Below are 144,179 nucleotides of genomic sequence, written 5' to 3' on the forward strand. Positions count from 1 at the left end.
TCTGAGTTTGTTCTTCCAGAAAGAGTTTGGTACTTAGCTGTCATTCCCGTGGAACCTGCGGGGTTTATGAATAAAGGGCAAGTTTTTCTCCTCACCTCTGTCCCCTTGCAAGAGCAATGCCGTGCCGCGGAGGCTTTAACGTGGGAGCTTGTTGGTTTTCTTGTGTTATTTGGCATGAAAGTATTTTTCAGGAATTTCAGCTTTGCCGAAATCACCCACCACTGTTTGAATGTGTGCTGTTAAACCCTCTCTGACAGAAAGCTGCAGAATGAGTTTCTTACCACAGAACATGTATGACTATATCCCCTTCCTAAGCCACCGCTGGCGCTTGATGGTGGCCTCCCCGCGGTGTCACACACCACTTTGCTGCCTGTCACGATCCTTTGTGTCTTATTGCTTCCTTTACGGCTTCCAGGCCATCCAGAACAGTAGCGTGCTGTTTAAATCAAGCATAGCCTGTCTTTGTAATTTCAGCTCTTGGAGGTTCCAGATCTGCGTGGTGCTTCTCATTAATCAGTACTACGCTGTGTGTGGCACTCTTTTTTTTTTTTTTCTCTTCTTTTCTTTTCTTTTTTTTTTTGTTTTTTTATACAACACACATGTAGTACAAGCTCAGCTTGTTATTTTCTGACCTGTCTTTTCTTCCTTCTTCCCTCCCCGAGTCTTGCTCCAGATGGTAACTGCTGCAAGAGCTTAAAAATAAAAATGAAAGTGTGAAGCGCATTCACTTTTATGGAGTTGCAAACAGGGGGCAGAGGAGGAAGGAAAATGCACCGGTATCAGTTGTCTACGTTGGTTCGATTAATGTCCTCAGCCACGACTCACCCTGCAACGGTATGAAACGCGTCATAAAAGACATGGTACACAAATAATTAAGAAAAAAAGAAAGCTCTGGTATCGTGCGGGGCCTCTCAATAAGGGCTTGTCGTTATTATCGCGTTGCATCTGGCCTGTAGGTGGCTTCTGGTTTCCCCTTTCTCAGAAGCTCTTTGACCACGGACAGGAAATGTGCTACAAGTAGATGAAGAAGTTGGCAATTGTCCTGTACGGTGAGAGCGGGACACACAGCTGGTGGTTTGGTGGGTGATGAAACAGTGGGCGTACAGAAAGACGCTGTATCTGATACACGGGCAGCTTTACCTGTCTTTAAGAGGACCTTGGAGAAAGAGCAGTTGGGAGGTTTGCTGTAAATCCACCCCCAAAGCACTCCCATTTATTTTTAAGGAGGTTATGCAAAACAGAGCAAGCAGCTGCCACGAGAAAAGGGCCCGCCAGGTCCCCCATTTTGCTTTCAGTCTCTCAAATTCCCCCTTTGCTGTCATACTACCCCCACCCTTCCAGTCCCTCTGTTTGGTAAAAATGGCTTGAAAAGTCCTCGCTGTCCGAAGCAAACATTAACACCAAATATTTCACTAGAGGGGGGAAAAAAGGGTTCTTATCCTTTCCAAAACATTAAGACATTCCTTATAGCAAGGGGCTTTTAAAACATATATGTATGTGCGTTCCACCTGGAAACGCAGCCGAGGGCATTGGAAGAACCGTCATCCTTTATTAGTAGCAGCTAACTTGGAGGGAGACAGGGAAGTTTCATCTATTCAAAATATGTTCTCTTGCTGCTGCAGCTACCATGGAGTTATCAAAGCCAGGGGGAGTTACTGTTCTTGTTTTTCTTTACGTGGAAATCACTTGACCCCGATTCCCTTATTGTCCCTCTCTGGGTATTACTATTATTAGCGCAGCGGTGGAATATTTCTCCCTAAATGTTACTGCAGAAAAGTAAATAATTTCTTATTTCTATTTTTTTCCCTTCATAAAGACTCTACTTTAAGAATAGATTTTAAAGGACAAATGCTGTGTTTAAAGACTCAGAAAGAAATGAAAATTATAACTGACACAGAGCATGAAGAAAAACAATATTAGGAGCAGGTCACAAACCCCATATGTATTTTAGGAGGTGTGCCTAACCGCCCAGCTGGAAAGAAAGTAGGGAAAAGTGCTTCAGACAAGAAGAAGATTTCAGCAGCTCGCTTTGGCCACCCAAAAGGCAGCCAACAATTTAGCAGGAGCTACTAATAACTACTCTATAAATAAAAAAACCCAAAAAAACCAACCCTGGATTATAGTTGTAGGGAATTAACTCTCTATAAGGTGCAGATAAATGGACTAAGTAATTTTGTTTCAGTTTTAACCAGAAGACCAAAAGTCAGAATCACCCAACCAGAGTAATCCTCTGCTGCAAATAGGCCAAATATCCATGTTTCCTTCAAATCACTTCAGAAGCAAAATATAACCCTCCAGGGTGTGGGAGGGCGGAGAAGGTGGTAAGTGAGAGCAGGTGTAGGGCATCCTGATCAAGTAGGCTTTAAATGCAGCCTGAGGAAAGAAATTAGCCTTTTCAGGCAGAGTAGGGGTGTTGATAGGGTGGGAAGAAAGTGATAAGAAAGTTGGCGTAGCAAGCTCAGTGGAAAGAAGACCAAAGGTTTTATGCTGTTGTTTACCAAGTTGTTGCTGTCAGGCCTGAGGTGAAATGCATGGTGCTATCATAAGGTACAGATGGCATGCTTTAAAAAATAGCTGTGGGGCTTGCCTTATAAATACAGGCAGCCGTAGTTTTTCTAAGCAGATGTGCACCGAGCAGAGCTCTGTGCTGCTCTCAGACACATTGTTGCCTTGCTCCTACTTTTCAGACTGTGGAAACCGCAGTGTGTTCCTGCCTGAGGGTCTTCCAGGCCATCTCATCCTGGGTAAGACCTGCCTTTTTCTGTTAAAGAGAATCCTTCTTTGTTTACTGGATCATTTTACTCTCTTGACAGTAAGAGCGCTCTGGGCTAGCAGTGCCAAGGCAAGCCTTCATGACCTGATGGACCAAGTGTCCTTGGCATCCCATCTGGCATAGGGTGGGTGTGCTTCAGGGCACTCTTGGTTTTTTCTTGTTGTCACATGTCTTGAGAAGAAGACATAACGTCTTGTCAAATTAATTTATTACAAGTTTTATCGGTGTTCCTGTGGAAAAGCTTGCAGACTTTCTTTCAGTCAAGGGACAAGGCTCCCATGACAAGGGCTCAAACGTGCTCTGGTGAGCCTGGGGCTGGCGGTGACGGATGGCAGGTGGGTACGGCAAATGGTGAGGGTGAAGGATGGGAGGAAGAGGTATCAGCGTGCTCGTGGATGTGTCTGGCTTAACCTGGTTAAGCACCTCTGAATGAGCTGGGGAAGCTGTTGGTAGGAGAAATGTGTTTTCCTGTCAGCCCCTTAATTCCTTCTCTGCCCCATGTATCTCCATAGAACCCTCAGACCTGCAGAGCTCATCTCCTCACAAAGCCGTAAATCCTTATTTTTTTTTTATTATTTTTCTTTTCTGTTTTGCTTTTTCCCCCTTCTCTAAACTGTCTGTCAAATGCCACTGCCTTCCCATCACTCTCCTAACAGCTTCTTTGAGAGGGTGACGGCAGGGCTGCGCTCTGTTGCATTTTCTGCCTTCTCTCTGCCACATCAGCCAGTGCCTGCTGGGACTTGGGCAATCTCGTGTGGCCTCACTCCCTTGTACATTGGTCTCACCATGACTTGCTGTGGCTCCTTCTTTTCGTCCTCTTCTCTGGTCACTTCGCAACATCACAGGAGAAATAAAAGACAGACCATGAGATTAGTTCTGCAGCTAAAAGAAATTGCCAAGGGGATATGTTTGCTGATTTTTTGAGCCTTGCATTTAAGGGCAAAGGTTTTTGGTTTTGTCTTTATTTTTTATTCAATCCATCTGAAGAGTTGAGAAGAATAGCTGGGAAGAAGGGGTCAATATTCCTGCTCTCGTGAAAGTCTACCAGCACCTGGCCTTTGCCAGCACAGCTGCTTTCCCACCACTGTTGACAATCAAGGGTAAAACTCGAGATGCTTTTTCAAAGGAAAATGCAGTGGGAAAATCTTCACTCTGGTGTTCGTATACTTTTATTTCCAAGGGCAAATTGAAAAGCCGCGGTGTATTTCAGCTTGGTTTGACCTAAGTGGCCAAGTAAACAAGAAATAATACCCTTGTGGGGCGAGTTTGACATCGGATCCCTCTTGCTTCAGTAAATGAAATGCCTCAACTTCCTGCTTCTCTTTCTTGGCCCAAATTCCTGGGGGTACAAAGTTTCTTGAGCAGCAGTCCAGTTGTCTTGCTGGTGGAGTAAACAGGACAAGTTAGTGGGAAGTCCAAAAAAGCATTTAACAGAACGAAACAGGGTAAGGATACTGCAAGAACTGATGGATAGAGGTTAGCTTTATTTTGGCTCAATATTAAGTGCTTGATGTGGTTGCTTTGTTGTTTTTGTCTAGCAAAGACGACGAAATGTTACAGTTCAAGAGTATCATATATATTGGTGCTTAGTGAAAATGGAAATCCAGATAATAAACAAGCATTACTGCAGGGGTCTGTGTATGCACAACGCCAGGGCGGAGTTGTATTTCTAAATTACATTGTTAGTCCACAACCCTTTGCCCTTATAGCTCTCCTCACTGTTTTGTTTTGGGGTTGGGTTTTCTTGATGTGTTGTTTTGGTTTTTCCCTCACCCTGAAAATTCAGAGGCCGAATAGAGAGAAACTATTTTTGTTGCTTCCAGACAACAATGTTCTAACTATGTGTAGCAATGCGTGTCGTTCAAGCTTGAAGGGGGGCGTTTGGGCTTGAGATAACCTTTACAGAGAATAAAAGAGAGATACCAACTCTGTTTTTCACCAATTTCGCCTCTAATTCTTCTGTTTTCCACCCTGGCAAACCCATGTGCCATGTAAATTCCCACCACTCCTTCTGCCGTGTTACTGTGAACGTTGACTTCTAGCTATTATGCTATTGATCTGTTCCTTCACTAAAGTGAAAGAGTTTGGTTTAAAACCATTTTCATTACAACTGTGTGTCTATTCTTGTGCCTGGATGGGAGAAAGGTGCCATTTTAATTTAATTAGAGCTTTAAATTTTGCCGTGGTGACAAAGAGGGGGGAAAAAAAAAAAGAAAAAATATATATACACCTAGTTTTTGGTTAACTCAGAAGTCATGTGCTTGATCGCTGTGCAGGTCAGAGTCTGAAGGAGCAGGCACGTGACTGTGGCTGTTTTCTTCATGCAACGCTGAGTATTTGCACAAGAATTTCATCATCCTCTCGCAGGAACGGCTGCCAACCGCAGGGTAACGTGGTTTTGCTGTGGAGGTGAAAAGATGAGCTTTATACGGAAAGTTACTTTTAACACCAAAACACTTCTTGACGTGAAGGTCAATATGTGCCTAAATTACTTGAAGTAACGGAGTTGATTGTTATTCCTCTCTGTCACATTCCCTTGCTGCAGCTGTGACACTCTGCTGTGCGACTTATTTAATGATACAGTTGTGTTTGCTGCTGCGTGTCTGTTGTTGGGCATGCTACGAATATTTAGATTTTTCTTTCTCTGCAGTTCTGTAATTTAAGCAAATGCACTGAAGTGTGTTTAACCTGAAGTGATCTAGAATGTGTGTTGCTTTGGGCTGTGCTTTTTTTTTTTTTTTTTGGGACTTCCTTCTGCAAAACTATATTCACAAAAGAAATTTTCTTCACGTAAAGGTGGGAAGAAGGATCAGCCTTTACACGTTGTGCGTTTCTGTAGTTTTTCTTTTGTTTGTTTTTTAAAACAACTTCAATCCACGGTGCTATTGGTGCTTTCAGTGGGTGTATTTTGACAGCGTGGACCTATACGGCAAACTTGGGCGCTTACACGCGTGCACTCCCCCAGTTTTCCTTCCAAAGAGTCCGTTTGGACGCTAACCTGGAAATGTCAAAGGTCTGTGGGCTGAGCTGCATTTAGCAACCCGGTAAACAGCTGAAGTGCAGGACATGCTATTCCCATGATATACTCTTTTTCTCTGAGCTTTTTAAGTAGGGATTCATTGTGTGCCTGTCAGCACTGTGCTGGGTAGAAAGACTGTGAGTAATATCTTGGAATATTTAAAGAAAATGCTTAAGGGGGGCGAGGGGACTGCTTTTAATAAAGACATCAAGATACAATTATAGACAAAATTTATCTCTATAAAAATATCATAAGTGGACCTAAAAATAGGACAAATTATCATTCTTATAATTAAGCCTAATGGACCTTCCTGTGTAAGTTTGATAAGACTTGCTCATATTTGCACTTTTTTTTTCTATTTAGTCAGTAAATTATGCATAAAGGACAAAACAGAAATAATTGCCCAGACATTCGCGTCGCTTGTGTCTGACTAATTCTCGCCCATTGTCTTTTATTGTTTTAAAATGGGGGATGAAGTCGTGGGGCTGATATCTGCGCTAATAAAATACGTCATAATGCCTGTTTTCTAAGTTTGAGTTGTGTATGCGTTTTTTGAAGATGGAAGATTGCCAGCGCTCATTTGTGAGTTTTTTTACACTGAATCAGTATTCAGTAGAGGCAAATTCTGTGGAAAAAGTCAAAAGAGCAAAGAAAGAGTGGGGGAAAAAAAAATAAAAATAAATGCTGACTTCATGTTGTCTATGTCTATTAAGTCAGTCAAACAGTGTAACGAAGTTTCTAGGAAAGGAAAAAAAACACCTGAATGTTTTTTTTCAGAGTAGGTGTTGGGGGCAAGTTGTTTCTCTTAAAATGTTGATTATTTCTACTCTAAGTATTTATTATGTATGTTGATTCTCTTTACTTTAAGTTGTATGAAAAAAAATCCTGATAAGGAACCCCTTTTATCAAGATGGGAATTCTGTTTTGCATTGATGTGCCTGAATTTTAATTTGAAGAGGGTACAGAATACAGTTTTCAGTTAAATTAAGGTAATTGGATGGAATAAAGGTGTGCTGTATTTTCTCTACATATAGAAAATAACAATGATTCATGAATTACTGTAAACTAATTGCATGGGACTCTGTACTGCAGCAATTAGGAAATGCAATAATGTTGGTCAGAGTGGAAAAAAAAAAAGGGGGGGGGGAGAAACCCGAGCAGTTCTGGGGTTCCCTCTTTAGGAGGTCTAATTCCCCATTCAAAGGACAAAAGTACTTTCTTATTCTGGTCTCAAATTGGATCTCTGGGATTTCATTCCTCAATAGGATTTTGATTGATTTTATTATAGTAGTTTTATCTTATTTCATAATGTTTGTATTAAATCAGATACCTCTGAGCACTTAATCATTTTTAGCTTCTAGATCTTTGTATTTAATATTATATTTGCTGTCAAAATTTAATATAAATAAGAATCACAATAAACGTAAGTCATTGATCAGATGCAGCAAGCTACAGCAATGACAGGGGACCAAAAGCCTGATCCAGAAATCTTTGTAATGGAGACACCTGTTGACTTCAGTAGGTTTTGGGTCAGGCCTCAAATGGAAACAAATCCCATCTATGCTTGCCAGACAGGTCAGCGGATGACCTGAAATATGATAGCCATTAATCCACTGTAATATCTATGTATCCTTACTGAAAAAATGGTTCTAAGACAGACAAATGGTAGGATGCTCCACTGTGTTCATATGGTGTAAAGCAGAGAGTCTACAGACCAGATGAGAGAGATCTGGTGTATAAAACTAAACTGTCCTTCAGGCACCCTTATTATCCATCTCCTGGTCATAAATTGCAGGGGAATTAGGTGGCATTGCCTGTGTGGACCCCAGGAGATAAATGTTGGAGGCTCCTAAACCTTCCTCATAGGCTGTATCCAGGAGAGGACATAGGTGACAGCAATACTAATGCTGCATAGTCCCCCTCCTAGGGACCAGGGGAGCTGAGCATCACTGTCAAATATCCCTAACTCAAGGGAGTCATCTGTTTAAAGAGATTAAAAGGCTTTCTCCCTTACTTCAGGAGCTATGTCACTGGGGAGCAAAAAAAATCCAGGCATTAACTTGAGTGGGAAGGAGATTGACTGTGCAGAAAAGACTACAGACTGCCATGTGGTCCTTTTATCTGGAAGGAGAGAGTCAGGGAGACTTGAATCCAGCCCATTCTCCAAGGATTGTTTCCATAATTTGCATTAAATACTCATTATTGAAGAGAGAGGACTATATCTTGATTACGCGAGTATGTGCTGGACATACTCTGATAATGCCTATGGGATCTGGCCTCCCATGCTAGTGCTGTAAATCACAGAAATAAGCCTTTGGAAGCAAAAACTAATTTCACTTTCCAAGTGCTGATCCCAGTTTTGCTTGAAAATAAACCCTGACTTACTGATTAAGCCCATGGGTTCTTAAAATCTGTAACTTGAAGTGAAAGTTAAGTTACATTATAGTGTCTTCAAACTCTAATGAGGTGCCAGTATTAGTGATGGCCAGTGTCTGTGAACCTATCTTGCCTTTCTAGATGTTTCTCAACATCTGCTGGAGGAAATAAAGATCTCTACACATCTTCCCTGATGACTGCCAAATAGGTCCAGAAGGTCAATGCTTTTCTGACCTGCAGAAGAGCAGAGACGTCCTTACCCATACCCCACCAGAAGAGCTGGCAGAGGCAAGGTCTTGGACCTGCTGTTCAATTGTAGAGGAAGGAACTGAGAAGGGGTTCCCTGGGGAATAGGGAGCCTGGTCACATCTCCCTCAGGGCTTTCAGCGGGTTGGCAACTCTTCGGGAGGTGGCTGGTTGGGTGTATTGATTCCAGCCAGCTCAGCCTCTTTAGCATCACACCCAACTACTTGTCCAGGTGTAGCCCTCTGCCTCTGAGAAGCCTAGAAAAACACTCTGAGAACGAAGATGTTCAAATATCTTTTTTCAACCATTTCTTTTCTTTTTACCAACTCAGGGATGATTAGGATGAATGAGTGGGAATGATAAATTTGATGACAATGAGGAGGTGTGAACAACCTGTGGGGAGACAGCACAAAAATAAGATCTCTCCAGTACCTCCCGGGAGAAGGTGAACATTAGCTAAATGAAAACTGCTATCTTAAAGAGCTCTACTGGCTTTTTTTTTTTTTTTAACTCTACACGCTGGTGGGAGAGGAAAAATTGCTACTGTGTAAGATATCAAGTCTGGAGGGGAAAAAGAAAATGTTCTCATCATAAACTAAATGATAGCAAATTAAACCAGGTAACTAGCATCATGCTGGCCATTTGGCTAGAGTATAAACGGGTTTGGATTAATTGGCACTAATAAGGCTGTGCTATTTTGGGGTTTATATTTAAATACCAACTGTTATCTCTCCCGTGTGTGTTGATGAAGCTCCTCTGTACAGTCTTCAGGGATTGGCATAAAACATTGATAAAAAACATAATCTGCATTTATGCATTTACACCAAAAAGAATAAAGAAAAATGTGTCATAAGGGATTTAATGTAAAAAAAAAAAAAAAAATCTATAACCCACAATATGCCATCACACTGACTCTCAGAAATCCTCTTCTAGAGAAACCCAAGCTAGGTGAAGTGACAATGAATGTAATGCTCAGCTGGCTACAACCCGTATAATCATCTGTTGTTCTCTCCACAGCTTGTTTCTGGATAACTGTAATATACTATTGGCTTTAAGAAAAGAGAGCCGGTATTTCTGGAGGATACGTACTCAGAGAAAAAGCCATATTCTCTGGTGGCTGTGTGCTGCACGTTGTGTGCTAAACTGTCCTATTTCTACCTATGTCCTAGAGTTTTTCTGTTGCACCAGAAACTCTTCAGGATGTTAAAAAAGCAGAGGTTATTGTGTGGTTTAACTATACAGTTCCCTAAACTGGGGAAACCACCAGACACCTCAATGAGCCTCTCGACTGCCTTCTGTGACAGAACGCAGCAGGCAGCACTGGCCAAGTTTTGCCCTAAGGTACAGAGTACGTGTCATAAATTTTCCTTGCCAATAGATCTGTAAAGCCAAGTGCACAACTGCTGTCTCGAGCACAACGGTGTCTCTCAGCATTACAGTTACAGGACTGTTCTTCTTACAAAGATCAATGAGCTCGTAAATCTTGCAGTTAGAGTTTTGGATATTCCGTTAGAAACTATGGTCTGTCGTGTTTGCGGCTTGACTCGGGCTTCTCTCCCTTCCCAGGGTAAATGGAACCAAAACACCAGGATATTCATTGTAGCTAGAAGGAAATATTAATTCAAGATCCTGGTTTTAAAAGCCACGTTTCTAACGATGTTTTTGTCTGCCATCTTCATCCTGCCTGCTCTGCCCTCGTACGTGAGCACGGCTGTACACAAACACCCCCTTCCTATTTTTAAGAAAAAAAAGCTGAAAGAGGCTGAGCGATGCGCAGCCTGGAAGAAAAAAAAAAAAGAAAGAAAAACTTCAGCGTAGCTGTGCACCTGCTATTTTTAGGAGCACAGACTGCAGAAACAATAATGCTGCCTCTGGCTTTGAGAGCTCAAAATTGTGAATGACGCTTCAGCGTTTGTAACTGCCATCGGTCTGGTGGAAGAACTTAGAAGCTGCTGATATAACTTAAAAAGGGCAGAACATCATATGTATGGTGGGGGGGGGAAGCTTTTGGGGGTCACAGCAATGTGTTGCCTTGGAAATACTTCAACTGATCAGTTTTACCATTCTATCCAAATACTTCACTTTTAAAAAGCTTTAAATCAAGTAAGTTTGGGTCTTGAATGATGCAGTTTTAGTGGCTGCTTATCAGTTATTTGTGAATATGCATGCTGCAGAAGGTAAACTGTGGCATTTTTCATTTTAAGGTGCAATTGAATGACCTGAAAATGGATCCATCTTCTCCTGTGTTACCAGCAACCATTTTAGAGCAAACTGCCTTGCGGCTGGGCTGCAGTCCCACAGACAAGAAACTTGCTTTTCGCTTAGACCAAGAAGATGAGTTAAAGCATCTTCGTGAATGTTTCTGTATCCCAAAAGTCAAGGATCTACCTTCAAGTGAGAATTATAATTATGGTGGGGGAGTGGGGAGGGGGGCGGGGAAAGGTGGGGCTTCACATCTTCTGTATGTGTTTGTCACAAATCTTTGGAAATCATTGTCACTTATGAGATAATTGAGCAATTGCAGTCATATCTGAGCACAGAATGTCCCTGTTGTTGCTAAATCAATCCATCAGCTTATTCTAGCACCAAAAGCTTTATGCTCTCATTCCCATCCCGAATAAAATGCGAGGATCCAGTACTTAGATGGTGCTTATGCTGTCAGTCAGCTGCTTTGAACAATATAGCGACTGATTGAAAATTATAGGCAGAAGCATTTCTGTCTAATGGTTTGAAACGGCAACGTCGCTTACGATAGCTCAGAGCAGTTGCTTCCTTGGTATAATATAGTATTATCTATCTAGTTACAATTATTTTAGTTAATGAAAGAAATGGTACATGTATTATATTAACATTTATGCCTTATTGCTGGGAGATGATATTCTTCCTGAGGCCAGATGGAAGGCTGTGCCTTAGAACAAATAATTGATCTGAGCAAATAATTCATAACGAAATCTTTTATTTGAAGATCTTTCCCACTTCCCTCATGAATTGCCTACAAATAGATAACTGCACGTGGCTTCAAAGTAGCCACGCGAAACGGTTCTCGAAATTTTTCTGCTTCGACCCTGGTCTGTAGGTTTGTTTGAGGATCCTGTGGCATGCCTGGGCATGGGGAGGCCCTGGTGTGCAGGCAGGGAGGCAAGGAGGGACGTGCGGGAGGGTTGGCGAGCTGAGGGGGAAGCGTTTGCTTTGGGTGAGGGCTCCCAGCCCAGTGAAAACACAAAACATTTCCATGGGGTTTTTTTGTACCCACCCCTGCTGCTGTGTCTGGCCAAAATCATGCAGGGAAAACCTGGTGGAAGCACCCACCTGTGGAGGCAGCATGGTGCCGGGCTCTTCTCGTGCTTCCCGAGCCCTGCCTGGGTTTGTTTTCAGCTCATGTGTCAAATACAGGGGGAGGAAAAGCTGTGCCCACTCTGCAGGTCCTGGTCATCCCACATTGGAAGCTGAAGAGATGGCACGTTATCTCCTTAGATGGTGAACGTATATAGCCATAGTCATTCTCCTTTCCTGCCTTGGCAGAAAGCATCTGTTAAAAAATTTAAATGGAAAAAAAAAATGTCATAGAACTGTCTTGTAAAATGTTTTCATTTTCTAATAAACGCAGGTTCAATTTTCTGCAGATATTTTTCTGAAAAGAACAGTACTGTTAGTACATTGGCCAAATTATTTCCAGTAAAGATTTGTGGTAGAAAATAGTATCAATTGTCTAAGTTCCTGGACATATTTTGAAACTATCTTTGTCTTCACTATCTTCCTGCCTGGCGAAGATGAATGTTGGGAATGCAGTCTGCTCATGTCCTTAGGACATGGGGACGATAAATCTTAGTTCTCTATGTACCGATGGTATTGACTTATCTTTCCTCACGTTTACATCCTTGACTTTTGCTATTTATATTATTCAGAGCAGAACTGGACACTTTACAAATATTTAAACTAGGTGCTTCCTCCGCACGGAGGAGGTGTTCTTGGTTTGTCTGCCAAGAAGTCTTTTTTTTTTTTTTTCTTTTTTTGCCTGGTTGCTTAAGAGGGTTTCCTAAACCCCATCTGTTTGTTGGGGTGTGACTACTCTGCGCTCAGAGCCACTTCAGCTGCCACCGTGCTGCTGCAAAACGTCCCTCTGAAGCTGGGAAGATGCTGGAAGGCAGCTCATGTGGCCATTGTGCTTCCGCTCTTCATCTGGCTGTGCTATTGAAATTCAGCTCGACCAGGGCACCTGAACTGCAGCCGTGTCTCTGACTGCAGCAGGTGAAATGTCTCTCAAGAATATGAAAGGTCCCCTTTCAGTGTAGTGTCTCAGCAGCTTCACATTAAAGACTCTTCTGAGAAGCGCATAGAGGTTTTGACACCCCTGTGACGGTTTTCACTGCTTCCTTTACAACATCCATTATTGTTTATTGATCAATTACCATAATATTTTGACTCAAAGACTGATGATATGTTGTATGTTGTGGTTCCCCGCCCCCCCCAAGTTACTATAACATTTAGTCCTGAGATATATATATATGGATATCTGTGGGTATATATGTTTTAGTGATGATATGCAGCCTACAAAGCAGTACTAGTTGAACAGCACAGAGAACCTATCATTCTTGTGTTCCCAAATTGAGGGGTTTTCTCCCCTCCCCTTTTTCCCCTGTCTCTCTTTTCTGTGCTTCATCTGTCATCAGGAACAGCTTCCCTGCTGAAAAACAGCAGGGATGTAAATATATATATATATTTATTTATTTTTACATTATGTGTCTGTACCATAGAGACAGACCTCCCATGACATTTATCTGAGCACAGGAGCGGATCGTAGATAACGTGCTTCTGAAGATAAATGTCATTACAGATATTAGCCATCAAATATTCTTTATATATTTACATAAAACGTTACAATGAGGTTTTAAAACGAAGCCTTGCAAGAAGCAGATGGGAACATCCATAGGAGACAGCTGTAAGATAACGTACATAAAAATATGTAGAAAGTCATTATAATAGTTTCATTTAGCTATCAACTTTTAAACTGTCACAGCTGTTTATTTGTTGTATCGACCAAGTGGAAGCCACGAGCACACGAACTCCCTGGCAAATCTTTGAGTTTTTAAGTGTAAAACGTAAGAGATGAGGCTCAGGTGAGCAAATAGGAAAAGATGACAGCAGAAGATTTAGAGAAATGTTTGGATCTCTGAGCTCTCCTCCGAGCTGACAACAAAGTCTCTTTAACGCGTTTTCATGCACTGGGGGGATTTAGGAAGGACTGGATTGCAGTTGGCAGTCGGGCGCCAAATCACCAACCTGATTAAGGCTATGGCTCATGCTTTGTCATCTTGTAAAGGAATAGAGCATCATTTGGGTTTCTTGGGAATAAAGAGATGTCCCAGAGTGAAGGTGTTGAGCTATATTTCCCTGAAGAGATGGTTAAAGGTAGCGGTTAATCTTATAAATCTGGCTCTTTGTTTGAAAGGCTTGTGGGGGAGTATAGGAAGGTGTGAAAGAGGTGATCTTTTATCCTTCAACGAGGGATAGGGCTCAGATAATGTATAAACAGATTTAGTCCTTTCTTTCTGGCTAATAAAGACATTGTATTTTTCCCTTTCGTTTGGACTGAATATTTCTGAAAATAAACTTGCTTTTTCTTTGAGGTTTAACAGGTATAGAAATACATCTTTAATGTAGAAGAATGGGTATATTTAGTATGCAAAATAATGTACATTGTTAGATCTGACTAGTTTGCATGGTTCTGAGTAGGTGTGAGAATAATTTATAATGTAACTAATTAATCTTAATGTAAATTATTGTTCATGTATTATTTTATTTTTTTTTTATTCAGGCTACTCTAAGGACAAATTTCAATAATTATCTCCTGTTTGGTTTGCATCGGCCTTTATTTCATCAATGGTGCCTATTTCCTATTTGAGTATTTCAATATACATTGCGTGTCAACCACAGCTCTTCCAGAAATAAAAAGGGCTGATACTGTGAGAAATAAGGGTAGAGTAATTTGGAGAAAGACAAGTGACAGTCTTAAGAAAACAAATGTGTTACTGTAAAGACTGCCATGGTGACCAAAGAAATGTTGGAGCACAACAGTGTACAGGTCAGGAGAAGTTGTGAAATGCCAAAAATGCTGCAAAAAACCCCCAAGCCTAGTTTGGGAAGCAGCAGTGCTCCGAAATGAGTCTTTAATGATCTCAGAGAGGGAGAAGCAAACAGCTTTTTGTGAAAAGGAAAAGAGTACAGCCCAAAACAGACTTGATAACATGCCAAAAAAAGAATATCCGAAGTAACAGGTGTAAAAGTAGAAAATTGTACTTTGTCAAAGTGGTAGCGTCATCTCTCCCCAACAGTGACCCAAGAGGGGTTTTTATTTAGAAAGTACCGTGGTGCAAGAAAAGCTAACTTGCTTATAATTCCTTACCTGTTTTAATGCTGGATTGGAGTATATTGGGTAGGTTAAAGGTTGGACTTGATGATCTTAAAGATCCCTTCCAACCTCAGCAATTCTATGATTCTATAAAGAGTATTAGTGAGACTGAGCTCCAAATTCTTGAGCAAAGATCCTGCTCTCTATTCCCAATGAGACATTATTGTTGTGTCTCTTGATAGGAAAAGAATTGTTAATAGAACCAATTTAGGAGCATGGATAATATTTATGCATCTCTGTTTTCATTCATATTAGAATAGAGATGAAAACCAGACGTATCTATAAAACAGATTAGGCTGAAATTGCTCTCTGACTTATGCTTTTTAAAAGCTTCTAAAGCTTTAATTAAGAAATTACCCAAGCTGTCTATACTTCTGAAAAATGTGTTTCTGGTGAAGTCCAATGAAGTTGGTAATTGTTAGTGCAAAAGGTAGTAAGAGACCTTTTCCAGGCATCTAATCTATTTTTCTACAGCCCTAACATAAATTTTTCACAGACAGAAGAGCAATCTTATAATTCGCTTCTAGCATGTGTCTTAACATATTCATTCATTTGATCTTTTTTTTTTCCTGAGGTATATCGACTGTGTTTACCAAAAATACAAGTAATGTTATCTTTTGAGGTATTGTAAGTATATGTGCAGATGAATGCAAATTGCATACTGCTTCTAGAAGGTCACCATAACTTGTCCCTCCAAGAATCTCTAACATAAGAAATAATAGAAAAAGACAATGTTTGGATTGATAGATGATGACACAGGGTAATTAGATTGTTCAGAACCTCACTAGAGCTATTATTTATAAATTTCTACCGCCTTGCTTTTCTCCTAATCATTGAAAGGATTTGTCAACATAGATTTCCTCCTCCTCCTCAGATGATGATGACATGAACTGCAGCCCACAATATATGCTGACAAGACAAGAACTTTTGAGACTGCGTTAAAATATTCTGTGCAATGACTACGTTTTTCTAAATAGCGATTCAATCACGCAGGGAGAACTTACATGAAAGAAACAGATTTACCTAGTCTTAACTTTTATTAAGTGCACAATTCAAGTAGTTTCACAACTCGGAGTAGGAATATATTGATGGTGGAAGAAAAGTGGATAGCCTGGTCAGGAAAACGCTCCCTCTTCACTCACTCTTGGTTACAGAATGGACAAAGTCAGTGCCCGTGGTGGCTTCCCACACAGCCCCAGAGACCTGGGGATTTAAGTGCTTCCTGAACTCACATTAGCTCCAGAACAGGTGTAGATGGACCAGGCTGAAAATTTCAGGAGGACAAGGGGAATAGCTGCTTGCAGATCACCCGTCTGTCTTCCTCCTTCGATCCCTTTGGAGGGCCATCTGCATGGTGTCCCGGGAGAAAGGTCAGGATGTGGCACCTCCCTTCGCACGTGGGGACTGCGGTGTCCCAGGGAGATCCAGAGCAGGGAGAGCTCTGGGTGGTGGCAGGCATATGCGTCTCTGCACGTGTGCTGTCCCCCTGTGCTCGCTCCCATGTACATGTTGTTTCTGTGGTTTCCCTCCACAGCTGACCTGAGCCTGGTGGATGGAGAGGACAGCTGCATATACTTTGCAGGGAATTCTCTCGGGCTCCAGCCAAGAAAAGTTAAAACTTACTTGGATGAAGAACTGGACAAGTGGGCTCGAACGTGAGTACACCGCAGCGTATGCAACATGCTAACCTGTGCTTCAGATGAGCACATCATTTTATTTTGGGATCTGCTTTGGGAATGCCGGAATAGAAGAATAGGGTGTTAAAACCACCACAGTCCAGGAGTAAAACTGCTTCAGTGTTTCCCTACCACTGTTTATATCTCCTTGAAAGATACAAGCAGTAAAACAGGCAAAGAGAAACTTCCAGCTGTGATAACCTGTGTTGCGCGTGGTGGCTCTGGTTCGCCTGGAGGACCTGCACGGTTTAACCATCCCCACCCCTTTGCTATGTGTTTTTACACACAAGACACGCAAACTCATTTGGTTACTGCTGCTTGCTGGTGAACATGATTCATTTTCAGGCCCTGTGGTTTTCTAATTAGTATTTTTAACTGCGTGTGATTCACCCTGCAGGCCTTGCAATGGGCAGTTCCCCTTGAAATAGCACTGAGCACAGGTGGTGCTGCTGCCAGCGCTGGCAGGTTTTTGGCTCCGCTTAAACCAGGTCTCTGCCTGACAAGTTCATTTTATTTAGAAAGATGCAATTCCTGTCTTCTCAGGAGCATCTCAGTGAGGAGCTGGGGATGGATCACATGGAGCTGATGCAGGAGAGACAGGAGGACAAAAGCAGGACGTGTTTCAGCATTGCGGGAAAGGGATTTTGTCATCGTTTTCAGATATACAGGGGGGAAAAAAGTTTGTTGGGTTTTTTTATATATATTATTTTTTTTCCATGGAGAGTCAGTGCTTTGAGGTGTCCAGCACCTACCTGAGCAGCTGGAGCAGGAAAGGAAAAAGAGAAGTAAAGACCAGGGAGTTGAAGGCGGGAAAGGAAAATAACATCCATACGAGTGAGCGAGCTGGAGGAGAGATGAACGCTTTTATAGGGTGCAGGGTACAAGGGGAACAGCTGTGATTTCGTGGTGAGAGAGCTGAGAATATATGGGGAGACCAAAGTGGAAAAAATGGCTCTGCTAACTGGGCAGCCTTGTTTCAGTAGAAACAGTCTAGATGGAGGATTCCCAATGTAAATGTGAAAACTCTGTAGCTGCTGTTTCACTTGTTCCTATATGAATACTGTGGGTTACTAAAAATGGTTTACTGTTTCCTATTTATTACTTGTATTCTTGTAAGTGAGAAGAAGGTTGAGAATGAATGGGAATGAACGTGGACTTTGGGAAGCACTCGTTCCTCCTGGTTATTCATTCAGCACAGCGCGGCAGTTTCTCCAGTCGTTTGCAAAAAAATTGCAACTCTGCCCAATTCTGTATGATTATCGTACTTTATCAGGGAAACAGCTGAGCTCTTTCAAAAGGTAGAAGTCGGATAGCTCTCTTATCTGTTAGAGTGATGCACTGGGAGAGCAAACATATTGCGGCTCCTTCCCTGTACCTTTTCATTGGTTTACTTCCATTCTTATGTTTGTCTTTGCTACAGTGAAGGATTGTTGTGGGTTTTTATTTCCATGATTATAAAAACCTGAAAGAAAAGGGTGGGCAGCATGTTCCTCTAGAAGATCAGAAGGGCCTTCAGTGGCTGTATCTAAGGGGGAAATATGGCTGAGCATGATTTTAAGCCATCAGGAGAGAGGGAGCCAATCTAGAAAGGCTGTTTGCCAGAAATACAGCTTGGTCTCAAATACCTTATCCAGAATAAATCAGAAAAGTTTTAAAAACCAACCCAACCAACCAAAGAAAAAAAAAAAACCAAAGAAAAACCCTACCCCAAATCCAAACTAAACCCAACAAAACCCCAGAACAAAATCCTGCTAGCTGCAGGTGTACCTACAGCAAGTGAGACAGTCAGGGTAAGGTCAAGCTGAATTTGAACAGAGCAATGTGTGCTTAAAGAAGTTGACGGGCGGGATTGGGTGCTGGGGGCTGCAAAGGAGTTGGTGGTTGGAGGTGCACAAATGGGTGCTTTTATTCCAGTTACGAAGGACAGCCTAGCAAAATCCGGTCTAAGGTAGTAGCTCTCACCAGCCAAAGCCTGTTCAAGGGCTCGTGTGTTGGCAGTGTGGAATCTGGTGGCTGTGGCTTGGATAAGAAGTGAGAATCTAAGAAATGACGTGAAAATTAGGTACATCCTTCAAGTCAGCAATGATATAGATTCTGACTCTCTTATAAATTGATTTATCGCATTTTCTGTTTGTTGTGTCTTGGGACTCATCTCTAACAGCTACCGTACTTGTCTATTTAAATGGTTTTCATTGCTTATAGATGATGGCAAGAGTGAAAAGGAAGATTAGCCAGTAGCAGTTGTCAAGGGCAGGGAAGCTCGTAGCTTTAGCTGTGTGTGGTGATGGCAACTCATTAGAGCAAAGCCTGAAGAGAAAGAGGCCTTTTCATGCATTTCTTGTTATATTCCCTCTTTTACGGTGTCACTGTCCCTTTTTTCTCCTCCCGGCCTTTAAATGGTGGGTTACAGCTTTCTGCTCTTACATCTGCCTCCCACATACCTGTTCTGCTTTTGTATTCTTTCTTTCCACATTCCTCAGTCCTCTTTATAAGGTAACGTATACAAATCAGAAATTCAAGTCACTGGCATTCTTAGTATGGATTAAAAAAGAGCCTTTGAGACTTCATCTTTCTTTCTGCTTTGATTTCAGCTAAATACAAGATTTACTGAATGAGGGGCAAAAAGGGATGAAGAGTTGTCTCTTCCGTGCTTAGCCTAGAGTAGCCAATAATTCACTTTTTTGAATCTAAAAGACCAACGTTGTAGTGACTTGTTTGGTTGGATAAGGGCCAACAGGTGCTTTGCAGTGTCTTGTTTTCCCTTTCCCCTGCCACATCTGTTTAAGCAATTAATGTATTTTATAGAATCATTATTGCATGTGAACATGCTCGCTGCAGTGGGCAAAGTCTCACATGTCTGAGTAACTCATTAAAGTGGAACTATTAAAACAGAAGGGAGTCTGCCATAGCCGGTTGTTGTGCCCTTGCGAAGGGCTGGTGGGGTGACTGGGGAGTGGAGAACCTGCTGAATGGAAGTCTTAAGGATTAGAGTCATTTTAGTTGAGTAAAATGAAGACTGAGAGGAAAAACGATTGTTCTCTGTGAACGTATCAAGGGGTAAACTTAGGGGGGAAAAAAAGGAACCACTTACGTGAAATAACATGCTGGAACAGTAAATGTAAACTAGGAATTAATAAATTGAGGCTAGAAACTAAATATGTATATATACTTCTAAGCATTGAAGCAGTCTGGCAACAAGCTTCTGACACGAATAGAGCAGACAAAAAATCCAAGTCTGTGGAAGGTTTTATAATATAGCACTTGCAGTAGCAAAGGACCATTTTCGGTGAGTCGAAAGGTATCTTTGGTTTATGTGCTGAACTAATGCTGCAAGATGTAACAGTCCTGCAAGCAGGAGTGCAGCTTGGTGGGGCTCGGTCATATTCTGTTTGACAGACCCAGTTCTCCTGCCATTCGTCAGGAGTCATCTCTGCATTGTGCCTTTCAGCAGGTTGTATGTTAGAGCTGTAAATGCCTGGTTTACTGCCCTGAGTTTTTTTTCATTTTGCCTTCAATCTACTGCCCCGTGCAGTTCTTTTTCTTTGGATATGCCTTCCTTTCTTTTGGCTATTTCTTCCCTTGAAACCATCATCGAACTTAAGAGTCTGTATTGGCTCATTAAATACCTTGCATCATTTTTGGCAAAGAAGCAAGAAGGAAATTTCCAATTGAACAAGATTTGGATGAGCCCAGAAGATTCCTGAAGCTGGCAATTAATTTAAATCCCTTTGTTGCTGCCTTTGAAACCCTGGGATCATATCAGAAAAAGTGTTTCTAGCTCCTCTAGCGAGCTTTAAATCAACCAGACCTCGGCGAATAAAACGTGGCATTGTGATTTCTTGCCAAATTGAAAATAAAATGGTAACCGACTAAAAATTAATTTGCGCCATGAGAAACACTCACAGTAGTTTAAGAAATAGTTCTGTTTGTATGATGCTTTATAACGTGATGGGCCACGGTCTGTATTCGTTAATTTGGGTACCTTGATTTAAGTCTCTCTTGCTAACTGGGGTGCAGTGGAAACAAAACGAGACGTGGGCTATCGGTGTCTGAGGGGAACGCCAGCAGCACTGCGGTTGTGTCCTTAAAGATTATTACCCCCAGTGCCTACCAGAGCTGAGAGAGGGGTGGCATAATATACAGAGATATAAATTCTCTGGGGCAGAGCATAGAATTTTACAACGTAAGTGTAATAGGATGTATTGTGCCATCAGCAAAGGCTACAGAGTTTCATGTGATTAAAATAAAAAAAGGATCCAAGAATATGCCTTTAACTACCATTTTAGCGGCAATAATTTTTGTCTCTTGGCATTTATATTGGCCATCAAGAGGGAGGCAAGCTGTAAGCTTGTGCCGTAATAATAATAATAATAATATGAATAATAATTAATGCTGGCTCTCCCCTCTTACGATATACTTACATTTCCATGTTTTCTTCTCAAAATAAAATATTCTTATGCCCAAAATCTCATATCTGTTTTCATGATAACTTGGGAAATTATTCTGAAATTTTGTTAGTCCTGTGTGCTGGAGGGAGCTTTCATCAGTAAATTCCCGTTAGAAAGACGCTAATGGCTATAAAATCAGAGAAAGCTAATGAAAGAGAATCCCATAGGTAGTTAGGGCTTCTTTTTTCCCATCTTATTATGTTCTCCATCCTCTTTCAGAAATACAGATCCCCTTGGGCCAGGAGCCACTGAAAATCTTTGGGTTTTTTTATTTTAACAGTCTGTATTATCCCAAAGTCCCCTTATCACTATATTACAGTTAAGAATAAGAGGGGAAATTAGCAATAAATGTCTTGCTGTTTGTGAAATACATACTGCCGTCTTCAGGGAATGCAGCTGCATTACGGTTTGATAGAAGGGAGGAACTTTTTAGCACTAATCCTGCCCCTTACCGCATTTTCTCCCCTACCCACCTACTGCCTTTATTCCTCATCTATGCAATGTTCTTGTAAATGAGTGCTATTTCACACTGCCCGCTTTCTGCTATCAAGGTCTCATCAGGGCCCAATTCTAAAACGAAGAAAAGCAGTCAGCTAGTGTACAGCGGCCTTATCCAAATTAGAGATCTGGGTCCTCCTTGTGGTCCGTGTGGGGTTGGACTTGTTGAACAGAGGGGGGGTTATTTTATCCGTAAGAGATGTCCAGCTGTACCTGTGCCCTCCTTCAGCTGCTGACCTAAACTAGTCCAAAGGCAAATGGCGTTTCGCGAGGGTGAGAGGCATGACATGGTTAAGACAAATTGTGCTTTTTGCAGCAGTTCTTTTCTGTAGGACTGTGGTTCTTTTGGAACTATCCCTAGGAAGCATGAATTGGTCCCGAGTCAATCAGAGAGGGTCTGACTGTAAAACATGCAGGTAATTTGTGTGGGAGACAGAACGAAATTCTACCTGAGAAGGGAAAGTAGGAGGTGGATAGGGAAAACCAATCTTTTAAACAGCCTTAAGCACGGGGGACTAGCTGGTTGTGTCTCGTACGCCCTCCTTTCTCACCTCCTTATCTGCCCGATGTCTTCTCATGATTTTGAGTGAACATTGTGGGCCGCCTTCTTTAAAAGTTTTATTATTTGTACTTTTTTGTTGTTCTTTTTTTGTTGTTGTTGTTTTTTTTTTCTGTTTTCTTTCTCTCATCATAGCTTTTAGGGCTTTTTTTTGCTCTCTACCCAGCTTCCTACTGGCTTTTTTCCTGTTTTGAAACAGCTTTATACTTGGTTTGCCTCAGCCACACGCAGCCTGGCATTTCTGACTCCGCAAGTACCCCGTGGTGCTCAGCAAATATGAAAATCATGCAGTGTGAGATGGAACCCCAGAGCAATGTTCCCCTGGATTAGCACCATTATTGCTTTTCTCAATCTGCCTTCATTTGCATTTAAATCTGTGCACTACATACCGCATGTTTAAGAAACTTTGCAACTTTTCATTTACGCATGCATGGCGGCTACCTTAGAAGTTTACTTCTCCGTCACATTTGAAGCAGAAATTAGTTCCGAGCACTTAATCCAGAACTGAATGTACATATCTGTCACCTCAGAGTAGGGGTGCATTCGGGTTTAAGGTGCCCGTATGATCCACCGTAGGCAGGAGCAGTTTGCCAAATAAAGTTTTTAAACGCCCTCTGTCAACCCAAAAAGCTTTATGCACACTTAGATCTAGAACAATTTGGCAGGGAGAAGAGAAGCAATAAAAATTAGCAAGCGGCTCTGTTTGGGCAGGTGCTTCCCTGCATATACATTAAGTACCTGCTGGTTTATGCAGAAGGGTGAGTTCAGACAGGAGATTCAGGAGGATAGAAATTATTTCTGACAAGAAATATTTCTGTCTGGGAGCAAGGCAGAATTCAAGCCTCCCACCCTCTGCACCGTACGAGGTTCAGCTAGAAGTGCAGGTGGAGTAACTCCGCAGGGCGATCTCTGCTCTCTGGGTGGTTTATGAGCTGGGCACGGCGGGGTGCCATCCTGCACCAGGCACCACCGTGCCCATCCCCAGGGACTTCTGGTACACATCCAGCCACTTTCCAGAGGGCTTGTGAAAAAGGTATCACCTTTGATTTCGAGGAATTGGGGGGGGGGCAAAATACATAGTTTTCAAGCAACCGAAAACCTTTCAGAGACCCACAAATGAATTGCATTTGCTACAAGCTTTAATGGCATGATAACAGTGCTGTGCTCAGCTTAGATGAGTCTTCTCCTCCTCCGAATGTGGGGTCTCCAAGCAGGTGTGTTCCTTAGGGCTGATCCAAAGGGAACAGCACATGTTTTCATCGTTTGCCTCTTCCTTTTTCAGAGGTGTTCACGGCCACTTCAATGGTGAGCGCCCGTGGGCTTTGGCAGACGAGTGCATCCTGGACCTGATGACTGAGCTGGTTGGTAGGTGTGAACTGCAAGAAAAAAATCTGTCTCTAGAAATGAAAACAAATTTGTTTGTTTGTTTGTTTTCTTTTAAGACTGAAAGTCCTGAAACTCTGTAACCAGAACTTAGTTGTTTGCATTCTTTTGTTTTAAAGTAGGTTTTCCGACTGCCTTGTGCATGGACTAACACTTTATTTTAAGGCTGCAAGTGATTTAAGAGATGAATGTATGAGATAATATATGAGCATATGCATATCACGAAGATAATTGCAGCAAAGGATTTCTTGGAGCATTGTAAACCACTTGGTGTAACACGTGAAGCCCTTTTAAAGGGCACTTGGCATTTCAGATTCTCAGTTTCTCTCCTAGAATTGAACCAATGAACTTTCCCCTTTGAAAAATGATTTCTATCTAGACGTCTTCTGCTTTTCCTCCTTTCCCTGCCACTAAATCCAGCCTCATATTTGAGAACTGCTTATGTCAATGAAGCAGATAATTGGGGCAGGACCTGCTATTTGTAAGTTCCCATTACCTTGCTGTACCCCTTGAGGAGTCTGCAGTGCTGCAGGACCCTGGCAGTAAATGCATCTGGCTATTTTAGAGATTGAGAAGGAGCCCTGGAGACTTCTCCTGGTGAGCCATGAAAGCAGTTCATCTGATGCTGAATGCAAATTTCCTCTACTCTAACCTGTGTGTAGTTGCTGAAATAATCTTTCACGGGGATTTCCTTCAGAGTCGTTGCTGTCAGAAAGCAGAAGAGAAGTAATCTTGGCAGGGTTCCTCCCAGACCCTTTTTCTCCCCAACCCTTACAGCCATTGTCAAGGCTAGGTTAGTAGATTTTAGTGAGATTTGGCCAGTATTTCAATTTAGCTGTCAATACTGACTGTCTGAACTGAATTATCATCTGTTCATTTGTGCCTTCACTAAGGAAAAATATTATGGTTAAAATGGCCTGCTGTACACTAGATATTGTCTCGTAATTTCTCCTCCAACTATAGACAAGTGTTCAATGAGAAAGTTACGGTTTTTCGCTTTCAAGAGAAAGAAATGGGGTCTGAACAATTGGAAACAGAGACATTAAGGAATGTTTCATGACAAGTTTATTTATATATTTATAAATGAAGTCACTTCTTAATGAAGTTTCCAAGTAGCGAAAATACTGGACATTGTTATTGGAGCAGAACAACTATAAGAAAATGTCACTGTAGTTGGTCTACCCATGATGTAAGCGCTCAGGTAGCATAAATATGAGCGTGGCTTGATTGGGCATCACTGAGCTATGCAAAGCAATCCCATCTGCCGAATGAGGCAAAATCCAAAATGCAGATTGGTTGTTCTGATTTTGGAAATTGCAATTGTAGTACCTAGTATTGCTCAGGAGGTTAAGAAATTACTTTTCTGGCTTTCATTATTTTCAAGGGAAAGCTCAGTACATTCATTTGTTAACTATCATAGAACGTAAAAATGTGAGAATAAAAAGGGATGAAGGGTCTTGAAATGCTGAATGCAGCTGATTTAGGGATTTCTCTAGTTTGACCGGTCTTTCCAGGCAAGTGGATGTTCTCATTCTGGTAGGGTATAACTGTGAAGCTGTGGGCAGGTGGGGAAATGTGACTTGTCACACAACTAGCCCTATGCATAGTAAGGGCTTTTAACTTGGAAACCTTGAATTTAATTAGCTGCAGGGCAGAGAATTTCTCTTGGGTTTTATGAGAATGGGAGAGTATCACAGAATCACAGAATGGTAGGCGTTGGAAGGGACCTCTAGAGATCATCTAGTCCAACCCCCCTGCCAAAGCAGTGTCACCTTGATCAGGCTGGACAGGAACGCATCCAGGTGGGTTTTGAATATCTCCAGAGAAGGAGACTCCACAACCTCTCTGGGTTCTGTGCTCTGTCACCCTCGAAGTAAAGAAATATATCTTCATGTTGAGATGGAATTTCCCCTGTTCCAGTTTGTGCCCATTGTTCCTTGTCCTGTCGCCAGGAACCACTGAAAAGAGTCTGGTCCCATCCTCTTGATACCTGCCTTTTAGATATTTGTAAGCATTGATGAGATCCCCTCTTGGTCTTCTGTTCTCCAGGTTAAACAGACCCAAGTCTCTCAGCCTTTCGTGATAAGAGAGATGCTCCAGTCCATCTTCATAGCAGATGTAGTAGAGTAGTCATGCTACATACTTTCAGGTACCTAAATTAGTAAAGTAACAAGGTAAGACCATTGATACTCCTCACCTAACCAGGAGACAGAGCCAAGATCCCCCGAAGGGCAGCTGGACGCACCTGAATTACCATCCTTCTCTGCATCTCCTCCTGTGAATGTCTGCCACCGCTCTGTTTGCAAACCGTGGTCCCCCGTGGGCTGTGGGACAGGCTGAGCACTGACCTCCTGCTGGTGCCGGGTCAGTTTGGTGTCGGCTTTAGGTTAAGAGCCACTGCAGAAAGCGGAGAGTCAGGCTGGGACTTTTTTTCCCCTAGCCATCTGTCTTGTAGAGGCTGCCAGCTCAGCGTGTATTATAATATTTGTTTAAATAAAAGACATATTCTGCATGTAAGGAGAGGGAAGTGAGAGCTTTGCTTAAACTTCATGTAGTTGATTGTCAGTCTCCTTATTTTCCCTTTCCCTTTCCCCTAGTGCTTTTTTTTAATCACAATGGCCGGACTACACTGAACGTATTACAATTTTATTCATTTTAAACGTGTGTTTTAAAGTTTTCTATAAAAATTATGACTGAGGTCACCCTACTGTTAACCCGCTTTTGTTTTTAAAATTCTTTACTGGGAGGTGTTTCACAGTCCTGTTGCTTTCCTCAACAGGAAAGGGCATGTCAACATTATCGCTTTGGATTTTGTTCTCCAGGTTTCTGGGGGCTTTGTTTAATTGAACTATAAAATGTGGTTTGGGCTCAAATCTGACTCTCAGATTCACAGGCCACAGGGATTTATTTATATAATATATTAATAGCTTTTTTCCAGGATCTAGGCGAACAATTCTTAGAATTAATTAATATTTACAAAGTAATGGATGCATCGTAAATAAATTCTGATCTTTAAAATTGTGTGTAATAGGGAAAAGGCTAAGTGAATAAACGCAGGAAAAATGCTATGTTAAAATGCTCTCTTCCAATGTGATCTTTATGATTAAGTGCTATTTTTCAGCACGGTATAACACTGAGCATGTATGAGTTGAATGAATTATGAATTTACTTTTTTTAGTGAATTTAATGTAAGAACATAAACAGAATTTTACCCTGTTTTTTATTCAATATTTAATATGTTATGGAGGAGGAGGAAGAATTGTTATTTCTCACTCTAAGTAGTAGTAAGTAAAAATGATCTGGTGAGATTTATTCAGGAATGGACTAAAGACTGTAAAATACCTTTGTCCATTTAATGGTTTATAGTGCTATAACACCTTGCTTATTAAATGCAGTCACATTTTCTTGTTCAGTGAAAGTTACAGTAGTAAATACGTTGTGAAATTCAAAGTCAAGGTCAGTGGAGGCCACAGCTTTTTTTTTTCCTATGCTCACGCCGAGTGGCATAACGTGGTGACGGTAATCTCGGCTTCTCCTACCAGACTTTATTAAAACATTACAACCTTGGCAGGATCACCTTCTGATGGAAGGAGATTAACTGTGTGGCTGCTGCTGTACAATGTGCTCAGGCCGGTCTCTGTTGAGGGAAGACTGAATGCCGAGCAGATTTGGAATGACTTTGAGTGATAAGGATTATTTGAAATAACCAAACTCTTTTCAGAATTGGGGCCCTTGGCTTTTTTTCAATCACGTCACAAAATGCTTTTTACTTACTCTGGTGAGGATCAGGCTCCCGCTGCAGTCAGAGAGGAGAAGGATGGCAGCGTCTGCCTAACACAATCATAATTGTCTCTGAAGTTGTACTTTGCAAATGCTGCTTCCTTTTATTAAAGAGGAGATTTATCAAGCAGAACATACAGGTTTTAGCCTGTCGTGCAGATATGGTATAAAGTTAGGAAATAAAGAAAGCAAACATAATTTTGTCTCCTGTGTGCTGGGTCTTTGAATATTGTAATAGGTTAATTGGATCATAGAAAGGTTGCTTTCTGAAACGCAGTGCAGGTTATAAAGGATAACAGTTTTCCAATGACACGGATGAGGTTTGTTTTGTGGGCATGAAATTCAATAATGGAAAGCTTTTAATAAATATATAATTTACGGAAGACCAAGACTTACATGACAAATGTAGTGTCATATTTAATTTGGGATGCTAGCATGCAGCTCAAAGTGATCTACAGATTAACCATTTGTTTTATGTAGGAACGGTACAGCAGGCAGAGGATTGCTCGTGCAGAATTTGCTGTGAAAGCCACAGATTTCATGAAGGAGCAGAGGGAGAAATAAGAACAATACCATTTCTTGATGCTATCCCTTTTTTCAGCCTCAGGAGTTCCATAGAAATATTAAGACTGCAAATAATACTGTTTTGAGCTGCAATCACTCTCTCTAGCTGTCTTCTGTATCTGCAATAGAACAGCCACAAGGTGACCTCTTCCAGCAGCACGGAGCCTGCAGATGCAATGCTATCAGAGGGAAGACAAGAAAGCAAAGGAGAAGAGTTTAAGTGAGGAAAAGAGTTTATTTTTCCCTATAAAGAACTAGGGTTACTTCTATTTCTTCCCCCAAACTTGATGATGTCTGAAGGAGAGAACTTATTCGTGACATCTCTTTATTCTCCTGGCTCATCCCCTGGACAGGTCCTCCGGAGTCACTGAAAACTATTGACAAATTTTTCTGTCAGTTCCTTGGAGATTTCATCAGTATGAAGAAAGGCCCTTGAATACCTCAATCAGAATGGTTCTTGGCTTTTCTTGTGGTGGCAGAAGCTGAGGCCTGCTTGGCAGGGATTTATGAATAAACCCTTCTTAATTATAGATTTCCATGTTCTTTGGCTGTATTTGCCTGTATTGAGTTCAACCCATGGTTATGTCTTTTTCCTGGGCTGGCAAAGTAATAACTCCATGAACCTAAACTCTGGGATATGGTGGGAGTGTCTCGGTGCTCTTGCTGCCTTTTCCCGGTGTTGTTTGGGACCTTGTGTGCCCTCCAAGGCAGGCATGGGATAAACCCAGGATTCACCTTTTTTTTTTTTTTTATGGCTCCTCTTACCCTCTTTACCCTAACATCATGCTTTCCTTTCCTCTTTATCGATCTCAAGGGTGGCTGTTGCCCTCCTTGCCTCCTTACACTTGTCTTCATCCCTCTCTGTCTGCGACCTCTTTCCAACTTCGGCCAACTCCACTTCTGGGGTGATGACTAGGGCAAGGTGCGTGAGCCCATCATCCAGCTGAAGAAGGCTCTCAAAGCACTGATTTGTGTCAAGGGTGAATTACTACTTTTCAGCAGCAGACATCAGGCAAAACAGAAAGGAACAGGAATTGATTTTCTCCATATCTCAGTGGCGCCCTGCCCAACACGCAGTCCCTCATCCTGCCTAAAACCTTTCACCAGTGGTTGATAAGGGTTCGAGAATTTGTTACTAAATACTTTGTAATAACAATTAGTTGCTACTCCATTAGCTCTGCCTGTGATTAGCTATAGCCAAAAGGCATTTGTTATTAGCCTCCTCGGAGCTATGTTGGTATGGCTCCTTGCTAAGTTGCTACATTAATAATGGGGCGTTATATTCAATAGGCCAATTTTGCTTTTTTTTATTAAGGATGAGATTTAGCTTGACGTTACAGTAACCGCTTACAATAGATGATTGTCTCGATATGTTCTCTGACTTGCTTTACTTATAAACTTATGACAAAAATAAGCCTGCAAGTCTCGCTTTATGTATCGTCTTCTGACCTGATTTTTGTCTGAGGTGTTAATGATAATAAATCCACTGATGGTTTGCCGGGAAATGGAAATACTTCATTGGTTTTTGTTTTCTGAGGCTGACCTGAAAAAATAAATATTTTCCTGCCAGTGAGCTGTAGTGAGTCAGACAAGAAATCTTTTTACTTCACTGTGATGACACCTCAAACGTTTGTTTATTTTCCAGTCTTTAGAGAGACATTGACTGAAAACATACTTTTGCTTTCTCAATACTGTACTAGATTTCTCTGAAATGATAAAGAAAAACCCTAGCCAGTTTTATTTATTTTATTTTTTTTTTCTTCAGGGGCCAAAAGACATGAAGTAGCCTTAATGAATGGACTAACTGTTAACTTACACCTCCAGATGGTATGTCTTTATGACGTTTATTTGATGTTGTGTTGACAAATTTTTTTCTTTCTTTGTGAATGTAAGCAAAATGTTTTCTGACGACCTCGCAGAGACAGCACTGGATGATAGCCTAACTTTTCGGAGCCTTCGGAGTTGTACGTTGTACGATGCTTTGGCTTGTGCAAGACCTGGCTCCACTTAGTATTAAGCAGAAAAGCTGGACAGAATAATATTTTTCAAGGACTCTGTAGGGGAAGTTTGAGCTGTTCTCGCATGTGCTGCATATCAGGCCTCATGAGAGGTCTTATTACTTAAGAAACTTTTACAAATAACTTCTCAAATCTGAATTTCACACCAAATTTCAAAGTTTAAGAAACAAGAGCTCAACTGTGAGCAAGGCAAAGCTGTAATTTCAGTCAAGCTTAAAATGCAGTTGCATACGAGAGATGGCATTTTGAGTTATGCTGTTTTATGTACGCCTAAAATGTGGTAAAGATCTGATTTTGATTTTTTATAACATAGCGGCCATAAATGTGGTTTCCCTTATGTGCAGGTGTCCCTGTGGTTACACAAAGCCTGTCTCTGGTTCTCTAGTATTTCCAAAGATTTGGTTCAACTGAATGAAGGTGCGAAGCTTCATTTTGTGTGGTTCACACAAAAAAGATTTATCACTCAGATTCGCTCCTCTGTAGCACGTCTCTGACCTCTGTTAAATTAGGAAACCTGAAGCAGGGCAGGATGGGGCTAATTACAAGCTGATTTACCTTGGCTGCTCTGTCCTGAATCAGGTGCAACAGAGCCAGGCTCGTGCCAAACTGCTCAGGTACACAGCCCACGCTGAGCCCCGTGTAACCACTGCTAGCATGAACGGGAGTGGGGCTTGGAAGTCTTCTCCTAGTCCTCTCAGTATGGTGACAAACCCAACTTGCCTCCAGGCAGGGAGCTGGGAAGGAAAGACCATTCACCTCCAGGCGGCGAGATGGTCGAGGGTGAGGTCTTTGCAGGAGGTTGAGCCCTTTGGTCAGGCTTATTTCAGAGGAGGGGAGGATTTAATAACTAATGTTTTAGGGCTGGAATGGAAATACAGTTCTTCTGCAGTGTTTGCTACTCTTCAGCTGCTGCTTTTGCTTGTGGGATGGAGCCGGGTGAAATCCCAGCTTCCCTGGTAGCAGCCAAAGCTTTGCCATCGATTTCTGTAAGCGCAAGTTTTCACTGCTGGATTTTTGTGGCCTTTGTTATGGATATTTGAAATGCAGTATTATAACACTTTCCTACTTTGATAAATGTTATATGGACAAAGAAATATTCGTAATTTCTGGGGGATTCTCTGTAGTCTGCATGAAAGTAAAACAGTCTTTATTAAGTTATATACTGGGAGCATCTCTCTCATCTCTGCTTAGATACATTTCAACATATCTCTTTTCTTCTTAACAGCTATCTTTCTTCAAGCCTACTCCAAGACGCTACAAAATTCTTCTAGAAGACAGAGCCTTTCCCTCTGACCATGTAAGAAATTAATATTTCACCGTATTTGTATTATTAATCATATTTTGCCAAAGAATATCAGCCGCCTGATTTGAATATTTATTAGCTCATCTTGTCCAAGTAACATTACAATAAAAAAATCTGTCAGAAGCTTTTGAGCTCAGCATATTTTACAGATCGTGGCTTTATTCCTTTTGTTCAAATAAAAAATGTTACAAGAGGAAAAGATTGAATGGATACATTGATTTATTAGTCTTTTTAAAGACATTGAGCAAACTACTGGCCTAAATCAACCGAAGTTGTAAATGTTTTATTAATTCTTGTTGCTGTTTTGCTTTATGAAACCAAATCAATACAAACTCACAACATTAACACTTATATATCCCCAGACAGAGATGGAAATGTTTGTTCTTAGCACTTCAGATTACTAGTTCAAACATAATTTGTCTGCTATAAAATAGGAGACAATAGCCTGTGCATCACAGCTTAGAGCAAATTAATCTTTGGGTTTGTGGCCCACTGCTACTTTATCATCAACGCTCTAAACTCATGGAAATTGATAACAAATTTGATCTCTAAGGTGCGATAAAAATGACTCAAGCTACTAACAGGTTTATTTGTAATGAAGATGGCGGCACAGATGTATAAACCTCAAATTGCCTTTATTCTAAGTAACGTTCATACTAATCCCACGCTTGTTCCAGGCGCACTCGTACATTTGGACTCCATCTTCTTAAATTTCTGTGGCACTTCAGTTAATAACCTGTGCCACAGCCCTCACTTTAGTTCCTGTCATGTAATTTTAAACTCTTTTATAGTATTATACAATGATTTTTATCCTATCTCCAGAACCATTATTTATGGATAAAATCAGTGGGTAGGATTTTTAAAATAGCTGGAGACTTTAGAGCTCTGGTTTCCTCCCAGCTGTGCAGCAAATCTAAGAGGTGAGAGGAGCGTGGGGCAGCACGTATGTGTTGGCCAAACCCCCTCGCAGTGACAGCCGTGCGCGTGTGGCAGCCGGGGATTTAGCAAAGTGGGCACCCAGGGCCCCTGGAGGGGCAACCTTCAGCCTTCCCTGTGGCTGTTACCCGTGCAGGCTTTGCTGGCTGGCGCGTGGCAAAGCACATCCTCCACCACGTTTCCACCCTCATTCTGCTCCGTGAACCCATCCGGTAGGGTTTAGGCTTTGACTTGATCCTTGCTGTCCAATGATGTGAATTAAATTTTCATCTTTTCCAAACCAGAGGATATCTAGAAAGTGTTCAATGGAGTTGGATTAGGCTTTAAAGCATTAATTTTAGTGAAAGGCAGGCAGCTGAATCCCTTTTCTGAAGTTCTGATGTGTCTTCCTTTTGGTTGTTTTATCATGTAATTGCACTAACGTGCTCTGCATGGAAATCTCTTCCAGTACGCTGTTGAATCCCAGCTTCGACTTCATGGTCTTGATGTGGAGAAATGCATGCTCATGATGCAGCCACGGGAGGTTGGTGAGAAATATGTCAGTTCTGCTTGCTATTGCTAAGGGCAGCAGAATATTTCATAGGAGACTAGTCATAGGTTCTCAAATATTATTCTAGTGTCTGCCTGCGGAAGTTATAATCTATTTCTACTGTTTGGTAAAATTTATGAATCATGTATTCTGTTTCTGCGTATATTTTTTGGTATTAGAACCCGTTTAATAATAGTCTGGTTCAACTAGTGCATTTGCCTGGAAGAACAAAAAAAAAAAAAAAAGTCATTTTCATTATTTTTCCTGCTTGCAAAACCTGACAGCATCCTGAGAGAACTGCAAAATACAGTAGCTCATTGAGAAACCCCAATGTCCTTTTAATGTCCTAAGGTAAAAGATTGCCATAACACGAACGGCACCGTGTCTGTATCAGCACAGACTGAGGGAAAGGTCTGCTTTGAGTAATATGCAATTCAGATTAATTTGAAAGGCTGCCTCGCTTCGCTTTCGCTGTATTAAGAACTTTGCCACCTAACTATAAACTGATGGTGACCTTTTGCTTCTGAAATCTGAGTCATCTTGTGAGTAAAGAGCCCGCTCCTGAACGCTTGATAGATTTGCAAAGATTGTTGAGATAATAACAGTTACTTGCAATTCAACGATCTTGCCCAAGCTCTTTTCAGTAACAAGACTAATTTAATTCTGGGTTTTCACTGCCTAATTGATCCCTAGGTGGTGGTATGTTTTACATGATCCCTTGCTAGGAAGATGGGAGGAGGACGGGGCAGTAATTTTCCTATAAAGAATCGAGAATAAGCATGGGTATTTTTTTTTCGTGTGTTGAAATTCCTCTATATTTAATGACCCCGGGTTTGGGGATTTTTGTACTTTTGATGATGTGAGACTTATTGTTTTTGAAATATAAATATGGCAGGTTTATAATAGCTTCCTGTGGGATACGAAGTTTATCAGAAAAGTACAGAGTGAAACCGATAGACAACTTTCAAATCTTGTGTCACAAATTTCAGATGCCACATGAAAATCATTATATATGCTGTTTGCACTAGAATTTTTTTTTTACTGTAAATTAAAACTGTCTGAAATATTAAAGAGTATGAAGCGAACTAGAATATGAAGTGAATGGACTTTTTATAACTGCCACCTTCAAGATAAGTTTGCTAATGATTTTTTTTTTTTTTTTGCGGTAACTCACTCATGGGCTGCTTCATAGCACTACCTTTGTGTATCATTACCGTGCTAAGGGTTTGCTTTTGATCTCCTTATGCAAGCAGCACGGCGCATGGTAAAAATATAGATTATGAAATAAGAAATGACAGTTTCATTACTGCCAGACTTGATGTAAAATGTGTGCTTTAACTTTGTTTTAGGGGGAGGAGACCTTGAGGACTGAAGATATCCTTGCTGTAATTGAGAAGGAAGGGGACTCGATTGCTGTCATTCTGTTCAGTGGGGTGCAGTACTACACGGGACAGCTGTTTGACATCCCCAGAATAACAAAGGCTGGCCAAGAAAAGGTAGGAGTGCTCCAAACCCGTCCTTTTCACACCGATTTTTAGAGCCATTTTCTTCGTGAGATATTTTCAATTTCTACTTTTTATGGAACAAAACAGAACACGTGGGGAAACTTGTGGGGCTCTCATGAAAAGTTAAAGCACTCTGTGCCCAGATGCTTCGGGGTCTGTGTGCTGCATGAAGAAATAGCCCTTCCAGAGCAATCTTGAAGGTGTGACTTAAACTATAGGCAGAGATAATTCATGACTCTTAACTTCTACAGGGCTTTTCTTGAAAGATAGAATTTCCAGAGGTTCAGTGGAGGAGGCGGCGGAGGTAATCACAGCTCCAGTCTCACTTTAAAAGTTAGTTTGCATTGGATTTCTGCTTTTTTGGCAGACTTTCATGATTTTTCTCCTTTTCTGCAGCCACGCTGTGGCAGTTTTTGCCCTCAGTGAGCAGGGAGGTGAGCTCCCCAGGAGCCAGCAGTGTTCAGACTCAGCTGATCGGTTTTTCCGCAGACAGGCACAACGTGGAGCACATCAACGTCACAAGACGACTGTATTTTAGTGATGACTCAGCCTTCAGAGCTTGCAGGCAGTGTGCTCCGTGGACATAGCTGTAAAACTTCTTTAACCATCTCAATTGCCTCAGGAATCCAAGAGAAAACAGTTTTTAATTAAGTCTTCTTATCAGCAGGAGGTCACCAGACTTTCCGTAGGGGCAGTCTTTTACTGGATGCACCTTATCTCGTATAAGATTAAACCACTCAAGGATAAACTTATTTAGTATCACTGGGTTTTGGCAAACCAGCTAACTATTTATATTTGAAGTTTTAACTCTCTGGAGAGGTTCCTGGCTCACATCAGGCTATACATCTTCTGTTGCTATAGGTTTGGCAGTGGAAATTTTTCGGGAGGTCAGGGAGTAAGTTATGCTGCTGGAAGGTGATGGTAAAGTCTCCCCTGGGAGAGCACAGCAGGTGCGAGAGCAAGTGCAGGGCCCACGGGATATAAAAAGGGAATGTTCTCACAGAGCAGCACCTGGCAACACAATTGGTCCCGAACACAGCACAAAACAAGACTGACTTCTGCCATGGACGCAGAAAACCAAGGAAAAAAGAAATGGGGGGAGTCAGCTGCAGGGGGAAACCTCCATGCAGCTCTAAAAGCAACACCTTTGTGGTGCTTTCCTTGAGGGTCTTCCAGTACTTTGCTGACCACAAGTAACCAAAAGGCTATGCTGAAATGTTTGGAAGGGAAGATAGGTTATTAATAGGATGATGCCACCCACTGCTCTGCTCGGTCCCTCTCCTGGTGGCAGCAGAGCTTTCATTCAGCCGCCAACGCCTGCGTCCCTGCAGTGCTGCTTCCCCAAAATCTGCTCTGTGATGTGTCTGAAAGGTGTCTGAGAGAGAAATCTTTCTTCTCCACTGTAAATATGAGCAATCTGGGAAAAGCCTATCACTTTACCACCTCTCTAAAGATGCTCTCTGGGCTGTGGGACACATGCTTGGATGAATGGAAGTGGTGCAGTTTCACTGAAAGCTATAAACTACCCCAAAGTGGCCGAGAACCTGATTTCTGGGGAAGAGTAGTCACTGATAGTTCATTATATGGGGCGAAAAGGGATTTGATGTTTATATTATCTGAGGAGATAACCAGGACTCCAGGTGGAGAGCTTAACATTTCTATAAAGTCATACAAATAATAAGATTGACTCAGGGGTATGTGCTTCTACACGGATATACACAAAACCACCGCACACTTATACAGAGACTGTAACCTGTTACAAAAGAGGAGAGCAATTTCTGACAGCAGTTCACTACTCCAGCAGGAACAGGTAGATGTCAAAGGCTTCTTTCTACCTGAATGCCTGTTAGAGAGGCCGTAAAGTAGAATTGAATCTCTTCTTCCAAAAATCTTTGAAAACGGGGGGGGGGGGGGGGAATAAAATACCAGCATCTCTGTGGTTAGAGCACATAGGACTGGGATTCGGGTAGACTCAGATAGATTCGTGACTTGAAATGTCATTAGCGTATTTAAAAAGAAGAAGTAATTCAACCTGAAGAACTGCTTGGGTACCCATAAGGCTTGAAAAGCATCAGCCAGCCCTGTTTCTATTTCCCTACTGTCAGGTACACTCAGATCAACTTCCTTATGGATTCTGCCCCGTGGGTTAAGTCATGTTTATACGCTTATACATAACCAGGATGTACTATACTGTTACACTACACTTAAACATCTGCATATGGCAAATATTTGCTTGAACAGCTACGAAATCTGTGATTCGTGAAGAGCTTGCTACCTTAATATCGGTAAGAGGTAGTCCTGTATCCTGTTGCTTCTCTTGGTCTCAGGGCTTCTGTTTACCAAAAAGTCCAAAATGCTGGATCTTCAAAAGCAATTGGCTCCTCTCCTGTGTTCCCAGGTCAGAGCTGACGTTGGGAGCTGCCATTGGGTTAGAGGAGAACAAGAAAACAACTGCTGAACCAGAGTCATTAGCATCTATGTAACGTGTATGGGCTTAATTTCTGCTTGGTGGCATCCAACCAGTCCCCGTCCCCAGGCTGACAAGCTTTCAGGACAGTAAGTGCTTGGGCTTAAAAACCACATCTCCTTGAAGAGCTTCTGGACCTGATGAAACCAGGATTGTCTTATTCATAACACATTATCACAGAAAGGCTGAAAGTCCTTTAAAATGTATATAAAAGAGGATGAACCTGACAAGTCACATTCATAGCAAAACTGCAAGGCTCCCCTTCCTGGTGATGAAGGGTGGTGAATGACCCCATGCTCCTGAACAGAAAATAGGTTGGGGAGAGCTGACAAGCAAGAAAGTCAGAATGGGAAAATACAAGGTGGAAATGCCATTTGAGAAAAGGAGGAAGAAATCACTTGTCAGCCAGTATTGCAGAGAGAAAAGTCCTATACAGATGGTCTTAATAATTCTTTTAATGTACAATCGAAATAAAATCCTGCAGCGTTGTGCCCTATCAAGTTTTGGCTAGAGGTTTGAGCTGTGAGCTCAGGAGGTCTGGAAAATGTCCTAGGATTCTTGAGGTCAATCATTTATGAATTAAGTTACTGATTTCCTTTTACATTTTTTAAGCCAATTTCCTAAGTTCTCTACGTATGTTAAGATTCCTCCCAGAGTGAAAGCTCTGCACATAGACAGCTTCATTAAGTCATTAAATATTAAATGAACTAAATTAAGCTTGAAAAATTACCTCAGGCTATTTTTCCATCTTAGGTCTCTCAGATAAATCAAAATTACTACGTATTGTGCAAGAGACTCATCAGCAGGCTGAAGAGGTTGTAACAGCTTTCCTTGTTTCATACTCTGGAGCTTGCTCTAGAGGATGGGAGGGGGTTGAGTTGTTTTATTCTTCTACACGCGAAGAAATGACTGACTTTTAGGTGACGCTACCTTTCAAATACAATTTTCATTTCATAAGTTATATTGTACTTTCCACTGACTCTGTACCGTATGTAAAGTATTTTAATCTCTTGAGTCCCAGTAGGAAGAGCTTTAAGATCCTTCATCTTCATTTCTTTTCCTGTCTCTCTTTCTAAATGTCCCAGCTTTGCTGGTGTGAAGCTGTCATTTCTCTCCCTCTCTCCAAATGTCATTGTCCATGCTGAGTTGTTACCTGCTGGTTATCAGCAGCTACCCAGACACTTTGCAGAAATGACTTTTAGATGTTAGAATAAAACGGAAGAGGCAGGGGAGAGAGCACACGTCCTCCTCTTCACCCAGAGCAGATGGAGAGCTCTGTTTTGCCCCTGGTTTGGGGAAGCGACGTTCCCACGCAGTCCTAGTTCTGCGTGGCTTGTGCAGGGAGAGCTGTTTCAGTTTGTTTTACTTTTTCCCCGTGCAATCTGTGTGGCTAAACATTTGCTGTTTGTGCGACTCGAGTGCCAGACGCCTCCCCCGGCAAAGCAAACCAGCACCACCCATCTTGCAGATGACGACTCGAAGGAAACGGTACGAGTGGGTGTTTCCGAGATGATGCGGGAAACCTGCCAGCACTGAACCCAGATTTTTTCAGGCCATTCCTCATTAGTGAGTTAAATAGCGCCCAGTAGGATTTACCAACCAAATTCAAAGCATGGGGGAGCAGTTAAAGCAGTTCAGGAAGATGACCCTTGGGTGGCATGTCGGTGGCCATCCTGTTTGCGGGCTACAAGCCCAGGGCACGGGTGCAAGCTGATCTATTCCAGTCAGTGCCCAGGAAAGTTTGTGTGTGTTGAGGTTACAGGCATAGATATGGCTATGGAGCATCATTATAATACTGTGACTGAAAGGGCATCCAACCTGCTGGTGTCCTGAGTAGTCTTGACCTACCTCGCACCTACTGCCTTCTCGTGACTTGGCTTCTTGAGCTTGGACATATTTTTTTCAGAGAGTTTATCACTTATTGCCAGGGAAAGGACAACTGATTTTAACACAGGACTTACCATAGAATTATATTTCTTACAGGCTTTCTTTTTTTTTTAATGAGCAACTATTGGGTTTTTTTGTTTGTTTGTTTTAATTTTGTTAGCGTACTGTCAGACACATGTATTCTGCACGACTCTCAGCATATTGTATTATTCCTCATTTCCAATGAATCTGTCGTAGAAGTTCTTCAAAAAAGTTTGTGTGGGACGTATGCGTGAAGGGATGTCTGTAAACGTGTAAATCCAGTCAGCTGAAGTTTTGAAGTTAATGCCTTAAAAACCCTGTGAAAACCTTTTCGTTCAATAGCAGATTTGCTTTAGTTTGCTGTAGCTTATTTCTCTGAACCAAGGCCATTTGGTCTCTGAGTGAGAGGGTTCCCACGGGCATTCAGTGTGCTTCAGCTTCTCTGCGTGAGCTTCACCATTTCGGTTGATTTGTCTCAACTCCTTTCTGAGCGTCCCTGTGAAGATGAGCCACCAAGAGTGTGAAGGCTAGGCTGTTTGTTGGAAATGTGGTTCTGTTTAAGAGCAAATGTTCCGATCGTGCAGATGCCACGGCAGTTGAGTTTTCTTCCCATCGTTTTGGAGCAACTTCTCAAGCTGATGACTTCCCTAACGCCTCCATTAGAATTAGTGTGTCACATCTTCTTAAAATGCTCCTTCATTCAAATTGTTATCTGGTTTATACAGAAGATTAAATATACCAAAGTACTCTTTAAATAATTTAGCTAAGGTTCGCTTCATGCAAGAAACAGCAAGAGATTCTTAAAAAAATCCTTTGTTTTCTTATTGGACGTTGATTTTTCTGAAGCCTGTGCTCTCACTCTTATTCCTACCATGCTGCTTGTTTTAAAAGCAAAATGCAAAATAGCATTTAATTTGTAGTCCAGGCACAAAAGGAAGTTTTATTTCTCTGTGTTTAAATAAATAGCAAAGCTTGGAAGAACTTTTTTGTTTAAAAATGCTGCCATCCAGTGGTTATTTTGTGTGTAAAACTGCTACTTTTTGATCTATACATCTGTGGTCCTTATATATTTGTTTTTGTTTTGTTTTTCCCCAGTGCCCTATGCAGATTACAATTATGACAAATACAACACTTTTCACAGAGAAATGACAGACTGTTTTTGTAACTTTTTAGGGACAAGTACACAAGTCCTTAAAGATCAAGGTGGTGCGTAGGCTGCGATCTCACCCGTTTGGATTTCCAAAGAGCAAAACCTTCACAGTTTAAATATCAGGGAGACCTTAAGTACAAGCTTATAGGTCACTGTAATTGTCCGTGAGTGACTGGCATCATTATGTATGTTACTATTTTGTCTCTGCCTAGAGCTTGTCATGCCATACAACAGCTTGAAATTATGCATTCATTCTGAATACTTATTTCAAGTGATTCCACTTTACTGCATGAGAAAAAGCTTAGGAATCTAAAACATACACAAGCATCCTTGAAGACAAGCCCACAAAACAATTCATGATTTCTACACGTACCTATGGTATAGAGAACTTATTTCTGGTAATAACTCCAAACAGATGGGACTTGATAGCCTGCCTATATAGAGAGTAAATAAAGCTCTAAAGATGCTTTTTTCGACATAATTTTTGTGGTGATGACTATCTTGATAAGCAGTATATTAATTATCTCTTTCCTGCAGGGTTGCTTTGTTGGATTTGACCTGGCTCATGCTGTTGGGAATGTAGAGCTTCATTTGCATGACTGGGGAGTAGATTTTGCCTGCTGGTGCTCCTACAAGGTAAAATAGATTCATTGTTTGAGACCATTTTCCATTATGTCACTTATATGATGGGTCAGCAAACAGGTCAGATGAATAAGAACTGCACCTGAACTGATCAAGACTTGGCAGAATCTCTTTACCAGCTACAACGAGGAGATGAACACTGACTTTAGTGGTGGTTTTGTCACGCTAAGTTCCAAAAGATAATAGTGGCAATGACCTCGTGGATGTGAAAGGGATGCTAGTGGTGGTTAATCATCTGCTCCAAAGCACACGGAGCTCAGTGGTCACAGCATTAGAGGCTCTTCTCTTCCCACACCAAGAAGGTCCTGCAGCTATAGGATTTTCTTAAGTGGTCCCTAAATAAGGGAATATTCTTGCCTAAACTTAAATAATTTCAGATCGTAGAACAAGGTATCTTTAGTTCCTTTGACTTCTGTTGAGACTGAGAAACGACAGGCATAGTCAGATGAATTGTTTGATGACTTTGCTATATGTATTATGACATGGGACTGTTTCAGCCGTAATTCAATTTTCTAGCCTTTTGTCTGTTAGACTTTCAGTATCATATGTAAGCCAAGAAAGATATTTTTAGAACTAATCTGAAAAAATATATCTGCTTTTACTTGCACCAGCACTTTGCAAAAAAAATGCTAAGATCTCCAGTTAGAAACCACTAGAAATGTTAATATTGGTCTGTTTTATAGAGCAGGGTGAGGGAAGGAAAGCTATACTTTACAGATAATGAGCACGACTTGTACATGTTGATTTATTGTTTGCAGTATTTAAATTCTGGAGCAGGAGGCCTCGCTGGTGCCTACATTCATGAGAAGCATTCCCAGAGTATTAAACCAGCGTAAGTATATTTCTATACCCAAATAAAAGGTGCTGTGAAGTTTACATGGGAAAATATCTTCCCTTTGGGTTGAGATCTGAAAGTGAGAAAATGTGTAGATTCCTAGTCTTAGTTTATAGACATGTGTGTCTATGTATACATGTATAGATGCGGAAGAAATTCCCTGCTTCAAAAACACCTTATTGGGCTAATTAATATTTGTTACTGACTTATTGCATCAATGAAAAGGGTAGTACAAGTTTAGATAATTTGGTTATCTTTTTACCTTGGATGGGTTGTTTTATGTTAATTTGAGTAAATGTTGAAATTGTTAAGGTACATGCTTGTATCTTAAATGCATTTCCTCCTTGAAGTCTGATATCAGTTCTAAACTAAATATAATCATAAAAAAGAATGCTTATAATATTAAAAACAAGTAACCTAAATCATGCTTATGAGACTGTTTAATGTACGGAGAATATTTAATGTCTTCCCCTAAAAATGGATTTTTTTAAAAAAAATCATTGAAGTCTTTGGTTGGTGAACAAAATCAAAGACAATTTCAACTCGTGTGTCTAATAGCTCTTTAATACTGGCATGTTTTCATTAAAATTATATCCACTGGTAAAGCTAGGAAGAATTACATGGAGATCTGTGTTCTCAAAGACTCTATAATCCATGAAAAGCTGTGCTATCAACTGAGGTTAGCTGCATTAAAAAAAATACCTGTTATTTCAAATGTTATATTACTGTATTCTATGTATGTATATTAAGAACAGTAGGATTAATACTTTTAATGCACTGCAAATGTAAACATTTATTTCGGGCTATAATGCCTGGAGAAATTGCTGGCAGTTACTTTTATTTTAGCTTGAAGAGGGCAAACTAAATCAGGTTTCAGAGAGAAATAATATTATAATAAGCAGCTCCGCTGCACTATGTGCTGGTTTCAGACTGTCTAGACTCCCAGGAGATAACAAAATAACGCTGATAAGTTCTTCTCCATCACCCATATCAGAAAACTCATTAGGATGACATATGACCCGTTGTGAGTGGATTCGATCCTCACATGTGAACACTGGCAAAATATTCCAAGTATCTGGATATTACTTCTGGAAAGTTGTTTTTTTGTTTGTTTGTTTCTTATTTTGTTTTTCTGCTTCCCTGTTAGCCGGGCACAGGCATTGCTCCTATGGCCAAATCTCTGGGCCCTGGCTGTGGGGAGCTGGGAGGATGCTGAGCAGTGAAAAAAAAAATGTGAGCCGGCTAGAAATCACAGAATAGCAATAGGAGGAATGAATAAAATCTCAAGGACTTTAAGTCTTTTTTCCTCCCTGATGAAATTTTGAAACTTCTGTGAGGGTACTAGCTGGGTATTGAAGGTAAGAGCTTAAATTAGTTTTTCCTGAACCAGCTTCTTCATACATAGTCATTAACTTGTGTACTGAATCTGGATACTGAATATCTTAAGTACAATTGCCTATATGAAGTAGGCTTTTTTAGCCTGGGGCCCAATTAAGGATATAATTCCAAACTTCCTGCATAGACCCTTTGCATTATTTAATCATAGTTATTTCATATTTCTTGAGATTTGATAATCGCTCATCAAATTGTTTGTAGTTAATACGCCCCGGTTGCATTACTTTTCTTTCTTTTCCACATCTACCAGCCATTTCAGGTCTCCAAATAAGGCAGTGAGACAAAGGAGAATTTGTCTATGTCAAAGTATTCAATTTTATAGCTGATTTAAATGCAGAGCAATTTGCTGTATGTTGTACAATCAAATAGAGTGGAATTTAACTGCTCTGGAAGTTGCAGGTTTTATGTTGTATCTAAAAAGTCTTCGGCTGTCATCTGAATCAAGGATGACACCCAGTGGCCAGACAACTTCATTCAAAAACAGAAGCACCAAAGACTTTGTTTCTTTGCATCTCAGCACACACATAAGCAGGTAGTTAAATTCCAATCCAGCCGATATCCTTTTGTCATTTAAACTGTCTGAAATAATGTTTTTAAGTCACGGCCAATATTACGCAAGTCACTTTACCCACTGATATAGATTGCTTTAATTTGTCTCATCCTTCATATTTTCTGCAAGCTATTGACTAGGTAGTTATTTTTATACCAAAATAATGTATTGTATTTTAGTATAAAAATGCGTGTTCTGACCATAATTCAGAGAGGCAGACCCAGAAGGTTTGCCAAGTGCCTTTGCCTGTTGCTGACTGAGGCTGGGGCAAAAAGGACTGACTTATGGAAAATTAAACAGCTCGATCCAAAATTTTAAGCCCAGCTACTGCCCACCACCAAAGGCATTTAGGTGTTTTGTTTTAACCTCTATTAATTTCACAAGTATGTTTTCGTCTATGCCAAGTCTTGCTAGCAAGAGCAGCGTAAGCAAACAGGGGCTCGCATTGTAACTGTGCGCGGTGTCAGACGGTTCCCCTCCAGCTTCTCCATCCAGGGCTTGCTCCCTGGACAACGAAACGCTTATTCGCTGCTGCTTTCTTTTAAAATGCAACTTGAGAAAGAGTTAGTAATTTATTTAGTAGTCTTACGACCAGGAGCTCGGGCCGTGCTGAAACTGCTTTCTGCTTTGAGCCTGCAGACCGAGGTTGTGGCAGCACAACTGCCGATGTGTGCGACCCAAACCCGCTGTTATTCAGTAATACCACGTCACATCCCAGCAGACAAAAGGCAACGCCAGTCTTTATGGGTGTGCAAGCTTCCCACAAGAGTTTTAAAAGCTGGTAATTCACCAACCTGGAAAAAAAGATTTATGCCCAAGGGCAAAGTTTGATCCTTAGGTCTCACAGAAGGTTGGAAGATGGAGGCTACGGACAATACAGAGTTGTATGTCCCCTTGTTTTGTGTCACTGCAAACACCGTCCCACACTCTCTGGCTTAGCTAGGGGTAGTTCTCTAATTCACTGCAAGGGCCATGGGTCTAGAAGTTACATGTTGTAACCATCCTAATTAACACCTGGACCGAGCCTCTTGGGTAGTCCTTTGCTAGTCCTCTATCTTTCTTCTTCGGGCAGTAAAACTGAATCAGTCTGACATATATGGGTCTAATATATCCCTGTTCTCTCATGATCTCACCTCCTTTGAAGTCTCTTTTAATACTTGAATAGCTTTTTTAATACCTGCTCCATATATCTCAATGCAATATATTCTTGGCTAATTGTGCTAGAGTGGTTTCTCTATGGAAGGTTGCAAATAAAAAAAGGCCTGGACGGAGCAGAGCTATGAAAGACTATAGAAACTGTTTGGTCAATGCAGACTGACCCTGTGCCACCAGGTTTCCACATAAATGCATTTATTTTGTGGAGGGGAGGTTTCCAAGACACAGAAAGAATTAAGGTGACCTACTAATATTGAAATTTTGCTTGACTAGCTTGTTGGGCTCCACAGAAGTTTTGTGTTTTGTTTTTATTTTTCTTTCTTTTTTCTTCCCCTGTGTCTCAATTTCTCCGTTTAGAAAAAGAAGGATAACTAAAAATCTACCACGCGAGTTAGCTTACGATGAAATGTGAATGTTTGTGAGCACCTGGGGTAGAAGGTACAGAAGTCGGGTGTTCACAGCAGAGTACCTGCAGCTGTAAATGTGCAGTGAGTGCAGCTCTGCTGTCAGCTGGCATAAGGGACAGGAGGGGACAAACGCGCCGAGTCCTGAGATAGGGGAAGGAAAAAAAAAAAGTCCTAGTCAAATCCCTGTAAGAAAAATTAAGGCACAATTTAAAAAGATGAAAGGGAAATAAATGTATGTAAAGCAGCCAGGAGAATAATAATAAGCCTTGGCAGAGGATTAAATGAAAATTGTACACAGTCTAGTGTTTAAAATGAAAGGATTTATCAAGACTTAACTTTAGCCCAGGCTGGCAGCAGGTAGTTTAAAAATAAAAAGTTTGTGTGATGTGAAGAAATGCTGTATGTGCAGGAAGCAACTGATGTCCAAAAAGCATGTCGGCTTTTACTATAGGATTTAAAAAAAAAAAAAAGTATCAAAGAAGAAGAAACCAAAAGGTAACTATTTCGTACTAGCTTTGAGAAACACAAGTTATATTCAGACAATTTATTCATAGACAGACCTGAGATATCAACCCTTTCTGTTAGATCACTTTCCTTTTTGGTGTCTTGATTCCAGTGAAAATGCCAGAGCACAAATAGCTTCTTGCTGTTTTGTTACAGGGATCTGCACAGCCTTTTGGTATGTGAACTTTTACCCTGGCATGCGAGAAACAATAATATGCTATTCCAGCTCCATACATCTCCCGCTTCCTATTTTTCCCAGGTGCTCTGTGTCCCCACCCTACTCCAGTACAGGCCCTCTCTGCCCAGTTAACTTTGTTTTGCAAGAGGTTGCTCAATCCTTTCCAGGGTTGGTAGCTCCAGCTGAGTTTTTCTCTACTTATTTTCTTGATCTATGAGGAGATACCACATTATTCCTTGTTGAATTGGAGCCACGTAATCCCCAAACTAAATAGCTGAAGCTCCGCTGAAAGCGCTGAAAATAAAGTGGCTTTGGAGCAATGTGAGTTGGGAGCAAAGGACGGTCATAAAAAGATTGGGAAGGTTGTTTTATATCTACTTGATTGGAAAGAACGTAAGCAGTTCTTGTTTAAAACGCTTCTAGGAATAATAGACTAAGATGGTCCAAGTCTCACTTGACCCTTGGAGTCTATCAGCTCTGAGTATCTCCGCGCTACCAAAAGTTTTAGCAGAAGAGAGCACCCTGGCTCGGCCAAGGAGAGGATCTGGAGAAGCAGTGTAGAGACTTCCAGGGAGCTGCACTGGTGGAAAGTCAGTGCTCACGGAGGAAGCGTATGTGCTACTGTTTGCAGAAGGGCCTGTCACTGGTCCTAGTGGACTCAAATTGTGGACTGACGTATGGATAAACTATTCGTGGAGTGCAACACGTGTCCCCTCAGTGCATAAAGTATCCCGTACTAAGGTAGAAATGAACTGTTTCTTTGCCAAGGAGATGAGGACACTTTAGATCCTTGGGCTAATTTAGAAACCAAAAGTTAAAACCTCCCTTGGGAAGAGACTGTTTAGGAATAAAGGCCTCAGCTAATTAGGCTTAATTGCGTTGTCTTGGGACAAGTGATTTATTAGGCCAATCTAGACCCATGATGGGCCTGCAGGGGTGTGTTCTCGGATTCACCAACTGAATGGCAAATATCCAAGAGCATTTTTTAACTTTGGAGTGAGTCTGGGAGAAAAAAAAAGAGAGTGGTTAATGTGCATTCACATCATCTATTCCCATTCTCGTTTCTTCATCTCTGTACTTCAGCCTTTTATGCGGCTCCCATGATTTGTCTCCTTGTTCTCTGTCATGCATTTTTCTCCCTCTATTCCTTCAAATCCTCCCTTGTAATTAAGCTTTATCTTCAAGCAATCTTGCTGCTTTTCTCATTACAAATAACCTTCTCATTCTTTCCTCCCCAAAGGTTTTCCCCCATGTTTTGTCATCTTTGCCCTGGTGGGATTTTAAGGTCTTTGAGAGAGGAGCCGTATGTCTACTTGTAAACTGGTGGGACTGCGTATGGGTAAATGTGCTGTATATCAAGTCTGCGTCACCTGTTGGATAGTTGGAGTGAGTGTGAAAGTAATGTGCTGTTTTCATTCCCCGTGTGTACTCCCATGCTACCTAGAGACTTAACTCCTAGTTTTGAACACCCCAGCCTTAAAACGGAGCATGTGGAAAACCAGAGACATGGTTCCTGTCAAATTTCTCAAATATATACAGTAGTGTTTTTAAAAAGCATGGTGCTGGACTGATTCCTAATTTTCATGCCTGTTATCAAGGCATCATAATGCTGGGGTAAGCGGAGACAAACAAGTAAACAAAAGCACTTAGCTTCTATGAGTCATATCTTCTCCAAAATAGTATTTATAGCATAGGTGTGTTTGGCTGCGGACATCTGAAGACATCTTGGGTAAAGATTTGGAGGTTTTATGTATATTTAAATCTTTGCCCAACAACTTGCTCTTTCTTTTGTCTAAAACTCCACCAACAATATGAAGAAATATCATTTAAAGCATTATGCTTGTCACAACCTTTTCTAAAAATAGTTTTTATTTTAAGGCTGAGGATGGTCAAATTCTTGCAATAGGTCTTTAATGGTGTTTGTTCTTCAGTCGTCACTCACTAAACTACTGACTTTGTGTTGCATCAGAGCAGATTCAGATTTTTCATGCATCTCTCCTTCTGGACCGTGCTGATGGGACAATACAGTACTTAGTCTGCTCTGCCACGGCCTTTTCCCACTCCCAGCCTCAAAAACGAGAGGGAGGTGGCTTTGTTCCTTATGGATGCAGTTTCCCATCTGCCGCCTCTAGCTTTTCTCATCAGATGGTGTAAGAGACAACTGCTTCAACACATGAAAGGAACCCAACCAGCTTAGCCTGATGGAAAGGTGAGTGTAGCCTGGGGGCAACTCTTGCATCTCCTTTAACTAGCAAGGAAGAGATCCTGGGGCTCTCCTTGGAGTCCGTATGGTTGCTGTGATTTTTTTTTTTCCCCCGCTTCAAAGGACGCGTGTTGTTAGGTGCCTGCTCTTTGTGCCTCAGTTCTCCGCTTTGAGACAGGCAGTTTTGAAAGCACTTGGCTGTGTCTTGATTTTTCCCAATAAGAGAAGGCTGAATGAACTTCCAGGGAGGCAACGCTCAAGCTAGTGTCACACACCTTTAACGAGATGGAGAGAAAATGTTCTTTGCCTGCCTTTTTCATTAATCACAAACAGAGGCATTATCTCCCCTCTTATATTTAATCTGTACATTTCCGTATCCACCTCACAGAACCTTTCTCTCTTAGGGAGGAAAAAGTTTATTTTCAACAAAAAACATCAGGTAAATCTTCTGCCGTTTCCACTAAGAGCTCGCTTACCTCTGTGCAGAAATGTGCTGGAACTAATGCAATTTTGCATTTGGGATTTCCTGCTAGATGTTGACTCACTTTCAGTATTTGATCATTTTTTATTTTTTCTACTTCAGATTCCCACTTTTGGTACTTTCTGTGAAGCTTGCCTTTTAAGATTCTCAATTAAAGCTCTAGTCTACACGTGTCATTTAAAAATGAGATTTGCTCATGCTTTTGTATTAGTTCATTAGCCCACAGTGGGGAACTGTTTCTAATTTTTCCTTATTGAATGTGCTTCGAGATCACGGTATGCCTTGAAATTACTCTAAGCTGAAAGTACCAGCAATAGACATTATGCTGTTGTGCCATTAATACAGTTACCTTTTTTCCCCCTGTTTATGTCTCCTGGAGTATATTCCTGTAATTGTCACTTGCCGGTTCAGGTGGGGTCTCCTGCACTGCATGTCTCCCAGAGCTATTCGTGTCCCTGTCCTGACTGAATACGTCTCTTGGCTTTAGCCGCAGCCCTGGGATCACGCATACAGCTCATATTGTGATTCGTATCACAGCCAGCACCTGATTCAAACCATAAGCATTTTTAAAGGTAATTGGAAGGTCGTTACCCAGGTTAAGGAAATAATTCAGCCTCTTTATTACTTGCAAAGTTGGTTTTCTGTGTGTGTGCACCTGCACCAGAGGGATTTTGTATGGGTTTTCTTTTTTGCTTGGGTTACCTCTCATGTTTTTTCGTTTCTGCTTGTTCATAGGGTTTCTGGTCCTCATACCCCCTCTTTCTCCCAGCTCAACCTTCATATCTCCAGCGTTCAGCCAGGAGAAGATGGTCTCACCAGGGCATACAACTTCATATATTTCTTTTTCCTTGGTCTCCCTTGGTTAAATCTGTTTTATCTTCACCATTGCTGTGGGCAAGCTAGATCATTTATTTTGCTCCCAGCTCCTTTCTTGGTAAGTCCACAGCCTGCTGTCCTTTACTTCTGGCCCATTCCCACACATCTTTGAGTCAGGAGCTTCTTAGAGACATTCATGGCATACTGTCTCTTCTTGCCCACTTGCTTTAAGCCATCCTTCCCCTCACTTTCTGTTTATTTTCACAGCTGTTTGTTGCTGATGGTAAGTTCTTGCTATCACAGTCACTACTCCTCATTTGCCATTGAAGTCATTGGCAGTTCTTGCTGGCAGGTGCCGCTTGCTGCCTCCTACTGCATGGAAATCAGAGGGCAGCTTACAGCAACAGTTTTGGTATGGGACCCAAATCAGTGCTGGCTCATGTGTCTGAAAAGCAGTTTCCAGTGAGCCGCTGGGACGGACACTGCATCCCTCTCTCATCCCCTTTCTTCTCCTAGTTTCTCAGCATCAAATCGGGGAGCTAATCACACCAGTGCAACTCTTTCGGCAAAACTTGTAGGTTCTTTCCGTCCCATGGCATGAAAAACAGCTCCTCAAAGTGAAGAATTCTTTATTAATTTCTTTAGCTGTGTACAGTTTATTGAACAAAAAATGTAATAATTTCCCAACCTCATCTAGTTTTTAGCATCCCTCTGTTTTCGCTGTCAGTTTTTTGACTTGACTTTTTAGCAACCTGTTGTAAGCAAGTGCAGAGATTTGATCAGTGTGTGTTGGTGGTCGGTGGTGCAGACGCAGTTAGCTTGTGACATGAGAATAAGCCCATATAAGCTTAGCTGACGGCTTCTTACCTGCTTCTGCAGTAAGAAGAGCTTGGGGACTCCTGAAAGCAGTCTTGGACCTTGCGTCAAACATTTGACGTACATACATTGGACCTCGTGTCAAATGTTCTTCGTGTCAACCATATTTTAGGGTCCAAAATACTGGTAGTTTATGTGCTGCTGAAAATTAGAGCAACTTACCGCCCTGTAAAGAAAGGTCCCTATGTCACTTTTCTCTCAAGTTCTCTATTGATGGATGAAATTTCAACTTTTTGGGGAGGGACTCTTTAAAATAACTGTGAAAGATGCCTGTTTCTGTTTTCCCTTGATGATTTCATCTCCTAGACTTCAGCTCAATAAACTCTGTCTGAGTTCTTTTCTCCTTGAGTATCACTTAGTGCTGGTAAATGTTTTGTAACACAACTACTGGATTCTGTGCTAACTCTGCTGACACTTAAAACTTTGAATTCAATTAGTTCCAGCCACTGACATTATATTAAAAAAAAAAAATTAAAAAAAAAAAAATCTCATCTAATGTGGATTGCTTCTTGTTTCAGGCAAAGAGCAGAGGTGGTAACTCTTACATTGTAGCTAATAAGGATTCTAGTATGATAAAGGTCTTGCATTAATATTGTGATTACTGTATTCAAAAACAACGAAGGCGCAAGGAAGCGCGGCTTCCCAGATCTTAAAATTTTTATATTATAGTTCAGTCAGGTACATGTATTATTTAGAAATCTATCTAGATATCATCCCCTCAAAGATTCATTCAAGGGACTGAGGATACTGTATAGTTCAGTAAACGCATCATGGTAATCAAAACCATCCAAGTCTCCTTTAAGTCATAATTCACATCTAAAAGTACCTCTAGGAGGGATTGTTGCTTTTGCTTCTTGTTTAATTTAATCTATTTGAAACAGCCTCAGAAAAAAACACTGATTTCTTAAAGAATGTAATATGCTGGGTTTTATCACCATAATATAATTGGGAACTATTCAATACTTTATAAAAATCGCTGAGAACTTTATTAATATCTCTATGAGTAAATTGGCTCCCTGCTTGATTTTTAATTTCTGGTGTTAGGCAGAATATTTGATTTCCCCTTACTAAATGTGCTAACATACTGTTGGCTGTATTCCTCCTTTTCATATATCTGATATTTGGCTAGTGGAAGTGATATATGAGCACTTTGTGATAATAGTTGTTCGTAAACTGATTTAACAGTTTTTAATTCAACTTCATTAGCCTTAGAGGGGTTGTTTTTTGTGAGATCTTTTCCCGGGATTTAATTTGGGCTCCAATTTTGTCTGCCGCTTGATCATACCTTTCTTTTGCCTGATCCTGGTGAATGAAATTATCATCCCTCATCGCGAACGCCTTAGAGGTTTGGCGGAGAGCTCTGTGCGACTCCAAGGGGCCCTGATTGGATTCGCAGCATTGCAGCCATTTCTCTTTCGCGTGCCCCGATCACGGCAACTTGTTTCCTGCTACAAAAGTGAACTCAATCTCCTTTTGTTTTGACCTGGAGGGGTAATACGGAGGGACATGTTGAAATTGGTGTATTCCCACTTGTGTTGAGTCTAAAAGACTAACAAGGAAAAAATCAATTCAAGAAGAGCGTGTGTACCCTCTGTCTTCAAATACCTATCAGCTGTAAATCACCTTGCACTTGATTGACCAAACAGCCTAGGTTTTCACCCAAGAGTCTCTCTAATTGTGGCAACAGTTGCATTAAATTCCCTACCGCAGAGAACAGCGAAGCTCAGGGAGCTGAGAGCTGCCCAGCTACTTTTGGAAAAAAAAAAAAAAAAAGGCATTATTACTCAAATCTAGAGTTTTCTTAATTTCACCTATTGCAGCTGCATAGTTTAGTGTCATTGTTTAGCTTATGAAACTGTTTTTCAGGATTTTGGTCTTTGCTGTTAAAATGTGCTGCTAGGCAGAAAGTGAATTTAGCTGTTTTTTAACCGAGACAAGCCTCAAAATAGAGGAGAAAAATTGTCTCCCTTTAGATGGCTCTCAAAATGCAAGCTACTTAGCAGAAGAAAAATGTCATGCTATTAGCCTCTAATACAATCATATTACTTTGGTCTTTTGACAAAGTAAAGCCTCATTGATATTAAATATGAAAAGTTACTACTTTCACAGTAGCAACTTTTCATAAGGAGTTTTGATTTTTTTTCTACTGAGTTCTAAGGCTGGTCCATTAATAATGTATGACATTGCTCACAAGTCACATCTGCTTAATAATTAGGAAACATTTGTAATGAGTTGAAAAGGGTAAGGAAAGCATCAGAGTATGTACAAGTCCAAAACTACAAAAGTCTGAGGCTAATAATTACCTGGGCTTCAAAAGCTTTTCAAATTCTAACAACCGATCCTACTTAAAATGAACAACGGACATTGCACAGAAGATAATAATGAAAGGAGTCCAATCTTACCATTTGGGATAAAGGATATCTAAATAGATATATAAGGGGGGTGGGGAAGAGGTTTTAAATATAGCTTCTGGCAATCTTGGCAAGGTTTTCTGAAGGAGACAGTGAGACTTGGGTTTCCAAATATCTCTAGACTCTAACAGGGGCTAGCTGCTAACTCCCTTAATCCCTCATGCAAATCCTAGCCCATATATGTATACGGTGAAGTACGCTCCGTAACTGACAGCTTTATAGTATATGAAGAATTTCACCTACACAGGAGGGTTAAAATCTTTGAATTCTGCATTTCAGTGGTGAAACTGGGAGTCACTTTTCAATTATCCTTTGTTTTGATTAAAGAGAGACCCCTAGTCACCACACCAAGTATTATGTGAAATATTTTTCTCCCTTCCAGCGATCCGTCAGCAGGGGAGCCCTGGGTCGGAGCCGGACCTTGCTGTGGGTGCCCAGTATGGATAGGAGAGAGTTGCAGTGGGATAACATTGTCCATCTACTTGGGCTTTTTTTTCAGCACAGCTCTGTAAAACACTATGTGGAATTAAGCAATAGAAATATTGATTTTTATTTCTTTTTTTTTTATTTTTTTTTTCTTGACGTAAGTGCCAGTTAGGTGACATGGACCAAAAAAAATATTACATTTTGAACTCAACAGAAACCTGACACTGGAAACGACTTTTGAGCCCGAGAGGGTAATTTGGGGAAAGGCTGAGAAGAGGGGAAAAAAACCAGCACTATCAGTCGATACCTCCAAATCCCCTTTCCCTGTCTGTATTTCAAAAAATCCAGTGTAAGATACTCCAAGGAAATCTTTTTCTCCATTCTTACATGGTCCTCATTTCTAAGTGTGTGAAAATATTTTAACAAATATATTCTCACAACTCACCAGAGAGTCAGGGCAGTACTGAGCAGCATTTCTAGATATGAGGGCTTCAGGCATGGAAGGACTAAATGACTCATCCGTGATCAGACAAGTCTGCGATAGCAAAGAAAATTGAGACTCCTTCTCAAACTCTAGTCAGTGAGTCAAAGATTTGCTATGTAAAGCGATGAACGGTTTTTCCTGCTTTCTTTGGGGGTGGGGAGTGGTGTCATTCTTCCTATTTATTCAGAATTTTGTCATTGAATCCAAAGAAGCACAATCATGTTCATGTGCTTGCAATAAAATTAACGCGATAAAAATGACATTAGAGCATATAAAAAATTGCAATTATAAAACCGCAATGAAACTGATGCGGAGTGGAATGCAAAGACTGTGCCCCGGCTGTTGAGCCTGGGGATCAGGGCTGTGCTTGGAGCTTGTGGAGAGCTGTTTGTAAATTTGGGGAAGAGTAAGGTGGCTTAGAGGGGGTGATGCAGCTTTTTATATGAGTTTGGCTTCTGGGGTTGACTTTTGTCTGAATGCAGCAGCATTAGGAGATGCTCCTGCTCAGAAGCTGAGTCCTGGCTACTTTTTCTATCTGTATTGTGCTACGTGGAGCCCAGGACACCGAGGGTACGTACTTCAAGGTCTGGAACTAAACTTTCAGTTGAGCTGGAGATTCACAGATGGATGTAAGGGCACGTTAAGGAGTACTTTGGTCTTTAGGAGCTGGCAGTACCATTATTTTTTTCTTAACCCGCCTTTAGAAATGTGAAAGCTGGGCAGAGCTGGACTCTGGTTGTGGCACCATGGCGTGGTACCACCACATTCTCCTAGGCAGCAAGACAATGGTCAAACATGGTCAAATCGCTGCGGCTGAGGTCGGATGTAGCTTGTTCCTAGCTTCAGGCTGGCTCCAGCCTCCGGGATTTCTGTGTTCTTTTGAAGTCTAATTCCTAAGACCTAATGGGTTTTTTATTTAACACATTTCCTGCTAATGGAGTGATATTGGAGACACACTTAACCTCTGCTCTCTAAGCCCCTGTCAAGCTGTACTGTGCCTCTTGGTTGTCTGTTTTAGGTCTTCAAGTTGTTGTGAGCCATAGGCAGAGGGAACGGATGGGCTGTGGATGTGCTCCATTGCATCCTTTCTCCTGCGCGAGGTTGCCTTTGCAGACATAGTCTGAGTTCTCTGTAACAGGCTTTGGGAGCAGGGAGGCGTCTCATTAACTCCTCAGAGCTGCTTCTTACTCATAGCTAGAACAGTAGCATGAAAACTCAAACAAATCTTTGCCAACATCTGGGGTTTTTATGGTGAAAATAAAGTGATGTGTGAACGAGGAGCTTAGCTGCCGCCCAGCAGCTACATCAGCCGCTTTGCGGACACAATCCGCCCCAAAACGGCCTGTTTATGATTTACCTTAACCCACGGTTTCATAAACATAGCATGCTTTGCTGGTATATGCTTCTAATATAGATATAATCTAAGTAATGAATACGAAATTTCTAGATAGCACTGTGACCTGATAACGGAGGGAAGACAAACTGTTCCATGCCCAGCGAAGTGGGCAAATGTAATATAAAGTGTTACGAATTTCGCACTGTATTCCTGTTGTAGCTTTTCAACGTGCTTTCACGTGGACGTAAAAATGTTTTCTCACACAATATAATGACAGGATACTTCCAGCGCATTGCCTTGGGTTGGAAAATTTGGGCCACATTAATAGTATTTCCCTTTTTTTTTTTTTCCCTGTATCACTACTTTTTTTTTTCTTTTTTTTTTTTTCTTTCCAAGAAGGGAAATGAGACCCATGTTGCTTCAGGCTGTAAATTATGAATGAGTAGCATGATCATCTGTAACTTCGAAGCAAAGGTCAAAGGAATTTTTTTCGTATTTTTTTTTTCTGTGTTCTTTAAGTGGATCTTCTTTGATGTTTACACTGCACATACATCATGATCATTATATCCCGCGTTCTTCCATCATTAATGCAACTACAAACGATACGGCTCAAGTTATGAACAACCAGCGCTTCAGTCTAACACAGACAGATAAGAAGGAGGAAAATGAGCTAAATAAAAGTACTTATTGAAGAGATTGTTCCCTGGTGTAAATGCCCTGAAAAGAGAGTAGGACTAAATGAGAAGATACTGCTCCTTTCTGGAGTCATTTTTCCAACCCAGCAAATCTTTGTTCGTTAATTTGTAAAATAAGAGAACATTTTGGGGTAAAAATGAGGAATTTGAAAACCTTTCAGCAATATTTCATATGTGCCTCCTTGCTTCATGAAATCGAGCTGGTAACAGTTTGCTTTAAATTTTAGGTGTCACGTTTTAAAACTACTTCTGTGCATAGACTGGAAAGCTGCAGAACTCCCTGGGAAAGTCTCAGTGCTGTCAAACCACGAGGACACGGTTTTTCTTTGAAGGATAAAATAGCATAATGCGTTACCTGTTTTAAAATTTATTATAGGAGCGGGTTTGTAAAGAACAGGCACACCTCGCGGAAAAAGGCCACAGCCGCTCCGGCGCTAATTTAAACTCTCCTTTTCGGCATGATCGCAATGGATTGAATGTCGGCTTTTGCTGGTGGATGGAGAGATGTTAGCCATAGAGGTGCTGCTGCGGAGCCTTGGGATGCTGTGGGTACCTGGGGCTGGCAGCAGGATGCCATCGGGCACACGCCGCAAGCCGGTTATCACTGGGATAGCCGTTTTAATTAGTGCCATCTTAAAACAAGACAAGTGCTCAGTAAATGGATACATTTACACGTAACGGGCAGTGACCAGTACAACGCTATTCTCAAAGGTTTATAGCGGAACATTTGCAAAATTAGATCCTTTTCTCCCCAGACACAGATTTTTAACACACGTCACAAAATGGGTTTTGTCTGTAATGAAAATGTTCTAACTCTAGAGTCCAGTTACAAACAATTTTAAGGTGTTTTTAACCACAAACACAGCACATAAGGCTTCTCAGAGCCTTTCACGTTATGCATTTTGCAAAGATTAGGGCTTGGGATTCAAAATCAATTTAGATCTCGGTGCCTTTGTTTTTGAAGCAGGAATCGGCAAAATGGTGACTGCATTTCAAACTACTCATCTTGCATGCAGAATAACAACTCTTTAATAAGAAATTTTACTGCAGTATCTTAATGTGCAGCTTTATTGCCTATTATTTTTAGCGAGCATTTACAAAGCCTTATGTTTGGGGTTTAACACCTTAGCTATTTCCCACCATAACAGGTTGAAATTTGGCATAGCAGTGGCAACCTTCATTTCAAAATTTTCACAGAAAATTGTAAACAGCAAATTGCTAATTTGTAAAGATTTTGTTAATTTCCACACTTTGAAGCCTGTCAACTTAAATGTCAAATAATGTGACATCCATATGGACCATTAGATCAATGAGAGTGTAGGACCAGAGCTGCCTCAAAGTGCACATCCTGTAGTGACACCTCTGAAGTTCTTGCACAGCCAAAAAGAAAAAAAAAAGAAGAAAGCCAAAAAGAAAAAAAAAAAAAAAAAGAAGAAAACCAAAAAAAAAAAGGAAAGGCAAATTGTCAAAGCTATGGTGGGAAAGGGCAAGACAGCTAAAACTGTCTTTAAAAAAAAAAAAAATAAAAAAAATCGTGCATTCTGTCATTTTGGAAAAGTTCTGAAATTTCAGTTTCCAAGTTGCAAACGTGGCGCTGCAGCAGAGGTCTGGTTTGAAGCCAGCTTCGGAGTTAGCAAGCTTTGAGCATCCAAACTGCAACCAGAGTGCTCTTCATCAGGCTCTACCCCGCTCATATTCTGCCTGATGTTGATTTTGTCTTTGACGTTAGGATGTGGCCCAAATAGCATATAGTATTGTTTTCTCCTTGGCACACAATAGTCCAAATGTTATATTTCCTATGGATGTTTTTTTCTGTTTAAAGCTTCATGGAATGGGTGCGCCATTGGCATTAGCAGTATGTTGTAGTAACATACAATATTCAGGGTTTATAGTAAAATATTCTCTATATATTATACAGTTCATATTAAATAGCTGGAATATCTTTTATGATCCAAAGCGTCAGTAACTGAGTCACTTGGGCAGAAGCTGCGTTATACTTTATTTGGGGTATATTCATTTTGGCAATGTAATATCTCATTTGAAATGAATATATATTGCACTATTGATTTTCATGGGTCTTAGAATAATAAAAAACACGCAGCAATAAAGAAAAAAGCCTGCTTTTTCTGTATACACTCTGTTTGGATGCAGCTCAGAGCCTTTCATAGAAGTAAACGTAAAACCTATGTTGTTATACAGAAATACGAAGTACTTTATTTTACACCATGGTGTAATGGTATTCATATAACAAGCCTTTAACTCAAATGTGGTCTTAATTCTGCAGAGCTGAGCTCTTTTAAGCATACTGCAAAGAAGCACTCCTGCTTTAGAGAGGGGCAATGCCTTTCTTTTTCCTTGTTTACTTCCAGGAAGGCTGATCTACCATGAGTTTTATTTATAAATTATTTTTTTTTTTGCTATGACAAATTTTGAATACTTGCCAGGCTTCACTCCTAGCAACTCTGCTACCTGGCATAGAGAAAACTGAGCAAAACCGTGGAAGAAATGGTGTGAATTATGTCCAGTCCTGGAGACCACAAACTCCTTCCTGACCTTCGAAGGTGGTGACTTCCTGATATTGTAATTGCAGTGATGTATGGGAAATTTCGAGTAATAGAATCATAGAATCATAGAATTGTTGAGGTTGGAAGGGACCTTTAAGATCATCGAGTCCAACCTTTAGCCTACCCTGACAAGAGCCACTTCTAAACCATGTCCCTAAGTGCCCCATCTACCCTTTTTTTAAACACCTCCAGGGATGGTGAATCCACCACCTCCCTGGGCAGCCTATTCCAATGTTTAATAACCCTTTCAGTGAAAAAATGTCTCCTAATATCTAATCTAAACCTCCCCTGACGTAACTTGAACCCGTTTCCCCTCGTCCTATCACTTGTCACCAGGGAGAAGAGGTCAGCCCCCATATCTCTACAACCTCCTTTCAGGTAGTTGTAGAGGGTGATAAGGTCTCCCCTCAGCCTCCTCTGTTAGTCACCAATAAAGCTTGGATAAATGATTTACAAGGTAATTGATCTTTTCTTTTTTTTTTTTTTCTTTGTTTTTTTCTGGAGGTGATGTAAAAAAAAAGATTTTTTGGATTAAACTGGTTTGGATTTTCTTTTAAAGAAAGACTTTTTAATAATAAGCTCAGTTCAGGAGAAGAAAAGTTTACTCAGAATTCAGATTGCAGTCTCACGGTAAGGAAAAGGCAGTGCTCGCACAGTCCTCCTTCTGAGTCCCTGCTGTCCGTCACCAGCTCCTCTGCTCGGTGAAACCAAGTCGGACTTTATAACACATTTTAGCTTTCAACATTCATTAAACGACTTTAGGGCAGGTTGAGGTTAGGAAAAAAAAAAATAGTGGAAATACTTCTGTTTTTCATTTTGTGAAATTATTTCGGACAAAATGAATATTGTTAGAAATCAATAGTTAATTGAAAGATGTGGTACGTTTTATCATTAGTAGTTAAAGAGAAATTCCCAAATAGTAATATGAAGTTTTTAGTGCTAGCTGTTTATAGAATTTATTGCATTTTTACATCATGGTTAGAAATACAGCGTATTATTAGATGTATATACTTCTTAATCTTACTTACCTATTTCTCAACTCTCAAATCTAAATGAAAAAATACTATACCAAGATTGCTATTAATTTCCTTTCTTTACAAAATCTTAGGCTAATCGGCTGGTGGGGTCACGAATTCAAAACACGATTCCTCATGGAAAACAGTATGTATTTTTACACTTTCAGTTTTACCTTATTTGATGTATTTATACATAACCAGCTTCACTTTTATAGTAGTTTGAGTAGAAAGGATAGAACTTTGCATTTCCTTACTTATGTTAAAGGTTTTAAGCTAAACTCATCCCTAATATGCAATGCAGTGGAGTTAACAAAGTAAAAGTGGGAATAAATTTGGTCTCTGGGCATATGGGTCTGACTGTCTGCTTCTAGATATTTTGCTGAAATACCCTCAAAATGCAGATGTAGAATATGGATGAAAGTTTGAAAGTATGACAGTGAATTAAACACATAAGTCTCCGAGGAGTGAGAATCTGCTGTCGTTCACTTGAGTAATATCTTACTTTAAGATTAGCTCCGCTGGAATTAATGGGAAATTATATAAATGAAGGTAAGGCAATCTGACATAAGTCATGAAATACCACTAATGTTCCAGCATCTCCAAATCCCTCGCACTAGCAAAGGATAAGACAAAACCAAACCTGCTCTGAAATGGCTAAATATTTACTGTCCCGATGTGATGTGAGGAGTCCTTTCCAAATCTAACAGCTAGACTGCTCAGCTCCATTTTAAAGTATGGCAGCGAGAATATCCTGAGGGATCAGGAGAAGAAAGGAGCTTTTTGGTTTGATTGGTTGTTTTGTTTTTAATGCGTTTTTAATTTTCTGTGGCAGCACCTATTGATGTGACTTTGGCTGGAGAACACCTCTCTAATAGCCTCAGTCTGCTCTTTGTTTTCTGACCACATGCACCACGGAAAGCCAGCAGGCGACACAAATTGCCTTGAAATACTGTTAGAAGAAGAAAAATATTGTTTATTCATTTCCATGGGCAGTTTATAGGGGAGAAGTTGGGCAACGATCATTATAAAATTAGCCAGTCTGCTGTGCGTGAAAAGCATTTCCTCCGCAGCATCCTCCTGCTCCGGTGCTGGAGCATGAAATATAAATGGTGACACAGAACTTACAGCGAGGCTTTATAGATTTATTAAATAGATTTTTGTGAAATTTCACAGCCTAAAGTCTATGCAACTTCTCTACGTGGCCTGAAGCTACACTTAGCTGCATATGCAGTCTCCCACGTGTCTCGTCAGCTTAATAAAGTTAAGGAACGTGATTCCCTGCTCACATACCACGGCTCCGCGCGAGCGTGCCTCCGCTGACTTGGATGCCAATGTTAAAAGAGATTCAAGTGTAAAGATGGTTTTAAACAAATTAATCTTGGTGGTTTTAACAAATTAATTGCAGTTCTCTAGTTCCCATGAAGCTGTTAATGAGGTCTTCCGCCAGATAAAACTTGGCTTCTCTCATAGTTAAAAGTAGTAGCTGAGAATAGATTACAATTTCCTTTTAATGACCGATTCCTACAGGCCACATTAGTGAAATATTTTATTGCATGAGGACGGACTTCAAGATAAGGTCCAATCCATTAAAAGGAAGAAATCAAAAAACACTAATATAAGTTATTCATTTTCCAGAATTACAACTAAGTGAAGGAATTAATGGGTTTCGGTTATCGAATCCTCCAATTTTACTGGTCTGTGCTCTGCAAGCTAGTTTAGAGGTAAGTAATTGCTTTACTTTTAGCCTGAATTTAAGAGCATGAAAATGTTAAATGAGCGTTACGCGTAATACTGCTGTCTCACTTAAAAAAATTTGCAGAATAGTTAAAAAACGAAGGGGGAGGGGGAATAAAAAACAACGAAAATAACCCCGCAACTTTGAGAGACCAAGGCCTCTAATAAATATACTCATCCCTTCACTGTTTTCGCAAACTTTGCTGTTGGACCCAGTATACATGAGGTTTGCACCTCCAAGCCTGACCGCCAGCACTGGGTTTGTCCTGGCTTTTGGGGGCTCGGTACAAACAGCAGCTTTTCCCACAGAGGTATTCAGGGCTTGCCTCAGGGCAGCTCAGGCAAAGGATGCCGCTAGACATCGTCCTAGGAAGGAACAACATAACTCTAACAAGTGGCATCCAGAGTTGCTTCTACTTATATTTCCATGGGCAAAACAGACTTAGCTCCTTTGTGAAAGAAAATGGATGCGGCCACTGGGTGTCCTGGAGTCTAAATTGAACTGGTGACTCTGGGAACTCTGCTGTGGTCCCTTTTATTACAAACAGAAAAGGCAGAAGCTGCCTGTGAACGCTTCCGAAGTGGGGAATTTGTGAGTGTGGTGTAGCTCCAGACTGGGTGTTGCTTCATCTTGTCGTTATTTTGTGGCCAAAGGAGCACAGCCCCTCTCTGACCCATCTCTATATGAACCACTGAGATTGCGGCTGTGGGAAGGGCAGTCCTGCCATACAGAGCTAATGTCTTCCTGGCTAGGAAGGGGTGACCCACGTGCTGAAAGCCCTCTGGTCCACCTTGGGAAGCACAATTCATCCCTGTCTGAAGGCATGCAGCTCTTCCCAAAACACCTTGTATCGCGTTGCGTTTCATATCCGGACATAGCAGCATTTCTCTTATGGATGGTCCACCCCTGAAATGCAGGACTCTAGGTCTTTGGGGCTAAAAAGGATGGGTTTACATAGATTTCCCTACTATATGCTACTATATTAAATTTTTTCCTAAGCTGCTTTTCAAGCCTGCCTTGCTTAGCAAGGTTTTGCCATCAGCGTAAATGGGAGAAACGTATTTCTGCTGGCATTCCATTAATGCGAGTGGCATGGCAAAGCTGATGCTGGAACAAAGAGCAATGCCCCTACACTGTATGTCCCTCCTCTTTATTTGCTGAAAAAAACAGTATCTTAAGCAAACAAAGTCAGAAAACTGCCAGTTGTGCTCTCTCCGGCTTCCATGCAATGCTGAAGGACTGCAAAGGGCACAGCAATGCTTCTTGTTCTGCCTGACTATTTATTTTGTTAGTCCAATCTTAAACATCCAGTATATTTTTTTAAACTTTATGTGACCTTCGAGATAAGCTGAAAGCTATTCTGCTATGACCCAGATTGTCAGTGCTCCAGTTTGTGTGGGTTGATGTCATTTAGCCCGCTGCAGGGAGCCTGGAACAATGAGGGCTGAGCCGTTTCCATCGCCTCCCCTTCCCGTGCCTGCATTACCTTTTGGCACAGCCAGGATTTCCCAGTGCTAATTGCTCTAATACAGTGGGAAACAAAACAGTTTTCATGTCTGGCAAGAGATGGCTAGTGAAATTGCATGCCACCTTCACTGGGACACATTAAGCAGAAGGCAGTGTTTCCAATGGAAACAATGAAAACTGCAAGTGTTAATGCATGTTATTCCTCAATAATGCTTAAAGTGACTGTTATGGCGGTAGCTGCTCCCTTTTATGGAAAAAAAGGGAGCGCTCCACAGCCACATTTAAAAGATCTTTTTCAAAAATTTCACCCAGGAGGCCAAATATTCCTTACACAAAGCCTGAGCAAACAGATTTTTGCACGCAGCCGAAGGAGATCCGTCCCTCGTACTGCCGCGAAGCCCAGAGGAATAGGAGGCGGGTCTCCATTTTACCTCCAGTAATGTGCTGAATAGTCATGTGCGCGCTGCCCTTGCCTCTGCGGTGAGGGAAGCACCTCTTGATTTTTGTTGACCTGTGCAAGTAGTGACTGCTGGTGGCCCTGGTCCCTGTCACATGCATTTCCATGAGCGCACTGTCTCCGTGCAAAGCCTGTTTTACAGCAGCCGTAATTTGTTCCACAAACAAAACATAGAATCATCTGGATTGGAAGAGACCTTTAGGATTATTGAGTCCAACCATCGACCAAACACTGCCAAAACCACCACAAAATCATGACCCTCAGCACTACGTGTACCCACCTTTTAAATACCTCCAGGGATGGTGACTCCACCACTTCCCTGGGCAGCCTGTTCCAATACTTGATACCCCTTTGGTTTTGTGCAGTATCTAGTGGCTGTGATAGCATCATGGAATAATACCTGGGATGTTTGACAAAAGAGTGATTTCCCTGTGCTGCTGGAAACCAGACTTTGTTGTATTTTGAGTAGGATTTCTCAGGTACCTCTTTATATGCTCTTCCAGGTTATGATACAAGTAATCTTAAAAGTGTTACTCCTGCAGTGTGGAGAAGTGATTTCTTGAGAGGGATGATCATGGATTTTCATACAGGACCTCCGCCTTGCCCCCTGATTTTGCAGCTGTGGTCAATGGAGGCATAATTGTCCATGAGCAGCAATATGGCATTTATGTGCCAGAATCTGATTCAAAGTGACTATCGGGTACTTGCCTGTCTATATCTTGTCATCTTTCCCTGAAGCTACTTGCATGGGAAGAAGAAAAGGGAGGGTCTGAGGAAGGCAGGGGTGAGTTGTTTCCAGGGTCACTTTTTCCATTATTCTCTGTAACCGAGCCTTTCTGGAGCACAAGCAGAAGCTGTCTTGCCTTCTCCTGCTCCCAAACTCTTCTGCCACATTGTTCATCCTTGTTTGTGTGGAAAAATAGCACTGCCATCTTAAAGCAATCGCTTTTGCACGTCCCATGATGTTCTGAGTTTCTGCAGCTCCCCAGTCCTTGTAGCTGTGTAAGAGCATAAAGCTGCTAAGCCAGAATCAAGTGAATATTTTTTCTTCATGCAGACTAGCAGAGATAGAGCCTGTACAGGACGTCAAGCAGTAAAGTCAATAGATTGGTATAAACTTTGTGTTTTCAAAGACAAGAATTTGTAGATCAGCCGCGATGTTTCAGTTTTGACCCTTGGATTTTATTACTTGGGGTACATACAAGGAAAATCTTGTATGTGATTTTGAGTTTCATGCAGCCCCATTGCATTTGTAGAGAATTTATGGATCCTCTTCAGATATGCAAATGAATGTTCTCTTAGCAAACTGGTTTTGTGTGCAAGTTCATTTATGCAGATATGGATGTGTGTAAAACTTTTTAACAGTACACAGAAATGTCTTTCATTATCTAAAGTAATAACATTACCCTGTGTTTTCAGAAGCCCAATCCTACCATGTTTGCGTATAATGTCTGTCTGATGATTACCACTTGATTCCAATGATAACGTATAGAGAAATACGCTACCCTTTTAGTTTTCCTTACTTTCTTTTTATTTTCTATAGCAATGCATTATCATTCTAATGATTTAAAATCATTGTAGGTTTTTGGTCAAGCCACAATGAAAGCATTGAGAAGGAAATCCGTTCTACTCACCGGTTACTTGGAATACCTGATAAAACATTACTACAATGAGGATAAAACAAATCCAGAGAAGCCCTTTGTAAAAATAATCACGCCATCTCGCATTGAGGAAAGAGGATGCCAACTCACGCTATCTTTTTCCCTTCCAATCAAATCTGTGTTTAAAGAGCTGGAGAAGAGAGGAGTAGCTGTAAGTAAATCAAACTTCAACTTCTTATGCACTGTTTTGCGAACCTATACCGTAACAAAGTAATAATTTTGCTTTTATGCAAATACAATCTCATATAAGGCCAGAAAAGACTGGGAGTGATGAAAACTGCTTACATAGCATCTTCAGTCTTTACTTGTGTAAATGAACAAATAAGTAGGGTTATTTTATAAATTATTTGTTAGTCTGTATATTGCCCTTTCGCTACTGATTTATTTCCAGTAGTTCTGCAAGTAGCACCCAGGAATCACTACTGAGGTTAGAGATGCGCTGTGGGTGCATTATGATGGGAGGCATTACGGATCCGGAGCTGAAAAGACAGGGAAAAAATTAAAAACCCAAATCACTGGAAAAACACAAATATGAATATGTCAGGGCTGTCCAGTGCAACGTACTGCCTCAGTGTGCTTGTCCAGGTCCCCTGCTGTGGGTCCAGGCATGAGGCCAGAGACCACAAAGAGGAGGTCTGTGCCACCCCAGCGTGCTGGCAGTCAGCAGAGCTCGAAGGGTGCTCACCATCCTCAACACCCCCACTCGCACACCTACAGCCCGACGACGGCAAGGAGCTCTGAGCCTCCGCCGGTCCCTTTCCTGATCTGCAAATGGCCAAACCCTTGCTCTTTGTGAGGCATCAAGGTGGAGGGACTAAAAAGCTGTCATTTCCTTGGACACGTCTGTTAGCACTCAGAAAAAAGAGGCCATGGCACTGCCATGTAATGGCACCGTTACTGGTGAGCACTGCTCAAAAAGAATAAAAGCTGAATTTAATGCTATGCATTTGGTGATTTAGAAGTGCTGGGAGGTGAGGCTGATAGCCCAATGCCATATAAATGATATATGGGTTTTATTTCTGCTGGTGACTTGTGTCCCCAAAGGGCAACTCTTCTAGGCTAAATATGCTGCGGTTTTGGTGCTGCCAGCGAATTCCAGGAACTGCTGCTTTTAAGAGGGCACGGGGCCTTACACTGTTGGCTTGTCTTCGCGATGCAGTAATAAGCTTCAAATATGAGAGATTATTCTATTCAGCAAACTGTTCAAATTCACAGAGGGGGGAAGAAAAATACTGCAAGCCCTGCAATATTACTTGTACCTGTAGTACTGGAGCCAGTGCTGTTTAACATAGAGTCGTAGAATTGTTTTTGTTGGAAGAGACCTTTAAGATCACCAAGTCCAAACATTAACCTAGCACTGCCAAGTCCACTACTAAACAATGTCCCTCGGCACTACATCTACACCTCTTCCTAAAAATACCTCCAGGGATGGAGACTCAACCACTTCCCTGGGCAGCCTGTTCCAATGTTTGATAACCCTTTCAGTGAAGAAAATTTTCCTAATATCCGTCCTAAACCTCCCCAGGTGCAACTTGAGGCCATTTCCTCTTGTCCCCTTGCTTATTGCTTGGGAGAAGAGGCCAACTCCCACCTCACTACACCCTCCTTTCAGGTAGTTGTAGGGAGCGATAAGGTCTCCCCTCAGCCTCCTTTTCTCCAGGCTGAACAACCCCAGTTCCTTCAGCCGCTCCTCACGAGACTTGTGCTCTAGACCTTTCACCAGCTTTGTTGCTCTTCTCTGAACACGCTCCAGCCCCTCAATGTCTTTTTTGTAATAAGGGGCCCAAAACTGAACACGGTATTTGAGGTGCAGCCCCACCAGTGCCGAGTACAGGGGGACAATCACTTCCCTAGTCCTGCTGGCCATGCTATTCCTGATACAGGCCAGGATGCTTGTTGGTCTTCTTGGCCACCTGGGCGCACTGCTGGCTTATATTCAGCCAGCAATCAATCAACATCCCCATGTCCTTTTCTGCCAGGCAGCTCTCCATCCACTCTTCCCCAATCCTGTAGCGCTGCATGAGGTTGTTGTGACCCAAGTGCAGGACCCGGCACTTGGCCTTGTTGAACCTCATACAGATGGCCTCGGCCCATTGATCCAGCCTGTCTAGGTCCCTCTGTAGACCCATCCTACCCTCAAGCAGATCAACACTCCTGCCCAACTTGGTGTAATCTGCAAACTCACTGAGGGTGCAGTCGACCCCCTTTGCCAGGTCATTGATATTTAACAGAGCAAGCCTCAGTACTGACCCCTGGGGAACACCACTTGTGACCGGCCACCATCTGGATTTAAATCCATTCACCACCACTCTTTGGGCCCAGACATCCAGCCATTTTTTTACCCAGCGAAGCGTACGCTCATCCAAGCCATAAGTAGACAGTTTCTCCAGGAGAATGCTGTGGGAAACGGTGTTAAAAACTTTACTAAAGTCTAGGTAGACAACATCCACAGCCTTTCGCTTGTCTGCTAGGTGGGCCACCTTGTCATAGAAGGAGATCAAGTTAGTCAAGCAGGGCCTGCCTTTCATAAACCCATGCTGACTGGGATTGATCACCTGGTTGTCCTGAATGTGCTGTGTGATGGCAGTCAAGATGATCTGCTCCGTAAAATTCCTGGGCACCAAAGTCAGACTGACAGGTCTGGAGTTTCCCAGATCTTCTTTGTGGTCCTTCTTGTAGATGGGCATTACATTTGCTACCCTCCAATCAAGTGGGACATTCTTGGTTTGCCAGGACTGCTGATAAATGATGAAAAGTGGCTTGGTGAGCACCTCTGCCAGCTCCCTCAGTACCATTGGGTGGATCCCAAGCAGCCCCATAGACTTGTGCACGTCTAACTGGCATAGTAGCTTGCTAACCATTTCCCCTTGGATTATGGGGGGTTCTTTCTGCTCCCCATCCCTGTTGTCCAGCTCAAGGGTCTGGGTACTCAAAGAGCTGGTCTTACTATTAAAGACTGAGGCAAAGAAGGCACAAGGCACCTCAGCCTTTTCCTCATCCTTGGTCACTACATTTCTCCCTGCATCCAATAAAGGATGGAAATTCTTCTTAGTCCTCTTTTTGTTGTTAATGTATTTATAAAAACATCTTTTATTTCCTTTTAGAGAGTAGCCAGTTGGAGTTTTAGTTGGGCTTTGGCCCTTCTAATTTTCTGCCTGCATAGCCTCATGAAATATTTGTAGTCTTCCTGAGTGGCCTGCCCCTTCTTCCATAGGCCTTAGATTTTCCTTTTCTTCCTGAGTTCCAGCCAAAGCTCTCGGTTTAGACAGGCTGATCTTCTTCCCCACCAGTTCATCTTATGGCACATGGGGATGGCCAGCTCCTGTGCTTTAAAGATTTTCTTCTAGAAGAACGTCCAGCCTTCCTAGACTCCTTTGTTGATGACATGGACAGTGGGATTGAGTGCACCTTCAGCAAGTTTGCCGATGACACCAAGCTGTGTGGTGCAGTCAACATGCCGGAGGGAAGGGATGCCACCCAGAGGGACCTGGCCAGGCTTGAGAGGTGGGGCTGTGCAAACCTCATGAAGTCCAACAAGACGAAGCGCAAGGTCCTGCACGTGGGTTAGGGCAATCCCAAGCACAAATCCAGGTTGGGTGGAGAATGGATCAAGGGAGGTGATTCTGCCCCTCTACTCCACTCTGGTGAGACCCCACCTGCAGTACTGCATCCGCTTTGGAGCCCCCAACATAAGAAGGACATGGACCTATTGGAACGAGTCCAGAGGAGGGCCATGAAGATGATTAGAGGGATGGAGCATCTCTCCTATGAAGGCAGGCTGAGGGAGTTGGGGTTGTTCAGCCTGGAGAAGAGAAGGCTCCAATGAGACCTTATAGTGGCCTTTTAGTACTTAAATGGGGCCTCAGGAAAGCTGGGGAAGGACTCTTTATGAGAAAGTGTAGTGATAGGATGACGGGTAGCCATTTTAAACCAAAAGAGGGGAGATTTAGATTAGATATTAGGAAGAAATTCTTCACTGTGAGGGTGGTCAAACACTGGCCCAGGTTGCCCAGAGAAGCTGTGGCTGCCCCATCCCTGGAGGTGTTCAAGGCCAGGTTGGATGGGGCCTTAAGCAACCTGGTCTAGTGGGAGGTGTCCCTGCCCACGGCAGGGGGTTGGAACTAGATGATCTTTAAGGTCCCTTCCAACTCTAACCATTCTATGAATCTATACTGGCATGATTCTGTTTTGTGATGGCTTTTTTGTCACCTGTGTTTCTCTTCAACTATGGGTTGCTCTAGGTGCTAAGGTAAATTATGGGGATACATAGCTGGTTTGGATGCCCTCAATGGCACTGCTAGAGTCCTGCCCATCCTGAGCCTTGCATCCATTTTTAGGCGACACACCGCTCTCCTCGCTATGCTTTTTACAACAATGGCCCTCACAGTAGTTTCTTAGGAGTCCCAGAATTCTTCTATATGTCTCTTTTTCAGTCCAGTCATTCTTCCTTGCTGTAACTCCATGAAGACAAGGTTGACGTTTAAAAATATAATCTGACAAAGAAATATGAAGTGACCTGAATTTACTAAGGATTCCTTTTCTATTTTGCAGTGTGACATGCGAGAACCAAATGCTCTTCGCGTTGCCCCAGTTCCTCTCTACAATTCTTTCCATGATGTGCACAGATTTATCGAAACCCTGGAATCTGCAATTACATCTTCAAAACAAGCAGCAAACAATACTGCCCTATCTGGTTCTTATTGATGGCTCAGCTGTATCTTTTAATCTATTTCTGACTAAGATGCATTTATCCCGCTGAGTGATTCTTTGCTTCGAGTAGACTGAGCTATATCCCATGCAATTTGCAAAAAAATGACTGTGCTTGAATAGTTATTTACAACAGACATAGTTTTATTAAAGCTCATATTTCCACTCTGCTTTGACTTTGACTTCGTGAATTAGTATGCTTTGTATATTTTAATGGGGCTTTTCTTAAACATTTTATGTAGTTTTATTACATTAGCTTTGAGAAGCATGGAAGAATTGCTATCAACTAGAACAGGAATGGAAAAAAAAATCCCTTCTTTATTATAAAAATGATGCATAATAAAAAGTGGAAAATAGACAAATCACCAACAGTTAAAAGATACAGTCCAATTTACATTTTTAATTTATCAGTTCTATTTAAAGTACATGGTATACTTGAAAAGCAGAAGTTGAACAATTAGTTGTTTAAAAACTGTTAAATGCTGCACACTAGATTTTTCAAAGGGCCCAACATTTTGAAATTCTTGTTTAATTAATGATTTAATTGAACAATGAATTTACATTGCAGATACCTTCTTTGGTGTCATGCTGTTGGCTAAAACAAAACATTTACTCTTTTTCTTTCTAGGTAGTCATCTTGGAGATGATATGCTTGAGAAAGCTGAGAACAATTTTAAATTTGCGTAAGCCAGTGCGAAGGGCTGTATGAGCACTTACTGCAGTTTTAACAAGGCTTATTTCGGATTAGGCAAAACGAACTCTGAACTGTTTGAGCAGCAGCAAAAGCTCTCATTGTTAACTTACAGTGTGGCCCAAATTTTTACAGAGATTTGCATTCGACGGCTAAGAGCAATGAGGAAAAACTTCTTACGTTTAACCAAAACTTTACCCAGAGTTGTTTTAATAAGACCTCGGCGTAAATGGAAACTAATCTCCTAAATCTGTAGCTATTCAGCATGTACCCTTTTTCAAGAATCGACTAAAACTTGTTCTCTGATGATACTCAATGTGGCTGATTTTTGGTATGAAACACTTAGAAAATTACTTCTGGTAGTACTTCTTTTTATTCCATTTCAAGGGTGTAAAAGGATTTGGGGGAAGAAGTGAGGACTACTCCAAACCGTTTTACTGGTTGGGATTTTTGCACTCTTTGAGCATCTCCTGCAGCACAGGGAAACCCAAGGGGTTTCAAAGTTTCTACCTGTGCTCTAAAATTAAAAAAAAAAAAAAAAAAGGTAGTTTTAAAGTCTCTGCTGCAGTAATACTATTTCATTGGTTGTAATAGGTAGGGAAAAGCTGAAAGAACTGCAAATAAAGCATTTGTTGGTATTTTTAGCACCTGTGAAGAGGAAGAACAGCTTGTTATAAAGGATAGCACGGGAGTCTTAATCAGTTGGAAAGCTCTGGCTCACTCAAGAGGGTTTGATTACATTGACGTCATTGCTCATTAATTCAGCTGAGACTGTGTCATTGTGTTGCAGCCCAGGTATCTGTATTTCAGAGGCTGCGGTTTTATTTTTATACTTGCATCTGCAGCACAGCTACTTTCGTCTGTCAAGTGACACGATCTTAGAAAAGGACCACTTTCCATAAAGTGACTGTTGATGAAAAAAGCACTGAATATAAAACTGTGACAGTCCACAGTATTGAAAAGGGTTTTAATTCACTGCCGGTGCCTTTGAAGCACTTTGCTGCTGTACAGCTCTAGCTAACCGTCACTTTTGTCTGCCCTGTAAAGTTAGGCAAGCTTCATACAAATCCAGATATGGCACTAGGTCATACTATAAAATATCTTATTTTGATGTCAGCTGGACCTTGGTAAACTCAGGAAGAGTGAGAACCTCAAAATCTCTTCCTAAATAACACCTGGACATCCGGTTTGGACTAGATGTCTCGGAGGTTACGGAGAGATAAATGGTGAATTTTGAGGTCGCAGTTTGGCATCTGCATTTAAAGTCACAAACTGTGAACGGAATTCCTTGTGTCTTTGAGAAAAGTGAACCAAGTAGGGTAGGTAAAGTACTCACTGAATCTATGCAGTCCGCATTTCAAAGATAACAGATGATTACTAAATGTTTAATAGTATTTTGTCTTTTAGTAACACTTCAGCCTACAGGTACAAATACTGACTTTGTAAATAAGAATTGTGTTCCATTTGACGGACTTGATTAAATTCAGTGAGTCAAACCTCACTTAATGAAACTTTTCTGAATTACTCTCTCTCTTCTACCTATGAGCTGTGAAGATAAACATGAAAGCTCCTTGCTTTTATAGTCATATATATAAATTCGGAAAATTATTTCCAAAAAGTGAGGGAAGGCTATAGTACATTTTACTGAAAGAAAATTGCAGCTGAAGCACCAGTTTCACATGATCTTTCCCTACTTGTAGTAAAAGTTTTGCAACATGAATAATACTGAAAGTTAACATTAGGTGTCAGTATTTTACATATTATTTAGTAAGAGAATATCAAATGAAAGAGCTTCTGTGGAAAAAAAAGAAAACAATATTACAGCCTGCTTTTTCAAATGCTCTAAGTTATCACAGTTAGAGTAATATCAGGAATAATTATGTGTGAAATAATTAATTGTATATACCCGGAATGCTTCTTGCTAGTTACATCTCCGATTTAAAATTCAGTATTAAGTACTACTGCTTTCTAATTGTGATAATATTTAGTTCCTGGCTTGTCTGAAGAAATTACATTTTTCAAATTAAACTGCAAGACATGAGTGTCTGTAGATGATGGAAAATTGATACCCAGGTAGGGTGATAAAATGCCTACAAAATGAAGGAAGATAAATGTGAATACGTAGATCCCTGGCTGTATGTGATCTTTCTCAGCACAGCAGAATTTAATGCGATGCATTGTCTCTTGAACTCACTGTGACTGTTGAAAAAAACGAGGGAAAAATACTATAGGATCCATTTGTGCATTTTTTTTTCCCCCTGTTTTGCCATGGAAAGATTAGAGAGAAGGCAAAGTCCTCTTCTATAAGCAGAAAAGGATGTTTTTGTTTTCCAGAAAACCGGTAGACTCTGAGTGAAGAGAAAGATATGACATAGAGTTGTTTTACCACCTGAGCTTGTTGCGTGATTGAGAATGGGAAGGACATGACCCATTTGGAGAGCTTAAGATGAAAAATATTGGGAGCCCTTGGTCTGACTACTGCAGAATCCACCTTGCTTTCATTTTATCAGCAGATACAGTGGTAAATTAAGAAAGAAAGATGAAAAGAGAAAGAAAGGGTGAAAAAACCTGGCCTAATCTGGTCCTGTAATATGTGAAGTTCTAGAAAAAGAGAGGATGGAAGATAATGAAACAAAATAATTAACTTTTTATGCTATGTTACTTTAAGTTGTGATCAGGTTCCCAAATACAACTGGGTACAGGTAGGAATTCCCCGTGAAATTCTAGCCCCGGGGGTAGGAATTGGCATTGGTTGTGGTCAGAAAGGTGAAAATAAGCATCTAGGACTAAATCCACAGAGGAGCCTTACAGGATGTGTAGACATCAAAGCAGTGGCAGCAATATAATGAAGACATGGCCGAGGTAGGTGTGTTATTTCATACGCTCGTTTAGAAAACCCACTCGTTCCAGATGCAATTAACATGTCGTGAGCTAAGACATTTCAGAGGGAGCCGACCTGCTCAGAGACCCTTAAGAATCTCAGCAGGTTCCCATCTGAACCTCTGGGCACTCAAACTGATGAAAATATGTCTTGGAAAAGCTAGTCACTCTTTATGACCGCCTGAGAGACAGTTTTGCATTGTAAGCTTAAACTTTTGTCAATATTTGTGAAATATATTTAGAAGGCTTAGTCAGAAATGAATAAGTTATAGATCAGTAATTCATACTTTTTATATTCCAAGTTTTTATTACCTAAACTTACTCTTCTAAGCATCATTTTACGTTTCTAGTTAAATATAAGTGAGAATTGATTGGGGTATTTCTCAATGGAATTCTATCTTTATTTCATCATAATTGCTTCATATTTGAATAATGACAGATGAACTGCTTCATTCAATTGCAGTTTTAAGGCTTTGAAGTCACAATAGCAGCAAAGGATTTAAATCCTGAAGCCATTATTATGGCAGAGAAGACATCAGGGAAAAGGAAAACTTATGGTCGTGTAATTTTCTATACAGAAAAATACTTCTGTGGTTGCACTTTTTTTTTTTCTTTTTTTTTCTTTTTTTCCCCTGGACATTTTGCTAACGTTAAAAGGATCCACTAAACTCCAACAAAATGAAGTAGCTGCAACTTCTAGCAAAACAAATGGCTTCCATCCACCCTGGAAGAAGACATTAGAAATGCTGAATGAGAGTCCGTGCTGTAAGTAAACTTCTGTAGTTATTTTGCTTTGGAGCTAGCTGCAAACCATTTAAAATTCTAGGCAGCTGCAATACAGTATTTCACCAATAAAGAGTTCATTAGATCTTTTTTCTCTCTGACATTTACATCTAGTCCTGAGTACATGTTAATACTCCAAGGTATGAATTTCAAAGTCCCCTTTATCTTTGTGTATGGTTTTAAGCAATTAATCAAATGATAAAAAATAGCTTTAAAAATAAGAAACGAATTGTGAATTTAAAGTATACGTTCAAAAATTTGCAACATTATAATTTGTGGGGGACAGGGCCTCTTATCAACTGAGCTGAGTGCGGATGGTTTGGGTTTTTTTAAAACTTACATTCTATTGAAGGATTTTGAAGAGATCATCGAGTTGTTAAAACATGACATATATCCAGGATAGTTCTTTCTCCTAGGAGGCTACATCAAAGTGGGAGAGACATAGAAAAATAATTATTTAATACGTTCAAAATGACTCCCATGTGGGGCAAGATTTATACAGGCTTCTGAAATAAGCATGGGGGCAAGCAGCACTGAAAACCCTTCATTGGAAATAAAAGCAAGTGAGAGTCTTATCGTCACAGTGCCAGGTATAAATATGAAGACATATATGAAAACTTTTCCAATTCTTTCTTCAGAACAAAGCGCGTTCTGAATGAAAGGAAGCATCTAGGCACTAGAGATACCACCGCACCTTAAAGGAACTACGCCTTCTGGGATGCCACCCACCCGGTGGAGTATAGATTGCATATATCTATAGAGATATATCTATAGTTGTATGTATCTATAGAGATGTATCTATAGAGAAACCATACAGATTGCAGCATGGCTCGTGGTCTCATGTATTGCAGGAAGGGCAGGTTCCCTGCTACTGGAGAGACCGTCTTCAGTGGGGTAGACGCTACCATAGGTTTGTGGTAGAAGAATACGGGCAGAGCCTCAATGCAACTCTGCTGCTTTGCAAATTTTCCTGGTGCCTGGGTTTACCCTGGGAGCGAGCACGGCGCGGGGTGGTTGCTATAAGGCTGTCTGCAGGGTGTCTGCAAAGTTCACACTGATGCTTGAGCACAAGACGTTAAGAACTGGGGGCTATTAAAATGTCATTAATGAACCTCAACACCAACAGGCCTGTAGTATATTGTCTATTTTAGCAGTGAGGTATGTCTGACATACCTCATGCGTATTGACACTGTGTTTCTTTTTAACGAGTGTTTTATTTGAATTTCCGCCTGGGATGTGAAAGGAAATGTTCAGAAATATTCATCCTTCAGGTAGGACACAGAAGCAGTTTTAACATCCTAGCTGAAACGTTATGCAAAGTGCTTGGATGTGTGAGATGTCAAATTCATACCAGTGTGGTCAAGGGGCAACAGATTCAGTCAGTCCTTACCTTCTTAGACAGAACAAAACCTTGCAGCTGGGTAACTTGTGAATGTGTGGACTTTTCCTTTTAAGCAGGCTCCTAGACTTTCCTGTACTGCTGCTTCCTACAGAGAAAAATATGGTGAAGGTCTCCTTACAGAAATTGTCTGTGAGTGAAAGTCCAGATTCACCTTTTCTTAATTGCCTCTGAAAGGGTTATTTTTCCTGAGTCCACGGTTGAGTTTCTGTATCACTTAGACTGTAAAAATGGTTTTGATCTGACGGCTAGAAAATGTAGAATCTAAGAGTGAAGGGTAAATATAATGGTTAATAACATACATCCCTTTACAACAGGCTATCTTAAAAGTTCTTCAGTACATCAGCTTGGAAAATGTTTCACCCGCTAGAATGGGGGATTGAAGGGTTGACCCTTCATGATCCAGGGCCAAAGCAGTGCTTTGGTCTCCTGAGCAGCCCAGTCAAGTCAAAGCAAGCATTGAGAAAACCTCCCTAGCGCACCTCAACTGGATAAAACCCAGCAGCAAGTAGATCAATGATAGTTATTCTGGTAGAAAAATGTGAGGTGGAGCCAGCAGCCCTGTTAAGAAGAGCTCAGTGGTGGGAGCACAACCCTGTGAGGAGGACCTCTGCATATTACACCATTGTCAGCCTAAGGGAATTCCGTGTTTTTTCCATTTTTTTACAAATAGTTGCTAATCAACAGCTGCAATTGGTTGCGCTACAGTGGGGGATGATGGGCAGGTAACGTGAGAGCTTCAGCCTGGAGAGGTGTGTTGCCCAGTGTGCCAGAGCCATTGAGCCCAGCAGGAACTGGCAAAAAGTTGAGAGGTGTCTTTCACTGCTAGATTAAGGGTAATTCTGCTCAGCGCAGGGGCTGTGGAAAGCCCTGCTGAAGCTTTGTCCCCCCTGCTGGTAGCGCAGCCCGCCTTTGGTGTGGCTCACCTCCTCTCCACCCAGCAGAGAACCTCAGGACACAACTTGATCTCTGTGGTTCACCACCCTGGGGTCAGGTATTTCAGTCCTACTGATTATGAAGTCATGTTAAAGTGCATTTTGAGACCTCACCCTTGGTTTCTGGGATCCAGCGGTTGATTGTGCTTCCTGCTTTCCTAGATTGTACCCTGTTTAGTAGACAGCCGTGCAAAAAATAGCTTGTTAATAGAATGGCATGCGTCATATATAGTGGCATACTAAAACATAGTGGAACTTGACTCTTAAATTGATTGTGATTCGCATCTTAAATTGATGTGAAAAACCCATTCGTTATCTTTGTTTATGACTTTTAGTTTGAACCTAGTTCAGTAGCAGATTAATGAATTTATAAACCTCTTTATAGCATCTAAGTTTCATCTGTTGTTGAAAGAACTTGAGTTAGATAAGGTAAACTCCTTCTGGACAAAAGCAGGAGTGACAAGTACGATGAATTTTGGAAAAAAATTACTCTCAACTTCTCAAATTTAACAAATAAATCAAAGACTATTGCTCTGTATCAGATATGGATGAAAGATAATGCTATGGGTCAATTTTTGAAAGATCCTAAATTCTGTGGAAGTACGGACGTAGCATATGGTCGCTTCATTTTCATTAGTATACTTATTTTATTCAAAGTTTCTTGCTTTGATTGAATATTAAAACTGAAGTGATAAAATACCAGAAAAAGCATGAATCACCCAAATTACATGCTAAAGTCTGTTATCTTGACATTTTTCTGAATGAATATTGAAATGCTTAGCAAAAAAAGATCTTGAAGTTCCTCCATCAGTAATCAGACCCAGACTTTACTTGAAAAAAATTCTTTTTATATTTAGTTATGAAAAGCATGTTCTTAATTATAATGATGTTCGTTAAAACAAATGCCTTGAAAGACTACTATTTTCAATTCAAAGACTCTTCAAAAAATATATGAAAAAAACCATAATATACACTAAATCTACCCTGGAAAAATATTAGACAGAAAAACATATCAATTGATTGTATATGATATATATGTACATCTATCTGAGTGTATATGTGTGCCCTTCTTCAGAGAATCAAGAGGTTTGGTTCTGTCTTCTATTTTTTTTCACATTTATAGAAAGTATTAGAAGTAGTTTAATTTGATTAAATCAAACATTCAGTGAAAACAAAGGCGTTAGTTCTGAAATAAGACATCAGTTTTGCAGGGCTATAGATCCTTTGAACTTGGATGACATTGTCTCTGAGGACAAGATGTTTGATGAATTTCAGACTTTAAAGCCTTTAGTAGGAAAACTTAGTCCAGAATCTGTTCCTGGAGGATGGGAAAAAAATAATTTATTCTTCAAAAGATCAGGAAAAAAATGATGTCATTTTCTATTTCCCTTAAGTACCTTTCCTTCAGATGCTTATATTGGAAGTGGCTCAACAGCCATGAATTTAAGGGCTTATGCTCCTAGTGATCTGGGCATTTATGTCCTTTTTGCATAGAATATTGAGGAGGAAAAACCCCAATCCTTAGAATGTAAGGATAAAGGGACCTATGGGTAAGGTGATCTTAAAAAACATCCCTGTGTAATTTTAATATATTAATGTAATATAATGAACATAATGATTTGTGTAAAATTACGTTACCCCTGTTATATGCCAAATCTGTTAGGAACAGCTGCTTTGCATTCGGTATATCATAGTGACATACACTGCGGAGTTATAATGTTTAAATTTTTTTTCATTAAGGTCCTATTTTAGATTTGCAAGCGTGTGCACGAGGGGAGAAGGGCTGGTGCCTCCATCGCACTGTCGCTCTTAAAGGTTATAAAAAAGAACTCTTGGCTCTGTAAAGAAGTGACTAATGAGTGCAAGTTGGTTTTGCAGGATTAAAAAGTCTGGTGGAGAATACTTTTCCCAACAGGCCTAAAGGTCAACAACTTTTTGCTTGCATGAGCGAAAAGGGTCATGATAACTGAAGCCTGACATAAAGGTGAACTGATAGCACAACTGGGGAGGATGGACTGAAGGGACTATAATTAATTGACTCTTTATAAAGACACATAGGCTGTGGCGGAGACCCGGTTCTGCTGACACTCCTGTCCACGTGCAAGACCAAGGAGTGCGGGCTGCTACCTGCAGTGCCACAACTAACATCTTAAACTCCGCCTTTTCCCCTGTCCTAAATCCAAAATACTCCTAAAACCCTAAAAATATTCGCTAACCCTTAAATACTACTTGTCTGTTGAACTGCCGATGATACACTTTGACCCGTTTCAGAGCTTGTCTGGACTCTGGATCTGGGTGAATGCTTTTCTCAGCTCAGAAGACGTAATTCTGGCTTATAAGAAATCAGCATTGTAATATTTTTGCTAGACACACCCCCACCCCAACACCAGCGAAGAGTGGAAATGTTGTAAAACATGGCACTAGGCACCTGCCTAGAAGAACCGTAGGTGGTTCTTCTGCGATACCCTAAATAGGTAACCAGCATCGAGACATCACAGTGCTCTGTACCTGCTTTGGGAAAGCCCCTAATAAGTTTAGCAGATATAGAATAAAAAGGGGCTTACAAAAGCAAGATTACACGCATGAACCAGAGGAACAGGGGGACAGAGTGGTCTTGAGAAACAAGGGAAAAGGAAGTATATGACTTCAGAGACCACAAACTACAGAGATTAGAAGGAACTGAAGAACTGGAACAGTTTCAAAAGCTATAGAATGAAGGCTATCAGTTTTCTATTTGAAAGCAAGCTAAAATTAAATGTATTTGTGCAGACGTGTTGGAGTGGTCTGAGTAAAGACCTTATTTTCTGTAGGTGGCTGCTGCAAAGAAGTCTTCCAAGAAGTGCTCGACCTGGTGGCTGTTAGTTGCACTGGTGGTGCGTTTCATTTTGTCTGTGTTTTTCTTTTTGTTCTCCCCGAAATCTGGATACCCTTGTTCACCCATAACCATTAAGATTTACTGACAGGTGACATGAGAATGTACAATAACAATTCGCTGTCAGAAGGAAGGAGCTGGGTGAAAAGGGCAACAGAGTACATCCCTGTACAAAACCTAGAAATATCCTTGTATTGCGTGGGTAAATAAAATCACAAGAAGGGACAGGACCTGACATACTCAATTGTTTAACTACCTGCCTCAAGTCTTTGATAAACTGATTCTTTTGTTGTTGGTTTGTTTGTTTCCCAGTCCATTTCAGGCAGCGTCAACTCCCCTGAAAGCTTCTGGATGTGGAAGAGGACGATCATCTGTCTGCAGAGGAGTTCTGCTTCCTGCATCTGACTTTCTCTTGTTTTTATTGACTTCTTTCTTCTTGCACAACTGCCCGGGCAGTTCTGACTCACCCTGCCATGGCAGCATGAGAGGGAGCAGAGCGAGAGCAGAGCCTGCCACGCGGATAAAAGCTGTGTTACAGACAAGCCATGACTTCAGCAATTCTTTTTTCCACGAGATTTGGTGCGTGGCCGCTTTGTGTTGCTGTGTGCTTACGTTTATCTGTTTGTGAATGTGGAATTTGGTACTGTAGAAACGAGCCTCTTCTTCCTCAAAGGCTGAAGCAAATGAAGAGAATAACCCGGAACATGTCATCTTTCTTCTGGATTCATCCTCAGAGTGGGATTTTGCAGTGCTTGGTACTTTCCCCACTGTTATTCGCCACGTAGCAATTTTTTAATAGGGGTAGAAACAACACTGGCTGCGGCATCAGTTTTATATCAAGGACAGACACTTCATACTTCTTTTACTGTGAAAACATTGACAGTTTTTGGAACATCTCCAGTCAACAAGCTATTGGCATGGAGAGTTTGGGTCACACCTGAAGCCAGGGAGAAGAGAAGGGCTTTGAAGAGGATTTTGCTAGCGCCTCTTTGTAACTCTGACTTGATCACGGGTGCATAGATTAAGACACTGTCACCCAAAGTGCGTGACTCGTTTGTCTTTTTAAGGTCCGTTATTGTGTGATGTAAAACCACCTTTTTGGCAGTTTGGTATTGTAGCACTTTTAGCACTCGGAGGCCTAACACTCCAGAAAATGCATTTACACTGCATTTAAAGCTTGCATGTAACTAAATCCTGTCAAGGAAAGTCTTTACATAATGCATCAACATATGCTGGGTTTTTGTCTCTTTTTTAGTACAGTATAGCTATACAATGGCTTGGAGCGGCTTTGCTAAGTTATTAAAAGTAGCCCTAGGTAAGGCTGGCCTTTAAAATAAGCATCAAGATGCCCAAAACACCTGGGAAAGAGACAGAAAAGGACCAGTTTGAATTTATGTAGAACCTTTTTACCTAGTAGTTTTCATTAACTTCAGTGTCCTAATTGTTTTTAAATGGTGAAAAATTACATGAGGTAGGCTTGAAAAACAAAGAGTGTAAAAACAAAGAAATATGTTATTTTCTTAGCTATGAATATCTCTAAATCCAGGCCTGATTCTAAGGCAAAATGATCTTTATTAGAAAGTAAATATTCAGAGAATTCTATCCTAAACCTCTCTGCTGCTTTGTAGAGCATATCTGTTATCAAAACTTCAGCAGCTCAGCTGTTAAGAGATGTTTTAATGCAGGATCATTTGTCTCCTAAAATTTGAGTGTTGTGGGTTTTAGACCTCGAGTCAGAGCGCATATGTTCCTTCCATATAACCAGCATTAAACTGCTGGAGAAACTCTAAGGGTCTATTTTCTACCACCTGTGTCAATTTTTTTCAAAAATATCCTTTACGCTTTTAAGGCTGCGGTGAGTAAAATGGATGGTTTAGGCGAAAAATCAGCTCAGAGTAAAAGGTTTTGGAAGGTGATACCAGAATGTTTATAATGTGTGTTGTGGTTGGGAGGGTTGTGTGAGTTTAACCATTACTGTACATTTACGTTGACATCTACATCCAAGCTCCTGCATAATAAGCATTTATTGCCCGAGCAGGTAATATTGAGACTGCTGTTAACTTGCACCATAAACCACTGGAGCTGTCAAATGGCCACACGCATGGCCTTCTCCATACATAAGAATGTGCTCCTAGAAATGTTTTTACTGGGATTAAATATTGAAAGTCCTTATAGCAAAAAAAAAAAAAAAAAAAAAAACAAAAACGGCTACTGAAGGGACAACAGCTCTCTGAGCAAACAATTGCTGTGAGCAAAAATATGAATTACTGTCCATAGAGGCATAATTCTTTGTTCTCCTTTTTAATCGAAATATTTTAAAACCCACTACAAATACGAAAAATATCATTTCTCTGGTGAAGAATGTGGGAAATAATACATTATTTCTTCATTATCACATAGTCTGCTAGTTTCCTAGGGTTTTTTTTTCCAGTGAGTTGCAAAGTTTTGGAACTTCAGCCATTTTCATTAATAAAAAATTATTTGCTCCTGGAACCGGCCATTGCGTGCACAGTTGTTCTTCCAGGCTTGTTCCTGCATGCTGCCCAGGTTTATATTGTCTATTATGGCTTGATTTATCCACCAAATTAGATTTGCCACTGGGTGTCTGCTATACAAGCCAGGCTATGGGCTGCCTGTCAGTCATCCCAACAAAGAGTAAAGGCTGAACTAGGTAAAAAGAAAAAAAAAAGTCAAGTTTTCTTTTCCCCTCAGGAGACCGCTGGTCCAAAACAAGGCTTGGGAATCGTTGTTCAAGCACCTGATGAAACTTAGGATGCTTCTTGCATTTATTAGAACAGAGCTGGTTACAGCTGCTGGGCATTCAGCATCCTCGGTCAATAGCGATTTTTAAAACTGCTGGTTTGGCCTTAATGTTCTGTGCTCTCAGTTACGAGATGTGGAAAACCGGACACTTACCAACTTGTCTCGTGAGCAATGGTGCCGTGAATCACTGAAAGAGGGACAAGAAATCAGAGCTTCAGAAATGACGCTCCATCTTTAACTTGCACAGCAAACAGGCAAAGACCAAGCTATTGAGCAGCAATCTGCTCCCGGTAATGCAGTTTCTGTTTCCTGTTTAGTTTTACTTAGCTTAAACGAGCTCTTAGATTTTGCTAAACTGGGGTTTTTTTGTGTTTTTTTTTTTTTTTGCACATCTAAAGTATTTTCAGCCTTCCAGAGATCACACAGGAAGCTTGTGCTGCATAAGTTTAAGCAGTATGCAAAGCTGCCACCCTTTTATAGAATTTTGTCACTACTGACATACTGTCAAATGGATGCGAAGGAAATCAGACGGAGTATGCAACTTGACTTGAAACGTTAGGTGTACGGTGAAAGACATTTTCATGAAAAATATCATGTCCCTGGTAATCCAGGTTTTGGACGAGGTAAGATAGGCAACCTCTGCCGCAATGTTTTGCAGTTTACTCATGGTTTCTTCACATTTTGGGTATGAAGTTCTTTGTCCACACTGCTCTTCACAAATATTTCCTAATTGTAAAAATGCTTTTGATGGTTTTATCTGAGGAAAATCTTAAGATCTACATGGCTACAATAGTTGTTTTTTTTTTTTCAATCGGTGGCTCTCTAAAATTTATTCCATGTGACAAAATTTCTTGAAACATACACTGGTTTTATATTAAAAATTAATTAGTGCTGCTGCAGGTTCTTCAAGCACTAGCAGCTGTTAGTTTACAGAAAAGCACAGTATTGCTTTCTCACCTCCTCACACCTGGGAGAAACACCTCAGCACCTTTCATACTCAACATCCCCTTTTTTGTTCCAAAAGTCCACCTTTAAAAAACATCCCCAAAATGCAACGCCTACAAAAAAAAAAAAAAGATAGTTTAGAATGGTGAAGACCAGCTGTCGTGCTGTTCAACTGCCTCTCCTGTCTGTATGCGTGTCTTACCCCTTGGCGCACATAGTGTTTGGGAACAAGGACGGTCCTGGTTCTGGCTTTGTAGGGCCTTTAGCGTAATTGGATCTTTGGCCATGAAATGGGGGTTGTAGAAGTTATTACAAAATCAATAATAATAATGTAAGGGTCACTCTGTAGCCTAATAACTCTGCCATTCCTTCAGCAGTGCTATGTTCCCCCTTTTTCTTTCTGGTATTCTTCTTGAGTCCCTGAAGGTCTTGCTTCCCATGTGCGTCAGTAAGTGCATGCTGTACTAAAGCTGTTCTCTACAGGAACTTTCTTGCATCTGTTTTTGCTGCAATAGGAAATGATCTGCCTGCAAATCAGTCTTTTCTTTGCAGCTTTGTAAAATTTGTCACGATGCCTTTCTGGGTATAGGTCTTCCTAAGCTCTACTCCAGCCTCAGCCCCAGCCCTCGTTTCCTACCTGCCTCTGCCCTTTCCCCATGGGAGGTTCTGCAGGATCCTCCTTTAGGGCACCCAGTGAATTTCTTGCTGGACATCTGCCCAGATGGAGCACATCATCTTCAGGAGCTCCACTGGCAACTGCTGTCAGTGGGGTTCATTTTACTGCACTGTTGGGACAAATCCTTAAACTTCAGAATGGCCTTGATTTTCTCAGGTTATATGGCAGTTCTTTGTTTTATTGTGGGAGATAATAATAAAAAAAAATAATCCCCCTATTCTGCCAAAGCATCAACAGAGGGCTCTGGAGCCTGACCAGCACCGTGATGGTCCTCACCACAACCACCCTGCCCTGCACGGGAACCCCACCGTGTCAGAGAGATGAGCCCTCGTTTTGTAAGTTGAGCTAGAAATACCCGAAAGACAGTGTCGTTTCTTGCTGAAAAAAAGGGGGAGGAGGCTGGTGAAGGCTTATGCAAGGGGCTTTTCTAGAGCCCCGAAGGTGCAGAGCTGCCTCTGAATCTGCTGGCTCTCTGGGTTCCCCCAGCCCGAGAAGGACCGTTATGGTGCGAGATGCTGCGGGAAGTGAAGTGGGGCAGCAGCTGCGTGTGCCTGCGCTTCTCCAAGGGCGGCTTCATGGAGAAGTGTTAGAACAGAAAATCAAAGAAACAGAAGTGTTGTTTATCCGGGCAACCTTCACCAGGCAATACTACAAGTCCTTTTTTTTTTTTTTTTTTTTTTTTTTTTTTTTTAGCCACAAACTCTCTCATTCGCTAGAATTTGCCATTTTATAAATCTAAAGTAACAGTGTGGTGAGCGTCACGTTTACTAAAGCTACATTTCAAAATAGCAAAGCAGATTTTGTTGCAAGCTATTTACTTCAGTACTCAAAGGGTTTCATTGAAGGTAAGAAAAGGGAAGTTGTCTTGAGGCTTAGAATTGTAATTCCTTCCCGCATTTCCTTTTAAACCTCATGTTTACCTTCTGCAAAAACTAACCCTCCCTGTTTGTTGCAATTTTAACAGAGGAGCTGCTTTCGGACTTTAAAATTTGGCTTTTTGTCCAATCCGGAAGAGTTTTGCACTAAACCTGGGTGTAAGTCGCTCACTGGTGACATGGTTAGCTTCTGCTCTTGCAGGAAGTGGTTTTATTTTACTTTTTTTTCCTGCTTTCTTTCTATCTTTATGAGCTGTGGGAGATTAACCCAAATGCTGTCTATAGACATGTGACCTAGATGTTTTCCGTTTTTTGAAATAGTTAAAACTGTTGCTGGTTGATGGCAGTTTGAGATGAAACGGCGTCGTCTGTGAGGCTGTAGGTAAGGAGCCTTAAATTCATCTTAATGCAGTTTAAGAAACCAGTTGCTAAAGATTTTTAAAATTATCATAACCGCGTGTATTGTGTGTGCGTTCAATATGGATTACGTTAATTACGCAATTATTTTATATCTGTTGGCATTTGTGAATTTGAAAGCAACGAGCAACAATATAGAGAGTACAGATGTAAAATGATGTTTTAAAGGCAAATTTAGTATTCAGAATCTAGCAAATCTGTTGCATCCCACGCAAGAGGCAACCATATCTGACCCTCTCTGGTATCCCAAACGACTAATCACTTCTCTTATCCCTGCCGATACTAATTACTTGTCCCCAAAAGGTAGAAAAAGTTGGTGGCGCTGGGTGGGAAATGAGACTAGATCACGTTTCCCAGCATTTGTCTTTGCCGGGTGCAATTTAGCCCTGTTTGATTAACTGACTTTGCCGCTGGTGACCAACAGGGAGGCGGTTAGTAGCGGTGGATACTCTAAGAGTTAGTGAGTAGTAAGGGTAGGTATCTAGTTGATACTTGTTATCACTAGAGACTGCCCTGCTCGGTGTCAAAAAGTTTGGCACCAGTCTATTATTCATTGGTGGTGCTAATAGGAACAGGACATGGGGTGGCATAGAGGATGTTGTACAAAAAATGTCCTTGGTTTGTCTATGGGCTCTCTGAACGCTGTTCCTCGTGGAGACGTCATGGTAGCGTGTTCCCTGCGTGAGGCTGTTTAGATCCAGCCTGATTCCTCCTCTGCCTCGGAGCTGGGCAGAAAGAGGTTGTGTGTCCTGAGTCCCCATCTCACTCGAAGCTTTCTATCAGAAAAGACTGCCGTCAGTGGGCAAACACTCCTTTCTGGCCTTCAGACCCTGACAAGGAAATAGTAATTTAGGAAGGTGTTCGAATAACACAATATAATGTTTTGATTATGGGCCACATAAAAGAAAGCCAGAATTAGCAAGATTTTTTTCTACGGTGAAGATTTGTTTTCCTGGTAACGTGCAAACTTTGTGACATGGACTCATGTTTGTAAGTGATAGCCTTATCGTAAGAAGCAACTTGTTTTTCTTTTGGAAATATGGGTCAGAGTTGAAAGATATCACACGTGGCTTGAAGCTCGTTTTGAAATTGTGCATACTAATTGGAGACAGATTTTAGCGTAGTGTTGTAAGATTACATTTCGAATTTTCTGTACTTTTTGGAGAAAAAAAGCTGTCCCGCCTGCATACACAAATCAGCACAGACAGGGAAATTGTATAAAAAGAACATGTTCTCTTCCTGGGCTGTGTTTCTAGTGGGTTTTATGTTACTGCTGCAATGTCTTAGAGTCATTTGAAATGCATTTTCCACAGAGCTGTGAGATTTAGGAAAGTAGTTTGAATTCTCAGAGTTATTTTTCTTTATTTTCTCCCTTCCCTGCGACTTACCTCTTTGTGTCCAAAGGAAATTAATTTAAAAACAGCATCTCTTGTTCACTTTACCTCTCAATCCAATTACATCTGTAACATACATTTGTTCATTTTCTTTTCCAAATAGAGTGAACAGCTGAAGCATTCTCTGTGTTTTAAAGCTCCTGCTGTACAGTATTATTGGATTACAAAAAAAACTTTGCCGATTTTGGCAGCATTTGTTGTAGAAACTTCCTTTTGCTTTGATACAAGAGATACCCTAGTTTGGAAGAGACACTCCATCTTTTTCTGACCGAGCATCGGTGCGTGACCCCCTTGGTGGTCCCTCTCACCAGGGATAGGATTGCTAGGGCAGCAAAGCAGAGGTCTGCATCAGACCACGGTCTTGGGCATGTTCCTCCTCACCCCGAGCAAGGCAGGAACCAGGAACTAAAATGGTGACAGAGACACATTTGGATTCTTCTCCTGATGTTTGGGTGGCACAACACCACAACCTCCAGTGTGGTGCTAGTTTAATCGAAACAGCTGTATGCAGCCCTAGTTTGGATTTCTCTATCTATTTCTGGTCCCAGAAGTTATTACTTCTTTGCAGTGATGAGCTTCAGGCCAGGCTCTAAAAAGTAGTATCCCATGCAAGCGGGATGGAGGGCCCATCACAATCTCTAGTGCTGTAGTGAGGATGGCTTTGCTGTGCTGCTCAGAGACTTCAGCTCAGTTCTCTGCTAAGGAGTCCCACGGATTTACAGCAGTAGAACCACTGTCTTCTCATGGCCTGTTTCTACTAAGTCACGTGGGGCTTAGTGGGTTGTAGGCAATGTCTTCTGAATGTTTTTAGGGTCACAATTCTGATACTTGCCTACTTTTCTTGACTTTTTTTTTTTAGTTGCCTCTGTGCTGTGTCAGCTCAATCAGTGAGAGTTGCTAACCACTTAACGAGTTGTTAAAGCCTGCATGCTGCTAAAAACTGTCTCTTCATGTTGGAGAAGTCCCTCTCCAACTCCCTTAATTAGAAACCTGAAACATGGCAGTTGTACAGAACATATCCTAATCCTGTATATGTAGGTGCTCTTTGGACTGATCTCTTTTAAAGACAAAACAAAGCATCACATGAGCTCTACCTTAAGTGTCTACATTCAACTTTTCTCCTGAGTAAGATTTCCACATGGACGCATCAAACCTGTTTCTCAGTGCTACAAAGACAGAAGCGGGTACTGGTGGATACCATTTATGTGAAGATGCTTTGATGGTTTTCCTGGTTTCATTTGTTGATAACGTTAGTCCTGAAGAAAAGAGATGGGATAAAATTTTGGCCCAGCTTCTGACCATGTATCTTCCATGATAATTCAAGTGCCATTCAGAGCACAACAGTAGATTTCCTTACCTGATTGCTCAACCTGCACAGAACTTTATCTATCTTGTGGTGGCTTCCAACAGCTTTTGGCACCATAAAACTAATAGCTGGAATGCCGCCTTAGTCTCAGAGTAGGCTGAAGGATGTGCTGCCTTCAGCTTGCTCCCAACAGCATGCTTCCCTGTGCATTTGGGAACCTGTAAGCTTAATCTCGGTCAGGAGGTACTGGTGTTATCTGCTTCTGAAACCTTCTCATAAGGTTGGTCTGCCTCAACCAGAGGTTTCAATGAATCTTAATTTCACTGACAGCTCTCTTATCAAAATCTGAAGGACAGAGGAGGTTGTTCTTGTGCTGTGCTAGGTGTTAAGTTTGTGCCTTCATGCACTCAGCATGCTTCTGCCAGTCTTCCCTGTTTCGAGAAATACTATAAAAGGGTTGTTTTGGAGACTCACTACAAAACAAACACTGCTAGCTCCTCGTTTGCACAGGGACTTCCTCATTGTAGACCTATTTTCATTTTAAGAGTGAGACCTCTTATCACAGAGTCTGTGGACTCCCATCATCTTTATTAGAACTTGAAGTACCTTGGGGTGCAAGCTTCCAAGCTGGCTGAAGTAGGAGCAAAAAAAAAAAAAAAAAAAAAAAAAAAGCTATTGGATTGTTTTTTAAGAAGACTGTTTGAATGGGAAAAACAGGCATCAATTTTCTGGGCATGGGTATTTAGATGCTGCAATCTGGCCACGGGGCAGATATAACTCACGCTAGAGCTCAGTCTGCGGACACAGCCAGGTCATGCTGGCGCAGATTTTCAGTGCATTCATGGCTCATGTTGAAGTCACCTGGAAGTGTTGAGGTCTGGCAAGTGTAAAAGTGAATCCTGTTTGCCAGAAACTAAGAAACAAAAATTCATGCATGCTTGAAAATTTTGCCCTTTTTCTCTTCATTTCTTCTCTGTATTTTCATTCACCTTACTTAGCATGAGAAAGAACTCTTTTGGGAATTAAGTAGGTAAGATATCAGAGGGTTATTTAACAGATTTTGGTATTCTCTAAATTATCTTCTAAACTTCTGGGGGTGTGTGCAAGTTACATAGCAAAATACTAAGTCAGTCCACAGATACTTACTGAAGCATTTCTTCAATAATTTAACTAAACGAGTTTGATATTGCTACGGTTAGTGGTTTAAGGTTGTTTAAGACACAACATAACACTTCCTGGTATTTGAGATTGACAGGTATTAAGTCATTCACTTGTAGTTAAGCCGGGTATTGTGGGTTTGTACTGTGGTTTTTCATGAGTATTCCTTCCAAAGCCGGTGCTTGATATACTGAAGAGACACAGTCCTCAAACAGATGAACTTAAGGTGACTTCTGATTCCTTCTCCAAGACATCCATTGGTTTTCAGCACAACTGCAATGTGATAAGAGGGGAGGGGGAGAAAAGGAGGAAGAAAAACCAGAAGTGAATGTGGCTGAGAGCTGAAGAGACGTGCTTTAAGTACGTGCTCGCTCTTTGTTTCTTATTTCTTTTCCTGCCACACCCTGAGCAAAGCCACCGGTGTGTTCGGTGCTGAATCAGATACCGAAGCACCTCTCTGAACCAGATACCGAAGCTCCTCCTAGGCAAGGCATAGCGCTTAGCACCTGTACTTGTTTTTCTGCTACTCAGGATGTTACTAAACTCTCTTCCTTTGCGGGTGAGGAGGGAAATGACACAGATATTTTGTGAAGACAATTGAAGTCCTGGAGTTCTGTCTCCAAGAGAGTCACGTCCATGGATGGTGGGTTTGTCAGCAGCCTGCTGGGTGTCAGGATGCTCTCGGCATTTCTGGTGTTTCTGCTGCAGCTGTGGTTCAGGAGACACCTGCTGCTGGGCCAGCCAGATGTCTGCTTGGGACAGTGGAGTTGGAGGAACTGAGCAGTCCACGTTGGGGAACACACCCAAGGCTGGCAGTGTGTCCCACTGGGGGTGGGGGATCCTCAGCCCACGTGGTGGTGTTGGCCAGAGCCAAACCCCTGCCCACATTGCAGGAGAGCCTGATAGTAACACCATGGGCATCCACCACAAACACCAACAGAAGCCTCCCTGGGCTCTCTGAAGCAAAATGCATTTCTAGCGAATGGCTTTGCTACAAATGAATCAACGTTTTCCACTAGGAAGGTGTTACATCAGACTTCCCAACTGGCTGAGCTGCTCTGACACGTGCTGCCTTTTGTGCTTTGGGCTGAGTAGCGCTGAGGCTTGATCTAGAGAGATTAATGTTTCTATTAGCAGCAGTGCGTTGCATGCTTGGTTACTTTATTAACAAAAAAAGCAAAGTATAGTAACCAGTAGCAATGAGTAACCAAATTCTTGTGATGATTTTTGGACTAGGAAGTGGCGCTGATGCATCCACTCTTCTTGGAGTAGCAAAGGAAGTGGAAACAGCCCAAGTAAAAGTATGTCAGTTCCTGCTTGTTTATTAATCCCTAGGTCATGGCAAAGGCAAGGAGTTCCCCCAGTCTTAGCAGAGGCTTAGAGAAAGCAGTCTCTTCAACCTATTCTTGAGTTTCCTTTGGGCAGTCTCGCACTGCCTCTGGATTGAGTAGTTTGCGGTCATACAGACCTGAGACATTCGCAATTGCTACGCAGAGATTTTAATTGGAAAAATTCTCTTCTAGTTTTAATTTTCAAAGTTAAGCGCAGAGATTTCTTACCAGACTTGTATCATGCACCAAGATACAGATATTTAGGGAGTCATGTAGGTGCACTGTAAGGACATTTTAACTGAGGTACGTAGGACTGCGAGGGCTCACTTGAGCGGAGTGCAGCAATTCCAGCCAACAAGGGGCCTTAGGAGTCCATCAGCTCTGCGTGTTACCACGCTACCTAACAAACCCACAGCCGACAGCAGATGTAATGCTTCTTAAGTATTATTACTCCTAACAATGTTGGGGGCAGATGAATGGCTTCCACTCTTCTCACTGTGACTGTTGGTGGTCGCACGTGGGTCTGGCACCATCACGCACCTGCTGTCACCGCTGCTGACTCTGACCGATCCTACCAAGTGCAGCAGGTCTGTGGTGGGACTGGTGGTGCAGGTGGGCTCTGGTCTCCTAGCCTGCAGAAAGCATGCATACAAGGTTTACAGAGTCATCTTGAACCAATAAAGTTTTCATTGGTCCCTCACAAAACGACGTGTATTTGCAGTAAAATTTTCAAATATGATTAACAGACCCTGTGCTCAAACTTCTTGCATAATCATAGAAATTATATTTTTGATGCGCACAATACCTGTGGTGTTTCCCCTTTGCTGAAAACAGACATCTTAGCGACACACTGTGATATCAGGTACTGTCACAGAAAACAAATGCCTTTGTCTTCTCCCCACTTCGCCACGTGGTGCTGAGGAGCAGCGTGGTGGGGCAGGCACTCCTGCCACCTCCTGCTCCGCTCTGGGCCACGGCAGAGGCGGCTGGTGAAGAAAACAAACCGGGGGCCCCACGAAATGCAGAAGAGGGGCTTGCTCAGTGCAAGCCGCAAAGAATTTCCCCTTCTAGTTCCTGCCGTAGCTTAAAAGTTTTCTCCTAAAATTGTAGGTGCTGGCTCTGCTGCGTTTCACAGCAGCGTCTCTTACAAGAGCAGCACCAGGAGCTCTGCAAAGGAAAGTGGGGATGGAGTGTGGGAACAGATTAGAAGTGTCTGGAGCTTTTTTCTTCCCCCCTCAGATGGGAAGTGGGAGCAGTGAGAAGAAGTAAGGGAGCAGCTGCAGGATCACAGCACAAGAACTGCTGCAGACATGTATGGAGGAAGATTGAGAGAGGGTAGGAGGGACTGTTTCATGTGCACAGCACAGGGAACCGAACCTTATCCTGGGGAGCTGGGATGGAGGGGGGTCTTGCTGTCCAAATAAGGGGCAAGCCTTTTGTCATAGGCCCTCCTGAGGCAGGCAGTGTCAGAAAGATAATTTTATTATAAGTCTGAAATAAAAAAGAAAGAAATTTATTGTAAGTTTACTTTATTTTTTTAATTTGTTTTTAAATTCTGAGAAGCTTTAAAGCCTTTTCTATTCAATAATTTCAGTATCTCAGTTTGACAGACTTGTCTTTGTAGGACGGTGGGTGTATGGATCTGCAAAATGGATTAAGACATGGCAAATGTGCATTTAAACTACTAAGTTGAGAGACTTTAAGATGCTCTAAGAGATTAAAACAACAGCCACCGCTTCTCCAAAGGCTTAACAGAGCTCTCAAGGCGGCCTTTGTTTCTAGTGCAGGGGATGCTATTGCTGCAGGAACTAAGGACCAGGAGGCAAACGGAGGCATGATTTCCAACTGTTCCCAGTGTTCAGCAGTGCTGAGCTGATTTGGAGGTAGAGTGGGATAAAACTTGTGTGTAGTCTTACTGAGTGATGATCGTGAGGTGCTTTCTCTGCCGTGGAGCAACCAGGGGAGCATGGGCACGTACACGAATGTGGTTCAGGTCATAAATGTGCCACCGGAGCTGGCCTTGCTATAGGTTGTTTATATAGTCGCTGTCAAATTGAAACTGAAATTTCTGTTGGCAAAGCTGTGGAATTTAAACTTACAGGAAGTTTGCTTCTTTGGCTATTTGCAGCAAGCTTTCAGGCGTTTAAAAAATATTTTTCTAATACATCAGTTTGTCTTGTGGCACTAACTCTTCCACTTCTCCAGAGAGTTTGGGCTGTTCCAAAATTACCATTGCCACATGTCTAGTTCAGGTAAGCGTGGAAAGTTTGGATGAATATCCGAATCTCTGTGAGGAGAAGTTCTGCAAAATTGAGCTGGAAGTATTTCAAGCAGTCTTACTTTGAAATTTCTGTCACTTCTGCTTCTGCTTGTATCTGTAAATACTGCAAGAATAACCTTTCCCATAGTATCTCATCACTTCAGATCTGGCAACATTAAAAGTAACAACACTTTTCTGAACATTTAGGCTATAGGAACAGATTTCTTTCAAGCACCGGAGAAAATTTGTGATTCTTATGTGATCTTCCTAGGGAAAACATTGGAACCTTTTTATTCAGAATTAGGCAGCTTTAAACTAAAAGTTACTGCGTGACAAGCATCACATGCAGGTGTAAAATGAGTTCAGAGGTGGTCAGTCTTACCTGTGGTCGTTAGAAAGACACGATTCTGATCTTTACTCATCTGTAGTACATAAATGTATAGCAGGAAGGAAGGAGGTGGAAGGAAATGATCTTTTCCTTACCTGACAGGTGAGGGCAGGTCAGGAGCAACCACGCAGCACTCCTCTGGGCCCCTCTAGGGGCTGCTCAGGTCTTATTTGGCGTTAAAACAATTACGTTTTTATAAACTTTTATGATGCTGGGAACTATTTGCTGTCATTGGTCTAAAGACTAAACCATACTCATTCTGCTGTACAGTGTTGTAGGATGCGTTAGAAGTGTTACATATCAGATGGTATTCATAGGTTTTTTGGTTTTGTTTTTTTTTTTAATACTGTGTATATATGACCAATATTCATCATATGAAGGATTGTAGACTAGCTTGCACAGCATGAAAGTGGAGGCAGGTGTCGTGGATCAGATGCACTCCAGAAAGAAATGAAACGCGGTGCCAGCAGGAAGACCTAGAAGTAGCAATTTTTCCCAGGCATGTTCTTTTACATATTCAACTGAATTTCTACTATGGACGACTGTTCCCAGAACATATGCAGGCCAAACTGTACACAAAGGATACTTTTAGCTTCAAGTTCTACTTGAAACTGAGATATTAAATTGACATAGGAGTGGCGAAAATAGACTCCATTATGCTATCCCATATGATACATTGGGACAGACGAACTTTTGAAACAGCTGTTACCTTTCCTGAGACCTTCACATGTAATATAATTAAGAAACTAAGTGATGCAAGAAAAGACATGACCATATGCAGTCACTTGCTGACTCGAAGAAGCTCTTTTATCCCATTGCATGTATTTTTGTTGTTTCCAATAATATACTAACGGTATTTCCTAGTGAGCTTGTATTTGTGCAAGGAAGTCCTGTAGATAGCAGGTCATGGAGGATTACAGGGTTAGGGTCGGATCTCTGGACATTAAACATGGATGTGAAGAGTTTGTGTTTGTACCTACACAACTTTGGAGTAGTAACTCTCTCCCATTCTCTTCTTTTTCTAATTCTCAGGGCATTTCTATCCAGATAGGAAAGCATTTCCAGAGATAGCGCATCTCTGCCCCTGTAGGGTACAAGTAGCTTTTCCAGACCCCAGTTTTACTTCTTCATCTGATTCTGCTATTTTTAAAGATCTACGTACAGCAGGGAACAGACCCTGGGGCCTTCAGCTATCATCTTCTACAAAATTTCAGAATGACACAAAGGAGGAGCTTAGCTCCCTGCTTAAATCCTCATTGATAGCCATTGCATAGCTCTTCCGATTTTCTGCCTTCGTGTCTCTCTTCATCCAATCATTGGGACAAATCGAGCAACAGCTTGTAAAGGTTAATACTATTTCCACTGAAATGGTATATTTGGTTAAGCTATTTTGCCACCATCTGCTAGAAAGTGGGACTCTTTATCAGCCTTCTATTATTTTATTTTATTCTTTTAATTTTTTTATTGTGTAAGGTGTTATTGCTAGTTGAAAAAAATAGCAGTAAGCCACTCATATTTTTAGCACTGCGGTCAATGCGCAGGAAATCACTGAAGCATCAAACTGCAACAGTCTGTACGTTATTGTGCGGTGTCGACTCCGCACCCATGCGGGTCTGTGACGTATTGTAAGTGGAGAATCATATATTCCTTATATGCATGGTAACTACCGGGAACGAGAAATGAAGTACTGCGTTTTAACACTTTAATTCTTTGGAACTCAGTCACCAAAGCTACCTTAGAGTATGTTCTTAGACCCAAGATTAAACAACGTAGTTACTGCTGTACAATGGTGCAGCTCTGTGCCTTCCCTTTTTCAGTCTGTTATAAAATGTTAGCCCATACCTGGCTCCAGAATGCAATAATTGCCTTGGCTTTCCTCCTTGGCTGTGCCTGATGTTATTTTTGCATTGCTGTAACTCCCTGTGAACCCGAGATCAGGATCAGGCCTTTTAGACCTGTCAGGAACAGCATGTCCAGTATTGCACAAACTAGGAAGAAATTATTTTAAATGATAACATGCTTTGTTCCTACTGGATATTAAGGTGGTACATGAGATTTCAATCATGAGAATTATGCAGTTATTAACCAACTGTTATTGTAAAATATAACCCTATCTTAATATAAAAGAATAAACCATAAAGGTTGAAATGGTCATCATATCAAAGATCAAGTTAAAATCTCAAGGATAATAGATTCTTTAGCCTAAGAGTTGTTTAACGATGGTGCTTGAAAATGTCTTACTACATCTATTGGGCTACTACCTAGGAAGTTTGCTATGATTTGGGCCAAGTTTTGTCAAGAAATAGGTGCATCCTTCATGGAGACTGAATTATGTACCTCAGAGCATAAATAAAATTGTGAATAATGTGCTGAACAGCATATTCCACACGTGGTAAGAGAGAAACACTGGACAGTGAGCTATTGCTACAAACAAATGAGAAAAGATGTTTTACGCTTCTCTTTGACCCCAGGAGAGGCATGGGTAACTGTACAGGTAAATTAGAGTTGCCTGAAGAACTCTGCGGGCCTTTTCTGCTTTTATCTGCAGAAAGTTCTCAAATACTGGACTAGAAAAGGGTGATTAAAAAGGCTGCCTTTAGAAACATGAGGTAAGATGACCTCCGTGGTCCTTGGTCAGTGTGTTGTCTGTTCTGAGAGACACCACTGAAAGCCTAATACGGCAACAGGTAAAGAAATTAAAAGGAGATATGATAATTAATGCCGATGAGTATGGTTTTTGTAGGACTTGGCATGTATCAACTAACTCACTGATGTTTGCTGATGAGATTGCAAGTTTGGTTGATAAGGGAAACTGTGCTGTTGAGTTTAGTACGTTTAACATTTTACTGAACTCAGCACCAAATTCTGTTTTATTGTCTATCTGATATAAAAGGATAAAACTGCAGTAAAGACCCAGGCAATGTTGATGTACTGTCATTTCTGATCTCCTACTTTGACCAGAGAGATGACCGATGGGTGAAATTAATGCTACTTCCTAAGTACAAATTATTCCAGGCTGGATGACATCTTTCTGCGAAGGAAAAGGCACAGGAATGTTACATCTGCTTCGTATTTTCATTACAATGGATTTTTCTGTTTTTCTAGTACTCAGATAAACTGGCTTCAGGACTCTTCTGGGCACCAGCCCAGGACACCATATCCCTTTGCTGTTTGTGTCCGTGCCCTGGGCGCAGATGTGTGATGTGTTAGCTGTGAGAGCAGCGTGGTGGGGGTGGCTGGAAAAAAAATACGGAGCAGAGTGCAGATAAGAATAATTGAAAAAAAGCTATCTGGCAGTTTACTTGTTATCCCCTCGCTTTACCTATAGGTTTTTTCACCTGTCCCCCTTTATTTCCACCAGTTGTGTGTTTAAGCACTTACTGCCCCTGAGCTGTACTTCAGCAGAGATAACAAACAGTGTAGCAAAGGCTAAGAGCAAAACCCAACAGCAGAAATATTTGCGTAGGTGTGTTGATTTTAAACACTTCTTTCACAGGCACAGCAATACGTTTTCTCCTTTACAAGAATGCTCTGACTCACCACGTGTGTGGTATTAGCTTGTTTTTTCGTTTGTTATCTCCTGCTTCCTCTTCCATTTTTATGGTTTTTCAGGCTCACAGGTCTACCGTAATGATGAACCTAGTGCTGATTTTTATTCTTTTGAAATATTGTCGCGTTAGGTTTCAATGGATGCTCTTCATGTACACGATGCTCTTCAGCAGAAGAATGGAATTAGTGAATGTAACAAGATGCACTTCAATTTTGAAGTGTTTTCACATGACTATGTCGAGCACTTTCATGTTCATAATGCTTCTGACTTGATAGTGGTAAATATGTCATAAGGAGTGAAGTTGGACATTAAAATCTAACCGAAAATTATATATAATGTATTTAATCTCATAATCTTGAAAAAAAATGCAATGAATTATATTAATTATGGATAGATATTTTTTTTTTTCCTTTCTTGGATAACTTGCTACAACTGCTACTTGGTACAAGTTGCTAATGAATTAGCATTTGCATTCTGTCTTTCACTGAATGTAGCTGTAGGAAACATAGGCATAGTTCAAGCCAAAATTTAGAAATAGTGCTACCCTCTTTTTTCTTGAAGAACTAATACTTTGCTTTGCTTTTCTTTGCTTTGCTTTGCTTTGCTTCTTAGAAAACCTAGATACTAACTTTAACGACACCATACCAAAACTCATGACATAAATTTCCTGGGCAATAATAGTCAGTCCACTCATTATATGACCAATTTCTGGACAAAGCAACACGCCAAATTGGATCTAAAACCTGATAAATGCGATATGAAACTTCCTCTAGCTCCACGGGCTGTTGTAGGAGGGGAGTACCAGAAAATATAATTAAGCTACCAAAGACGTATGAATGGCAGTGAGGCAAAACAGTTCACTTTCCTAATTTCTGCAAAAAGCTAAAAAGCATATTTTTCCTATTTTCATGGAAATTAAAAATAGCAAAAGGAAGGGTTTTTTGTTTTGTTTTGTTTTTCATTGGAAACGTAACTCTGTTACTTTGCTTCCCTTATTATCCCCTTTCTCTTTTTGAAGGGAAAGGGCAGAAAAGTATTTTTTCCCTTCAAAGAAAAATTAGAACTAATTTAAATATTTTCACTGTTATCAAACATCAAGGTTTCGTGAAAACAGTGTTTTTAAAAGAAATGTTACAAAAACTGTTGTTGAGCATAGCTTTGCCAAGGCGCAGCACTTTCTGAGGAAGACTGAGATCTGATCTCCGCAATTTGCTGTGTTACTCTCTTGACCCGGGCCTGATTCTCAGAACTGGGATGGCTTTACGGCGTGTACAGATTTGCATCCGCAATAACCTTTCTGTATTTCACCTCTCTAACACTCATTACTTCCAAACCACGTGTTTGAAAGTCAACTGTACGTTTAGAAATCGAGGTTTTAGGATCTTAACTGTTGATCTGCCAGGCATGTAAAATGTCTCTTGACTATTTAGCAGCCGCCTCACACCTGTAGTTGTCTGAGCTCTGGCTCCAGTTCAACCAGATGCTCTACGGGGATGCTGTGCAGCTTGCTGAAGCAGGCTTGTCTCCCCTCCGAGCATCCCAAACACATGGACCAATTCATGGGAAAAGCAATTGCAAGTGTTGACCCACTGAGGCCGATAATTTAATTAAAAGCATGAACCCCTTCTTCCCTTAGTGCGGGCTTTTGAACTCCTGAAGGTATCTCCAAAAGTGGCTGTGTGTGTAGGACCGAATTGATTTTGCTGTCCCAGCCAGAAAGGTGATTTTGTCCTTTCAGATCAGTGGTGTTTCTTGACCCATGACTAAACTGATCTACCCACCCTCCAGAAATTAAAGTTCTTCTTTCTCACATCCAACGTGATCTTTTTTTTTCCCCACCCTAGGAATCAGTTTTCCCTTCCTGTATCATCCATCCAACCTCACGTCAAGGATTTTTCCTGTACCTGTACCGTTCCCTGACTTTTCCCCACTCTTTTCCAACCTGACGCTTCTGTTCCACAGAGCTGCAAACCAGCTACTTCCAAGAGGGTTTTTCAGGGTGTTCCCTTGTCGCCCTTCTCTTAGGGCAATGCCTTAAACTTATGCTGCTCCTTTGCTCCAGGAAGCCTATAAACAACAGGGAGGGGAGGGGGGAAAAGTCTGTCTTAGTTTAATGCCTTTCTCCAGCAAATCAACCGTAGGAGGTTTCAGAACTAAAATTTATATCCAGATGCTAACTATTTGCCAAAAGGCAAATTAGCTAATTATATAATGAACATGGAGTGCCTCACAAGCAGTTGCACAGGGCTTGGCAGCTCTGCCTTCCAAAGTAAGTGAAACGAATTCCCCTGCAAAACCGGCCCAAACTTGGCCCTGGTGCTGCTAATAACAGTTTGGAAGCACTAAATCGTAAAAACGTCAGATAGGATCCTTTTTCTGTTTTCTGTCAATATTTTTATCTGTTTCCTGACTGTATTCCTCTCTGCTATTTTTTAAAATTAAAAAAAAAATAAAATTAAAAAAAAGAGGACCCAACATACCACCAAATTTTTCTTGCAAATGTGAACGCAGTGCTGTTGTGTTTGTGGAGCTCATATTCAGGGTGCCATCTACTGGCACGTAGGGCCGATACCGCTGTCGGGAGTCTTAATGGAGTTTGGGCAGCGAAGGATTTGTACCTGGAAATCCTAAGGGAGCAACTTTTGTAACTTGTACGTTTCCTTTATATTCTGCAAGATCTCTTTCACATTCAGCAGGGTCTCACCATGCTCTACACTAAGACAAATAAAATCTGGTGGTGGAAATGTTGAAGTTTCTTTTTTTTTTCTTTTCTTTTCTTGGGGTTGCGGTAATTTTAGTGCCTCAGAGGATCTCCTTGTAGTAGTCTGATGTCAGTGGATTAGTCCCAGTTTGGGGGAAAATTAACTAAGGTTCAATGAGATTAGAGTAAAAATTTTCAGAAGACACATCATGAACTCACTGTGCTCCTACTCGAGATCCAGGGCATGACTTTGTCGTATTATTAAACTTTTTTACAGCACATTATGTACTGCCAACAGCAGACAGACACTACCTGATTAAAACTCATAGTGCTCCCAAGAAGAGATATGTCAGAGTTTTACAGGTGGGAGATTTCAGAAGAAAATCTGAGAGATGTGCTCCAGCCAAACATTGGATCAGTGACAGAGCCAGTGTTGCTCTCGTCTCTCGAGTCTGATCAGCTCTCCAGCCTGGAGCCTACTGAAAATCTGTTGAGAAGCAAATTTGGTTTGATACCAACGTGAAATACAGAATGGTTTGACTCTCCAAGTTTAGAATGTGGAAAAAAATCATTTCCTGCTTACTGCTGCTGCAGACCTTGCTGCCAAAATGGCAAAGCGTCCCTATGACATGGGTTTGAGTGGTGACTCCTCCGAAGGGTGGTGAGAAGTGTCTCAGAGAGGAAGAGTACACAGTGTGGTCTCCTAAAGGTCCACGTAAAGAGTTTTCCCCAGTGTCACACACCAGCTCTGGGGCAGAAATAGACAAGCACACTCCCGAGTAGCAGGAAACAGCTTTAGTGAAATTTTTCTCTTCTCTTTCTGTGGTTCGGCTTCTGTAGGGATCCTTGAGTAACTAATTCAATGCAGGAAACAGCCACCGAGCATAAGCTTTACTATTGGTTTTACTAAAGTTAGTGTTTCTATCATAGCATGCAACGTTGAGTGAATAATGGCTAATATTGAAGCACTTCCCTCTTCAAGCGGTGTGTTTCTTCACTTTTCCATATCTCTGGCTGTTTGTGTTTAAATCCCCCTGAAGATATTCAAAAGCCATCTGGACTTGATCACGGGCAACCAACTCTAGGTTGTCCTGCTTGAGCAGGGGGGGTTTGGACCAAATGAGCTCCAGAGGTCTCTTACGACCTCAACCATTCCATGACTACATGATCTCTCATTATTGCCATCTGTATCTAAGGCAGTTTGCTGTAAGCAATTGGTTTATTAGGGCCAGGAGAGGGTGAAGTTGAGAGCTGTGTCCTTCTATGAGCACAATGCCCTGTGGTCCTGCCCGGAGATGTGCATCAACGCTCCTCATCTTCCTCTCCCACCTTCACTCTGGCACCATATCCTCCCCTGCTCTGATGCCTTCATAGAAACGGGCTCTCTTGAAATCAGGGAATGTCATCTTTTAGCGTCGCCAGATGTTAGAAAAAGTCGTCTTTTCAAATCCATTTGGAAAATGCTGATTTTCAATAGTTTATATTATAACTACACTTAAAATGGATTACCCCGGCTCCATAGCTGGGAAACCAGCAATTCCAGCTTATATAGTATCTCTTCCTCACACATTTTCTCATACGGTTACATAGCGATATAAATAGCAAGTTTTCTTATGACTCTTAGCTTATTACTTCACCCACAATTTACGTGTAGTGCTAGGGTGAACTAGGGGGAGGGTAATAGAGCACGCGTTGTACATCACTGTCCTGATGTTTGTACAGGAAATATGAAGCAGCTCTTGCTGGTGGAGGCAGGAGACAAGAGGTTGAACTCTAGCAGCACTGCTAGAGAAGAATATCATTCCATACAAGTTCCCCCGATCCCTCCAGGGGTTTGAGAGCTGATGGGCTCAGCCATTTCTCCATTTCAAAATGTTAAAAATGAACGGAGAAACAAAAATCCCACCTGTGCTGTTGGTAGAATTGTTAAAACTAAGGGAAATTTTCTTAGATCTGGGCTTGAATCTAGGACACTAGCAGGGTTGCAGCATGGGCCTGTGATGCACTTGTAACACGCGTGTATTGAACTGTGGAGGTAAGATATGTTAATTGGCTTCACAGCATGTCGTTTTCCTTTGCAAGATTTCAAATGTGTAGCGTGAGCAGGGCCAAAGACAAAGTGTAGTGGCTGCCAGCTGGACGTGACAGAGGCTTAGAGGGAGATTACACCGTAGAGGAGAATGGCTTTTGAGATAAGGATAATCTTTTACATAAACTAACTCTTCCAAGGCAGTTTGGATGGGTGAGTGATAAGGACAATAATAAAACTAGAGGCTGACACAGCTGATAGTTATCCTGGTGTTCAAAGATGATCAAGATCTTGCCAGCAAGATAACTCAGCTTCTTCTGGCTAAAATGACATATACGTTGATACATTTTTGTATGAAGCATCCCTAGATTAATGCTCTAATTTTATGTTCTTCAGGTCAACCCAGTAACCATGGAAAGGTCTACAACTTCTGATACTGCCTCTGAAAAGCCTAATCCTTCCCACCACTGTACGGGGGCTGTTCAAATGAGGATCAAAAATGCCAACAGTCACCACGACAGACTGAGCCAAAGCAAATCTATGATTCTGTCCGAGAACATGAAAGTCGCTGAGCCTGTAAGTAAAATACTCCTCATATTTTCTGAGTCTTCCAATTTTTTAAAAACTACGGAATTATCTTAAGTTTGCTTAAGATACTGGTTTCATGATCATTCCTTGCAAGGAGGGATTTAATGGTACTGATACGTTTTTAGGAGTATGGCTAGGCATTGGAATAGCAATTTTCCATCATTGAAAGACAAAATTTGGCTTTGGTGGCCGGGATCATAGCATCTTCTCAGCATTTCAACTCTCAAGTGTTACAGTATTTAAAAATGGCTGCTGTAGAGAATAGTACTTACAGTATCAGATATATGCCCCGATTTCTCAAAAGGCAAACATTAAAATCCAGACAAAAGAAAAGAAATGGAAATTACAACTCTGTAAATAAAGGGCAACTTTGTCAATAACAAAAATAAATCTTGCTGTAAGAATGAATGAATTGTGAAAAAGCAGACACTGAAGTTACCTTATTATGTTAATAGTTGACAGAGTTGAGTCATTTTTAATCCATTACCATTTTTTTTTTTTAAATTAAATAGTTAGTGATGAACTCTGTTGCCAGTTGCGTCCCTGCCCCTGTACTCCTTCTGAGCTACTAAACAAACTGATTGGTATGAGTCTCCCCTGGTTAATTTTCTTCCATAATGGTGGCAACTTGCAGCTGAGGCCATATGATGTTACAAAATTATTTATGCAATGCTAGCCACTTTTTGGACTCCAGATCCATTTTGTTCTCAGAGAATGCAAATGAGCAAAAAAACTCTGTTAGCTGGGGACAGAGTCCCAGGTCTCAGTCACTTCTCACAACCATGCCAGCCATTAATTTTTTGTTTTGTTGATGTAATGGATTCCTATGAAATATTCAGCTTTCTAACAAAGTTATGAAATAGAGGAAGCCTACAATAACAGCTGTATTTTCTTCCCATTTAAATCCAAAACCAAAATTCAAACTTATTTAGAAATACGTTATTTTAATCATTAATTTCTCTGGTACAGCTTAACTCATTGCACTTTATATTTCCGGAGAGAAAAATCTGTTTAGATCTTAGCAGCTGATAAGATACCCATTTACCTTCCCTTTCAACGATATTGTTTGCCTCAGACACACTGTACGTGCTTCTTCCCTTTTATCTGACGTGAAACGTTCCTCCGTTACAAACCTGAAACGATGCTTACAGTAATTTACTGGGAATACTATAATGTATTATCAGGAAGAACTGTACCTTTGAAAAAGTTTAAAAGTTAAGTATATTTAATGATGCCTAACATATTTTATTGGCTGTGTTTAACAAAAGGCACTAGGCTGCAGTTGTTTTTGACAAGCATGAAAACATCACAGCATGAGACTGCAAAAGGAATTATGTAGAGAAATTACAAGTGATCCATCTCTCAATGAATTATCCACCTCAATAGCCTGCAGAACTCAGCTACCAATTAACACCTACTTTATTACATGTTGGGATGTACTTAATAACTTTCATGTGTTTATGCACTATTACCTTGACTGATGCCTCTTGTACAATTAGGCATAATTGGCATATCAATATGCAAAAGTTAAAAGGATTAACCCTCTTAAAACTAATGAGCATTTCTGTATCCAGCTGCTAAATGAGACAAAATTAGCATTTTTCACTTTTGGGCAGGATTTTATCATGCAGTTTCTCATTGTTGATATTACCTTGTTACATAACTTTAGTTTTGGGGATAGTATGCTGGACTGTTACAGAGCAAGGGCTCTAAAAAGTTAAATTAGACATAAATATTCGCTGCCGCATTCCAATAACCATAGCAGGTACAATATACGTTCGCTGGCTGAGAGCTGAAAAGTTGCTTTGTGTTACATTTGTTTAGTAGCTAATTATATAAAAGCGGAATTTTACTGAGTATATGTCATTTTACCAAGCAAACTTGGCTCCGACATAATAGATTGAAAGCTTGCCATGCTACTAATTTCCTTTCTATTTCAATTCTTTTCATCTCTTTTCGCCACGCAGAATTTTCTGACTAGATATTGACAGACTGAAAGTGTTCTGGCGTATTTACTTAAATAAGCCTCTTAAAGTTGTTTGCTAACGCCCGAACTAAAAGCGGAATTCCTACGGATCCAAACGTTTTCAAACACGTGCTTTAAACACAGGGAGATTCAAGTTAAGAGAGCAGTGAAATATCAGTTGCGGGTATCAATTGCACGCTGGCATATCCGAATCTGTGCAAGTGACTTTTGAAGGATTTAGGGGAAAGTGATGGAGAAGAGTAGGCTCTGGCTCTCCAAGTGTCTTGAAAAACCAGGGTCCAAGTATTACACACACACACACATGCGCGCGTAATAATAATAATGATAAGTAATAATCTTGTTTTAAAATTCGTGACGCTCTTTTCCAGTGCACTTATATACACAGTCTTCACTTCTGCATTTGAAAGACACTGCTGAAAGACACATATTACCCATATGTTAAGCAAAGCTCATTATTTTGTGCTAGAAGGTAAAAAGGATTTATCCTGATCTTTCTATTTGGAAATTTTCGGTTTTCAGCAGTCTGCCGCTGCTTGGATGGTGGATATGATCTGTAAGGTATCCGCTCCTTATGCTTATTTTCTATTTTACATTGAATATTTTTGTCCTATCATGGGAGAGATTTTTCTTTTCAAAAACTAGAAATAGCTAAATAAGGGGCTCCATGGTACTCTTTTGCCACCCATAGTCGACGTGCACCATACCCTATGTTCTATTAATAAATGGGTCAAATCCTCTTTACCCAACTTATGCAAAACCTACTGACTTCAGTGGATTAAGGCAATTGGCATTTGGCACATTTTGAACAATCAGTAGAAATATATATTTCTCAAACATATATGGGGGAAAACAAACAAAAAACCAAACAAAACCTCCAGACAATAAAGGGCAAAACCCAGGCACAAAACGAGAAGATCTCTGATGATTTATAGAGAAGAAAATATATAATTTTCTCTAAGGGATTTGTTGTATTCTCAAGCATTTGCTGTGATGCTTGTAAGCACACCTGGGGCTATACTTTTGAAGGTGGACAGATTATTTTCCATAGTGTGACAAAGAAGGATATGCATCGTACATCAGGAGGGCCATATGCACTTGTGCATTTGATAGTAGTAAAGATGCAAATGTGGAATGCGTAAGCTAACCGATGCAAAAACTAAATGTAGGTTCTTGGGGGTTCACGTTATTTATTTACGATGGAAATGCTTGAGTGTTGTGCAAAGGTTGAAATTGATATTAATGTGGAGTTTAAAGAGCACAAATCACAAAGCTGGACGCAGACTGTGGTAAGCAAGGGCTCTTTCTGTGCTTAATGTTAGCGTCTGAACTAGCAATGTAAATGAATATTTGCTATTTTCATCTGTTAAACCCCAGGGAAGTGCATTTTGCTTCATTCAAAACAACTTCAAACAATGAAATGTCTTTTTTTATTGGTGTCTATATTAAGAATTAGAACCTATTTAGACATTCCAAAATGTTAATGTATTAGAGCTTTTTCTGATTAGGTTAAACAAACTGGTAGGTTTATTTATCTCTCTAATACATTATCAGGGAAACGGGAAGAAATCCTCTTTTGTTTCTTACTCCTGTGATCACAGAACACTTGCCAAAGTTATGGCTAGCCAAAAAGACAGAAATAAAATTGCTAAAAATATAAGCCTTCTGTTTAGCAGAGTTTTTGAGCCATATTTTGAAATTGCAGGGCTTGTACATGTTTACTTCAAATCAAGCTTATAGTCAAGTTTGAGGCTTTGTTTGTATAGATTGTCCTGAAGTAGATCCTGATATTTAATTAAAATGACACTAAATCACATTGAATTGATAAGACTTGGCATCTCAAACAAAGGTAATTGCCCGTATTGGTTTTGTACAAAAATAGAGCTGCTTGGAAAATGTGCAGCCAACACAGACTGTCAACTCCATTTATAGATCAATATGTGAAAACCATTGATCAGGCAGGCATGTGTAACAGTAACACTTTGCATTTATTTGTTGTTTTTATACCACGTTAAGGCTTACAGGATTATCGGCTTCCAAAATATTTTGACTTCCTCATAAATATGTTATCTGTTTAATGTTAATTACAAGACAAACTCCAGCCCTCTTTTAGAGTATTTTCGGTTTCATTGCTATGGGTAGTTTTAACTGAAAGTGGATTATTTCAATCTCTGAGAGATCACCAGAGCTTCTTTTATAGTATAGTTTATTTAGGGAAAGTTTTTGAGGATTCCTTTTTTTTTTTTTTTTTTTTTTTCTTTTCTCAGTTCACTTTTTTTCCTGGAGGAGAAAACCAAATCTTGGCAAAATATTTCTAAAAGCAGAAAACCTTCTCCTGCCCTGTTGTGCACATTTGAGGTGCAAGGGGTAAAAAATATTCTCTTTATTGTGTTCTAATAGTGACTGCCCAGGTTTTATTCTCTGCAAATTTTATTGTCATACACTAGTCCGTTGTAGATACACCTACTTTTACCACTGTAAGGAACCAGCTGTGTTCTCTTCAAGGTGTTGCACAAATCATATGATAGCACTGGGCCAGCTGTAGGAAAATATATGAGCTTCCCATGACAAGTGTGGGAACTGTTAATAAATGCAAGCTTACACCTTGCTTGCCCCAAATATTTCAGGGTAGGTGTGAAAGATTTGATGGAAAGCAGTGAGTCCATAACACGGGTCCAGTTTTACTTCTTGAACATGTATATTGTCCAAAAAAAAAAAAAAAAAAATCAGAAGTGGAAAAAAAAAATAATCTGCTGAGTACCATTAGTCGTTCTCGTTTCTAGTGCAGGAAAATGAGAAATGAAGTGTGTCATATGTCCCCTCGCTGTGTTCAAACTGGTTTTGTGCTTTCAAAACCTAGATGTGCTCTCTGGGGTGTGCCGTGCTTGCAGACTGCCTCGTTCAGCCCCTGACTCCAGTTTTTCATCCGTTTCAGTACGTGTCTCCCTTGCTCCCCACCTGAGGAGCCGCTCCGGCTCCAGGCCCTCAGCCTCCGCTGGCCACCGCTGCCGGGTGCACCCCTACCTGCTCATGGGTGTCCTTCATACCATAAACTCCTTTGACTTGGAGGCTGAAAGTAGAATATTAATGCACGAGAATATTTCAGGGCTCAGTTTACCTTCAATAAGCAACTTTTCTCAAGGGAGCAATGAAGTTGCCTCCCAATCCTTTTTCAGGATCGGCATCTAGTGTGCAAGCATTTTTCCAGGCTCAGAATAAGCCTTTTGTTTTTCTGAATAATTTTTTTTTCCTTTTTTTTTTTTTTCCTTTATATGCCCTGTGAGAAGGTATTCTTTATTGTATATTTGTATTCTAGCACTTCAACTGAAATAATCTTGGCTAAAAAGGAAGAAGTTAATTTTATTGTTAAACTCCCCATTTATTTCTCCTCCAAACACTTTCACTGTACCATTTCAGCTGCGTAGCTTGATAGGCAGCATCATAATGAGATCATAGAAAAAAGAAATAACCAGCACCTATTTCGTCTTAAAAGCGAGGATAAATTCATTTCAAGCTCTATTAAGGGAGGGGTGAATGTGACTGGTTTGGCTTCCTTGTTAAACCAAACTGAAGTTCAGACGAGATATTATGAGTCGGAATTGCTGATTTTGACTTTTACTCAGTGTGACAGAAGGGTAGGAAAAAAGGTTCAAAAACCTCCAGGTTTTTTTTAAAAAATTTTTTTTTTTTTTTCAATCTTACATTATCTCACGCTGTGAAAATCTTTACTCTATTTACCAAGCACAAATTAGTCTTGCCAAAGGTTCTGAAAGTTTGCTACTTCAGCTTAGATCCGAAAACTTCAAAGAGAGATGCAACTCTACAAATTAGTGTATGTGCCCTGCCATGGCTATTTTAACTTGAACTTAACTGCATTCGTTTATAATTTAGTACTGATTGAACGCTGCCATAAACGTACATGGGATGCATTTTTTAAAGTTAGTCCTCTGATTACTAATTTGAATAAAAAACTCTAACCTTGTTAGCATCTGGACTTATTTCCATAATAACAACCCCTTCAGAACCTACAAAGTAATGAATAATTGACAACAAATGAAATGTTTTGATAGTTGTCGGCACAAAGCATGTTTAATGTTTTGTGTTGCTTCCTAGCTAATTATGTAGATGACACATTTGTCAGACCTTGACTGCCATTAGAAACGTGTTTCCAGAGGGGAGAAAAACAGGCTATTCATAGAGTAATTAACTAGAATGCTCAATGACCTGTGAGAGATTCAAATGGCTGCCAGTTCAGACATTGTTTTGTTACAGAAGCAGAGGGGTAATTAAAATTCCAAATTACAGTGCTATGATGAAGCATTTGTTTGTTGACAGTATACTCTTACTCTAGTTTGTTAATTCTTTTTTAAATTGCTTCTAATCCATTTTATAGCTTTAGGAGTTCCGTCTTTGAATTTACTGACAACTAATATTATGGTAAATTGTTCTTCGGCAGAGTACCGCGGGCTTGGCAGTTTCATGGGAGCACAAGGTGGGTGGGATAGAATCGCTGTTCTTTCCCTAAACTGACATACCATGTGCTGTCATCGAGACGCGGCTAACGCGGCACATCTTGTGAAATGATATGTTCATAATTCTGCGTTAGGGAAGATGTCTAGTTAGGGGAGGAAATGGTTCAGATAAAGTAATAATAATCAAACAAATTGAGGAAGGTGTCCTGAAACGTTAGAGGAAAAGCCCTGATATGGTTGGGGTGAGGATGACCGTGGGTTAGGTAAGCACTTTGGGAAGCCGACGTCTGCACCATAACGGAGAATTGGAGGACAATCCTCTGCACGAAGAAATCAAGCACAAAATATGAAGAATGGGGTATTTCATAAGCCTCGCCTGTATCTTTGCCAACGCCCTTTGCAGGCAGTAATGGACATGACAGGCTAAGACGTCCTTTTCCGTACAAATGGGCGCTCTTTGCAAGTCCAAAGTGTTAAAGTTCTCTAAACAATGAATTAAATGCAAGCCCGGGCGAAATATTTATTTACTTTGCCAAAAGTGAGAATATGGTTTTGTTAAAGAGATCTGACAGAAGTAACATGGTGTTTGATGCAGGAGAGCTGACAGCGGCATGGAGTGAGCGCTGATTATCCTGAAGACACTGTCAGCTAGGATTGATTTCCACTTTCTCCGTTTATGTAACGGTTCCTGTAATACAGCTGACCCCAAATCACGTTACCTTGTCATTTCTCTGCATGGATCAAGAAGAGATGAGCTGAAAATAGCTAGGCACTGACCTTGAACTTGCCAGAGAAGTGAGAAGTGACAGCGGGGGATTTTCAGCGTGCGGTCCCCGCACAAAGGCGCGGGCGCTGCTCTGCAGTTGCAGCAGCACAAGGGGGCAGAGCAGCATTAGAGATTACAGGTGAAGCAGCTGATGCTACAGAAGCACAAGTCTATGCCAAATGGCTTGGCTTTTCTTTTTTTTCCCCTTTTCTTTTTTTTTTTTTTTTTTTTTGTTTTCTTTAGAAATTGGGGAGACGCTGGCTAGAAGAGCTGCCGCCTCCAAAACGACGTTCCCATCATCCGTCGCTTGAAAGTACAATTATTTGAAGCGATGCTTAATATTGAAATGCCTTCCTAACTGAATGCATTGCTAGGAAGTTTTGCACCCTCTCTATGAATATCTCCCCATCGTTTTCCTAGCATCTAGTGAAAGAGTGAAACATTTGCATTATCTTTGATAGAGCTGTCTACAGTTTGGGGGATCAATGCATTCCTCAAAGCCTGCAAGTCCTTTTGAGTTTCATAGAAAACATGGTGTAAATATTAGAAAAATATTTTTAAGCTGATAGGACAAACTAAAAAAGACTAAAAAAAATTAAAGAGCTGTTTTTTGGTTTGTTTTTGGTTTTATTTTTGTTTTTCCTTCAGCTGTGGCGTTTCTCTGTATTGCAATGTATATCTTGAGGGGAAAACCAAGAAAATGTGGTTGTGAAAATGTTATTTAATTTACCATCTAAAACCCGTGCTCCACTTCTTTTGTTTCATATTTTCCTTTCAGCTGTGCTTGCCTCTTAACAGCCCTTTTTGTCTCAGTAAACTGTGGAGACATGAGACGCCAGCGCTGGCTCTTCTCAAGGAGCTGGATCTGGTGTTTTGGGGTGTCACCTCTTGGTGCAAGATCTTGGGGCAGGACCAGAAACCCTATACTCACCCTGTAAGATGCCTGGCCAGACTTCCCACCTTCATTTGGTGACATCAAGGCATTGTGTGCCTGCTGGAAAGGCGTTGACGGGCAGCCCAGCCCAGACCTTGTTCTTCTGCCTATCCAGTTGGTGGGTCCCTTAAAATGTGATCCTTTCCCTCAAGGGAATATCGGATGCTGTGATGCAGGGTGTCAGTCTAGTGCTACCTACTGTTCACTCACCTTGTTAGGTATCTTTGGAAAAGGAAAATATTATAACATTTATATAAAATAATATAACATTTTTTTTTTCCACCAATGAATCTCTTTTTTTCTTCAAGATGCTTAGGGAAGTAAACCATGGTTTTCCAAACTGATAGAAAAGCAGATAAAGAAACATTCAGAAAAATATCTTCTAGGGTAGTGTTAGTAGTTCTTCAGCAAACACAGGGAAATGCAAGGGGTAAATACGTGTTTCTTCTTCTGAAATTATTTGGTTTACTGTCATCTATGGGATACCAGTGGGACCTTATGGTGATAGCAATTTTTGGCCACATCACTCGAGATGATCACGTCTTGAACACGTCTTGTTTCAGAGCAGGGTAGAGCTGCAGACTGAGGTTACCTTTTCTTAGTGGTAACTGGTGACTAGGGCTGCGTAACCAACAAGAGTTTAGAATGAAAAAGGGAAAAAAGACCTCTCCCTTCACTCTTTCTGTCAAAAATGTGCAAACCTGATGAATTTGATATTTAATGCAGTGAATTGTAACAACTCCAAATATTTCTCCCCTTTGTATTAGCTTGTTCAAAGCCAAAGGACAATCATGGGGTTGAATCAAGTGCTTGTAGCTCAAAACTTGCTTGTGCCAAAACTGCAAAATGAAGCCTTTGAGTGTCCTGATAAGGAAACTGAGCAGCCTAAGAAAACTTAGACATGAGGTTTTAGCTAAACAGAACCCCCTGAATAGTATTATTTTCTGTAATTTAACGTCAAATTCAAATTTATATGATCTCAGTTCTTTTGTATCATCATCATCATTATTTCACAGTCCATTCCACACATCCTTGTGTTTTTTGCTAGTAGGAAAAAACTTATTTCCTGCATCTGTTCTGAATGTGCTTCTCAGGCTTCTAATTTTTCTGCCTGTTTTATCTTGTAAACAATGGCATTCAAATATATAGACATGTTAATGACACTGAAATTACTACCCTGATGCTAAATGTTCCAAGACACTGTAAAGCTACACCTCTTTTCTTCAGGAGTGTGATAGCAACATATCGTGATGCTAGAGAGAGAACATTTTATATATGTAATATTTCACTTGGCTTCCATGATAGCCTTCTGTTGTGTTTGTTTATTGCGGAGAAGGAGCTGGCCTGGAATTTGCCATGTTTCCCTTGGTCCCAGCTTGGGCATTGGCCTGCCAAGACATTTTTAGTCCTTTCTTCTGTTTCTCTACCTGTAAAATGGGACTGAGGACGATGCGCGTCTCCTTTGAACACATTACAGAGTCTGGCTCAGAGCTGGGTCGACTGTTATGTTTCAATCATGCTCATTACGTAGATAATTCTGTTCTCATCATATTAACTCTATTAATTGAAATGGAATTATTCCACAATTATGCTAGTGTAACTGAGAGGGAAACTTGGCCCCAGGTCCTGTACATTTTCCTTATCTATATTCTCCGTGCTTGACTATTTCACTATTTTTCATCAAAAAAAGTCTTGTTTTGGCTTCATCATTAATCAGTTCTGTTCCCTTGATTCTATACCCACGTGCTTTTTAGCGGCATTGGGTTTCTCTGAGGGCTTTCATGTTTTATAGTGCGTATTTCAAAAAGTACGCTTAAAAGTATTGTTTAAAAGAGTCTCTTTGGCAATATGTGTCAGTGCACACCGTGACAAGGAACATAAGCTGTGGAATTATATTCCTTTTACGCTATCTTTATTAAGTACTGCATTACGGCTAAATTGTGGCATCTAACACGTTTCCTTTCAAAATGCCATAAGATTTGAAACATGTAGGTACTGAAACTGAGATGATATCAAACTTCCCGTAGCCAGTCTTGGGCACCTGACCTGCATAGTTTCCCACAGGGGAAAAGTAAGCTCCATTTCTTTAAATTTCCAATGAGAAGGGACATGTGTCTCCTTGCATTGACTTACATTATATCACATCATGTGACACAGAGTGACCCGATGCAACATGACAGGAGAGGTAAAGAACCAGGGCTTGTGGTTGGGTTTTTTTTATTTGTTTTATTACTGCAGTGAAATAATTGCGCTACCGACGCAATGAAACGGGGGGTCAAATTATTTTGTGCGCGCCCTAAATACATGTGCTATTGCACAACGTACGGACACGCTTACTAAATGTTGTTTAATGCACTGAGAAGAGGTTTTAAGAGACAGTAGAGTGTCCTTGTTGGGCAACGTGCCTATTCTTAGACAAATAGTTGACAGCAGCATTCTCCTGCCCTAAATCAGATCAAATTCCCTTTGAAGTCAGCTTTTTCTTTTTTTTTTTTTTTTTCGCAGAAGCAATAAGTGCAGGATCCGATCCAGTCACGTTAACCTGGTAACATTTCGTTTTCTGTTGGATTTCTTGTTTGGTGAGGTTCGTAGCCTTAATGGAAACAGGTGTTGATCGCCTGTGATTTTGTGTTTCTGGGTGGGCACCCATAGGCACACTGCGGTTTCACAGCCATGGCAAGACCGGAATTGAAACCTTCTCCTTGAAAGGGCCCAAGACCCTCCACCTTGAGAGGAAGAAGGAGCTTCATTTTTCCGTCTACGGCCTGTGGGGGCGAAAAAAAATAATAATATTTTTCTTTGCATTTCAGAGACCAATGCTGCTAATTTAAGTTTGTTACTTCGGGACAGTACAGAACAAGCCTAAACTTTAGAAACAGTTACGTTTTTCTTTTCATGGTTATCGAGTATCTGAGCTGCCACGTATGCTGAGAGTTACAGTAAAACGTTGCATTTAAGAGTACAGCCAAAACCCAAATAGAGCAAAAAGCGTCCTATCCTTTCTAATCTCTGAATCTTCCCCCAGTTTTGGAATCAAATTTGAAAGACTGTGAAATACCTTATCCCATTTTCCCTTACTTCCCCCCACCCCTCCCCAGAGCTCTGCAAGAAAGATTGTTTTCCCGGATATTTCATCCATGGCCAGAACTGGAAGCGCTGCAGCTGTGATGAGCGAATCTGTTCTCATGACATCTCTAGCCCCAAGGCAGGTAGAAAAACCCAGACAAGCTTCCAAACTTTTGTGTTTTTATTTGGACCAAACCCGGGGTTTGGACCAACTGAGCTTCACATCAGCGGTTCTGTCATCCTTAAGAGCTCGTTCTTCTTGATGGTGGTCCTGAAGTCAGGCTCTTGCTTTATAACCTCATTAAGCAAAAAAAAAGCCCAATGTTTAAAAATTAAAGTGCCAGGTGCCAACTCTTTTCAGTAGTTGGCTACTTCAACTTTGAGCTTTCCATTTTTTATCAGCCAATGATAAACTGAAAATTCAGTGTTCCCAGTTTAGATCTTTCTCAAAATTAAAGTGTAAATCTAAAGTGGCCACCTGTAAGCACTAAAACCTGAAGACATTTGGACACAAGTTAAACAAATTGTTTAAAAAACTGCCAATTGGTTGCATCAGATTTTAAGAATAACTTGGCAGGAAAGATCCAAAATTTGTATTTTAACATTTTCAGGCCCGATTTTCTTATTTTTTGAGGGGAAATTTTTTATTTTTTTAAATCAAGACATTGAAGAGCTGGGGAAATAAATAACATGACTGTAGATAAACTGTCGCGGAAGAATAAGGGTGATACCCCCCACGAAAAATCTCAAAAGCATAGGAAAGGTTGGGGCAATGGGCCGGTGGCTGTGAAAAGCAGAGAACAAATAGGGAGCTGAAGGATTTGGAGGCAGGTGGGGTGGAGGAAATGGGGTGGGAAAGGGGAATTTGCTGCAGCTGTGGGTCCTGGCTGGAAGAAGGGTCACGCTCTTGGTGTGCAGAGTTGGTGCTTTACTGGCAGCCGGGGGAAGAAGCTCCTCATCTCTTCTGTGTTTTAGCTGAAAGCCACGCAGTGCACATCCAGGTAGGTGTGCACTTCTACATACGGTGGTTTGTAGAAAATCTTTAATTGCACTGAACTTGGCTGAAGCTCCTAATTCTCCAGGCTTGTGGGTTGTGTGATTTTTTTGCGATGCTCTAAACAAGAGAGACGTCCTAGTGAGCACGTTAGGTGCTCAGGCACCACCAGTTCCTTAAAAACTGCCAACGTTTCCCAAGAATTTCTTTGGGGTTTATTTTTTTTTTTTTCCTTCTTCATGTAAACTCTTTCATGGTTTTATGGCAGATGAGCCAGATTACATGAAAGTTTACCTTTAAAATACTTCCCATTTATCACGCGGTTTCCTCACCTAGAAAATCCCAACGCAGCCACTGCTAATGTTTGATAAGATTTGTACCTGGTAGATTCTAAATTACATTAATGCATAAAGCCGGCGATGCCAGGCTCCCTATTGTTACAGTTATTAAAGCTGTAACTGAAATGATATCTTTCATATTGATCTTCAGCTAGCAGCTCTTATCCAGAAGCTTTGTTTCACATTAAAGACGCTAATGATTGTCTCCACAAAATGAGCAGCTTAATAGTTAGAAAAAGTTAAATGGGAAAAAGGAAAAAAACTTTGATAGCCACCTTTGATAGCTCTTCATTCCAACATCTCTCATAGCCACAAAGTGCAAGCCAAGCATTAATAGACCTTTTAATAAAATGACTTAAAAGAAATCAATGGGATTTCTCACAAAGCCTAATTTCCAGCAAGATATATTATTTAAATGTTTGTATTCCTTCTGAACAGCTCGTGTCCTCCCGTAGCTGCCAGAGTTTTTCCCGGAATTTCTCAGGGTATCCTCCTAATGCTTTAATTTTTAGGGGTCTGGCTTTGATTTATTACCTTATTGAAAGGGTTTTTTTAAAATGGAGAAAATATAAGTCCTGTACTCTTCCAAGGCTGGCAGAGTTTCCTGTTGACGTAGGGACAATAGGAAAGAGTCTATCTGTGGGGCAGGGGGGGGCCAGTCTAGTTAGAGAGATATATATATACACACACACATATGTAAACACACACACATACATATATATATATAAACTAAGAGCCTTTCTGAGTAGTCACTGGTACTTTGGTTCCCTTGTGGACTATAGGAAATGTCTCTCTCCTTACCTTCAGGCAAAAATGGCATATCTTATATGTGCTTTTATATCTCCAACTGCAACTGTGATAAATGTATCTGCAAGACCTGAGGCTTTGACTTAGGCGGGAGTTTGCAGGTGAACAGAAAACTATTGGACTTGATTTTTTTTTCCTGGGACTTTTGGGAGGGTTTTCTGTTAGTTTTTAGTTTGTTTGCTTGTTTTGGCTTAGGGTGAAGAGCAGCTGCTGGATTTCTTTTTGTATTTAACTAGATACTTTTTTTTTTTTTCTTCCTCATTTTTGGCTTTGGCAGACAGAATGCAACATAGGTGCTTTCCATGATTTCATGTAGTACAAGCAGAGAAATACGTGATATTTTTATGATCTCTGAGTATATTTATTGTACTTGACATGTGATGTGTGTCTATTTAAAGACTGATATCAAAGGGAAGGACTTCTTTTTTTTTTTTTTTTTTTTGATGACCAGCAGCAGACCAACAAACTGTTATATACAAATTCTTTGGGAAACCCAGGTCATATTTATTATTTTACATAAATAGAGGTAAAGTATTTTGGCAAAGGAGAAAATGAGGTATCAAACTAATTTGTGCTACTATGGACTGCATTTCAAAAGAGATGATACCCTACGTGTTCACTGCGGGATGGCTTTTCTCTGGTAAACTCTAGTCGATCCGCAGTAAAGATTAAGGCAAATACTTCATACATTAAACGTCCATGTAAAAAGCCAAGGGGGTGCAAAGAGAAAGGGAAGGGAAAGGAAAGACAATCATGTTGAAGGAAAAAAACCCAAACCAACCAACCACCACAAAACAATCACGGAAAGGAGTGGACTACGCAGGGGTCCACAGCCACAAAACCGCGTTTCCCTCATCTCTCAATATTCAGCCCTTACTCCTCCTGCGTTTTTCCCAGGCTCCGGTGGAATAGCCGGGATTAAGCTAATGCAGGGACGTGTTTTGGCCGCTTATTATTTATTACAATTTTAGTTCCAGGTTTCAAAAACAATTAGGGAAACTGCTTAATAGGAAAATGACTCTAATTACTTGTTAATTGAGGTTATCTGCTTCACATTATTCAAAACGTAAATTGTGTTGACACTTGTACCCAGATATGATTACTTAATAAACAGACTGAAGATGCATCATGAATGGACGCACCCCCAAAAAAGAGGCATTTTATTTTTCAACTCCGGTTTGCTCATCGGAAAAATATTAAAAAATACATATTTATGATTTACGTGAAGCTCATGTTATAGCATGTTATTTCAAAACCATAAATTATATGCTTGAAATAGTGGAAAGGTGAAGTGTTGAAATTTAAAAGTGAAGGCGTTTATTAAGCTTACACATAATATGTTCAGGTAAGGTTTACACACAATAAGGAACAGGGTGGCATGAAGTGTGGTGTTACCTCCTGAATAAATAATTTAGCTGATAAATCAAGTATCTGGAGCCAAATAAAATACCAGTGTTAATATTTGTCTTATTAGTATTTGCTCTTGTATTTGATTTTGGAGATCTACAGAAGGAGGAAGAGTGCTATTTTTTGAAAGATAAACTCATTTGTGTATAAGAAACACGGGCTTTTCAACACGATTATATTTTTTAGAACAAGGTAATTCTATAGTGTAAGAATAAAAACAAAGTCTCTCTTTCCCTTATACAGTAGTGTGCTCTGGGACCTCTACTTTTTCACAGAAATATACAATCCATATTTTTTAAAACGGCTTAGGCCGTCATTTAGATTTCATAGTAGGTGATTGACTCATGACATACAAGGCCATGATTCCATGTGATGGAAATCTGTGTATTTGCCGGCCGTGTCAGTGTGGGTAGGATCAACAATTTTCGAAGTATTGTTTTCTGGGCTTCTGGGTTTTTTAATTTTTTTTATTTTTTTTATTTTTTCAAATATGGGTTGCAAACATCGTATATTCCTTAGGAAAATCAAAACGTTTATTACAGAAAAAAATCAGTAAGAAAAGATGAAAGGGAAGATTTTTATTCTAAAGACACATGTAGTGAACCTGTTGACAAGAGTGAGATTTCACGTGTGTTTTGCCTTGAAATTTCCTTGTCTGAAATGAGAGAAAGGCCTCGGTTCAGGTAGAGAAGTCTTGATTTCAGCCTCGGACTCCATTTCTGCATCGTAGACTCGGGTCTATCAGTTGCTGAGATATTTTTGGAAACGTGAGCTTCCACAAGCCCCGGTGGTCAGGCAAGGGAAAGGGGAAAGCAAGAGAATAGGGGAAAGAGAGGAAAAATGTTAATATTTGAGATAAAAGGCGGTTTATGGCACGCTTCACGGGATTATTTATTCCTTAATATGCAAGCAAAACTCTTTAACCTTGAAATTTTTTGGTTTGTATTTTCCTTAGCTAAATACCTTTTTAAGGCATTTTCTACACAAATACTATTACTCTCTTCTACGTCTGATCTCACCGAGAAATGAGGGAAAGTTGCAAAGCCCAGAAGGATGGAAGTTTTAGAGCTGTGTTTGTGCCCATTAATTTTCTCTTCTATGATATTTTCCCATTTTCACTCTGTTTGACATTGAGCCTCAGCTTTGTTCCTGACTTGTAGCCTATGGCAGTGGAACAGGGAGATGAGACATCACGGAGATGTAGAGCACACATAAAAAGAGAAGATGTGTAAAAACTGAAATGACATGGCAGCTGAAGCAGCTTGTTGCTCAGCTTGGTTGCATGTTTGAGTGGAGAAAGCGAGGTAAATTGTGATATGTAAGAGAATAACACTCGACAGGGTGTATGGTTGTAAGGTATATGGATGCTCAATCATGTGGTGAGGCAGAAGGCTAAAGGACAAGCGCCTTCAGTATCCGCACAGTCTGTAGATATCCGTATGACCTACAAAACAGAGGGTGTTAGGCTCAGAAAAATATCACTTACAAAGCATATGCAAGCAATTTTACGAAAAGAAAAGTCCATCTATACCATTTGGCTACCTCTTAATCTTTCAGTAATTATTAAAAGAATAAAGTTTAGGGTGAAAAAAACGCACCATCACACGCTTCTGTGTGCATTTGCACCACAAATAGATGAATTCTCACAGTAGTACATATGCAAATAACCATTTCCACTTCCCACTGGTTGTACTTAAGCACCTATTAGAGTTACGTGTGTCTTTATGCTAATTTTTCTGAACATTTACAAGAACCACTGTATCTATGCCTAATGGGTTTGGGTAATAGATCTGATGATCTTCAAACGTGGAGCAGGATGTTTTTAGGTCAGTCTGCGTTTACAGCATTCCGGATATTTGAGGTGGGAAGAGAATGACTGTTTGTGTACTGGCATTAGAACGTTTTAAGATGTTTAGTCAGAGAATTGTTTAAATTTTGATACTGCTGGAGCTACACAGAAAATAGTTTGCAAATTAGTTGCTATGGCAATGTGTAATAAATTACTGAATTTATGTTATAAATTACAATTTACAGGGATTTAACTTCCATTGTGTTCCACATTAACACACGTACGTGCTTAAACCTGCTAGAACGTATAAGCAGATATTTTAAAAATGAGCATGATGCAGTATGCCGGCTTGCCTCTGCCTTTCTGAATGTATGTGCATCTCTATAAATGAGAGAAATCATCCCGTTCTTGATTTGGTGACTTTTGATTTGGAGATAGAGAGATGACTGCACAAAATGTAGTGCACTGCAAAATTAACTTCGTTATTTTAGCACGTGGAAATTGTGGATTCCAGGTAGCTTTTTTCTTTCTGTAAGACAGTGTGGTGTGCAGTCCCCATTTTATAAACCTGGAGTCACCGAATCTATGTAGTGACAAACAGATATATTGACTAAATGACTGGGGTTTTTTTGTAAAGGCACTCATTACGGAGCTAGATAGGCCATTTACACAGTGAAAAGCATCCAAATGCTGAAGTGTATAAAAGCTTCCCTGTAACAAACTTCCCCCCAGATATTGCCTTGCTGAGGGGAGTCCTGGATGCACTGCAGGGCTGGACCAAACGGATGCTTTTACTGTATCTTGGAGTCTTCCAAATTCTTTAAGTTCTGAACTCTGTGCACAGGAATAATTTCTAGAATCTCATTTTGCCTCTAAATTTAACAGTTTAATGCTGTGCCGTTACAGACACAGCCTTAAGATGCTGCAGCCGTTAATAGTGATGCAGGAAAAACAGTAACAGTCGTTTGTGGGGTTTTGAGTTTGTATTTGGTTTGGTTGGTTAGTTGCTTTTTTTGTTTGTTTGTTTTTTAAATCATGCACGATTTAACACAGGTGATGGACTTTCCGTGCTATTAATGATTAAAAACATGTAGAATCGCATCTATCAGTGACACTAATTTTAGAAAAAATTAGTAAAATTCATCAAAATTTTAGGAAACTTAAATAAGCGTCGTGTCAGGGCCTTAAAGTTTTCTGAGGCGGTCTGTGCCTGTTGATTTCAGTCTTAAATAAATATTGTGTTGTCATGGAAATCACAAAAGGTTCAAAAGGGACAATCATTGTGTCAATACTAAAAAAAATGGCATGACTTGGAAAAAATTATAGGGAAATTAACCTAACAGAGTATTGGGTCAACTAATGGAAAAGTTGTTTCAGGGTTTAATTAAAAAGCCCAAGAAGTTAGGAATATCATTGGTATTGATCATCGTTACCTGAATAAAAAACAAATTAAAAAAAAAAATCAGCATTATTTTTTGATGCAGGCCTTGTTGAAAAAGGCAGCCATATTTGTGAAGTATACTGAAAGTTTGTAAGTCACTTGACTTAATAGTACGTGACATTCTGATTAAATATTAGCTATGTGCTGTATCAGTGAAGCACACGTTAAATGGATTAAGAACTGATTAATTCACACATTTCAGAAAGTAGTCCCCAGAGAATCATCATCAACTGGGTGAATTTTTAGAGTTGTTCTCCAGGGACTAGTATTAAGCTTGACACTAATCGCTCTTTTTATCCATGATAGGAAAGTAAATAGAACAGTTCTAATAACATTTTAAAATAAAGCAAAGATTGATGGACTGGCGAATAGGTCTGGGTAAAGGCACTTGTAGAGAGTGATCTCGGTTGCTTAATGGCTGAAAGTGCATTTTAATTCATCCAAATATGCGTGTATATGGGAAACACAGGCCATGCTGTTCCCAGAACTAGGAACTGTATTCTGAAATTTTGCTGCAAAACACACAGGGTGCTTCCATGTCAAAAATTTTAGGCTGACCCTTGTGTGTGATAACGAAGAAGAGAGACAGCAAACATTCATGTCTGTCAGTGGCACTGATGAAAAGGAAACCAGAATAGTGGTATTAAAATAACAAAGATTATGCGAGGAATTATGCAAAGATTATGGCAGGGGGGAAAAAAAAAAAAGTACTGGAGGTTTGGAAAATTGTCTTGCCGATGGAGGCCTTACAGACCTCAGCATATTTAAATTATCTGAAAGAAATTGAAAGGCAATTGATTTCATACTTACCTGCATTAAGGGACAACATTGGGCACCAAACGGTTCTTTAATGTAGCAGAAAAAGGGCAATACAAGATGAGACGTCTGGAAGCTGGAAGCCCCCCAAAATAAAATGAGAGTTACAGTACATTTTGCAAAGACTAGTGGGAAACTACCAAGAGAATTGGTAAATTCATCATTTTTTCATGCCTTCAAATAAGAAATGGATCCTTTCCAGGGAGATATCAAACAGAACTTTCCGAGGCTAAGTCCAGCGTAGTTTGGATAAAATACTTATATAAACACTTCTATAAACACTGCCATCTTGATTCCTCATCCACGTCAAGGGGTGGAGAAGCAAAGAGAAACAGTGGCAGGTGCTATTTGAAAGCCTTCATTGAACTGGGGACGAAAGAGGAAGAAACCCAGCGCACAAGTGATAACTCACGGCCTTTTTCCCTCCATTACGTGATGTGTATTTATGACTTTGCTGTCAGCATGGCATATATGTACGTACAGCATGGTATATATGCACTGAAATATACAGTCAAAGTCCTGTTTTAATGTACCACCAAAGCTTCTAATAACATTTGGCTCGTTTGTTTTCTTGAGGTGGTGTTTGTTGCTGTTTTTTTGTTTTGTTTTTTTCAAAAATTATTTTTATATATATATTTTTTTTTTTTTTATAAGGTCAGTAACTTCTCTGACAGCATACCTGGAGTAAGTACTGTCTTGATACACTGCCCACGTTTTGGACGGCAGTGGATGATTCTTGTTTTGTTTTGTTGAGGGTTTTCTATTATAGGTAAGGTAGGTGACTTCGCTGTCAGAACAGAATGAGGAAAATGAAATCAGGGGCAATTTCCAGTCTGTCTAGACGCTTCAGAAGTTTCGAACGGCATAATTCCATTTCTTCTTTTCTTTATCCGCTGTATTGGCGTTATGTGGTTTGCTGTCAGTGTAATGCCACAAGAGCGAATCCGGGGGATTCGGTCTGCTTGGATCAGAAACGTGCACTTCCCTTTCCTACGCCTTGTCTTCAGCACGTGGACCGATTTGTGGAGTGCGCACAAAAGGGAGTGTCGGATTATTTGAAATTTTTCTTTGCCTAGCAAGGGCAAATAATAAAATAACACTTAAGCAATACGGACAACAGCATTTTGCAGTTTTATTTCCTCCTTTGCCAAGACACAAATGGATGATGCTTTCTTTTCTTTTTCTTTTTAACCCGTGTGACAAAGAATCAAATCAAGAACCCCGAAGCCCAATACAGATTTGAAGAACTAATTTTGCTATTTAAAAAAAAAAAAACAAACCAACCCTAACCTTGGCATTACAGTACTTTTACTGTGTCAGCAGGTTTTAGTAAAAGCAGTAGGATATTAATTTTGTGCATGATGAAGGCAAATTGCAAGTGGGGAATCCCAGAGCTGGGTAACAGTATTAGCAATCACTGCTGTACTACCTGGTTTGCTGCAAGGTTGTGATTTAAATATAAAACTGAGAAACCTCAAAGGAAGAGTGAAGAAAAGTTAAGCTTTGGATCATTTTGATGTTTTTTCCTAGCTGAATAACGTGATGTCAAATAGGAAGGAGTCGTCCTGCTAAATGACCTTTGCAAAATCATCCATTTGCTTAAAAAGCTACTTGAAGTAGATCGGTTATTATCTTGATTACTCTATTTCTTTCATGTTAGCCATTATAATGGCACCTGGGAAAATCTGTTCGAAAACTTTGCTTCGTTCTTTCTTCTGCTGCATATGCGCTTTGGTCCTCTGAACAATGCTAATAAGCAATACTCTTTGGTTGTTTGTTTGTTGTTTTTTTTGTTTTTTTTTTTTTTTAAGAGATTACAGGTCATGATGATATGAGAGACTAATATGAGCCAACAGGGCTGGAAAACAAAGAATTCACAAGCTTACTCGGGTTATTAGTGCAAAGGGAAGGGGGAGCAGGTGGCAAGTTAGATAGCCATCTAGATATTATCAATCTGACAGGTATCCAAGTGGCTCTGTATTACAGTCTCTAATTTTGATCTCTGAATAGTTTTTAATAAGATTTAGCTATGGGGTTTTCAGCCGTGACCTGTGTTAGAAGATGTTCCTTCCAATCACATTAAAAATGTACTTTGTGAAAATTCCTCTACTGACAAAACCGAAGGACTTTCCATTGTAAAAGCCAATATTTTACCTCCGCGTTGCCTAGAATCAGAAACCTAAAAGTTAGAAAGGAGGTGGTCTTAGTGTTTGGTTTTTTCCCCCTTCACGTTAAAGAAGCTGAACTAAGCTTGGAAGTCAGAGCAAAATAGTTTTTATTCAGGTTCTTTGATTTTTGTCACTGGGCATTCAATGCGACTTTTTTGGCTTGTGTTGCTTATAAATCTAATTTCATTCTGGAGCCAGGACTTTTTCGGCATTGCTCCTGTGAAACTTGGACGCAACGATTTGACAATATGTCCAGCCCAAAACAGATCAAGTAGTCACACATGACTGATTCGGCGGAGCATGGTCAAAGACAAGACTGATGTCTCAGTGCAGCAAACAATTCTCTAGGGTAGGGGCAGCGCGCTCAAATCCAGTCACCCCAGAGTAAACACTAAGTTAGACGCAGCTTAAATGTGCCTTCAAGCACAGGCTTCCACTGCTGACTACATGAGAGCCTCAAGCCAAGTTGCAGATCCAGACATGCCGTAGCACTTATATCTCTTTTCAGCCTGCTAGCAAGCGTCCGTAATCGTTAGAGCAGTATTGGGGTGTGCCCTGCAAGGAGAAGGGGGAGAAAAAAGATAAAAACTCTTGTTAGAATAATCTTGCGAATATGTTTCACGGGTATTTGCAACTCATTTTATTAATTTTCCATGAGCGTTTGTAAGTGTGATAGTTTGTTCGCCAGAGTGTTGGCAGAAAGGAGGAGTCCTGGAAGACTCCATTGGAAATATTCTCTGCTGCAGAGATCACTTTGATTTTCCTCTCCTTCATTTTAAAAGTTTTAGTCATCTAATCAAAGAGCAGAAACTATAGTATGTAACTTTTCTCATGACTAGAGACTAATGACTCTAAATGTTCTATGACTAATACATGCAGTGTGTGAAGGACAGCTAAAGAACTGGGAATGGTGTGCAAAAATTTCATGGGATTCATATGCACATGTAAAGTTTTCCAAATAACTTTGATTAACTTGTTAAAAAATATATTCTTTTGGATTAGTTAACAAAATATTAATTTTTGAAGTAGCTTATTATTTAAAGTAATAAAATAATTATATGTATTGATTTGGTGTTAATCAACCTCTATTTGTGAATAAAATGATATTTTAATTTTAAGATCGCTGCTCTGTTCTAAAATATCTGCAATAAGGTTGACTTTTGGTCTAAAAAAAAAAAAAAGGATAAAAAATAGAGACGCTTTTCTTCTCTGCTAATGTTTGTAAAAAGATTCTCTTGTTACCAAGTAGGGTTTTCTCAGTTATTATTTCAAAGGGCAATGACATGAATTAAAATTGATCTTTGTTAAAATGGCTTTTTTTACTATCTACCTTTACTCGTGCCATTGTTTACCATGTATTATGGTATATATGGAATGTGCATTGAAGGTAGACAGTTTTAGACAGGTCTGGATTTGGTTCACGGTGGTTTCGGTATGATCTGCCTTCAATTTTTACACGTTATGGCCAGTGAGTGATGCACGATGCCCAAGGTAGTTTTAAGCTAAGTTGGGTCTCGGACGCAGGCGAGCCTGGGAAGCACTATGGACCAGGCTGTGCCTCGGTTCGTGTGGCCACGGCCATGCTGCTCTGATGCTTGAGCCAGTTTGTTTCAAGTTCGCCCGGGTATCCCTCCACTGCCGTTGACAATGTAGAGCATATTCGCACACTGGAATCCTTGCAATTTTTTGGTATCATTCAATCTTTTATTTTTATTCCCCTACCCCCCCAGTATATTCCCCCCCTCCATTAGTATTTCTGGCACATATATGTCCACAGGTGTTATTAAGTGTAGGGTAGCATGTGGTGTCCATGCTTCAGTGCTATCGCAGAGGAAGGACTTCCTACAGGAAAAAAATGATCGCTTTCAGTATTTTGCAGGCTGCCCATCTAAGCCCATCATTGCCTGGCATCTACACACTAAGGGCAAGGATCCAGCGAACTTGTGAGTGGGCACCATGCCATCTGAACAGATGGGCATGGAAGTAGGCAGCCAGTAGACCATGTATGTGCATCAACTGTGGGTGTTGAGGGCAAGATTCCCAGTGGAGAATGTCCAAACAGCTGTCTGGCCTGAGCCAACATGCCTACGACCAAGCAAAAGTGCCATCCCTAAATCCTGCTGAGTTGGATTAACCTTCAAAAATAAAAATTGCTTCTGCAGTAGCATAAGGTGAGTTTTTGGCTTGTTTAAATCTGAAAGACAGAATTAGGTAGGCAGGATAAAGAGCTGCACTAACGTAGAGTCCACTAGAGAGGACTGAGCATTTGTCTAGGAATATTAATAATATTTTATAGAAGGGTATTTATATGGTACAGAGTAACTGATGACTTACAGGAGTGTGACATCAATGTTAATTATGCTCTTTCTGTTAAGGCAGTCCTTTCAGGAGGGACCGAGCTTTTGAGTGCATTTTGATTGCAGTGTATGTGCTGGATGTGATTTTGTAAAGGCAATTCTTTGGGAATTTTTTTTTTTTTTGCACGTTTATTTACGAAGTTTTAATGATTTTTTTTTTTTTCTTGCCCCTTACCCTGAGAATGCTATTCTGGGGTGTAAACTCAGGTCAGAGCTGCTGACACAGTTTGCTGTCATAGCTGAGTTCTCACCTTTATGGTCTTTATTTTTTTAAGATCCAAGGGGGACATGAAAAGATAATTTGTCATTACTCTCTGTCTGTATTAGCTTTGATTTTTACCTTTTATAGACATAACATCAAAGAATGCATTTTTGCAGACTTAGATGTCCGAGGCAAAGAACAGAGAAATACTGATGTCTATTGCGTTTTTATTCCTGTTGGTTTTACTCCCTATTTCCTCTATCATTGGTGCACTAGTCGTTTGTAATTTTACCAAAGCACCTGCAGTAGTTAAGATTAATATATTCTAATATCATGATGAACCAAAAGTAGCAACCGCATGATGAATAGAAAAATCTGAGTAGGAAACTTATCAATATATTTTATTTTATAATACACATTTTTATGCATGGTTAGATGAATATTGTCATGGTGTGCGCGTTGCTGTATGTTGTTACCTACTGCAGGCTGTAATAAAAAAAGGCTGGTAGAAACATATTAAAAAAAAAAATCTCACTTTAAATGTTCTTTTCTTGAATCGATGAGTATTGTATTTAGTACAATTATACCATATTGAAGCTTTGAGACCAGGTCCCAGTTTGATTTCCAATTGGAAATCCTGAGGATTAGCGGCAACGCAGCTGTTGGTCCCTTTGTGGTAGTTTGATCCCCAGGTACGTGAATCCGAGTGACCCGCAGTCAAATTTAGAGCAGCCTTAGGATTTCTTGAACTCAGATGGGTGGTAAGAACCTTTTGTAGCTGTCTCCTCTTCTACATACGGTTTTGGCAGATGTCCTACTCCTGAAAAGGCTAAAAATGAAGCCAACTACATCAGCTGGGACTCCCTCAAAGCAAGGATCAATTGGACAAATTTCAAAGTTCATTTGAGTAGCTAGAGAGGAACAAAAGGGCTCCTACTCTAGGGAAAATCTGCTCCTGGGAAACAGCAAGCCATTAATGGAGAAAAGTACCTACTGCCTGATGTAGGCTTATCCTCAGAGTTAAAATATTAGCCCAAACTGGATACCCCAAATTTGCATCACCCCTCCAACAGTTTCGGGAAAGAAGGTGACACAGTTCCAAACAGACCATGCTTTGTAGTCAAACTCATGATTATTTATTCTCTGACCACAGAGAAGCAGTTCATCTTAACACTGGCTGAAATTTAAACTAGGATCTGGGTAATTATTTTGCTCTTATTTCATGAATGAAGGGGCTGAATAAATGGAGATACTCTCGCAGTAAAAGTGCCGTGGCGCTTGTCTACTGCAAGTTCTGAAGCCAGGGAGAACGCCCATGTGATTAAACTGCCTTGATATAAAATACCTACCTTCAGAGTCTCGAATACGAAGGAGGACCCTCGCGCTGTGGGAAAGGTCTATAGGATTCTGATTTATAAGGGAGCAAGAGGTCAAGGGAAGCAAAACCATTATCATTATTTTCACAGGCTCTGGAGATCTGAACTGAATATAGAGGGCAGTGTGCTCAAAGGGAGACGTGCAGGGGGAACACAACACAATCCTGCTTGCTTTCTTTTTTTTTTTTTTTTTTTCCCCCCACTGACTTCAGCCCGCAGATTCTGCTGAGAGCGTGTCATATGTAACAAACTCAAGCCTGTAAGGACTGTGAAGTGGTTTTCTTATTAAATGATGCATAGAGAGATTATCTGGTCGGTAGCCAGCGCACAAAAGCTCCATCCATGCAAGTTCCTATTCCCCATCAAAGTGTTTGGTCACCTGCGTAGTAATGAGTTTCCAGGGGCCTGGGGATGGGGAGGGAGGGTGAGGAGCAAACGTGGGCTGGTGGGGGCAGGACTGGAACTGCACTTCATGCCCCTCTCTCTCTCTCTCCTCCTGCAAGCCTCAGGGGGGGAAAAAAGCTGAGAGACCTAATGTCACGTTATGCTGCCTTGTATTCGTGACCAGCAGAAGGAGGGAGGTGGTTGTCCCCCTGTACTCAGCACTGGTGAGGCCACACCTTGAGTCTTGTGTCCAGTTCTGGGCACCTCAATACGAGAGAGATATCGAGGTGCTGGAGCGAGGGCAGAGGAGGGCAACGAAGCTGGTGAAGGGCCTGGAGAATAAATCTTATGAGGAGCAACTGAAGGAGCTGGGACTGTTTAGTTTGAGGAAGAGGAGGCTGAGGGGAGACCTCATCACTCTCTACAACTACTTGAAAGGCCATTGTAGAGAGGTTGGTGCTGGTCTCTTCTCACAGGTAATTAGCGATAGAACAAGAGGGAATGGCTTCAAGCTGCAACAGGGTAGGTTTAGGCTGGACATTAGGAAAAAATTCTTCACGGAAAGAGTGGTCAGACCCTGGAATAGGCTCCCCAGGGAGGTGGTGGAGTCACCATCCCTGGATGTGTTTAAGACTCGTTTAGATGTGGTGTTAAGGGATATGGTGTAAGGGAGAACTTTGTAGAGTGGAGATGATGGTTGGTCTCGATGATCCCAAGGGTCTTTTCCAACCTAAATGATTCTGTGATTCTCCAATACCTTTTCTTCTGAAGAAATCTATTTGGGACAAGCAAGGAGGGGAAAACACCCAACCACGTGTGTCTAATGTAACCCTCTGGAGGATAGTGTTAGGAGGGCTCCAGAGCAAGCCCGGAGCACCGGTGGCCACAGCTGTGGGCAAGGAGCCTCCTGGGACACAGGGTGGTTTCCCCGGGGCTGAAACAGGGTCTTCTGCTGAGCTATTGCGCAGCTGTAACGCATGGAGAGCACCCACAGCAGCAAGTCAAAGGAGAGGGGGGTTGCTCCTGCTGTTTCTTGACAGCCTCCATTTCTTAAGGATGGACCAAAAACCCTTATCTGCTGAGATGACAAAAGAGCATCTCCGAGTGGGGAGCCCTGTGGGATTTTCTCAGTGCCTTTTCACAGCAGGAGAGAAACCATGTCATAGCGGTGCTGCTTCCAAATAATCTCTGTAGATAATGATGGACATGCCATACTGCCTAAAACTGGATCTTTAAAACAAAACAAATCACTTTGAGCACGGCAGCGAGTGAACTGTTACAGGATTTTCCTTTCTCTTGCCATCGCCAAGGTGTCTTTCAAAGGATGGGGCCATTAAGAAATGCTACAGTACATTTTTGTAAAGTTTCTCTTTCTCAGCAATTAAGAGCTGTCAGTGTAGTATGGGAGTGACTGGGAATGAAATGACCACGGACATCGCTAAATCAGGTGCCACCCCTCCTTCTCTCTTGAGGGAATGGTTTTCACAAAAGTTTACGTGACTAGTTCATACTTTTACTGCAAACTTTCAAGCTGCCACCAGCAAGTTCGATCCTATAAAGTATGGAGCGTTCTGGCCCTGACCCAGAAAAACACTTAAGCCCATTGCAGAGTGCTTTCCTGGATCAGGTCCAGCATGGAGCAGCATGCAGTAGTAGGGGTTCAACAGTAGGGGCTTTCTCTCTGTTTTGGGTATTTATAAAGGAGACTCCACACACATGGTTGCAGTGTGGGTAGGATGAAACAAAACAATAGACCCCTTAAAAGAAAGGTGAAAGCATGAACAGCGTGACAATATTTTTGGTGGAAATCTAACAAAACCTCCATGAGAACCTCCTCCTTGGTGGAGCAGTACAGTGCTTGATGGAGAAACCCAGAGGGAGATGTCATTCCAGTGTTTCCCATCCAAAGCAGAGCTCTGCTGCACCGGGGGCTGCTTGTTTGAACCAGCTACGGTTTTCCCAGACTACTTGTAGGTGACTTTTGTGGGTAAATAACTTGTGGTGAATAACTTGATACTCTTGGAAACCACTTAGAAATATTTTACAATTATCTTAATTATTTAGGGATACGAGTGAATTAAGACTGATGTTTCAGGAAATAATTAATTTTCTTTACTTTGCACTGGAGCAGCCTGTCTGGGCCCTTTGAGAAACGCTACTTGGTTTTGTTAGGTTTGGTTGAAACCAAGAAGAAGTATGCTGCTTCTCGACTAGACGGATTAGGTCAGAAATATGCTTGTAATGGGAAATAAAATCCAAATCAGTCCTCCAAGTCTCTTTTCAAATCAACGCCACGCTGTTTGAAGAGACTAGCAATGAGCTAGTCGTGATGGATTCCCACAAAAAGAGGGGGAAATTAAAGAACAAATGGGAACACAGAAAGAAATGAAATTAAATATCAGGTTATCGTATTTTTACTTCATCAATGTTAAAACAGCAGTTGTCAGATGGTTGTCCCTTCACGCCGGGATACCAGGCATATGTAATGGAGGCTTTGCCTTTGTAGAAAGGATGATGACGGATTAGTGCTTAGATGCTGGAATAACTCTGGTAGGAGATGGATACCCTTTAGCTAAGGGAAAGGGGGGGCTGCTGAGGCTGAACTTAACGAAACCAGACTTGCCCACAGACTTGCAAGCGCTCGCAGAGTGGATTTTTAATGCTGCAGGTGACATTGTTGCTGACTGAAGAATGTTCATCAAATCAGAAAACTGCTGATAAGCTGCCTTTCCCAAAAAGGGATCTCACGAACTTCTCCTGTAAATCTCTGCCTTTCATCATACGCTGGGAGGTGAGGTAGAGGACTTGTGACAGATATTATTTAGGGTTTTCTTCAGTTTGTTAGGATAATTGAATGGAGCAATAGAGGAAAAAAAAATAAATTCAAAACATCTCCTTTATGTTCTATCTGTTAAAAAATGGAATGAAAATAATTGAGCCTGCACTTCCCTTTGAATATTTTGGTATTGTGAGTATATTGAAAGATGGGTATATTGACTCCTGTCACCCGGTTCTCCTGCTAGGAACATTTTAACACTGAACTGAACATATTGTAAAGGAAGTGGTACGACTAATTCATCCAGCAGTATATGTAAAATATATTTAAGACCAAATTTGTGTAAGGCCTGCTGGAATTCTATAAAATCAGTTTTATGGAAGACTATATTGCCTCTATTGTTGAGTTTTTCCAAGCTATTTTGATTCAGTTTAAGAGTTTCATTCCCAAACCAAGAGGCTGGTAGAAACGAGTAAGATTTTTGTTGAAGTTTCCACTAATTCCGTTTGTAAGCCAAGTATTTGGGGTGTTTTTCCGGAAAAGCTTGATCTTGGCTTACATAGCTGTGGATTTTGGTTGTATTTCTGTAACCAGATTCAGACTTTGGAACTTCAGTACTTGCTTGCATGAGATTGCTCATTGCTGGGCTATGGAGTAGTGTAATTTCTTTTATTTTTGCCCTATAAGAGAAACAGATTTTTAGCAAAAATATCATATTAAATAATCAGGTAGGTCTATTCTTTCTCCTCGTACATGTGCAGTTTTCCTTAATATTTCTGCCTTGCATACAGCAAAGAGGTTTAGAAGCACATAATATCATCATAACTGGAATTTAATGCTTTTCTTCTCTTTTCATATTTCCCGGAAATCTTACTATTGCCTTTTGATTGAACTACCGCTAATAATACACTAGTACTACTAAAATAGTACTTTTTTGCTGTCTCCTCTCTTTGTTTGGCTGTGGATGGGTTTAGTGCTTGTGACATATTCTTTTTAGCATGTTTCAAATGCGAGCATTCCTTTTGCTAATGCTCTGATCGCTGAACCAAAGGCGGGACGGGAAGCTCTGATCGGCGCCGTACACTTCACAAAGTTGCATCTAGGGCCCCCAACAGACGCGTATGATTCCTGGAGAGAGCAGCTGAATGTTAAAACAGATACTGCAGAGTGGTGGTGTGCCTTTTTATTTAATTTGGATGAGGGAAGAATATATTTTAGAAAACATGGCTGGGCAAGACGCTCTGTTGTACGTTAAGGAATAATTAGAATGGGGATCTGGGTAAGAAAGACTTGCTATGATCTAGACCTGAATAGTTTATCTATATGTCTTGAGCACTATAGAACCTTCAGAGCTGTTGAACAGTAAAGATAAAGATAAATTGAATTAATTTATTTTGAATTTATATACCAGCCTCTGCCTGCATTAATATTAAGTTCCATCCAAAATCTAAATAGAAAGACTGTAATCTTAGAAGTTCTCTCAATAGCATCAGCAAATCATTCTTGTTTACCCTACATGCTAATAAAACGGGAACATGACACTCCTGAAAACAAGATTGCAAAATACAGAAAATGTGGTCTGACATTTTTTTTCTCCCCAAAGGAGGGACTGCCACTAACTAAAGTATTTCTTATGAAAGCTCGATTGCTTAAGATGCAGAATATTAAGAGAGAAAAACACTTTAGGACACAGCCATGTCACCAGCTGTTACTCACCCTTAATGAAATTGTTAAGTGATATTCTTCATAAATAGGTCAGAGAAACTTTTGAATTGTGAAGAATGTTTTATCTCTTTCTTTGAAATGTTTGTATTAAATTTAGAACTGGTAATTCATTAAGCTCATTAGCTCTGACTAGGAGAGTAGAGCAATATCTAGGATATAGATTTCAAGGCTTAAAAATGTTAGTGCTTACAAATAAACATGAAAGCAATGTGTGGAGAAAAAATATGGGATCATAATATGTTTAACTGTTTTTTGAGCGTGGCCCTCTGGATTAATTAAGAACATTTTCTATATTCAGACACTTGAATATAAACAGAATACATTATGACTTTTGGTTGACTCTGTTTTAATAGGGAAAAAGAGAATGCATTATGATGAATACAGTGGGAACTAGTTGAGACTATATTTTGTTGTTTGCTTTTTTGGCTTCAGTTAAAAGAGGAGATAATCACTGAATTTTACAGGATCACAAATCCAAATTATATTATTATTGTATGACATTGAATTTAAACAAAGTTTTTAATATATATGTATACGTATACATACACACTCTCTTTGCGGTGGCCTGTTCTTTGTTGCAGATTTGTAAGGAAGTAAAACGCTATTGAGCTCTGCCAAATGCTTGATTTGTGATGAAATTTTTATTTAGTCTTAATAATTCCTGGTATAATGCAATAATTGTCCAGACTTAAGTCACAGATAGTTATACTGGCTTCCTCTTAGAAAAGAGGGAACTGGATGAATCAAGCACTCGGTACTTGGGAATGATTTTAGAATCAGAGTCCAGTATTGCTGTAGCCTTCCCGTCATGGAGATTTTGGAAATAGCCTTTAAAGCAGTTTAAACATGCCGGATATATTATGTGCTTGTTCCCAGTTATTTTCTAGTTTCTTCATTGACTTGCTTTGTGGCCTAGAGGTTATAATTAGCATCTTTCCCATTTCTGTAAAATGGGTTTAAGAGCACCTAAACTTAAGCAATTTTTTGAGATTCCTGATGGAAAAGTCATAACTTAAAATGATTATTATCAGTTGGTTAACTGCTAGGCAAATTTGCCAGTGTGATATCACAAAGAAACACTTTTATACCAGAGATGTTTAGAGTTTAGTAGCTGTACATTTCAAATACACAGGGCTCAGAGGAATACTGGCTTTCACAGAAATGCAGTATTGAAAGAAACCAGGTTTCCACAACTCCGTCCAATGCATGCTGTGCATGCCCAGCAATTGAATTTGTTGGTCCATCTCAATCTGCATGTATTTGAATCCTCTCTGAATTCGAATCCTTGGTTATTTTTTTTTATTATTTTTTATTTCCTTTTTAGGTAAATCGTCATAGAAGAAATCATTCCCAACACAACTTGACGCTTGCAGACATCATTAGTACACAGGACCACACGGTAAGCAATTGCTCTGTAGAGCTGATAAATCACTCTTGTTATGTTAAATGTTTATAATGTAAATGTTACACATGCTTTTCTAAGGAATAAATACATGAGGCTTTGGATGCCTCAAGATGTTAAGGGATTCAAGGGACTTTGATTAATCAATAAAAGGAATAATTTTAGAAGGTACAAAGCAATTTATATAGCTTGACTTTGCTGTTAATTCTGCTGTATTAGACTGATGTTTCGTCAGTATTAATACTTGGTGTAAGGGGATGTGACCGTGTCTTTGTCCTGTCTTTGCCCATATTAAGGTGGTTTTAGTATTAATATCAATTTTTTTAGAAGTAAAAGTGATCACAAAATTTAAAAAAATTTCATTGACAATAAAAGAATCTAGAGGGAACGAGAAGCATAGAGGTTTTTCTATTAAAAGAAAATGAATATTCAAATACAGAATGTTGGTATCAGTGGTACTTTTACCAACACAGACTTTTCAGGATTAGGTAGGTTCAGAAGCTTTGAATTCTTCTAATCAGGAAAATTATAGAACCTACATGTGATATAGTTTCTAATACTGTTATGTCATGAGACCTTTTTTATTATTACTTAGAAACTCAAATATTTACACATACATGCTCTCATCTTTAATACTCTTCTAAAAAGAAAAAAAAAAAAAAAACACAACAAAACCAACCACAAGCCCCCACATAGTAATTCCATTTTCTTATTGCTTTGCTAATTCTTCAGGGCATTTTGGGTCATTTTCTCAACCTTCCACTTGTTGAAAAGGTACAGGGAGGGCAGCAGCTTAACAACAAATGATGATATTTCTTGAGACAGGAACAACAGAGCATATCATTAGGAAATACTCGGTATTTTTTTTAATCTAATATCATCCACTTGCAGAAATATTGTAAATTGATCCTGAACTGTCTTGGAAGTATTTTCTTGAAAACAAGTAGAACAGAATAGGGTATATTAGCAGATGTTAAAAAAGGGGAATATAGCACCCCAAACAGAGATTATAAAAAACATTGTGGTCACTCTAGAAATCTTTTTCTTTGTCTTTCTGATAAAGCTATTTTGTAATTACATAAATGCCCTTTTATACTAATGATAGAGAAAACTGTGCACGTTATCAGTTAATGAAGACCATGCTATTTTTTTTTTTAAGACAGCACCTGTACTAATTCAATTAAAGCAATATATATGAGAGCTGCTTTTCTTCGCACCGAGAGTTCTCATATTAACTGAAGACCTTTTACTTTTGGGCTGTTTAATTTTAGCCTGTTTAACTTAAAACAAATGGCAGATCTGAGCTATGTAATTTAAATCAGGATATTTTATATGCCCAGCATTTGTTAGTGGATTTGATATTCTAGCTCAAGACAATCGTATGGAAAATATGACTGAGCAGCAACATTTTCATCTGGAAGAACATCCAATTTTTAACTTCCCCAAATGTGAGAACAGAGGTGATTCAGATCTGATGTTGAAAATCACATTTGCCTTTAGTTTTGGATTGGTTAAAATAACAGTTTGTGAAGGGTGGTTGGTAAACTTTGAAAGCATGAGATTTTTGGGTCTGATTCAGAGAAGCAATCAACAGCTCGAATGGTTAGCCAATGCTCCTCCCAATTTCTGTTTCCAGATGGATAGAAATATTAAAAAGAATAACCTTTCTCATATGTTATTTGGCATCTCTGGCCCTGGCCAAGCACCAGAAGTTTTATGCTACAAAAATGAAAGGTTAGAAGGGGAAGAAAAATATCAAAAGATGTAAAATAAGTTTGATTTTAAAAAAAAAAAAAAAAAAAAAAAAAGTAGGTGGAGATGGGGATTAAGTCTTATTTTAGCTCTCATAATTCACCCATCCATCACTAGATAAATAGTGACATGACTCTACACAATAATCCCTACATACTTTCTCTCTGGGTTTTCTATGGCAATGATATGCATGACAGGAATTTGCATGAGATAAGTACAAATTATAGAAAATGCTCACGCTAATCCTCGTGTACCCATTTGAGAACGTCACCCAAATCATTGTCCACATACCTACAGACCTTTTCATAGGTGCAAACAGGTATGTACACAATATATATTTCATTATATTCTGTATCCCAGCAACAGACAAAAATCTAAAGAAGCAGTTAAACGTATTACGCTGTTAGTATCACGATATTTTGTAAGATCAAAATAACAAATAAGTTTGATTTAAAAATCCTTGTGTTGCATGTTAAAGCATGTGCCATTTAACTGCTTTGCAGACAGCAAAATTTCTATTTAAATTGTTACAAAGTCACCTTGTGATGCATTTTGCTATAAAGATCTTGTGGAGTTACAATGTCCTGGTGAGGTACTGACCCAGTAGCGTTTGAAAAGGAAAACAGACCCACCCTGAATCACGAATTTGCTTATTTTCCCATTAGTGACATGGCTGGGACATGGTTAGCTAATGAGATCTGACGAGAAGGCAGGTCGATGGGTTTTGCTAAAGACCAGTCATCTTGTTTTGTTTGGGTTTTAATTTTTAAATGTAAATTTACATAGCCAAAAATACCCCTATCCCCAGTTGTATATCACAGCTATACAAGGGATCTTTCGGCAGATCATAGAGAGCCCAGTGTCTGGGAAGGCCTCTGGCTGAGGGAAAGCGTGATCAGAGACGTGGAGGAGCACAAATTAAGAGGAATGAAAAAAAAAAAAAAAAAGAAAAAACCCACCAAGCGTAGGACTTGCTCCTGATATCGCAAAACTCAAGTGCAACCTTGATAGCTTGCAACCAGGGTTGCAGCCTCCTGTATTCCAGCAGAGTCCTTACCTTGTCCTGACACCACGGAAAAGGGACCAGGTTTCAGCGATGGCATAGTATGGGATCTACTACGGTGTATCAGGTTGCTAGTATCACACGCTGTTTTGTATTGGTAACAGCGAAGGGCTTTGCCTTTTTGGGTGTATTTTGGAAAATGCACGGCGCAGCTGTGCTTTGCCTTGTTTATAATTCCAGTTTCAGATTGTATGTTGAGAATTGACGGAACCGCTCAATTTGGTTTTCTGCACCGTGCTATGAGATCATTTAGTTCAGCTGGAAACTTGAAGACAAGTTCTCCCTGGGCGTGGGTGCACACACTCCAATGAAGTGTGACCTTCGAAGGGCTGTGAGGGGTGAGCGCCTCGATACCAGAGCTCATCCAAAAGACAGCACCACTTAAAAGCAAAATGCCTTTTAGCATCTTGCATGAGCCTTGATTTAGTGATGATGCAAAGTGTGGCACCTATGAAGGCAATGTAACATTTCCTGTCGTACAGATCATAGAATCATAGAATTGTTAGGGTTGGAAGGGACCTCAAAGATCATCCAGTTCCAACCCCCCTGTCATGGGCAGGGACATCTCCCACTAGATCAGGTTGCTCAGAGCCCCATCCAGTCTGGCCTTAAAAACTTCCAGGGGTGGGGCTTCCACCACCTCTCTGGGCAACCCGTCCCAGTGTCTCACCACCCTCATGGTGAAGAACTTCTTCCCAACGTCCAGTCTGAATCGACCCATCTATAGTTTTAATCTATTCCCTCTAGTCCTACCATTACCTGACATCCTAAAAAGTCCCTCACCAGCTTTCTTGTAGGTCCCCTTAAGATACTGGTAGGCCACTATAAGGTCTTCTCAGAGCCTTCTTTTCTCCAGACTGAACAACCCCAACTCTCTCAGTCTGTCCTCACAGCAGAGGTGCTCCAGCCCTCTGGTCATCCTGGTGGCCCTTCTCTGGACACGTTCCAGCACGTCCATATCTTTCTTGTAGTAGGGGCTCCAGAATTGGACGCAGGGCTCCAGGTGGGGTCTCACAAGAGTGGATATTTGATGTTTCTCTGACATTGGTTACCCCTAAACATGACTCTCTTTAGAATGTAATAATCACGACGCTTCTGCAGAAGTATGGTGTGTTCCTCAGAGCTACTATGAAACTCAATATATGAAATGATACCTTGACATAGTTTACTTGCAATATATTTTCAACTCATTTTTTACTTGTAGCTAGAAACTTTGCTTGCATTAAAATAAATTTCTTCTACATCAACAAATAGAGTATCATTGGGGTATTTTTAAGGTTAATTCTGTTTAAGGTTAATTCTGTTTACATTGTTTGCATTTTAAGGTTACATTTTAAGGTTAATTCTGTTTACATTGCTTGCAAATTTTCAAAAGAACTGGCTGTATAGGAAAAAATAAGTGATTAAACTGAGAACTAGCGATAAAATGCCCCCACACTAGATTAGCTAGATGCAGACTCTTATGTGTGTACTAAGTGGATTCATTTGTCTGGATAAATTACATAGTTATGACATGTTTGTTGGTTTTTTTTCTTGTAGGTAGTGGAGAAAGAAGGATATCTTCTGAAAGCTAAAATAGCAGATGGTGGCAAGAAATTAAGGTATTCTATGTGAATGTTACAGAACTTATCAGTTGCAAAACTGGGTTAATGCATGTTTAAGTACGTATAGCTATTATTGCTGCTTGTGGACAAACTGCTCTTGTTTCAGTTACCATTATTTAAAGCCAATGCATGATTACAGTCCCAGAAACCAAATGGCAGCAGCTAACAGGCTCATCGCATACAAAGAGCATGTGTCAATATCAGCCTCTATATTATATACACATTTTACACACATTAAGGACAACCTTAAGGCACTGGGCAAACCATGAAGATATTTTGCAGTGGGCAAATTTTAGGTGCCAAGTGTGTGCTTGAGGGGTCAAGGATGGTATGTAGGAACCCACCATGTGGTGATCCACAGAGATTCCAAGGCAAGATTGTCAAAAGTGGTCTGCGCTTACTCGCTTAGCACTGTTTGTGTTGAAAGTAACGTTAACATTAATGCTGCCTTTTATGGGAGGATTTGCTATGGTTTGCTGTATTTAGATGCCAGTAAAGGAGCAGCAGTGATGTGGCCAGCACTGTATGCTACCAATGAGAATGAGAAAGTAATGTGAAATATTACATTTCACATGTGGAGGTGTCCCTGCCCATGCAGGGGGTTGGAGCTAGGTCATCTTTAAGGTCTCTTCCAACCTAAACCATTCTGTGATTACATTTTCTGCCTGGAGAAAGGAGCCAAGCAGTAAGTTCTCATACCTATATAGTGCTAAACCATAGGGATCCTAGAAACACTCGTTGAAAAGGGAAGTCTGGAGGTCACCTGCTCCAACCTCTTGAAGCAGGAACATTGTCACCACTTGGCTAAGCGTGCTGCAGCTGGGTACCATCAGGGACTGGTATTTTGGGAAAAGGCACTGAAGCCTGTAATACTCTCTTCCCTACTTTGGGCGCTGCCAGAAGCTTCAAGCAGGGTGTGCATCAGCTGAGCATCACCCGTGAGCAAGCCCCGAGGAGGAGGGAGTTTTACCTTCCCAGAGCATCGGGTGCGCTCAGCACGAAGCATCTCCGTGGCCGGGCGTTGCGCGCCGGCTCGGCGTGGGCGCAGCGTGGCTGGGCCACTCGCCTTTGTAACTAGCCCCGACCAGTCTCGCGTTTCGAAACAGCCTGAGAGGTTGCCAGCGCCGCTGAAGCTATAACGTGCTGCCATCAGGTGTTCGTTTGACAGAATGCAAACGCGTTTGCTCCTTTTGCGGCCCCCACGGGTCGGGCCGCCCCTCGCAGGGGCTCTCCACCAGCGGCTTTCAGCCACGGCTTTAACCCTGTGGCCAGAGACAAATTCACGCAATCTCTTTTTTTCATCCTAGCTGGGTCTTCTCTGCATACTGACATTTATGGCTCGTTATACGCAGAGAGGATCGGTAGTGGCGATTCAGCTAATCTGTGTGCGCTTTGTCTCATGCCTCCTTTCACTTACCTAAACTTCATTGGCTGGAAGTGATTTCTTGAATAATACTGGGGCCGCACGGCAAAAATTAGAATATCGTGAACTGGCTTTTCTAAAGAGCTTGAAAACCTTACGTCACTGTGTGTACCCCATGAAATAACAATATGTGCCCGTCTCTACAGAGACTAATACACTTTCAAGGATTTTTTTTTTTATTTTTTTTTTTTTTAAACTGACAGATGACTTTATGGCAAATCTGATAGAAAGGTTGTCTAGTTTATATGCCTTTTATCATTAGGTCACAAAAGTAATGAAGTTCTGATTTTAAAATGAAACAACTGTAGAATAAAAGAACTGAGGAATTTAAATTTCGGGGAAAAAGAATCTTCTTGCAGATAACATGGTGAAATTCAGTTGCATTCTCATAGATTCTACAATTCCTGTTGTCTCTTGCAAAACCACTGAATTTTCTTATTCCTGATGGAATTAAAGCATTCTCTGCATAAAATTCAGAATGAAGCTTAGGTAAAACATCTCACCAGATATAATTTAAGAAATATTATTCATTGACTTTTAATTTCTTTGTTGTTGACTTCTCATTTCAAAACTAAAAATAGGACTGCATTTATTATCTTCTTTTAATGAGGTCCAGGTTCAAATTAAATGTTTTCAAATCTTGGCAAACTTCCCAGTTAGTTCGATCAGAAATTTGGATCTTTTAAGAAGATTCCACACAGGTCGGGGACCTCAAAATGCAATTGGTGATTTATATTTCTCAGGCAGAAAAACTTTCCCCGCAAATAGCTGGAGCTGGCACTCTGACTAGTAGAAGTGGCTGTGACACAGAAATTTTCCTCTCCAAGCATTTGGTGTAAGTTGGGTACTCAATCGAAGCTGTGTCCCAAGGGTTTTAATCCTCCAGTAATCCATATTTATCCAGGATATCCAACTTGTTGAAAAATCTGTTTTTAAACCAGCACGCAGCACGCTTGGCCATTTATTCTCCTGTGCGCTTACAAGACCTTTTATGAGTAGGGAGGGAAAAAAAGAAAAGGATGAAAATTAAAAAGAATTGAAGTCGTATTTACCAGTAGACAACTTGTATTCACTACCCCGATGGCGATTCTCAGCTATAGCGCTTGTTTCCTAAAGATACTTTAAAAAATAATTAGCTGAGGTTGAACTGTTCTTAATGCCAACATGCGCAATCCCCAACTACGGCAATAGTTCGTGTTAGCCAAGGATACGGTTTTGTAGCGGTAATAAATGTAGCTGAAAATCTCAAAGCGGATTACAAACACTGTCCTTTTGTGGGAAAACATTTGTCAGGATGGTCAGGTACTTTTCTAAAACCCTACTCTTTCTTTCTCAGTGTATCTTTCTCTATCTTTTCCTCATTAACATGGCATAAAAAAAATACAGTCCCGTTTTCTTCAAACGGATTCACCTCCTTCACAGAGACTTTCTTTCACTGTTACCTCTTATTGCCCGTGTTTTAGGGATGACCATCAGATGGTGCTGGGTGAAATCCTGCCCACACTGAAGTGAGCGCCAGTACCTCCAATAATGCCAGTGGTGCTAGGGCTTCACCTGTAATATTGGTTATGCTCCTTAAGCTGGTGACTGAAAAATATTGAATAGGAAATGAATTAATAGAAAAACTGCCTGTTGTTATGCCTGATGTGCAGTTTGATGAGATATTGAGTGCAGCAGAGCTTTGAGATGGATCTGGAAATGAGCATCGCAAAGGAGACCGAAAGGCTTTCAAACGCAACAAAGCCGGGTTTTGCTAGAATTAAAAAAAATGGACGTGTTTGAGTCACTTAGGAATATCTAAACATAGAAAACTCAAAGGGACTAGGGAAGAGAGGAGAGAGAGGAAAAAGGGGTTTTAACGACTCCTCCCTGGGCCCTTGGTGTCCTTACACGCAGCTCCCTCCTTTTTTCACGCACTGCAACATTCACGTGAAACAGCCTGTTTATCATACGCAATTTCAAGTTTATTCTGAAATGTTCAGACTTGTGATTTGCATTCACATAGAGAAAATAGTGGGTTTATGAGTATTTTTGTAAGTATCAGGTGTTACGACCCTCAAATAGGAGGCTCAAACTTGAGACCTTCGTCTAAAACTAGTTTTCTCTCAGACCACATCTACTTGTTTATGATTATGTGGTGGTTTGAAACATCACATTAGATGTAATATATGTAATAGCATTTTCTTCTGAGATGAATGTTATGTTCTTCTGCGTCAGGGGACACTTTCACATGTCCATGTGTATTTTGACTTCTCTCTGGCCCCAGCAGTTTGCCAGCTCTCTGGGGTTGTACCGTGAACTCCTGATGTTTAACGGTTACTCCAACCTCTCTCAGACATCGTTCTTATCTTCCTTGCTCTCCTGTAAATTTTATATTTAGGGAAAGGCAAAGTATTTTGGACTTTTCAAAACAGACCCTTTGTTGAGCTCTGTATAGTCAGATCAAAATTACATTTTTCCTTCTGAGTTGTATTTTAACTATTAGTTACCAAAAGAGAGCACCAGCTATTGGAGTCCTTCGAGTATATGAGAACTTTAAGCACATGTGAATAATCCTCTTGTTTGCCTGTGGTTAAGGCACCTTGGTGGAAAAGAAACATAGATGGGCTTTAAAACCTAAATGAGGAGAAAGAAGGCCTTCGAGCTTTGTTGGGCCACATTCAGGTGTAAATGGGATGGTGCAACTCCATCAATATGGTGGAAGTGCATTGCTGATACTGACTTTAGACCATTTCTGTTTCTGAAACGAAATAATTAAAAACCAAGTCTACAAATGGAGCACCTTTTACCTCCTGCTTGCATGCCTTGCTGATTTTTTTCTTTTTAAAATTTCATTTTATTTTTAAGGAAAAACTGGTCCACGTCCTGGGTTGTTCTCACAGCTCGGAAAATGGAATTCTACAAAGAATCCAAGCAGCCGGCGCTGGCCAACCTGGTAGGCAATCAACCATCCAATATCCTCAGCTTCCTCGCCACTGTTATTTCAGTAGAAAAAGTTTGGTGTTTACATAAGACAAATTCGGACTGAGCTGACAACCTTCAAGGGTTTGAGAGCAGCTGAAGGAAAATGCCTTGATAAACTTTTAATCAGATGGAGCGTATGAGAAGAAATAGGACTTAGCATGTCCTTTATTAAGAGGTGCATTTTGAGAATAATTGCAAAGTGAGACGAATGGTGAGTGACTATCCCGTAATGTGAAGGTAACACTTTAAATTAAGGTGCCATTTATAAATGCTTTATTCTTATTTATGAAAATGATCACTAAATGCGGCTGCTTCCTCAAATAATGTATTATAAAGTATGTTATAAAATGCATTAGTAATAAATGCTTAACAGATGATGCGATGAGAATCTGTTGCAAAGGATATTGTGAGACGTAAATTGTATTAAACCATGTATGTGCATCTTTAATACATGAATTTAAGTTGTTATCTACCATCCTATAAAGTGGCTTATACATTAATAAATAATAATAAATTATTTATAAACGGCACCTTAATATAGGGTGTTGCCAAAGCAGAAAACATTATAAGTTAGCAAAGTGATTTTTTATCGTAGTATAAATGTGACAACTACCATATCCCGCTAACCTTCCTGAATATTTCTATGACTCCATCTAATGCAGCTAATGCAATTTCTGTAGCCTGTAGTTACTACAAAGTGAAATTTGCAGTACCTTTTTATTGTGCCCCAAGGAAAGACCACCGATCTTAGTCTTCGGAGATGTGACAGCTACGTTGAGCAAGCAATAACGGCACGTACTCCTTCGGTGCTAGTTATTGCCGAGTTTGAGCCTACGAACCTGAATGTGGGCAGGAAAAAGGGGAATTTGGTAAATGCGTGACACTGTGGGCAGCGAAGGGACAGGTTTGACAAAGCCCCGTTGTGAAAGGCTCTCAAGGCCTGATCAAACCTGCCAAATCTCGTTGGCGTGATGGGTGGCCACAAAGGTGCTCTCTTTGGCAGGAGTCACAAACAATAAGCTATTTTTTTCCATGGCAGGTGATACAAGCATTGTCTTCTATCTATTCCTGATCTATCAATGCCACCTGCCATAAAATCAGCTTTAAAGAACACCTTTTCCTGCCTTGCTTTTTCGGAAAGATGAGGGTTGCAGAAAAATAAAAATAGATGAAACAATAATAGCAAGTAAAGGATGAAATTTGTTATTTTCTGCTCCTGTTTGTGCTAGTACAGCAGGAAAATACACTTTTCCAAAGCCATGAAAACAGTATGGCTTGAATTAATATTTTTTCAGAATCATCTGTTTTCCTTAAAATTGAATTAGTTATTATTTAAATGAAAAAAAAAAAAAGTTGCAGGTGAACTTATTAGAACCAATCTTACCATTTACTAGCTGTCTTATGCTTCTACCTTCTCCTTCTTTTCACCTCTCTTTGCAAGTGCTCACCCAGATCCCAGGAGATAAATGGACCAGTGGAAATTCAACACACAGGAGACTCGATTTGGCTCTGAGGCTCCTCCACACGGTTAAAATTCCCATTGGCTATTTAAGGATTCAGATGCTAAAGTAGACTTGCCGGGAGAACATGCCTCTGGCCCAGATCTCAATCAGTTTAACTCAAAAAATTAAGGTGTGCTACGAGAAAGGATCTTCTGAGAAGTCAGTCCCTTTCTCTGAAGTTTTACTTCACCCGCAGTGCTCACAATTAGTGAGATAACATCTGCTGCCGCCTGTGTTAGGAAGAACGCAGGCATATTGATCCCATATTCCTCTCATTACGAGGGAAAAAACAAAAGTATGTTTTTTGTTTGGTTGGGTTGTTTTTAATTCCATGCTAGATCTGAACACTGGGGCTGTGAACTCAACGTTCACTAGGTTAGAAAAAGCTGTTCAAGTTGCATTTTCTGTCTATTGCACATAACTTCTACGCAATGGTGAAGAAACAAATTGGGTAAAGCTTGAAAACAACAAGAGCTGTCAGTATTCAAAATCTTATAACCCAATTTCCTAACCCCAAATTTCACACATCAAAAAAAGCTAAACCGGCATGTTGATCTCATCTGATAAAGCAAATGCAATGCTTATTTCCTTTGTAAACCATTTAACCAAATATAATTTTGATAGTGGAAAGGAAATAAAACAAAAAGGCTTCATTAGAAATCAGTTGTTTACTGATTTTTTTTTTTATTTTTTTTTTTTAGGTTTGGTTTTTTGTGTGTTTTTTTTTTTTTTCCCCCCCCCCAGCTGTAGTTTACTTTGGGAAAAGGGGAGCTCAACCATTAATTAAATAATGTAATAGAGGCAATGTTCATTCACGACAGCATGACTCATAACAAAGCATTTTTATTGTTAGCAGGAAAATGATGTGACTTAACAAAAAGATTAATGTTCCTTTGTATTATAAAGATATTAATTCATTAATTATTAAGTACTGTACATGAAGTGAAAATTCAGAATAAGACAGCATCATTATAAGAGGAATGATATTTCACAATAAAGGCAACAGGAGAGAGGGAAATGAAAGCACATCCTAATCGTACCTCTTTTTCTGATGATAGGATAACACTTAGAGGTCATTTAGAATTATATTTACCAAAATCTTTAATAATATTCTAATGCAAAGAACTGATAATAGCGAAAAGGAGGTGTTTGGGTTTGGTTTTGGTTTGTTTTTTTTTTTTTTGTATGGTTGTAGATGTAGGACACAGTGTAATGACTTTCCGGTTGATTTGCATGGAGAAGACTGGGATCCATAGCTTTCTGGTGAAGGTAGTGACAATGTCTGGTGTTGTTATTAGTAATAGAGCAGAATAATTAAAGCACACAGAGGAGGGATTCAGAAAATGAGCTTGTTTACAAACATTACCGAGAATGCACGTTTGCATGCCATGTAGTTAAATCATTATCTTTTGCTACTGCCTTGATCAGTTGTGGTCACGCTTTTGATACACTTTTTTTAGCATTCGTATGAATAGAACTTGCTTTTCATTTTAAATTAAGGACATTGTGATCTCAAAGGATCACGGCTCCGTTCTTTCTCACCGGTGTTAAATTCTATTATCAGTTGGTCTTTCTGACCAAGAAAAAGTAGTCTGTTTATTCCCTGAGATAGTTTATTCAACAGAGGTTATTTTAACCTCAGGTTATTAGCCCATCTGCAAAGTAATTTAGCGAGTGAAAATGCTGCTGAAATCCATATTCATGTTTAGGAAGATTTCATTGTAGCAGACACTTGTATCAATTTACAGCATAACCCCCTCCAACAACACTGATATAACATAATTGCTCTGACTGCGAAACACAAAGCAAGGACGGAGAGGGCTCAGGCTTTCCCAGTAACCTTAACTCCCTCTCGCGCAGTGTCGCTGGGTAATGCGGAGGCTGGAAAGAAAACTACGGACCACGTTTAGGCCAGGAGGAGTTTCTAGGCAGTTTTCCTGGAATCCCTCTGGATTTAATCGGGGCTTCCCATTGTGTGGAGCTCCCCAGGTGCCTTCCAGTCCCTAAAGGGGGTCTACAAGAAAGATGGGGAGGAACTCCTTATCAGGGGGTGTAATGATAGGAGGAGGGGTAACCGTTTCAAACTGGAAGAAGGGAGATTTAGATTAGATATTAGGAAGAAATTATTTACTGTGAGGGTGGTGAGACACTGGAACAGGCTGCCCAGGGAGGTTGTGG

General features: G+C 40.6%; 2 protein-coding genes across 4 annotated transcripts in view; both read left to right on the plus strand.

Annotated features, from left to right (window-relative positions):
• The first annotated feature begins 2,407 nt into the window (after positions 1-2,407).
• On the plus strand, positions 2,408-68,730 carry KYNU (kynureninase). 3 transcript variants are annotated; one of them, XM_074595186.1, is made up of 15 exons: positions 2,408-2,547; positions 2,688-2,744; positions 10,619-10,808; positions 16,358-16,478; positions 23,287-23,369; positions 29,497-29,558; positions 30,975-31,046; positions 32,437-32,511; positions 33,867-34,013; positions 40,085-40,183; positions 40,948-41,021; positions 58,614-58,666; positions 60,157-60,242; positions 63,762-63,992; positions 68,393-68,730. In XM_074595186.1, exons 3-15 carry the CDS (start codon positions 10,640-10,642, stop codon positions 68,543-68,545), a joined length of 1,425 nt encoding a protein of 474 aa, XP_074451287.1. In that variant the 5' UTR covers positions 2,408-2,547; positions 2,688-2,744; positions 10,619-10,639; the 3' UTR covers positions 68,546-68,730. The 3 variants fall into 3 exon arrangements, with proteins under 3 accessions (XP_074451287.1, XP_074451290.1, XP_074451286.1); XM_074595189.1 differs by lacking the exons at positions 2,408-2,547; positions 2,688-2,744 and adding an exon at positions 4,774-5,929; XM_074595185.1 differs by lacking the exons at positions 2,408-2,547; positions 2,688-2,744 and having other exon boundaries at positions 8,405-10,808.
• Positions 68,731-82,859: 14,129 nt separating this feature from the next.
• Positions 82,860-144,179, plus strand: part of ARHGAP15 (Rho GTPase activating protein 15) — a 339,350-nt gene continuing 278,030 nt past the window's right edge. Inside the window, exons 1-6 of the mRNA XM_074594484.1 lie at positions 82,860-83,337; positions 83,689-83,749; positions 100,298-100,477; positions 131,616-131,690; positions 136,048-136,109; positions 140,383-140,470. Coding sequence (XP_074450585.1) covers positions 100,313-100,477; positions 131,616-131,690; positions 136,048-136,109; positions 140,383-140,470 — 390 coding nt within the window. The 5' untranslated portion in view covers positions 82,860-83,337; positions 83,689-83,749; positions 100,298-100,312. The remainder of the gene's footprint in view (positions 83,338-83,688; positions 83,750-100,297; positions 100,478-131,615; positions 131,691-136,047; positions 136,110-140,382; positions 140,471-144,179) is intronic.

This window comes from Larus michahellis, chromosome 7 (assembly GCF_964199755.1).
Source record: "Larus michahellis chromosome 7, bLarMic1.1, whole genome shotgun sequence".
Taxonomy (NCBI): Eukaryota; Metazoa; Chordata; class Aves; order Charadriiformes; family Laridae; genus Larus; species Larus michahellis.

What these genes read in the sequence shown, in the direction of transcription:
- KYNU (XM_074595185.1), top strand. Translation starts at nt 10,580, where the DNA reads ATGCTGCAGAAGGTAAACTGTGGCATTTTTCATTTTAAGGTGCAATTG. An exon ending in CCTGATGACTGAGCTGGTTG is followed by an intron (nt 23,370 to 29,496) that starts GTAGGTGTGAAC and finishes TTTTTTCTTCAG; the next exon opens with GGGCCAAAAGACATGAAGTA. An exon ending in CAAAGGCTGGCCAAGAAAAG is followed by an intron (nt 34,014 to 40,084) that starts GTAGGAGTGCTC and finishes TCTTTCCTGCAG; the next exon opens with GGTTGCTTTGTTGGATTTGA.